Source organism: Castor canadensis, chromosome 6, assembly GCF_047511655.1.
Source record: "Castor canadensis chromosome 6, mCasCan1.hap1v2, whole genome shotgun sequence".
Classification (NCBI taxonomy): Eukaryota; Metazoa; Chordata; class Mammalia; order Rodentia; family Castoridae; genus Castor; species Castor canadensis.
In genome coordinates, this window is record NC_133391.1 from 145,409,004 (window position 1) to 145,553,182 (window position 144,179).

The following is a 144,179-nucleotide window of genomic DNA, read 5'->3' on the forward strand; positions in this document are numbered from 1 at the left end:
TTTGTGATGCTACAGCAAAAAATTGGGTAATTTATAAAGAACAGAAATGTATTTTCTCATAGTTCTGGAGGCTGGGAAGTCCAAGATGAAGGTGCCAACGGGTTCAGTTGTCTGATGAGGCTGCATCCTCTGGAGGAGAGGAATACTGTCCCCATGTGGCAGAAGGCTGGAGGGCAAGGGACCGGAAGCTGCATGAGGCCTCTTTCTTAAGGGTCTTAATCTTACTCATGAAGAAGGAGTCCTCATAACCTAGTCACCTGTTAAAGCACCACCTCCTCAGTTTTAGGGAGACACATTCAAACTGAAATAAAGAGTCTCTTAGCTTTCACACCTCCAGTAGCATCCTGTCATACCTAGAATAAAACCCTTATCCTCACTGTGGTCTGCAAGACCCTCCTTTTCTAACTCTGTCCCCTTCATCTAGCCACAGTGGCTTCCTCATCCTATCTCCCAGGCAGCTCACACCTGCATACCTGGAGTCTGCACTGCCTTTTCTTCACTCTGAGTCTACAGGCATGGTCAGATCCCTCCTCACACAGCACCTTCTCAAGAGGTCTTTCCTGACTATCCTGTTAAAACAGTGCTCTCATCCCTCTGTTCATTATTCTTCATAACAAAGATAATACTTGACCCATGTCTAAGTCAGCTTGGGCTGCTATAACAAAACATCACAGACTGGGTGGCCTACACAACAGACATTTACTCCTCACAGTTCTGAAGTCCAAGATCAGAACAGCAACACGAGTGATTTCTAGAGAGGACCCTCTTCCTGGCTTGCCTTCTCCTCATGTCCTCACGTGGCCTTTGCATGGTGCATGGTCTGTCTCGGAATACAGTCACAAGGTGGGGGGTGGTTAGGGTTTCAACATATGAATGTTGGGGGTGGGACACATTTGGTTCATAGCACCCTATAAAATGTCGCTCCACAAAAGAAGGGACTTTATCTACATTGTCTTTTACTGTACCTGGTACGTAGTAGACATACCATTAATATCTGCTAAATAAATGAAAGTAGGAACTGCATTTTCTCTGTATGTTTTAGTGGCCGTGTGAGTATATGTATTGCCTCAGGATAACGCCCTAAACAAGTACCCTTTATCAAGCACCTATGTATACCTAGACATGTTTTTATTTCTGATCTAATCCTCAACAATCCTAGAAAATAGGGATGAGGAAACTGAGGTATGCGTTGGTTAAGTAACTTGCCAAGGTTCACAGCTCATGAGCAAAGCCAGAATCAGGACTCCAGTCTGTCAACTTCAAAGTCAACTTCTTACCAAAAACCGTATGCTCTCCCTCATATGCGGACATTAGATCAAGCGCAAACACAACAATGGGATTGGACTTTGAGCACACGATAAAGGGAGAGCACACAAGGGAGGGGTGAGGATAGGTAAGACACCTAAAAAATTAGCTAGCATTTGTTGCCCTCAATGCAGAGAAACTAAAGCAGATATCTTAAAAGGAACTGAGGCCAATAGGAAAAGGGGACCAGGAACTAGAGAAAAGGTTAGATCAAAAAGAATTAACCTAGAAGGTAACACACATGCACAGGAAATCAATGTGAGTCAACTCCCTGTACAGCTATCCTTATCTCAACCAGCAAAACCCCTTGTTCCTTCCTATTATTGCTTATACTCTCTCTTCAACAAAATTAGAGATAAGGGCAAAATAGTTTCTGCTGGGTATTGAGGGGGTAGGGGGGAGAGGGAGGGGGCGGAGTGGCTGGTAAGGGAGGGGGTGGGGGCAGGGGGGAGAAATGAACCAAGCATTGTATGCACATGTGAATAATAAAAAAAAAAAAAAAGAAAGAAAAAAAATGTCAACTTCTTTTCATACTCTAGACCTGCAGTTCTCAAGTGTTAGTGTGCATCAGCACAGCCTGGAGGGCTTGTTAAAGCAGATTGCTGGACATATCTTCCATGATTTGGTAGATCTAGGGTGGGATCTGAAAATTTGCTTCAAGTTTCCTTTTCCTTCAAACTTCTGGGCCATTTCTGGCAGCCTTCCTTGAGCCTGCTGGTAACGAGTTTACCAAAAATCGTATGTTCTCCCTCATATGTGGACATTAGATCAAGGGCAAACACAACAAGGGGATTGGACTTTGAGCACATGATAAAAGCGAGAGCACGCAAGGGAGGGGTGAGGATAGGTAAGACACCTAAAAAACTAGCTAGCATTTAGCTAGCATTAGCTCTGTTTCCACGTGGTCTGTGCTGCCCTGGGCCATGAGGCCTTCACCACAGGGGGGCAGCAGCATCCCAGGCACCGAGTGTTTGCTGCCTGCCCCCAACCCCCTTTGGACAGCTCATTAGCACCTCATTCCCTGGGTGCCCACCAAGGAGGAGGGCCTGACTGGCTTTCCATTCCCCTTAGCTGGGAGAAGGACAGTGGGAGGGGGCCAGACAGAGGGGGAGGTCACTGGCACACTGAGGGGCAGTTTTGTTCTGTGGGAGACTCTGGGAGAGGAAGCTGGGTGGTCTCCTTAGAGTGTGGAATTATGTCCTTCACAAAACCGCCACACAGAGTGGGGCTGCTGGGAGAGCCAGGCTTGACAAAAGCCTTGGAGGAGACTGGCAGGGACTGCCCGGGTGCAGGGCTTGGGCCCCTCCCTGAAGAGGCCTGGCAGACTCTCCTGATGCCGGTTTCCAGGGGTGATGGCCGACCCCAAGCCTCCCTCCCAGAAGATGTAGGTCTGTGGCCTCCTCAGGAAGTTCCTTCCAGTGCACAGTGGGCTCTCATGCAGCCAGGCTCCAACCTCCAGAGTCACCACCCCCGCCCGGGCCTCTTCCTCTGTTTTCTGGGTTTGCTTTGTCCCAAACATATTAAGAATCTTCCTGAATGCCAAGAATTATGCTGAGAATTATATATAATATTCTAGTCAATACACAGCCATCATACTTCCTAAAAAGATATGATGCTACCCATTCATGATGAGAAGGTGAAATTTAATCTACCACTTGCCAAGCCCACTTGATCACTTTATTAACTTACCCATTCCCTCCAATACTGGGGACCTGATGTGAAAGTGGTCTTCCACCAAACCCCACGTGTACAGATGGGGACTCTGAGATGCAGGGAAGTCACTGTCCAGGGACCTTAACAAACTGCTTGAGAATTCAGGTGTAACTGTGGATTCAAACCATCACCATGGACAGGTGTGCGTTCAAACCCCACTCCACAGCGGAAGGCCTTCAGGTTTTAGGGGATGTGAAGTTTTTTAGTCTAGTTCTGTTAGTTTCTTACATACATGATGCCTTTCTCAAGTTTGACTTCTACTTGTTTGTCTAATAGCTCCTCATAGTCTTAAAGAAGACACTGTCTCCTTTGGGCACTGTAGTGCTAAGGCAGTGGGAGTGGGTAACAGTTTTCTGACTTGTGTTGCTGACTGAATCTTTGTGGGCTGAGTTCTCCCCAGGAGAGACCAATGACAGTTATTGCACTGGGCTGAACTGACTCCAGGGTGCTCTTTATTTTCTCCTGCAACAGTTATACCTCCAAGCTTCTGGCTGGGTGCCTTCTGGACTTTTTATGATCCCCTGAACCTACAGAATGGGAAAAGAGATTCCCAAGTTGGTACCTGATACCATTTCCTAGTACATTCATAGCTACCTTTAAAATGGCTGTGTACTTTTCATTCTCAGGAAAGAGTTTCTGTTTTAATTTGGCTTCCTTCTACAGTACCAGTTAGGCCTTGCTTTTCCTGCTCTTAAAAGAAGGGGTTTTTGTAGGAATGAGTCCCATTTAGGGAGTCTGGAGTTCCCTGAAAAGATTTTGAAAAATGCCTCATTCTCAACATTTACAATGATCATCTTTGAATAGTGCAATATAAAAAAATCTATGTTTGCTTTTCTAAAATGTGCTCCCAAGTGAAAAAAAAAGTATCCATCATTGGAAAACAATATGTGAGCACCAAAATTTTCAATACTGTAATGTATTATAGGAAATATTTTATGTTGGAGTAGGGGGAGTAAGGAGTGAGAGAAGGAAAGGAGAAAATAGGAAAGGGAAGGAAAGAAGAAAGAGGAAATTTTTCAGATGTGAGTTTAAAAAATTTCCAGCATGGATAACTAAAGCATTGTTTAATTTATTTAAGACAGTTTTGTGAAATCTTAAAGGTGTTCATCAGTCTTTTAAACTGTAGCCACAAGATTTGCAAGTGATAATGTCCCCAGAACAAATAGGAAATGTCAGTTCAGGATTTTTTAAAGCATGTTTTTCCTTGTAGAGACATTCAAAATTGAAAAGATATTATAATAATGAAGACCCTCCCCCAACACACAAACTCTTTCACTTGTTACATCCACTTTATGGAGGCAAATATAAATTTTTTCAATTCATTTCACTTTGTATGTAGTGTTGCCAGATTTACAAAAATAGAAGATGTCCAATGCCTTATTTTGCATACTTAAGTAAAACATTATGTGTTAGTTAATACTTATACTAAAATGTTACTTGCAACATATCTGAAATTGAAATTTAATTTGTTGTCCTGTATTTTACTTGACAAACTACTGTAGGTGTAGAATTCAGCAAAATGTGAATGTTTCAGAATCCAAGGTTGAGGTAGCAGTTTTGTGGGCAGGACAAAGCATGCCGGCTGCAAAATGATACCATGCCACCTCACTGTGGCTGAGAAACTAAGTGACAGAATGGCAAGATGAGATGCCCCAAAAGGATGCTGAAGGGGGGAGAAGAGAGTCAAAGCACAATGAAAAAAGAGAATGTCCAGGAAAAAAGGGGGCTCATTTGAAGAGACGATTGGAGGAGCTGGGTGCCAGAGGAAAACGTGAATAGAGGACTTGAGGAATTTTAAACCGATTGATGGCATTCACAGATTAATCCCGCTCTGTCGCAGACCCTGGAATTTCAAGTTCTCACCGAGAAATCAACCCAGCATGAGCTCCGGGCTCCCCCTGGTGGCTGCTGTGAGCATCGCCCTCCCAGACCGTCTGAGGACCCTTCATCCATCCATCCATCCACCCGTCCATCCCTCCATCCCTCCATCCCACTAACCATCCATCCATTCTTTCCCTTCGCTCTTCCTTCTTTTTCTGTCTGCCTTTTCATTCAGAGCCTGCCCTAAGTTTGACACTTCTCAGCAGCTCTGGCCCCAGGAGGAGGCCACACAGAGCTGGGCATTGTCCCCATTCTGAGACCACCCGGGTGGAAGCAGCGGAAGCGCTACCGCTACCGGCTACCGGATGACTGACAGCAGCCTCGGGTCAAGTGCCCCAGCGGGCGCCCAGAAAGCAGCCATGTGCTCCGCACTCCAGCAGGAGGGTTCCCTCAGACTCATGCAAACAGCAGAGCTAAATGTCTGTTTTCAACGTGATGTATATGAATAAAGGCATTAAAAAAAAGGATTACACTTGTAAAGTGAGGTTTTTTTTTTCCTTCTTCTTGGGAATGGGAATCCTGTTGTATTAGACAGTGGTGGTGACAGGGTAAATATGAGAAGGGAAGGACACAGACCCTAACTTCTGAGGGGAGAGGATTAAAAAAAAATCGTTAAATGGATTTACATAGAAATATTAAAAAAATGTTAACCTGAACGTTTGTCATAGTTCCCGTTCTGTGACTGCCTCGTGTAGGTCACACTCTGCCTGCCTTCCTTCATTCTGGTCACTGGGACTGAGCTGCCCTGTCCCGTAATCATAATGGCCTCTCCACAGTCCTCCTTAGGCCCTCCAGCCTCTTAGGTCCCAGCTGTGGAGATGTGCAAATTCCACATTAGGCTGCTGAAGTTACTGTAGGAGGCACACTTTCTAGCAGGAGACTGACTTTTTTGTGGCACTTCCCAGAATGTTTTTCAGTTTCCAGAATGTCCCACAGGCTTCAGACATTGATCTCCTCAGGGTAACCAGCTTCTCTCAGGTGTGAGCAGCCTCCTTCATAGTCCAAATTAACTGTGTGAATATCATATTTGTCTTGAAAAAGTTAGGATCAAATGCAGTGATTTGCAAAAATTTGTATTATAAGGTCCTATAGAGAAATTAAAGATGGAAATTAAGCATTTCACCCTCAGAAAAAGGTAGATGCACAAAACTTTCTTCACAATTTCGAGAGCTCTGAATGCACTAAAGTCTTCTGGTGGATTACCTAGGGCTCCATAGATCCTACTTAAGAGTCTTGCCGAAATGAACCAATCCTTGTATGCACCTATGAATAATAAAAGAAAAATGAAAAAAAAAAAAAGAAATGGGAAGAAAAAAAAAAAAAGAGTCTTGCCTCTGGCACCTGCACACCCATGTTTATTGCGGCACTATTCACAATAGCCAAGTTATGGAAACAGCCAAGATGCCCCAGCACTGACGAATGGATTAAGAAAATGTGGTATCTATACACAATGGAATTTTATGCAGCCATGAAGAAGAATGAAATGTTATCACTCGCTGGTAAATGGATGGAATTGGAGAACATCATTCTGAGTGAGGTTAGCCTGGCCCAAAAGACCAAAAATCGTATGTCCTCCCTCATATGTGGACATTAGATCAAGGGCATACACAACAAGGGGATTGGACTTTGAGCACATGATAAAAGCGAGAGCACACAAGGGAGGGGTGAGATAGGTAAGACACCTAAAAAACTAGCTAGCATTTGTTGCCCTTAATGCAGAGAAACTAAAGCAGATACCTTAAAAGCAACTGAGGCCAATAGGAAAAGGGGACCAGGAACTAGAGAAAAGGTTAGATCAAAAAGAATTAACCTAGAAGGTAACACCCACTCACAGGAAATCAATGTGAGTCAACTCCCTATATAGCTATCCTTATCTCAACCAGCAAAAACCCTTGTTCCTTCCTATTATGGCTTGCATTCTCTCTACAACAAGATTGGAAATAGGGGCAAAATAGTTTCTGCTGGGTATTGAGGGGGTGGGGGGGAGAGGGAGGGGGCGGAGTGGGTGGTGGGTGAGGGGGTGGGGGCGGGAGGGAGAAATGACCCAAGCCTTGTATGCACATATGAATAATAATAATAAAAGAAAAGAGTCTTGCCTCTAATGGCTGCCCCTGCAGTCTGGAGAGTTTATGGTATTGCCTGCCAGTTCTTAACTAAAAAGCACATTCACTAGTACCATGGCTGTTTCTGAAATATGCCTTGAGATCTTACTCAGCTCTTTCTGCAGATGTTGGTAGTAATCACAGAGATGAATCTACCTAATTTGAAGGGTAGATAGAAAATCACTTTTTTTTTTTTTAGAAGAGCCCCAGGGTGGAGTTACACTTTACAAATCCCAACACAGAAATGGTTGCATTTATCTGAGAAATCTGAGTCTGACCTGGACAAGTAAGTGCAAGCTGTTACCACGACATGCTTCCTCATCTCCTCCTGTTTCCACCTCCAGTTGTAGGAGGTGAGCAGAACATGTCTTTACTTATTTCCTGGTGGCTGACTCCCTGAGTTGGTTCTGCCAAGATTTTACAGTGCTGCATGGCAACCCCTGAGCTCATTGCAATACTTCTATGAATGGAAAATTTGTTTTCCTTCGGGAGAAAAGAATAATAACAACATGCAGAGATATTAATGTAAAACTATTTTTTTCTTTATTGAAAATACACCTACAAAGTAACACTTCCCAGTCCACACTGGGTGCTTGTATATGCAGAACCTGTGACAGACAGGCAAGAGGGTTCGCCCTACAGGACCTGCTTTCATAAGAAATGGTTAGTATAAAAAACATCACACTGTGTAACAGCATTAATTTAACAGGATTAATTTTTACTCTACTAGTGTCATGAAATGACAGCCACGTACATTAACGTTTGTAGTGTATTTCCCACAGAGAACCGTGACATTAAATGGTTATCAGCCACAGCCTAACATTAACTTTTATATGCCCATGATGCTCAAGATCCTACATAAAAATCTCTAATTGTGTATCAGAGGATGCATGTCTAGATTTTCAGTTTGTTAGCAAAATTACGTCCATTCTTTCACCATTTTCGGTCAGAAACTCAAACACAGCTGGTATTGTTTGATGCTCTCACTAAGTGTCTTTGACGGGCTATTCCTTAGGGGGTAGAAATGAATCTCCTTTAACCTGGGAGCTGCCTTGCTTGAAATTAATGTCCCTGCTGTCTTTTCTTGCAATCTCATTGACATTGTCTGCATACTGATTCATCTTCCACCACTTTTCTTAGGGACACAAACAAAACTAAAGCAAACTCCACTGTAGCTGAAAGTTTTGGATGATTTGGTAAGTGGAATTCCAACACAAAGAAGTATTTTGTTTCCCTCATTCTAAGAGCTCCTGATTAAAGCAAAAAATAAAAAATAAATAAAAATATTTTAACCCCCCCCCCTCAAATTTTCAGATGAGACCACCCACCCAGCTCATGGACTCATACTAGAGAGCTAGTACATTCATCTGATTTCAAAATATGTAAGAAATGACCTTATATTTTGGTATGACAGTTCTTTGGGGATTGATTGGGAGCTGAAGAGAAAAAGTATTTCAGGTTAAAAAAAAGGATCAAAGTGAAGCTCTTCTTTGTTGTTCTTTAAAGAAGACCTTTACTCTTGATGTTTTAAAATCCTCCCTTTATAATTCAACCATAGTCTATTCTTTCCCAGTTCTTTAGTGTTCTGTAGTAAGACCATGAACAGCCTTGCTAGTTGCTAGTCTTCAGTGTATTTCCTAAAAGTAATTGTCAGTTGAGGAGTGGTGGCAGACAACCTTCTCAGAGCAGTGCCTTCTGTTTGAGAAGAGCAAGCAAGAAGGGAATACTGCCCCTGTTGGAAAGAACTGGGCAAAGGGTTTCATGAGTTATCCCACTCCTGAAATGGCCTGCTGCCTGCAGACTTGCATAACCGACATTTTGGACACAGGACCTGGTGAGCCACACACCCTGCCCCTAGACAGAAATGTCTACTACCATCAAGAGTCCTTTCTGAGCATCCCATGCTCCATGGAATGACACTTGTACAGGGTATTCCAAGGGGAAAATTGAGGGCAGGCCTTTTTTTTTTATGTCACCAGAAGTCTGGGCTAGAGAGATGAAAGACATCAAAGTAAGTCACTCATTGTAAGGATGAGGACACTGAGGCCTCAGAGATGAGGTTTGACTCACCTGAGGCCACATGGAAGCTTCAGCTTCTGCCCTCCTTACAGCTGTGCTAGGTGTGTATGTATATTGTCCTGCTACCAATAAAATAAGGACACAAGTCAGAGGAAAAAGGGAAAAATCCTTCTATCCAACTGATAACTGTTGTTCATCAAGTTGTTACATTTTGAGACTAAAACTCAAATGTGTGCTCAAGGATTTTAAAATTTTGTAAGCTGGTTAAAGAATGTTTTGGGCCTACTATTCAACTTAGAAAGCAATCACATTTTAAGGATCATGTACCACACAAATTTGTACGTTCTGATCAAGATTATTTCTGATCCAAGTACCTTATTGTGTAAGACTAATATGAAATGATTTCAAAATTTCAAATGTGGGATGAAACCTATGCATTTTGGCTGCTGCAAAATCCTCCCTTATTTTTGGATGAATCCTATCAGAGCATGGAGGAAAAAGGAGGGAAGGGGCTCACTGGAGGAGTGAGCTTAATGAGATGGACACATTTCATAATGGTTTTCCAACACCTGGTGATCAAGATAGCATTTCTCGGCATTAGTCTACATCTTGGTTTCACTGTCCATGGGTTTCTCAGTTTCATTGTCCTGGGCAATCAGCTGATATGGTTTCTTCATTTCATTTTCTTCAATCACCGAGTTACCCATTTCAACATCTCGGTTCTTCAGTTCATGTCTGGACAAGTGCTCCACAATCCCTGCTCCAAGGGAGTCACCTAACACATTGGTGGTGGTTCGGAGGCGGTCCCTGAGGGTGGGGTGGGGAGGAAGGAAAAGGGAGGCTCCTGTGAATTAAAGAATTTCAGCAGGTATAGAGAACTAGCTAGAGAAGTCTTTAGAGGCATCTCTTCAAGTTCAGTGTGGTGTAGCTGCCAACTGTACAGTTACATACATAGAATGCCTATATTAGTAGCTATTAAGTTATAAGGACACAGACAATTTCAGGACGTGGAGGCAGGAGGTTCAAGGTCAGGCTGGGCAAAGTTAGTGTGAGACCCTCTCTGGGAAAACAACAAACAAACCCCCAAACTAACAGCAAAAGGACAGGGGGTGTGGCTCAAGTGGCAGAGTGTTTGCCTAGCAAGCATGAGGCCCTGGGCTCATTCCCCAGTACTGTTAACACTTTTTTCTCTTTCCTCCAACTCACCATCTTTTATACCTGTGGTCCTCAAAGTGTGATTCATGGACTCTTGATGGTCCCTGAGGTCAAAACTGTTCTCATAAGAATATTAAGATCTCATTTTCTGCATTTCACCATCATTTTCTCATGCACATTTTAGGGGAGGTTTGCAAAGACTACATGATGTGTGTGATACCACAACACATTGGATGTGCTGGATGCCAGCTGTCGAGTATTAAGCTAGACATTGAGGAGACTTACGTAGTATAAAATGTGGCCATTCTTTTCCCTAAAGTTTTGGTTTGAAAATGGTTGTATTTCACTAAATTTGCTATTTGTAACTGGGTGTGGTGGTGCATGTCTATAATCCTAGCACTCAGAAAGTGGAGGCAGAGGATCTAGAGTTGGAGGCTAGCCTTGACTACACAGTGAGTTCAAGCTTGAGCTACATAGACCCTGTCTCAAAAAACCAAGGGCTGGGAATATATCTCAGTGAAAGAGCCCTTGCCTAGAATGTGCAAGGCCCTGGGTTCAATCTCTAGCACCAAAAAAGAAATAAAAACTGTTATCTGTGCTAACACATAATGAATTTATTATTGTAATCTTTAAACGAATTAAAAATGGCAATCTTTTCTAATATGGTAAGTATTGATGGATATAACCCACATCGATTTTTTTTAAAAAGCCTTTTTGGACCTCAATAATTTTTACATAAAAAGATAAAAGATTTTGAGAATAGACACTTAAATTCTATAAAAATGCTATGTTAACAGTGCTGAATAAGAGTCAGATGGTGGGTGGAGTGCTTGCTTAGCTTTTAATCATCTTCGTACCAGTGGGAGGTAGAAGACACTAGCATCCTCATTTTACTGGGGAGGAAATGAGGGTGGCAGGGTAGCCTGCCTAGTGTCACAGGGCCAGGATACATCCTGAGCTCCTACTGTGCCCCTTGGGTTTAGTGTACAGTGTTCCACTCTTCCTGCTCATTAGTTCTAGTGAAGTCAGCACATGCAGACTCCAGGACCCAATGTGTTCTTCTAGGCTCTTTCTTTGGGCATCCTGGGAGAAAAATTTCAAAAGTGAAAGGGAACTTGTGAGAGACAAGGGGCAGAGAATTTCTGCTGGAAGAGTGAGGGCAGAGGACACGGGGCTGGCCCTACAGGTTAGGGTCAGGGTATGGAGGGTACATTTCTTGGAACTTTCCCCAGAACCCTGAGTCAATTCCATTTGATGCTTGTTCTCTCTACTGTCTGCATGGCCACCCCTCACCCTGTGGGGCTCAGATGGGAACATCTGCCGTGCATTACACCGTTGGAATGGGAAACACAAGAGGAAGGGCCTGAGCTGGCATGTGGGGCTTGCAGCTCTGTTCCAGTCACCATGGGATGTGTTGTGCAATTCAGAGAAGGTCTGGCTGATTTATGTTGGCTTTGCAGACATCAGGTTTCCCAACTCTGAATGGCTTTATGGAGTGAGAAGTAAAGCAGCCAGATGCACCCTGCAGACTGAGAACGGAGTGAGTGTGCATGGCCTCTTGGGCTGGGTCTTCTGATAAGAGCCAGGGCTCAGGCAATGGGGACGACTTAATTACAAGACAAGCTGCCCCCGTTCTTTGAGTTCTTTTGGCAGGTGTGCCACAGGCTGCCTGGCACCCTGGAAGGACAGAGGGGGACTGTGACATGAGCCAGAATGCATCCACGTGTACTCACAAGAACCAGTCCACTGCGATGATGAGTGTGATGTCATCAGTGGGCAGGCCCACAGATGTCAGCACAATGACCATGGTGACCAGGCCTGCCTGTGGAATCCCAGCTGCCCCAATACTCGCAGCCGTGGCTGTGATGCTGTTAAAAGAAATCCCAAAAGAGAAAACATTTTTACAATTCCCCCCAGTGGAGAGCAAAACACATTTGCCTTGACTCCTGATTTATTATTAGAAAGACACACTTCAGAAAAATGGAAGAGTTTAAAAAATATTCAATCATATTACTTATCATGTGCTTATTTAGTGTCATCTGATATACTAAGCATGGTTGATCTCATTTGACCTGCACTTAGAGGTTTCATGAAGTTGTTTCTACTGTATTCACTTTTCGTATCCTGGAAAGTATTGTGTAAGGGCTAATGTGCAGTTGACGGGGTGTAGCTCAGTGGCAGAATGCTCGTCTAGCATGTGTGTGACCCTGTGGTTGATTGGAAGCACTGCAAAAGAACTCACAGATAAATTTGAACATTTCAAATGCAGTAGTTACAGTAACAATTTGTTTTGAATAATTCCTCTACCCCAAAGTTGGGTTGTATAGAGAGTGAATTTGTATGATTAATGTGGTCAGAAAAAATTAAATTTATTAATTCAAAAGCAAAATATTTGTGAATAAAGTTCAATAGCAGTGTAATTTTTTTTTTTTTTTGGTATGGAGTCAGTGTCATTTGCCAAGTGTATTACTTGTCTGCGACTCAAGTTTGTTAAGTCTATTTGATAGTGTAATTTGAGAATGAAAAATGTTTATAAATAGCAAATCATTAACCAGGTGTAAAGTGGCATTGGTAAACTAATAAGTCTGTTGCAGAAACTGCTCATGGTTCACCATACTGTTTCCCTTTCATGGTACTAGCATGGTTAGCTGGTGTATGTCCATCCAGGATGCAAACTACACTTCCCAGCCTCCTTTTGGAGCTTAGACTAAGTTCTGGCCAACGAGACATACATAAAAGTGATCGACCAACTTTCAGCCTATGTCACTTCCCCTTTTCTCACTGCTAAACTTTGGGGGTGGTGATGAACCATCCTAGACCACCTGAATAGAGTAACACTCAGGGACTTTGGAACCATAGCTTTAGTCACTTACACTGGGACTCCACCAGCCTTGAGGGCTTTCTGGAGCAGCTGAAAGAGAAATGCAATTTTTTGCCTTAAGTCACTGATACTGTTGCCATTATTTTTAACTCTGGCAAATGAAACTGAACTTTATCATAACTTGGCTTTTTCATTAATATGCAAGGTATACCCAAGAATAGGTTACAGGTGAGCTGAGATATTGATCTCCTAGCCCCCAGCGTAGCCCCCACTGGAGCTCCCAGAACCCTGAGGTTAGTCAAAGACCGCTCGTCATGATCAAACTTATCTTTTTTTACTCCAATGCGTCCTACAACTATGCTGTTTTCCAACAGCATATGACATATAAACATTACAAAACTCATTTCTAAGTAAACATAGAAAAAAATATGGGGTGACATACCATAAAACAAATGCAGGACATAAATCTGGATTTGATCTTGGTTTGGGAGGAAAAAAAGGCTGTAAAAGACATTTTGGGGACATTTGGGGAAATCTTTAAGATTCTTACTACTGTGGATATACAGAACAATATCCTTATTCTTAGGAGCTGCATGCTGAGTGATGTATAGGTAAAATGTCATGGTGGCAGACAAAGAGAGAGAAGTGGCAAAGATGGTAAAATGTTAACAATTTTTATGTCTAGGTAGAGGATGTTTGTAATTAATATTGTTTCAATTTTTCTATAAGTAGTACTACTTTCAGAATAAAAAGTGAAAAGTAAGGAAAATATCTGACTTATTTTGGTTTCCAAAATATATTGTTAGTAATAACTAGAACACAAGCCCATAATAATGAAGAGCACAGCTGGCCTGGATTGCAAGGCTTAAAGTCTTTTGTTTCCATTAGACTTATCGGTCCCTTGTGCGCAGTCACTTTCGGTTGGCAAAAAGGGATAGAAGGTTCTATTCACATATACACATGGTTATGATGGGCTATTTTGGGAAGGTTATAAGAGATACTGGTTGCCTCTGCCAAGGAAACTAAGAGATTAGGGGAAGTTATGGAAAGGAAAATTACTTTTTTGTGGACACCTCCAATATAATAGTTAAAAATTCTCCACAAAAATCAAATTCTCAACCTTACTTGTCACTAGGCTCATCTATCTCATACTGCCTAAAAATTAACCCAAGAGAAAAAGTTAATTCAGTTTTTAAGTATATTTTAAGTATATTGTATTTTCAAGATTGTCTATAAAACTTGACCTATTTTAATGCTTGTTGAAATTGAATAACTTCACTTTTAAAACAGAAATGCTGAAACTTTGTATTTCACAGACATTAAAAAGAATGAGCTGAATATATTTATATATCCAAGGGGTACTCAGTGTATGGGACACGATTAATTACAGAAGTGTGTGCAAGTCCATGTGTAGAAAAGGTCTTTCAAAACCAAACGCAAATAACTGTCACCTACAGAAGGATGCAGAGCGATATGGTGGCAGGCACACTTTACTTTTTACACTTCTATGTTACTTGAATTTTGTCAATAGTGAATGCATATGTGAAAGAAAAACATGAATGAAAATATAAATCTGCAAACAAAACTTTTCTCCAAATCCGTTTATGTGTGATATCCTTCCCAACACGGTTCTTTAGTCAACTTTTATCGTCCTCTCATCTGTTAAAATCATTTAAAAAAAAATGTTAGACCTCTTTCCTTGTACCTGATGGTAATAATCTGTCCAAAGTTTAGGTCAAAGTTGTTAACTTGAGCGATGAAAATGGCAGCCAAAGCCTCATAGAGGGCGGTCCCATCCATGTTAATAGTGGCCCCCACAGGGAGCACAAATCTGGTAATGCGTTTGTCGACACCATTGTTCTCTTCCAGGCACTTGAAGGTGATGGGTAGGGTGGCAGAACTGAGAACAGTAAAACAGAGCATGTCAGCTGAGCATCCTCTTGGTAATTCTGACTGTGTCTGTGTTTGGTCTTTTGGACAGACAGTTCCTTCCTCTACCGTGTCCTAACTTAAAGGGAACCAAGTCAGCATTTGTACAAATAGGGGAACAGGGCTAGGAACAGTGTGGTCCCCTCACGAGGTTACTTGGCAGCTCTCCTGCTTCTGGGTTCCTCTGAGGATTCTCTGTGATTATTCCCACATCGTATAGCCTGTGCCAAGTCACTCTGCCACTTCCACATCAGGCAGATGACAACTGGAAGTGGGGGATAATGGATATTTTACTTTCATTTTATCTCCTCCCAAATGATACACAGTTTATTCCCTGAATCCCATAATATGATCCACAATAGAGGTCAAAAAGCCAATTCATTACTCCTGAAGTATAACACCCAGAACAAAATGCTTCTACCTACCTCCAACCTGGTTCAAGTAAAGTTTTAGACACGTTTTCTTAGAAGAGTAGGCCACACATGTACACGTACCTTGAAGAAGTCCCTAGGGCTGTGATGAGTGCTTGCAGCAACCCTCCAATGAAAACCCAAGGGTTCTTCCGGGTTACCAGGAAGTAGAGGAGCGGCAGGACAATGACTGCGTGAATGAGTAGGCCAACAATGACCGTCACTGTATACATGGCAAGCTGCCCCCCAATCACACCCATGTCTTCCATCTCAACAATTTTTCCTGCGATCAGGAACAGGATGCCCACAGGGGCGTACCTGGAGAAGCAACATATGTACAATTGCAAGTCTGATTTCCAACAGCTGTTCCATGTCAGTCACCAAGCAGTGAGAAAAAGGGGCAGGTTGAGAAGAGTGGATTTCCAACATTTTTTGTCAAGGACACTATTAGGACTTGTAGAACCTATAAATTTCTTTCTTTTCTATTTTAAAATTTCCCTTGGGTTGTGCTTTTCTCTCACTCAGCATTCCTGTAGGACATTTTTTTCCCTGTACACTTGTGAAAAAAGGCAGGCACAGAAGTTTTGGTATCCATTTTCCTAGATAGTTTTCCTTTCAATGTACCTGGTCACTTTTGTGGCATTCAGGTGTCATTCATTCCCCTTGCCTCTTGACCCCTGCTAAAGACAGAGTTGTCACAATTCATCATAACATTAGCTGAACTTTTGGAAGCATTTTCCACATGATGTCTAGCTTCCCAAGTTAAAGCAAGAGGCACACAATGTCATGGCCCTGTTTCAGACTTGCAGCCAGCTCTCTTATTCTAGGGCTACGTCTATATACCATTTATAATCTTACTTAGTGTTTTTCTTCAAATCACCTGTTTTACTTAAGTTAATTTACTTTCAGAGGAAATTTGATGTGACTGTGAAAACCAAGAGCTAGTACCACTTGCCATAAATAGAAGACCACAAAATAAATTCGGAGTTATTAAAATTAATAATGTGCATGCATGTGTACGTGCGGCCACAGTCAGTGTTCTAGTTAAGCAGTTATTACTCACAGGCTGCTACTCCAATAGTGAGCTTTCTCTCTGTGAGAATGAGCAACTGACCACGAACTGACTTGTACATACTGAAATAACCTTGTTTGCTCAAAGGGCCTGCCGTCCGGCTTCTAACTCCCTTTGTGTGATGCGTGCAGTGAACTACAACCAAACCCATTACTGAAGACAGAAGCAAATCACCCTTAAGAAGAAGGGTCTGCTGGGAACTGCAGAGGACATGTTGTGACTTGCAAACTACAATGCTTCTTTCACTAGTCCTTTAAAAATACGGGCCAGGAAATCAGAGAAGTACCTGTTTTCAGAAATGTAATAACTCAAAGTTGAATGTGTAGGCGAATGTACAGCTAGAAAAGCTACAAGTGAGGTTCATTCAGTGGCCTTGAATGGGCTTCTTTCATAAAAGAGGTGAAAGGTGGAGGCATTTTAATAATATGAAGATAAATGTCCACTTTCAGCTCAGCCAGAATTTCAAACGAGCTTTCCAATTGGACGCTCCTGTGGAGAACACATTCTGACCTGTCTTTGTGCCCAAGTTCATATCCGTCTTGCACAAACTCCTAAAAAAGTGGATTTCTCTGGGCTTTGGTGGCTTTAGAGGTAAAGGACATTTTTAATCATGTTGGAGAGTGAGTGCTTTTCTTAGCAATTGATGCCTTCCCGCCTCAGGTGCCAAGGAGGAGTTTGGATATTAAAAACAAAGGATAAAAGAAAAATAACCCCCACATGAGGTCTAAACCAAGCAAAGGGATCTCTCCCTGCTGGGGAGTTTACTTTCCAAGGTCAATGTTCCCCTTTGGATTTAGTCTTTTCCTTTGTCTCCTGCTCTGAACTTTATTAAAGAAAGGTCTGTTATAAATTGTGGCTTAGCATTCCCTAAAACGTCCCATGAATCCTTGTGTACATTGCTGCAGAAGTGCCATATGTATTTCTTTCTTAGGACTCAGAGAGGGAACTCATTTCTCCCCCCCCCCCCCCGCCCCCATCATGGTTTACATTCTTTGCATTTGCTTTTTCCTCTGCTGGGAATGTTTTCATTTGGAATTTGGTGGGACTGGCTGCACCTAGTCATTCATGTCTTAACAAAAAATGTCACCTTATAGAGCCTTTCTGTACCATTCAAGGGAAATTTCATGCCTTTCTCCCCAGTAACCTGCTATCTTATTTTTTCACAGCATCTGTGATCAAGAATATGGTTAGTTTAATTTGCTTATTCACATTGTCTCCCTGAAAAGCACGTAAGATCCAGGTCATCCTTGAGTTCTCTTCATTGCTGTATCCACGGAACTTGGTGCTCTACGCTTGTCATATAATAAAACACACAATAACTATGTCTGAATGAATAACTAAGTAGATGTAAAGTGGGATTGACACTTTTTGGGGGTAAAGGAGTTGACACTTTTTGGAAATAAGGAAGTGAACTTATTAAGATAGGCTTCTGATATATTCAAGGCCTCTACAGACCTAGAAACGCATTGTTTTCCAAAGTGTGATCATTGCAACTGCCCATTAAGCCTGGTGGCATCTTCCTCGGTACAGAACATGTGTTGATGGCAATAAGCATCTTTTTTGTAGCTGTATAGCAAATGGAAACATACCACATTATCACTGCTACCAATCTCATGATGGCTTCATTAAGAGAATCAAAGAAGTCTCTCAGGGCTTGTCCCTGCTCTTTCATGTTTCCAATTACAAAACCAAAGCACATGGAGAAGACAACGAGTCCCAGGGCGTTGACTCCATTCACAGACCCAGGAACGGGAACCAGCTCTTCCCTGATGCGGGTGAGTGTCTCCATGGCCTCTGACACGTTGTTTATCACGGCGCCCACGAGTGTTTCATTGGACTGGATGGGCACTTTAAAACTTCTCTTCTCATAGTTGGTTTTAAACTTAAAAATAAAAAGCACAACAGAAATTGATTTTTATTTTTTCTTTATACTTTCCTGCTTTCCAAATTTTCTATACTGATACACATTATTTTGTATGCAGAGGATAGGGTTATAGAAAGTATCTATGTCTGTATGCATGTATCTATCTATCATCAATCTATCTAATGTGTGGCAAATCCCTATTCCTCAACAGAGACACACACATTTATACAAATCATAACACACACATGCTCAAATACATATGAATAACACATACACTCAAATGTGTAACAAATCATAATAGGACAGAGATATCTGGTTAAAAATATTGGACTGAACACACACACATGCTTTTGCTTTGAAACCCTAATAAAATGATAATGAAGGGCTTTTTAAAAAGCCATAAATCTAAATGTTCTCAAGTTCATCATGCACAAAACACCTGTCATCCTTTCTCTCGTATTCTACAGCCGTGAAACAGGGATAACTAAGCTGGTTCTACCTTATGGGGTTGTTGTGATGGTCAAATTAGTCATAATATATGGGAACGCTGTGTAAACTTTAAAATATTATATTACATTGAGAAAATACCTTTGGGGATTAGACCTGGTTGAAGATTTCAGTGGGTATTAAAAATGAAAAATCTCAAAACCAGGCTTCAAGCCATTCCTGTTATTCTCAATTCTTAAGAATAGGTGACTAATTAATAGCTGACAATGACAACTCACTTTCTCTAAGTCTGTGGTGACTTTTCTCTGGCCCATAACTTTTGCATAGATGCCCCAGGCAGGAGAGCTGGTAACACTGCTGTGGCCACATTAAATAATTAACCCATCCATCTCTGGTTTTAAGGAGAGTAGAACTCTTGGCCTTGAGAGTGATGGTGATAAGGCATGAGGCAGGGCAATAATGTGTGAATGGTGATTGTATCTAGAGTCTAGGGGAGAAATGATGGCCACACGTGAGGTGCTTAGACATGTCTTTGCCAAGAGTAAGTGGGAGACTTTCTGGTCCATTGGTAACTCACTATTCCCAAACAAGGACACAGCCAACTGTCAATACTGAGGACACATGCCTGAACACAGTGGTACTGCTGGTCATTTCAGACAACCAACAAAGTCCCATTGCAGTCAGCTCTCAAAGCTATTCACTCTGTTGGGTGCTTATGCATTTTACATTGTCCTGGGGAAGATTTTTTAATCTTGATTATCCTTTAATATGCCTTCAACCCTTTCCCCTTAGACACAGTTTACAGTCTGTTCAGAAACTGCAAAATCATCTGCATTCTGGTCTAAGCCAAATAGATCTGGGAGATGCATTTGCTTCCCCTTCAAAAATCCTGTAAATGCAATCCCAAACCAAATACAATAAATCTGTATGAGTCAGCACTTTTTCCATCAGAAAGATCTGGAAATCAGCATTTTTGATATCACCCAGTGCCAGCTGATGAGCTGAAATTACTCAGTCCCATGGTGCTGGAATTGCCTGGTTTGATTGAAAGGGGTTTATTATTTACGTCTCTAGTTGATTTGAAACAAAAAAAAGTTAGATTTTGGGTGCTTAGGTTTTTTTTTTTTTTTTAAATAAGATTCTGTCAGATCTTGCAATGTGTACATGTATTACTTTTTAAAAATAGTCTCAATAAATTTTTTGAAAGGGAAAAAAATAAAGACGGGTCTCCAAGCATGGTTCTCCATGAAGTTGGGGTTTTGTTTTGCTTGTTTTACAAGTCCTAAGCAGAAAAGTCATAAAATTACAACAGAGGTGAATTGACACCATCTGGAGACGTGTTTGAGAATAATTATTTAATCCAGAATGTCTGTTTCCCTTTTCACATTTTGGGCAACAAGGCCTTCAAAGTCAAGTGAGGTTAATTCTGCCTGTATTGAATTCTAATTGTACTAAATGAATGAATTTTATCCCCTAGTAGTAGAATGCATTTGTGTCCACTATGCAGGGATCAAATTGCTGCTTGGATTTGAGGTTGGAAGGAAGTGGACCTCACCATAGCTTCCAGGTACCTCTCATCATCCTGGGTGTCAATTTCTAGGAAACAGAATGAAATAGTAGGAAGAGGATAGAATTTGTAGTCAACACAATGGATTCGAATTCTGGATCTGCCATCTACTACTTGTTCGAACTCGTGCCTGTTACACAATGTCCCTGTTTACACATGAGTGGCCTCATTAGCGAAACAAAGACAGGGATACTCATCACATTTATGTGAAGACTAAATATAACATTTGTGCTTGGCACACAGCAGGCAGTCCATAAATGATGATCCTATTCTTTTCTGATATATAGGTCTCCTTTAGAATCCCTAAGGCCTTTAGAAGACTTTATTTTTTTGGTGGGCCTGGGGTTTCAACTCAGAGCTTTGTACTCGCAAAGCAGGGGCTCTACCACTTGAGCCACACCTCTAGAAAACTTTGCGTTTTTAAGCTAATTTTATTTATTTGGTGGTACCTGGCTTAAACTCAGGGCCTGGTGTTTGGTAGGCAGGTACTCCAACACTGTTGAACCCTTAGTAGACTTTTAATGAACAGTCCAGTGATTTTTAAATCAAAAACAGAAACTGAAATAATCTAATGTTCTTTAAAGCAAGTTGTTAATGTATTATGTATTGGAGTTTGCTTTTGCATGTGAGCCATGGAGGAAAGAGAAAAAAAGAAACGGTCTTATGATTAGCTCTCTTAAAAGCAATAGAGACTGATGTGCTATTTGTGTGCAAGACACACTGTGTCTGGCAACTACAAAGCCTTCAATACAAGGTAAAAACTACCCCATCCTCAAAATTTCCCACAAAACCCTGTGCTTTCTCTCTGGTTGGCAAGAGAAGTGTTTCTCATTACAGAGAAATGGGGGAGAAAAGAAGGATCTACTTGGTTTGATATGCCAAAGAGGAATTTTAAAAGTGAATTAGTGGCTATAGAATGTTTACCTGTTTAAAGCAGGCTTCCACCAGATTTGGAGGGAACATGTTCCTGCAAAGAAAATAGCAGTCACTTAAATGGATTAAGAAAATGTGGTATCGTCGATACTCCCAAAAGTAATCTACATGTTTACTGCAATTCCCATCAAAATTCCAATGACATTCATTAGAGAGATTGAAAAATCTACTGTTAAATTTATATGGAAACACAAGAGGCCACGAATAGCCAAGGCAATACTCAGTCAAAAGAACAATGCAGGAGGTATCACAATACCTGACTTCAAACTATATTACAAAGCAATAACAATAAAAACAGCATGGTACTGGCACAAAAACAGACATGAGGACCAGTGGAACAGAATAGAGGACCCAGATATGAAGCCACACACTATAACCAACTTGTCTTTGACAAAGGAGCTAAAAATATACGATGGAGAAATAGCAGCCTCTTCAACAAAAACTGCTGGGAAAACTGGTTAGCAGTCTGCAAAAAACTGAAACTAGATCCATGTATATCACCCTATACCAAGATTAACTCAAAATGGATCAAGGATCTTAATATTAGACCCCAAACTCTAAAGTTGATACAGGAAAGAGTAGGAAATACTCTGGAGTTAGTAGGTATAGGTAAGAACTTTCTCAATGAAACCCCAGCAGCACAGCAACTAAGAGATAGCATAGATAAATGGGACCTCATAAAGCTAAAAAGCTTCTGTTCATCAAAAGAAATGGTCTCTAAACTGAAGAGAACACCCACAGAGTGGGAGAAAATATTTGCCAACTATACATCAGACAAAGGACTGATAACCAGAATATATAGGGAACTTAAAAAACTAAATTCTTCCAAAACTAATGAACCAATAAAGAAATGGGCAAGTGAACTAAACAGAACTTTCTCAAAAGAAGAAATTCAAATGGCCAGAAAACACATGAAAAAATGCTCACCATCTCTAGCAATAAAGGAAATGGAAATTAAAACCACACTAAGATTCCACCTCACCCCTGTTAGAATAGCCATCATCAGCAACACCACCAACAACAGGTGTTGGCGAGGATGCGGGGAAAAAGGAACCCTCTTACACTGTTGGTGGGAATGTAAACTAGTACAACCATTCTGGAAAAAAATTTGGAGGCTACTTAAAAAGCTAAACATCGATCTACCATTTGATCCAGCAATACCACTCTTGGGGATATACCCAAAAGACTGTGACACAGGTTACTCCAGAGGCACCTGCACACCCATGTTTATTGCGGCACTATTCACAATAGCCAAGTTATGGAAACAGCCAAGATGCCCCAGCACTGACGAATGGATTAAGAAAATGTGGTATCTATACACAATGGAATTTTATGCAGCCATGAAGAAGAACGAAATGTTATCATTCGCTGGTAAATGGATGGAATTGGAGAACATCATTCTGAGTGAGGTTAGCCTGGCCCAAAAGACCAAAAATCTTATCTTCTCCCTCATATGTGGACATTAGATCAAGGGCAAACACAACAAGGGGATTGGACTTTGAGCACATGATAAAAGCAAGAGCACACAAGGGAGGGGTGAGATAGGTAAGACACCTAAAAAATTAGTTAGCATTTGTTGCCCTTAACGCAGAGAAACTAAAGCAGATACCTTAAAAGCAACTGAGGCCAATAGGAAAAGGGGACCAGGAACTAGAGAAAAGGTTAGATAAAAAAGAATTAACCTAGAAGGTAACAAACATGCACAGGAAATTAATGTGAGTCAACTCCCTGTATAGCTATCCTTATCTCAACCAGCAAAAACCCTTGTTCCTTCCTATTATGGCTTACACTCTCTCTACAACAAAATTAGAAATAAGGGCAAAATAGTTTCTGCTGGGTATTGAGGGGGGTGGGGGGGAGGGAGGGGGCGGAGTGGGTGGTAAGGGAGGGGGTGGGGGCAGGGGGGAGAAATGACCCAAGCCTTGTATGCACATATGAATAATAAAAAATAAATAAATAAATAAATAAATAAAAATAAAATACTTTGAAAACAAAAAAAAAAGAAAATAGCAGTCACTTGAAAAACTCCCCAAATACGAACTTTGCTCCTTAAATACTATTTCATTGTATCTAAGGTAAGGATTGAATTAAGTCAAGTATCTAAAGGAAAAAAGAGAAAGATTTTGGTGGACTTTTATGATTTTAAATGGAACATATGGTTATCCCTAAGTGTGACTCTTGTAATCCAAAATTTTTAGGGAAGTCCTAAATTCACCTCAACTCTCCTCTTGTTAGCCAAAGAGAGTCTTCATTCAGCAATTATGTTATCGAAACTCTGCTCCTAGAAGAATCACAGTGAGACCAGAAATACCTTTTATTATCAGCAGTGAGGGTGACTGAATTACTATTCAGTAGGGCTCATTTTGTTATCATGCCATGTGTTTAGGGGAGGGAACAAATGCTCAGAGACAAAAGTCATGGCTGGACTATGAAATTTTGTTCTCCAAAAAATCCTCCAAAAGGTCTTCTGGGTTAAGGGACATTGGCGCTGAATTTCTGGAACTTCTGAGGCTCTCTGGTGACCACTGGAGAGATGGCCTACAAAATTTGAACTTGAGGCCCACGTGGCAGGGTTTGTTAACTTCTTCAGAGACTATGTTAGGGCAGAGTTCATTGTAGGAGGGGGATAATACTCTGACTGGGGAGTGTGACATTGACCATGGAATCCATTTATGTTTTAATTGATCTCTTAAGAAGGAGGGTGGCTCTCATTTGGAAGACTTGGAGAGGAAACATGGCCCAGATAGTTATTGTGAACTAGAGATTCCAGAAATTGTATTCTATCAGTCGGACGTTAAGGTAATAAATTCTTGTCCCATTCTTCGTACTACCTAGACCATCCTGTTTCTTTTCTCTTCTCACCTGGGTTCTGTGGGCTTGTTTCTATGATAAAAGTATGCATTTAGGAAATTCTAGAATAAATGCTCAAACCAAGTGACTGTGTGGGAGCAGGAATTCATGTACTTGCCACTGAGCCAAAGAGACACAGAAACTTACAGCATTCTGATGGACCAGCCAGATTGGAGATGACAATTTTCAAACAAAGGTAGAAATTACAGAAAAAAGACAATATAATAAAATATTTCTAACCCAGTCTACCTGAGGATAAAGCTCATGGAGACATGGTGAAAAAGCTTTAATTATCTGTATGAGGTAAATAAAAAATATAGTTATAGGATGCCAGCTTGATATGACATATAGGGAGGCTTGTTACTTTCAGATCATTGTGATTGACTCTTTCAGAAAGGCTTGGATAGTACCTACAGATGAATGGTGCAAAGTCACCCAGGGTAGCAATTGAGAGGTGCTGCTGATGACATCCTTTGTTCCCCAGTATCTTTTGGTTTAACTGCTACAGACCCACTCCTTGAGACAGTGTATGGAATCAGTCCTTTGGAGGCACTTTCTTCAGATGATCAGTGGGGAATCCTTTAGAGTGGTATCTACAGTAGGCAACCTAGTTCTTTGTAGGTAAATTATAAAGAAGGAAGGAAAAGGCTTAGAAAGGACAAGCTGGGTGAGGCCACATGCAGGGCACTGCAAAGCAGACAAGGGAACTGAGGGGCCTGGATAGTACATCTTCCATTTGGCCATCTAGATTCACCTTCCATTCTTTTCTGAGCTCTGGGAGTTGACTGCCATGGACCGTAACATTTAGCTTCTCTTGCTTTCTGACTGTTGAATCTGTCTACTGGCATGCATGTCAGATCCCAAGAGGGCAAGAGAAAGAAATCTATGTATATAGTCTCCTAGCTCTTTCTTTGACAGGTTTGGTGGCAGCTTCCTTTCTTCAATTAAAGCTAGAGATCCTATTCTGACACCTTTTTCCCGTGGCAATGGCTCTTCCTGTGTTCCAGTAACAAAAGCTTCGTATTGCTGTTAGTCCTCAGGAGTGTCATCCCCTGTGGAGGCTTCCTTAACCCTGCATGCACCTTTGAAAACCTTCAGTGTTCCTTTTGAGTATGTAGTGTGCAGGACCAAACTGATACCAGGGCTGGTGTGTAGAGAGAGAAAGCAGGAAAGCGCCAAGATCAAACACTGGCTTACTTCTCAGCCCTGTGAAAGACCAACTATTTTCAAGTCTGCTTCAACTGTTAGATAAGACCCAACTTGTAATCAGTGTCTGGTTTGTACATAAAACAATGGTGAAGAAGCTACCTTTAAATTGTTTATTACTGATCTGCCAAATCCTTTCTTCACAAATAGTAGAGAAGGAAATGCTTGGGATAGGAATAACTAGATGACTTCTAAAGTCCCTTCTGAGGGGGGAGAAATGAACCAAGCCTTGTATGCACATATGAATAATAAAAGAAAAATGAAAAAAAAAAAGAATTATAAAAAAAAAACCTAAAGTCCCTTCTGAAGCTCTGCTGTTGTGTATAATGAATAATGATTCAGCTCGTAAGTTCTAAATTAGGAGTCCAATGATTAGACTAAAAACTAGCCTTAAAGACTAAGACTTATGAAAAGTGGTTAAGAATATTAATAGTCTAGGTGAACTGCACAGTGGAGAGAACTTAGTTAGATTTTGAATCTTAAAAGCAGGGCTCTCAAAACCCTTCTCTTGTTCTTCTCATTGCCCTTATGAGATAAGAAAATAGACTCTTACTCAATTTCTGTTAGGAAGAAATAAAGACAAGACCTTCATTTCAAGGCTGACAAGGCTGGTTCAGTTAGATACCTCTTCCAGGGTTTGACCATCTTCCCACAATAGGTTGAGTGAGCAGAACATACCTAGAGGTGGGCTTGCAAGGACATACCTGATTAAATCCAGGAAGGCATCTGCAGCAGTCACCTGTACAATTTTGCCTTCTCTGTACATGTTTTCCTTTGTGCCCTTCCCGGGATGGATGATGATGACAATGATTATGCCAATCACCACAGCAATGATGGTGGTAGTCATGTAATAGACTACAGCTCGCATTCCCATCTTCCCTGATGCCTTACTATCTAGAGCCGCCATTCCTGGGGAAGGCAAACAGAAGATTTTCAGGAAGTCAGTCCAAGGGATTCTTCAGTGGAAGACAATGGGAACAGCCTTTCCTTCTACACTTCCCCTCTCTCCTCCCACCTAGTAATGCATATTATGAGAACTTGGCCCCAAATGTAATCAGAAGATTACAGAAGATGAAGGGAAAAAGCCACAGGATGGCCAAGCATCGGCTGTGTCAGTGAACATGTGATCACCAGTTTTCTGCCCTAAGAATTTATTTCAGGTGGCCAGATAACATCTGCTCTTTAATGGTTTGATTGTGCAATTGATTTCTCTTCTCAATTGCTATTAGTTGGGGAAACTGTAAATGTGAATAGCAAGGTGTGTGTGTGTGTGTGTGTGTGTGTGTGTGTAAATACTTAAAAATTTTTCTGGCAAGATAATCTAAGTTTATTCAAATTCAGGACTGTGGTGATTCACATAGATTGATTGTTATTGAATTCTTTCCAAATAATTTATTCTCAATATGTTTTGGGTGTCTTTTTGATGTCTTTTACATAAAATTTAAGTTATCATTCTGATCATCTTCAATCTACTTTCAATTTGTATTTTAGGAAAACATTGGGTTCTAGAGCCAAACTTCTCATAGTTTCTCTGCTGTTTCATTTCATCCCATATAACCAAACTTAAAAAAATATTTTGGTGGAGTTCTTCTCATTCTTGCCACCTGTTCTACAGTTCTAGGATACCTCCTCATGTGTTAAAAATACCTCTTCCCCTTATTTTCAAGGTATCTTCAAAGTATACCTAAAGCAAGGTCAAAGTATTATCCTATGTGAAAAGAGAGGAAAGACTTAATGTTTCCCCAATGAGGCTTGCTAATGGGGCACATCTCAGTGCCTTTGGGGCTTGAACACAATCAGAAACACCACAAAACTCTCAAAAGGCTAAATTGTCTATAATAAAGCAGGCTCTTTGTTTTCATCAGCTGTTTCCTCACTTTTCTTCAGTCTTTTTCCTCTCCAATTCCATTATAAAAAATCCAATTATAGTGTAATCTAATTACACTCAGACTATTTTCTTTAGTATTTAAAATTGTGTTTCCATAAATGTATCACTGTAATGATAGGTCTCAGATTCTAATGGTTGGTTAATATTTAGATAGTGATTATGTTCACATAAACACACTTAGAGTAAGGTAAATATATGCTTGTCAGGTAAATGGTTGGACTTGCCCAATACTGTTGATACAAAGGTAATTGAAGGGGGAAAATAAAATGACTTTCAATTTATAATTTCACTTGTATTTGAATCATGTCATTTATAATTTTCATAGCATACATTTACTTAGTATCTGACATTTTTTTAAACAATAGCCTGTATGGCAGATTAAAAAGTAAGTAAGTAAAAGTTTAAGATCTTAGTTAACCTTAAGTAGAACTGAGTGGGAACTCAAACTCAGATATTATGTAACTAAACTTAATAAAACTTTCTGCCCCAGAAAAACCAACTGCAGCTCCCACAAAGGAGGTGGCCAACTTCCAGCTTTAAATGCATAAACTTAACCCACTCTCTTGAGATCCAGGGTTAAGTGTGAATTTATTGAGATGGCACCACTTCAGTACTTCAACTACATTATAAATGGATTAATCTGATTTCAGTCAAAGTGTCCCATCTCTCCATTTTCATTCTCAGGTCTGAGTCACATGTCAAAATATCTTGACTTTGCTGTGTTTGCAGTGATTTCTCTAGAAAATGGCTCACCCTCTCTCATGACTGCCTGAACTTGTCACCAAGAAGCCTGCAATTCTTCTGTTTTTTTTTTGCCCTGTCCACCAGCAAGTGGTCTAAGTAGAATAGGCCAGATATCCATGCTAGGAGCTACCAGGCAACAGTAATTTCTTCCTCTGAGACGCTTTCTGGCCCTTTTGCCTCCTATTCTGTGGTGCTGTTCCATTATCAGTTCAACTCTTCTCTGATGTTCTTGCCCAATATGGTCGACCTATAGCTATTCAGAAAGAACGCTAGTAGTCCAGACAGCACTGGACCAAAGTGGCAGTCAAAGGAGGTTTCTGTCTCCCTCCCCAACCATGGTCACTGGGATGGGGAAAGCTATTCCAGTGCCCACAGCTGTAGGGCTAGCAACCCTTGGAAATAAAGTTTATAAATTTAAAAAATGAAAAACACCAGGAAAATATTTTATCCATACTGTCTAATTCTGAAACAGCTGAAGAAAACTATCAAAAGGTATTTTCTTATTAATGATCACAAAAGGAGAATCAATAGTCTAAGGAGAGGCCTCATCCACCTCTGTTTATTGGGCCTTTTCTTTGAAAGAGAGTAGGTTGCTATTGTTTCAGCCAAGGAAGGGGTTGGGTATTTCATTAAGCAAGTCTCCATGTCGGTCCTTCTCGAGGGGGTTCTGATGTCCCACACAGGACTGCTTGCTCACCTCTGCTCCAGGGGTATTCCAACTTGTAAAACTAAAGAGACCACCAGCAACAAGGCCATGTACATTTGTCACCAGGACAACTGCAGATGTGTATAATCTGCTATGCACACAATGGCCTTGATACTGGTGGAACCAGGAAAACCAAGAAAGAGCTCTGGAAGACAAAACTCCAAGTAAGCAGGGCATTGTTCTTCCTCTCCCACACCTGAACTATGTGACCATCCCCTTTCCCCAACCTTGTGAAATATGAGAGACTAAGCTCTACACCAAAGACTAAATACACATGTCAGAGTGTCTGGGGCAAGGCTAAAGCACTAAATCACATTGTAGAAAAGGGAACTTAGGCAAAAATACCATAAATGTTTGGGAAAGGAAAGTTTGCACTGAGCCTTGTCACTTACTTTAAAATTTAGGAGAGAAAAGGGCACTGGGTAGTGGAGAGATTGGTAATCTCTTGGGTATGGAGGTGCTCGTGGGAGTGTGTTACAACAACCATACATTCATCTAAGTCCATACTTGAGAAACACATTCCAAAGTAAGTAGTGAAGATAATGATCTTACTGGTCTCTTTTTCTTCCTTGGATCTGGGCTTAGCTAACCCAGCCCCATTCATCTTTACTATGAAAACAACCAGCCATCAGAATCATGACCCTCTTGAAACCCAAAGAAATCCTATATCATTTTATCACTGAAGTACCATGATGGCTCTTCTAGTTACAACAATATTGTTGTATGTTTTGCATATTTTGAGTCAACTTTTATGCTGGTCCACAGACTCACTCACCAAGTCCTGCCTCTGACTGATGGTATATGTTCATTGATTTGATGACAATTGTATAATGCAGATATATTGATACTATTTACAGATTGAGAAACAAGAGACCAAAGAAATTAGGTAACTTGCTCAGTGCTGCACAGTTAGTAAATAGCAATTGCAGGATTCAAACTCACACTTCCCAAAGAGTATGTTTACTGCTATACCTCTCTCCTTATGGAAAAGCGAGGAGTTGCCCACATTGCACTTGCTTGTTATCCATGCTGACTTTTTCTAGCCTTCTTGCATTGAGTTCAAGGTTGAGATGAATTACTTGGCTTGAGGAAAATTCTGTGGAGGGATGTAATTGTGAAAAGCATCTGTCTAGTTCTTCTACATTCCCTAAACCTACCTGGAGGCTGAAAATAAATAATTCCAGTTACAAGAAGGAATAGCTAAAGATAATATGTCACTGAAAATTCTTCTCTATTTCTAGAAAAACAGGCTAGGACATGCACGTTCAAATGAAGGGTGGAGAGCCATGAATTCTGGCTGCCTGTGAGCATTTGAATCTTATTTTCCTTTCTGAAAATCTACCCATGAGTAACCAGTCACCCACCAAGCAACACCGTCTGCAAACCAATTATATGTCCACCAATGAGTTAAGCACCCAAAGAGACCGAACAGAATGCTTTCTAGAATATAAAAGATAAAAACTCTTTCAAATACCTGGGTATTTTAGGCAGTAGGCATTTAGAAGAGAGGCGAGGAAGAGAAGAGAATTTCTTGGAGCAAACATGTAACTACTTCTTTTATTTATGAAGACAGTCTTTTGGTAATCAGTGTAACACAACAAATATGCACCAATTCATGGGATTTTTTTTGAGGGGGAAAGAAAGGAGTGTTTCATAAATATGTATGTAGAGCTCTGTAAGTCTGTATTGTAAATTAAATTTCTTTTGGTATGATTATTGTCATGACTTCTTGGATAAATAAAACATATCTTCAGCCAAATATTAAAGGGTAACAGAAATAATGCCAAGTTCCCAGAGTGCCATCATTTGCATGAATTTTACTCTCTCCGCTGCTGAAAGGTCTACATCATAAATTAACGTGTTTCAGTCTACTTTCTCCCAACAATTCCTGTCTCTGGTTTTGAAATATGAAATTTAAAGAAGCAGCCTTCTGTTTTGAATTGACTTTCCACGTATCCTCATGATGCTCCATTGTTCCGCCAAGGCCCCTGGACCAGGCTCAGAAAGAAGAAAAAGGCGATGGCAGATGCTGATTCAAGAAGATTGTTCTGCTTCGGTTTTTAGTTCATTTTAGATTTACTCCTTCTCCACAATGCACTTCTCAAATGCATCTAATGAAAGCCGCCTGTTCTCATCCCTTCTAGAATTTCAAGATGGGCAAACTTACAGCAAGGAACTCAAGGATGAGCATTAACATGTACCGTATTCATGGGAATACAAGGTGATGGAGTTTTTAAGATAGGAAAACTGAACTCTAAAAACACAATGTACTTCATATTTGCAGATTGAGAAGTGGGCCCCTGTGTCCTGAGTAAATGCCTATTTTTGGATTTAGTGAACACAGTCACTCCAGAAAGGAGAGGAAGCCAGAGGGCCCAAAGCACCAAGCAAATAACTTTTAATCTCTGTCTAAAACTATATAAACATTTTCTACATTACAGTATTTTCTTTTGGCCTCTTTATAGAGACTAGTCTTGTAACAAACCAAAAAGTTCTATGATTCTATGGGTTCTGGAACTGAAGCAAATCTTTAAAAGTTAAGTTCCAAGTTGTTAGTAAAGAATGATTGTATCACAATTTTGAAACACAATAAGCAGATGACGGCCTCAGAACTTAATCTAAGAGACTTAGGTCAGACTCAGGTGTTTTTAGAAGTACATTCCTTTAAAAGTGGAATTGTTTTCAATTCCATTTTTAACAGTGATTGAAAGTGCCAGCTGTAAAGGTAGGATTCCTGGATTCCACTTCTGGCTCTGACACTATGTGGCCGAAGCCTCAGTTTTCTTATCTGCAGAATGTTAGTGAAAGCTTCCTTCTAGGTTTCCACTGTCATTAAAGGGGCTCTTACATGGTGCTTTGAACACAGTGAGCATTCAACCAATGTTAGCCATTGCTACTACTAATTAAGTAGGTAAGTGATCAACAAGCTACTTACAAAGTAGCTTTTACTGCTCATCTAGAAAAGAGCTAATAATACCTACATTGCAAGATTAAACACACATAAAGACTCCGTACAAAGCAGGCCCTTGATAAATGTCAGCACAATCAGTCTGTCTCTCTCTATTAGACTTTTAGTGTTAAGATAACAGGACCGTCTGTTTTATTCATTGCTATAGCGTCAGTGAAAAAAACCAAAGACCATGGTTAATGCTCTAGGAGGCACCCAATAATTATTTGTTGATTAAATAGTTACTGTTATTGCTGCTGTGTTTTGTTCAACACTTAGATTGGGTTATTATAGGGACAATAAGTACTAAATTTCTTTTTGTTTAAAATACTCTGATATTTGGTTTACTGATTTGGTTTGATCTTTCATCAATCCAAAATAGTGAGGTTTGCTGTCTGGAATAATGAGAGACAGAAATTCTGCAAAACAGGCAAAGCTAGCATTATGTAGAACTTCATTTCTGGATCTGGGAGTTGGTTCATTCCTAGGAGTCCCTAAGAAGGCCAGGAGGCTGGCAGACCTTCACTCCTCACCACCATGGACAGTCTTCCTTCTTGTACCTCCTTTGTCCTCCCTCTCCCACTCCTATTTTTATTTTCCTTCAATTTCTAATATATTTCATTCTTTCAGATGATCCTATAGAAGTAATATTGTTGTTCCATCTATCCATATGTTAAAAGAGCAATGAATGATTAAATGGAAAAAAATAAATGCAGAAAAGGGAATGGCAGAGAGAGGTGAGGGTAAATGAGAGTGCTTTCTAGGCAGGTTATGAAATCAATTTTTGTGGGTCATACCTGGCATTTTTATTAATCAAGGAAAGAGAATAAAATAGAAAATGCCAGAGTGCAGTAAATAGTATTGCTGTGTCAAAATGTTTTCAGCTCTGTGTGCATGTATGCATGTGTCATGTAAAAAGTACCATGTAAAATGTATTTGCTATAGGTTCAGCTCACTGGCTTGGTTAATAGTAGGGACTTTAAAAGGAGCCCTTCTCATCCTCTCTACTTCCTGTGGCCTTGGGCTGCCCACTATACCCAAGAGCTTTCTTTATCTCACTAGGGAAGGCTAAGGGAATGAGGTGTTGAGCTCTAGTATCTGGTCTATTCACCTGTAGAACTCTTATGCACATTGTAACAGGGAAAGAGTTTTAGAAAATGTTCAGTTCATGGAATTTTGAGCAAAGAAGGTAATTTACTTTCATCAGTGATTCTCTTCATAGTGAAGAGAGTTAAACCATCTCCAAAAAGCACTGAGAAAGATTTTGTAGCATTTGCAGTCAATTAAGTCACAAGTCTTTTCACATGGGTTTTCAACCAGGCCAAAGTTTCCCTGGCATGATGGCTGCAGCAAACTTGTGATTCCATTAGCCTAGAACACCACTTAGCTTTGTCAGGTTATATTGCATGAAAATGACAAGCGAAGCTTCCTCATAAATTTGCTGCTTGTGATGGCATATAATTTGTCAGGCAAATTTTTAAATTTGATCCTTAAAACTTGTCAACAAGTCTTTTTCTTTGAGCTCTAGTGTTCCCTAGGAAAATGAAGTGCAGAAAAGCAAAAAGAGAAACATACTATTTTTGAAAGATTGTTCAATGGAAAAATCAATGGAACAGACAATATTATTAATGGCAGAAAAAGTCAAATAAATCACTTTTATCCTCACTCTGGTAGAACTAAGCAAACAATCCTTTTGTCTGGCTATAGCCATTCTTTGAGAATGAACTTGCATACAAGGACACTGTGAAGGGAAGCTGAGGCCCAACTACTACCATTACTATCTCTAATATCAAAGAGTTGCTAGTGCCCTTTGCTTAACCTTTGGGGTAGAGGATACCTCTCTGGGAATCCGACCAGTGGCGGCCTGAGTGGTTAGGTTTTCTTCTTTCTGCACTGGTCTTGACCATTCAATAGACTCTCACTGTAGCCTAATCCAGCCTTGTGATGGTTCCGGTCATGGTCATGCAGTTTGCTGGAGCCCACCACAGGGACTTCCTTTCACTCTCAGCAAGGTCACCGGATGCTCACCAGGGGTAACTCTGAACTTGTACTTCTCAGAGGCCCACAGCTGCCGGCAACTCAAGACCCACTGCGAGGTGATTTAGATACCCATTTACCCTTCACATTCACCCATCCTTTGCTCACACTATTGGAATGTGCTGCACAATATGGTTTTTTGAAGAGGAACCAGAGAGTCATTCATCTTCTTTATGTGTGCTAAGCAGAGCAAGAGGGAGAGGCGAGTGGACCCGCGACGGGCTGGGGAGCAGTGATTAGTAACAGCTGACAGCCTCAGACCAAGACCCTTTCTTTGGTTACCTCATTGTAATAGCCGAGCACAAAGGAATGACTGTCCTCCTGCCAAGATTCAGAAACCCAGGACCACAGAAAATAGCAGCAAAAAAAGAAATGTGTGTTTGGGCAGCAGGGACAAGGGGCTAACTAGAGTGACTTGTGGTTCTACCTGTAGAGCTGGCTTTGAAAAGAAGCCTCTATCCTACAAAGGTGTGGCTCTCTCCACAGGGTGGGCCATCCACCAGAGTCTACCAGGAGCACTGATGTTAGTGGGAAGGTGAATCACTAAGAGAAAGAGCACTGGAGACAGCAAATTGCTTTGGTTTAATGAGAGGAAGTTCTTAGAGGGCCAGAGCCCCAGCCTCCCTCTGCCCTTTCTCCCGAAAGAATCATGACTTGCAATCTGCCGCTGGATGAGTAGTTTGCAATTTCCAAAATAGCCTTCTTTACTTTGGATTGTGTTTCCTTTATGGAAAAGACCCTCCGGCATGCCTTTCTCAGGAAGATGAGCAAGACAGTGTGTTTCCTGGCTGGCAGGATGCCGAATGGCCAAGACCGAATTCCACAACTAGGCTCCACTTGTCTAGTTAATCAAAGGGCACAACCAGTTGACTGCAGAACATGTCAAACTTCAAGGGGTGCCTTTTCTTCCCACGGAAGGCCTGTCTCTCACAGAAGAAAAGGAATTGAAATGAAAGCCACATAGAAGTTGAGAGCAACATATGGATGTTGAAAAGCAATTCGACCTGCCCTGCTTCCCAAAAGAACAGCTGAGGCAGGAGAGTGGGGGCCTCCAGGCCCAGCACTGAGTGGAGAAGCAGCAGACTCCTGGGGCCAAAGGAACCAAATACTCTTATGTGGACCAATGTCCACTCATCTCCCACCCCCACTCCCATTCCTTGGCATGGAAAGATTCTGGAGCCAGAAGCCAATCTGAGCACTCTGAATTGGGGTGGCTTGAAACTGAGATGAAGTTTTTCTTTTTTTTTCCCCCAAAAAGATGTATTTCTTATAAAAACCAGAGAGTAAAACATGCTCACCTTATCTATTTTCTAAATTAAATACAGAGATGTGAATCTTATCTACTCTATGAAAGAATGTATATTAAATAAAATTCAGGTTCACTCTTTTGGCCAGCACGCCAAATTAAATCTTTGGGGATAGAGTTGGAGGGCTGAGGAGAGGAGAAAGAAAAGACTGTAGAGAGAAGAGAGCTGACAGAATGTGGGAGGAGAGAAAAGAGAAAAAAATAGAGAAAGGGAGACTGCAAAGGAGAGCAAAATGGATGGAGAAAAAGTTCAGGAGTGCTTGTATCACAGTGTATTTCCTGGGCTGTGGCTGACATCACTCCCTTTTCATTCTGATTGGTTTTCTCAGCATTTAAAAGCTCATCAATTATTCTTACCTAATCTACAAAGGAACAGTCACACCCAGGGAGTCAGACATCATATTCTCCCAGTTACCTGAGCCAAACAATAAAGCAGTATCACTTCATGGAGTGAAAAAAATTGTGCTCAGTTCTGGAGTTGGTCCGTTTTCCTCACCTCTGCCTTTTGCCTAGTAAGAGAACATTCTCTCCTTGGAACAGGAAAAGATGCATTTTTTTTGTCCCCAGGTCCAAAGGCAACAATGGAATTGAATTATTCCTGATATAGTCCACAAGTAGTGGCCAACACTTTTACAATTTTCTTCCTACTATAGAAAGGTGGTGTTTCTGCATATCCTACTTTAGTTTTACAATACTTACAGGCATTTTTTTTTTTTTTGCTTCTTAGCTTCTTATTTTGATATTTTTAAGGGGTATTTAGGAATTTCTAAACATTGTCCAAAGATAATTGTGGCCGATCCCTTACATCAAACTTCTATTATCCTCAATAGACTTCAGGGATCTAGGAGGACGTACAAAGAAAGGATGTGGAGGTGACACTGGCTGATTGAGGCTGATGTTGCATGGGATGGATGAGTTGGTAGCATAATTCTTTAATATGGAATTTAAGATGACGATGCAGTCACCAGCATGTGGAACAAGCACACACCAGTGGATGGGTACACTGGAGTAAAATATGCCCACACTAAATGGTCTAAAGAAAAAAAAACAGAGAGCGGGAGAGAGCGAGAGAATGAGAGAACTCAGGATGTTGTTAAAAAGGAGTATGGGAGTGAAAGGCTTATAAACAAGGTGAAGAGATAAGCTGAAGACACTGATTTTAAATGTGCTGGGCCATGAGGTGCTGAATTTATATTAAGGGTAACTTGCTTCTTTTAAAAGTGACTGTTAATTGCTTCCACAATTAAAAGAATTTCATTTATTCATGCATTCATTCAACATTTATTAAGGATGTTCTTGATATTCTGCTCAAAGATATGATAATTAGGCCCCTGATACACAGGTTTCTTGTGTATCTTTAGGAGATTGGTTCCATGACCTGCTCAGATACCAAATCTGTGAATGCTCTCCTCCCTTATGTAGAATGATGTAGTATTTGCATATAACTTACATACATTCTCTTGTGTACTTTGCATCATTTCTAGATTACTTATACAATGTAAATGCTATGTAGTTAGTTGTTACCGTAGTGTTTAGGGAATAATAACAAGGAAAAAGTCTGTGTGTGTTCAGTACAGACAAAATTTCCTTGAATATTTTTAATCTGTGATAGGTTGAATCTGCAAATGTTGGATCTGCAGATACAAAGAGCTAACTGCCCTGAACGAATCAGACACAACATTATCTACCTGAGTGAGATGGAATGGAATTGAGAAGAAAACTGGAAATTTGTTAGTACATACTGGAAGAAAATGGTTGTAATCATGGTGAGCTCTGGAGCCTGCTTGGTTTGAATCCTTGCTTCTCAATTTAGGAGCTGAGACTGGTCAAGATATGTGACCTCGTAGTGTCTTGCTAAATAGTGTTATTCTGAGAATTAAATAAATTAACATCTGTGATACTTTACAACAATACCTGGCCCATGATGCCAGTGATAGTTTTATGATTTATTAAAAGATTTTTTTTTTTTTAGCTCTGGAACATCGCTGCATAATATGAGCTGAAGCTAGCATTATATCCTGTCTGGTGGATACTAACAGTAGTCCATCTCCATTTACAGATTAGGAAACATGGAGGTTAAATCACTTGCTCATGATCACACAGCTCACAAGTGGCATTGCTCATACCAGAACCCAAGTCATTGGAACTTCAGAACCCACTGTTAATCACTACACTTACTGCTTTGGAGAGTCTTTGCAAAATAAATGCTTTGCACTGGGTCTGTATCAATTGTTGATTTGCATTTGATCCACCTAATGGAAACTCATGACAAAATGTGTTTAAATTCCTATTTGAAAGGATGCCATATATAACAATAAACAAGGATATGTTATAAAGTGAGGCAATGGTAACAAGTGGCTACTTGTTGCAGCATGGCCTTCCCCCTTCCCCACCCCCTAGCAATGGAGTCAGTCTTGACATTTCTCATTGAACTGGAGAGTTATGACATGGCTACTTAATTCAGAAGGTGATATATTAATGAATATCCAAATCAAAGAAAAAAGAAGGGAAACTCAACCATGGATAATTAAAATTGTGTAAAGGCCTTGGGGTACTTCCTAGAACTCCTAGGCCACTTGATGAAGCTGTAGCACCCCTCCACCCCCACTCTGTTTAGAATATCAGTTATCAAACTTTCTCTGAGTCCATCCAAGATGGTGTTCCTAAGCAACTACAGTACCTTTTCATCATTGGGCAGCTTTGATTAAAAAAAAAAAAAGCATGCTTAGAAAAAACCAGAAATCTGGTTCCTTAAAACCCATTTCTCCCAAGATAAATTCTTATTCTGGAGGAAACCAGAGCAAGTGTAGTGCACTTTCACCAGGATGATTTGGTCTTTTCTCCAGGCTAAATATGCATCCTTTCTCCAATGGTCCTCATGCGTCATTATTTCCAGATGCTCACCAACTGTAATGCCTCTCACTGCCTCTTAGGCAATGCCCTTATTCTCTGGCCCAAACCTTTTTTTCTCAGCTTTGTTTCCTACTCAGGCTTACCCTAGTCTTCCAGCCAAACAAGGCTACTCAGTATTCCCTAGATGTGCCTTGAGTTTTCCTGTCTCTGCATCTTTGCTTTCAAGGCTTCCTCTGCACTCGTCCTCATTTCCTGTAGAAATCCTACTGCTAGTCCAGCTCCCTAATTCCCACAGAACATTCTTTGTGCTTCTTGGCTTTACAGTCTGCTTTGTTTTATAGTCATGTATATACCTGTTGGGCTCTCCATTTAAATTTTCAACTCCTTGAGGCTACAGATTGGCAATGTCTCACTGTATCTTTATTGTCTGCACTGGTCAACACATTGCCTGCCCAAAACGGGAGCCCAATAAATGTATCTTGGCTGGAATTCAACACCCTCTTAGTAGTTACTATGCTTTGTCAAAGTCTCTTCTGAATGCTTGGAACTAAACAAACTACTCCCAACACAGTATGACCAGCACAGAGTACAGTGAACTATTAATATTTACATCAAGGAGGCACACAGCTATGTTCATTCTTTTTTTGCTACCACTTCCTACTATTGGTTCATATTAAGCTTTTAGTCACATGAACTGCTGCCAAGGTCAGTTGCTCCCCATCCTGCAATTGCGCAACTACCTTTTGAATCTAAAAGCAGAAGTGTACATTTATCCCCGCTCAACTTTATCTTGTTGGTTTCTACCTAGAATTGCAGTCTATTAAAATAATTTTGATTGGGGTCGCAGGCATATGGAGTGAAAGCCACTCTGTTTTTGGACTTATGTCATCTGAAAATGCTACTAGGTACTCTCTATGTCTTTGAGTAGTTGACAAAAAATATGGAACAGGGCAGTTTTTTTTTTAGCATACCTGAGTAGTTTGTCAGTAGGTATCTTTCCAGGTTGACATAGAACTCTAAGTACTCGTTAGGTATTCTCTAAATGCTTAGCCAGGTTCAAATCCACTTCACTATTTTTGGAGAAAGTTCCATGGTCTATTGAGAAAAATGTGTAATCTGCTGTCATAGGATGAAACACTCTACAAATGACTGTTAAGTTCATTTCATACATCGTATTGGTTAGTTCTAGGATATCTTTCTTGATTTTTTTTGGTCTGGATATTCTCCATTGAAGAGTGTGGTGTTGAGGTATCCCACAATTACTGTATCTGGTCCTGTCTGTTCCTTTAAGCTCAGAAGTATTTGTTTTATGAAAGTGGGGGGCTCTGGTGTTCAGTGCATATATATTTAGAATTGTTATATTTTCTTGCTGGATTGTTTCCTTTATTAGCATGCAATGACCTTCTTTATCGCTTCTGATTTTTGCTTAAAATCTGCACAGTTCACTGTTTTTATCAGGCTGTATCTTATGGTATTATTGAAGAGTCCAAATTTTTCAGAATTACCAAAACAAATTGTATGAGGAATCCCATAGCCAAAATGTTTTTACAGGAAGTTATTTTTTACAATACAAAAGTTACTCCTTATAGTCATTACAAGATGTTTTGTGGGAATACTTTAAGACTGAGTTTGTAACTTTAGGAAATATCTCTCTTAAAAAAAAAAGTCAGTAATACAAGAAGATTCTTGTATTATTGGCAGGTCACCAGCCAATCATAGAATGAACCTGGGTCAAGACGATCATTTTACCACTGAAGGTGTAAAATACACGTGATCTGAGCTGCGATACAAATGTTCTCAAACATTTACAGCAGATGCAGCTACACATTACCATATTCAGCTAACTACTAAGGAGCTGCCATGTGCCAGGCTCCATTCAGGTGAAGTAAACCATTGCCTCTAACATGCCTTAAATGCATTGATTTTGATTTGCTTGGTGTTGGGCACTGAACCCAGGGTCTTGCACATGCTAGCCAGCACTCTACCATGGAACCACATCCCCAACCCTGCATTTATTTGAATGGCGCAGAAACTCGGCTGTTGAGCACACAATCCCACAAGCAATCTGCAAACACCCTTGGAAACGAAGTCTGTCATTAAAAATGCCAAAATTAACTGCCTAAAACTGGTGCTGAATCATGGCTGAGGCCCTCTTAGCTTGGTGAGAGAGGCTAAGGAACCCAAGAGGCTCAATGATATACAAAGTGAGACCAGCTAGTGGTGAGGCTGGGAAAGAAGGAAAGCTTCATGGTTTTTGTAAACTTGTGTGGTTTAGTGGGGCTGGCGGAGTGGCTCGTGTGAAAGTGGTTTAGTGAACTCGCTAAAAATTGGTTACATTTACAACAAACGAAATTTTCTTAATCTTGGTAAGTCAGGAGCTACAAGGCAAAGTGGGTTTAAAATTTTTTTCACTCTAATGTAGAAAATATTATGACTTTACTTGGTTACTCAGGGTCACAAGAAACTGTTTCTCACTTAAACATCTTTAAGCTGCTGTGAAAAGGGCTCAGGAAGTCACAAATCAACTGAAAGGGATGAAGAAAGAAACACGCCACACAATCTCTGAAACTGGCTACAGGTTAGTGACAAGACCTGGCGCTGTCAATGAGAATGCCATCAGAAGTCCTGCGATCCAAGTGAGGGACGCTGGTACAAGTGAGGGACGCTGGTGCAAGTATGAGCAGGGGACTTGCACCTGTTACTCTGCATTTTACTGCCATCACTATTATTATTTCCACTCCATAAAGGAGCCCTGAATGCCAAAGTGACTTCTCCCACAGCTTGGCAGTTCTGGGATGGGTACAAAAACTAGTCTGGGAGCTCCTAATTTCTTAAAAACCAAACAAATAAGTACAGCCAGCCTGAGTGCTCTCTGTTACCTCTCAGTGGGCCCCTGCTCAACTTTTCAGATGTAAACATCTCGCCTCTCTGCCTAGGAGGGAGACCCAAAGTCTGGAGTCCAGGTTTAACAGTGCTGTGACTTCTTCGCTCAGCACCTAGCACTGCTAACTGGAGGAGCCCAATACTGAACGGATTGACAACCCTGGCTAGACAACTGCTGTTGCACACGACTCAGTACAAGCGCAGGGAGGAAAAGGGAGGGAATGAAGCATGAACACATGTGGCAGACGCTGTCAGGATTATTTACAGCATATCCAGTGCAAGCCCGAAGCGATACAAGGCTTGACAGGGGAAACAGAGGAAAAGGTGCAGTGTGCGCCTCTGAGATGTTATCAAAGTCTACTGGTGGCTACAGCACATGGACAATGCCTCCTGGATGCTTGTGGAATAGTGTTCTAATGAGCAGAATTGTAGAATATTTCAATTAGGGAAATAATTGGTGTGAAGAAGGGAGGGATGTCCATGAATGGGGAATCAGTACATGAGATGCGTATTTGAGTCTCTGTCTACCACCGAGTGTTTTGAAGCCTAACATTTCCAGCAGCTCAGCCAATGCACACTGCATTTTCGTGCATCTAAACAATTTTTGGTATGCTCCCAAGAGCAACTGGAGGGGCCTGAGAATCCCCTCAGAGACAGATTCTAGGGATGAAAAGGAAGCGGATGAAGGAGAAAGCATTAACATTTCTATATTCTTAGCTAGCCATTCTTGTCTCATTTGAGATACATGTTTTGAGCACTTATTGTATGCCAGACACAGGAGCTAGGGACAGAAATCTAACCTAGTGTTTGCTCTGAAAGGTCAGGAGCCCAGCCTTTGGCCACATCTCTTTGACAGTCTGCAGAGTTGAGAAGGAAGGGTTCTACATGTGGGTGAAGAAGAGGGGCCCAAGAGAAGGGGACTTGGAAAACTCGAATAAGCTATAAGTTGGATTTCTGGCAACCCCATTGAGACAACTGGAAAAGCTCATCCAAAAAGGAGCGATTTTAGTGCCAAACCAGATCTGCTCGTGCATGTTTACCAGATTCGACTTTGAGAGCCAAGAATTCAGTAGTGGTGTTGTCAGAACCAATAAATAGGTTAGAAGAACTGGTGAGAGGTAAATGTGGAGCCAGAAGTTAAGTATTTTTGTGAACATGGGAACACACTGAAAGCCTAAAGGCTGTTGAAATTCTACATATAAGACATGAAATAACCCTTCTTTTGAAAACTAGTATCCCTCACAATACTGCCAAACACCTAGCACCTGTTCACATCTATTATGAACGATCTCCTTGGGGAGGGAACGTGAAGGAATTGCAAGCAGCTGCTGAGAGTGTTAGCAGAGGAAGTCACTTCCACACTGGAGATTTACGTGTGAATGGGCTCCTTAGGTAATGCCATCATGGATGGCGCAAGCTGCAGAGACAGCAAGGAATTCAATCACAAAGCAAACGTGAGGTCAAGTCTTCTAGAAGGTCATAAAATAACTTAAGGAATACACTTAGAGTATACATTAAAAAGCAAACTAGCAAACCAATCTGACTTCTCACACGGACTTTGCAAAGTTGGACTAAGAGAGCTTCCCCACTGGAAGCAATGTCGTTTTCTGTACCCTCACCCAAAACATTTCATAGCCTGTAATTTACAGTAACCAGGCCAATTTTTCCAGTTCAACTTCTAGATGTAGTGACTTTATTTTGTGGTGTGTGTATGGTTCCTAAAAATTGTTCTTGGTAAAAAATTCTTCCACTGTGTATTTACATCCTAGAGTTACTATGAAAGAAGAATAATACAGCACGTGATACAGCAGCGTATCACAGAGCTATATTGAGTTACTTTCTTTTTACGGAACATTTTAGGCCCATTTCTTGCTCGGTGGGTAACCCTGAGAATTCTCCAGAGGCCTAGGGAAAAATGTGAATCTAGGTCTTTGTGTCTGTAACTGTATACCTGTAATTGATGCAGAGGATGAAAAGAGCACACCAAAACACATTATTCTATTTTTAAGCTGCTGTACTCAGCTGAAGGAGAGAGAAAGTTGCCCTTTTTCCCTTGGAAGGTTACTAAGAGCCAGTTACTTTACTGTAGTGTAAACTCATTTCCAAACCTTGAAGACAGATAATTCTAAATACTGAGGAAGAGCGAATAGTGTGTGTGTGTGTGTGTGTGCGTGTGTGTACTCGTGCATGCACACCCACGCCAGTTGGAGCTGGGTGCCAAAACAAATCTTCCCTCACATCCGGAAATGCTTGTCAGGGAAGCGAACTAGCTGGCAAGCAGAAAACTCCCATGTAACGCTTGCAGCTTTCACCGGCAGGCACTCACACTTGCATATCCTAGTGCAGAATGGCATGCCACTCACTGCTTTTGCAGGCATTCCACCAAATATGAGCTGAAAGACTGAACCAGCGAATCTTTCCAGGAAAAGCATGCAAAACTCTCTTTGCTTGCTCAAAAACAAGAAGAAGAAGAAAAAGCCAAGTGCATAAACTGGTAGTAGGGCACAGAATTTAGCCAAGTTAAGGGTCCACATCTTGACTGTTCTGGTCTGATTTTGCTCAAGGTAGCAGTGTAATCATTTCAAACCTTGGAACTTTGATCCTCCCTGCCTCCTGTAATAACCTCTCCAAAAAAGGTTATGCAGTATATAACGTTTTTTTTTTTTTTTTTTTTTTTTTTTGTCTTTTCTTTTTTGGTGCTGGGATCGAACCCAGGGCCTCACGCATGCTAGGCAAGCGCTGTACCACCGAGCTACATCCCAGCCCTGTTTTTTAAATGGAAGTGGAAACTTTCACAACATTTTATAAAATAACTTAAGATTCTCTGGAATCTCAAAAAAATAAAATGACTGTTGCCAGCCCTTGGGGGATGGAGTTTTGAACAAAGTAGTCCCTACTTTCTTGACACAGTTGGCTGGAGAAGGTGACAATTGATGATGGAGCCACCTACTTACACTGCAAGGGTGGGAAAGTTTTCCTGGAGGAAGTGACATGCAAGATAAGACCTGAGGTCCGCTTTCAGGGGAAGTAGCTGGGCAAAGAGTCCAGGTAGACACTGGGGCAGACCTGAAGTGGAGTAGGGAGTGGGAATGAGAAATATGACAGAAAGACACAAACAGGAGCCAGGGCAAACAAGCTCAGAAGTTCAGCCTTTATGCCACCGTGGGGAATAAGCTGAGAGCTGAGTTCTGGAAAGATCACATTGACTTTATGTAATAAAAAAGTAGGTAGGAAAAGAGCCAGACTGTGGGGAGCAGGGTTGGAGGAAGGGAGGGACACTAGAAAAAAAGTTATTATAGATCAAGATCAATTGTGTTGCCTGGACTGGGATGGAGGGGGTGGCTACAGTCAGAAGTCAGTGGAGTTAAGGAGGCAAAATTAACAAGCCTGGTGGTGGTGAAGGATCTAAGGAGGGGGCCAAGTTTCTGGATTAGCCCCTAGTTTCTGTATTTCCTTTTATTTTTTAAAAACAAGCTTTTCAATAGTTTCCTCTTCTTTCTAAAGCTAACATAGCTGAACACTCCTCCATGCTTATCTTCCATTATGAGGAATATATTCCACTTGAGCTCATTGTCATCATAAAAATGAACCAGCTCTGCAAAATCTTAGCAACTTGAAAGGGACTGATGGGTTGCGTTCACACGGAATTATGCACTAAGCTGTGTCTATAAGTTTATTTTGTAGACAACTGTAGTTATGCATATACCTGGTGACTTATCTTATAGCTGTCTGCTACTTTGAAGCGAAAGAAAAGATTTCTTTTTTTGGGTGGGGGACTCTAAAGAAGTAGTTATAATATTGTCAAAGGCTGGTTCTGCCTAACTCAATACTCTGGCCACTTGACTTTACCGCTCCTCAAAACTCTGGTCCTGGAGAAGATGGTGGGGGTGATCTAACCAATATACAATATAAGCACATCTAGAATTGTCACAAGAATCCCCCTTGTACAATGAATATATCCTAATTAAAAAAAAAATCAATGAATAATGAAAAAAAGAAAAAACAACTCTGGTCCCCGGGGCTTTTCTAGGCCTCTTTTCAGCTGCAGAGTTCTATTGGTTCTCTACCTGTGAGTCTCATGACTGTAAAACAGTGGTCTAGGGGACAGGGGATGGTGTTAAACAATACCAGGGAGATAAAATTGCCAAAATCCAGATTGTGGAGAGTCAGTCATACAGGAGAACAACCTAGTCTCTTCAACACGTTGAAAAGAAAAAGGTGGGGAACATAATGATAGAGATAGAAATAGATAGATAGATGGATGGATAGATAAATATAGAGATGGGGGAAGGCTCCTATGGATTAAGAAACTTCATCAAAAAATTCAAGGTATGAGTGTGGCTTAATTCAAACCATTAAACAGGAAAAAGAAAAAGAAATGGAGATTTTTGAAACCAAGACTGGATGATGATAATGAGAGACTATTGTAAATTTTTAAACAGCAATAATGGAATTATGGTTATGTTTAAGGAAAAAAAACCCTCTTTTTAGAGGCAGATTAATGACTTCAACAGAAACTAGCCTTTTCTTCAGACTCCTGAATTGAGAAGGCTTGCTGGTAAAGTAGTTCAAGTGGTAGAGAGTGCCTACCTAGCAAGCATGAGGCCCTGAGTTCAAACTCCAGTACTGCCAAGAAACAAAAACAAAACAAAGATTCCACAGAAAAGGCTTCATCCCAGTTAGAATCAAGGTATAGACCATGGCCAAGTTCATTATGCATTTAACCATGTTTCCCCACAAACCTCTACTTTATGAAGTGGATGCCTCTTAAAGAGTCAGGTAGACTAACATCCCCCAGCTCAACTTTAATATTTGTGCAGTGATATACTTCTCAAAGTGAAATCGATGTCATTAGTGCTTTGAGCCAATTTTTTAAAATGCACTAGAGTGATCCATAATGGAGCATTTTAAAATTCCTTATTCTTGGAAAAACAACACAGAGATTTTCAAGTGTTGGGAGTAGGGGAAATGAGTACCAGGTATCAGAATAACCTTTAGAGTTCTAAAAAGCCATATAAGTTTACATAGTTCTTTCTGCTTCCTCCTCATCAAGAATAAAAACAAAAGGTTACATTAATGACTATCAATTACCAGGAAGAGTGATTAAAAAAAAAAAATCCCTCAAGTATGTTAGGATTGAAAAAAATCTGAGAAGCACTCATCTGGATTTTTCTTTAGGGTATTTTCTTAAAGTGAGCTATACCCTTTTAACACAGTCAGGAGTTGTTTTAGAACAAATCTGTTGGAATTAAATTCTTGGAGAAGACAGAAATATCTTTCTTTTTAACAAATAAGCAGCAAGTTATAGAAAAGGTATGGCCCCCTGCTCTTCATGCTGTTTATCTTTCTTGGACTTGTCAATCAGCAAAAGAGAGGATTGTGTTTGTCTTTGGGAAGTCTAAAAGTAGGAATTTATGCCAACTTTCCATTTTTTTCGTGAGTGTGTTAGTGATAATGAAATTCTCAGAAATCTTTTACCAATGGGCCAAACAGATAAATTCATTCAGCTAAGATGGATTTGTAACTTTTATAATTAAACATACATAATATAATAACTTCACTGGATAATCAAGAATGTTCAGTATAAGTAGTATAAAAGTATGCATTTGTGGAAGTTTTCTTGAGGTTTTTTGTGATTGTTCTCATATTTTCTTCCTTTGAAATCTTAGGAATCTTTGAACCAAGGTCATTAATGCAGTGAGGGTCATGAGATATCAAAGCCCTACACTTTCTTTCATGGAGTCTTTTCAATGTATGTGGTTGATGGAAAAAATAGTGAAAAATGCTGTCGCTAAAGACCAGTTATACTCAAGGCTTGCTCATGCCTAAAAAGAATTCTTTTCAAGCCTCACTCCCAGTGAGGTCACACTTGCAATGTAGATTTGGATGATCTGTGTCTGTGGAAGTTGATAGCAGTAACTTAGTGTCACAAGAAGGCCAGCGGGGTTGTCTCACAAGAGCACTGTGAACAAATCTATCAAGCCCATAAACACCTTGGAAGCAAGGGCAACTACAGGTTGTAAAAGCCAAGTTCAAACTATTCTGAGGCATCTGGGGTGTGGCTTGAAGGCACTTGGAGGCTGTACAAAGGTCTGGCTGACTATGGGACAAAAATGATAGAGTTTTTAGGTTTGAATTATGGACTGTGTTTTAAAGAATATTAATTCTTAGTAAAAAGATATTTTGACAAAAATCTCAAAATTTTTTGAAAGTTCATATGTTGAAAATTTGGACAAACTTAAGTGGTATGGTTCTGCCTATATGTAAAATAATTAAAAAAAGAAACTTTAAAAAAATTTATTTTCAAAATTGAGATAGTGCATTTAAAGAAATCTAATGAAAAGGTTTTTAGGAGAACAAAATACTATTTCTTACACATCTATGTGCTTGGTCCTCAAAAAAAAAAAAAAAAAAAAAGGGACAAGTATAAGCCAAATGGTAAGTTTAATGTTAATAAATGACGTAATTTATTGTGGTCTCTGAGACCACAGGCTTTTCTAAGTCTAATACTACAGAATATAATGCATGATTGAAATAGCAGGAGAACTAAATGCTCGTACAAGTTTGTGGCTAAGTTTAGCCTCCTCCAAATAAATGTTAGGATAAATGAAAAACAAGAAACAAAAAAAAGCCATAAAATTACTGTGATGAAATCTGAAGTCTAATAATTGTGGAAACTGCTGCCTTCTCTCAAATACTGATTTTTTTCAGTTAAAAAAAATAAAATGGATCCCTGGAATCTGGATATTAGTTAAGAAAATTTCCTTCAGTCAAAATTTGACCACACCCTTCCTTTTTTCTGGTGCTCACAAAAATCTCCATTCATGGAAGAGTCACTGATTCAATCTTAATTGTTGTAAGGTCTCTGATTAGACTGAAGGGTAGAATTGCAGAAATAACTTGCCAAAAATCTGATTAGATTTGCATTTGATATCTTTGATCTTTTCACTCTCCTTTTTTTCCTGAGAGATGTTTGAGATCATTTTGAATGCCTAAGGAAATACTCTCCTTAACAGAAAATATATTTGAGTTTGAGTGTATCTTGATTGAATGTCAAAAACTAAAACATTTATTTGGAAGGCTCAAGGATGCTTTGCTCCAGTGAAATTCATGGCAGCTAATTTTGCCTTCATACATTTAAAATAGTGAAATTATTACATTCAGCCCCTCTTAACAGTTTGTATTATGAATGGTATGTGGCTGAAAATAGAAATTGATCAACAGTGAGTGTTTGTTGAGAACTTGCAGGGCTCAGGGTATTGTAAAAGGAAAATGGTCAAGTTAGAGTCTTACTTGAGACTACAAAAAAAAAAAAAAGAACTACACATTTCCAATAGAGTAATTAAAGAAAAACAAATAAAAATGTATTTTATAGCATGTTGTCATACAGGGCCTATATTTTACTAGAATAGACATTAGGGTTTGGGAACAGAAATGATTTCAACAGAAACAGCGCACAAAATCAATTCTACCCCTGACCTTTATACCTCAATAGCACAATTAATGTTGTGTGAATATGGTGTATTTTAAATTCCTGCCAGCAGTTCTGCTTCCCTCATGTTGCAGTCTGTTCCACTGAGGCAGGAGTGACTTGTACCTACAAAATTTCAGGTAATCTTTTTCTCAGAAATATCCTTGTCAACATCATTTGTGAGTTTTATTGAAATAGAAAACTTCAAAGACTAGAGAGCACATGGTGGAGTTTCTCCTTAGAGACTCTGCAAAGCATTTCCCTCAGGAACAATCCCATCTTGCATTAAGGGGGTAAGTCATCATTATGAACACAGCCAGAGGCTTGCAGAGTACGGGGCCTGTGTGGCACAAGTCAGGGATCCTGATTGCAAAGTTCTCAGCAGAGAGGGATTCTGGCCTCATGCAGTTTGTACTCGAAGAGGAAACTGACACTGAGCCACCAAAAGTAAATCACAGGATCAAAGAACAAAGCTAACACACATACCCACGGCAGGCAGACAGCCCTGAACAATGTCTAACATTCAGATTTCCAAAAAGTTTGGAGCATTTTATTTACTTTTTTGTGGGCTTGTATTTTATTATGGCCCTTGTGTGGATTTCAACACAGAAAAGATAACCTGAAAAAGTAAAATAAAATATCCTCATTTGCAAGGAGAGCAAGGATAGTCCATGCAAGACTGTGCCAGTGATCTTTAACATTCCAGTGTGTCCTTCATCCAGCCAAGAGTCCATCTTGCCTCTGGCAATTGTAAAACAGAGGGTTTGAAGGAAGACAATGCTGCTATCCTTCACGTCAACTTCAAAATAATCATCTTCAGTTTTCCCTTCACGACACAGTTCTGTTTCTTGAAAGATTATTCAGTAGTTTAAATTTAGCTTCCATCAAAGTGGCTTTAGGAGATTTTCTTTCTTATTTTTTCTTTCTTCATTACTGGGTGTGAACTCAGGGCCTCTGTGCTTGCTAGGCAGGTGCTCTACCTCTTGAGCCATGACCCCAGACCTTTTTGGTTTAGTTATTTTTTGGGTAAGTTCTTGCATTTTTGAATGGGGCTAGTCCTGGACCACTTATCCTCCCATCTATACTTCCTGTGTAGCTGGGATTACAGATATGTACCACAATGCCCAATTTTTATTGGTTAAGATGGAAGTCTCCCTAACTTTTTGCTTGGACTGGCCTTGAACCATAATCCTCCCAGTCTCCACCTCTGAGCCACCTTGCCTTGTCCTTGTTCTTTTTTTTTTTTATGACTATAAAAGAATGACTTGTAATCAGCACATACATTATAGTCAGGCCTTTGTCCCTCAAGTTCTGCATCCATGTATTCAACCAACTGTGGGTAGAAAATAATTGGAAAAAGATCCCATTTGTACTGAACATGTAAAAACAAAAAAAAAATCATTATTCACTAAACAATACAGTATAACAACTATTTACATAGCACTTATATTCTACTAGCTATTATACTAGAGTAGTACTCAAGTACTCTAGAGATGACATAGTACTTGGGAGGATGTGTGTACGATATAAGGACATCCCACACCATCTTATATGGGGGACCTGAGCATCTGCTCACTGTAATATTCCAGGGGGCCTGGAGCCAATCGACCACAATACTGAGGGATGGCCAATACTGAGGATGTCAGTGTCAATATGAGGAATTGCTTGGGCTGTAATTCTACTGAGAAACAGAATTCAGCAATTATTCATCACAGTAAACTGGCTTACCAAGTAAAAGTAAATTTTCTGCAGTCTTTGCTGGGAACGCAAGACACGAGATAGCTGAATGAAACACCACTCAAAATCACTGTGATCAGTTTAGAAAGCCATCTGGCCAGCTTCCCTTTGTTCTTCCTTATTAACGATCAAAAGGCATTCCTGAAACGTGCAGAGTTTAAGACTTGGGTTTGAGGTCTTGCTATTGCACTCAAAAGGGGAAAGTCCTAGAAGGACTTTTCTTACAAAGCTTGAGGGTCTTTTCTTACAAATGCTCAAGTACAGACACCTATAGAAAGCAAACATTTACTTTCCCAGTAGAGAATAACTGACTCGGAATTATAACAACTCATCATAAATAGCCCAATAATAAGATACCTTGGCACTATCTAAAAAGATCTGAACAGAACTTTAAGCAACTGAGCCATTCTGTGCAGTGAGCTGTACCAAGAGACCAGGCCGCTTGTAAGTCCACCTCATCCTGCTGAGATTTGTGTCACACTCCTCATTCACACTCCTCAGAGGGAACTTGCTGTGTAATCCACACGGTCTCTTGCTGCAGTTTCTGTCCTGCCCCTCCCCCACTCTGACCCTCAGCCACCGCTTCTGGACAACCACAGGGGAGGCGGAGGAATTTCTCAACTTAGACAGACATCTGATCACTGGCCCAAGACCTTGCATTCTGAACAGTCCCCATATCTGAAAGACTCATCCCAGAAAGTAAAACCCAGGATGGGGAGAAAGCTATTTAACTCAAAGCGGTGAATGTTGTGCTTTGGAAGCTTCGTGTAAACAAATCTTTAAAAGCCAAAACAGCAACAAGAAAATACTCTTAATTGTAGTGGGTTAGACTGATGACCAAATAGGCATTTAGACTGCCTCCTTTAAGAAGTCCAAATGGCCAAAAAAACACATGAAAAAATGCCTTAAAGGAAATGCCAAAAAAACACATGAAAAAATGCCTTAAAGGAAATGCAAATGTAAGATTCCACCTCACTCCTGTTAGACTAGTTACTATCAAGAACACTACCAACAATAAATGTTGTTGAGGATGCAGGGGAAAAAAGGAACCCTCAGACACTGCTGGTGGGAATGGAAGCTAGTACAGCCACTTTGGAAAACAATATGGAGGCTTCTTAAAAAACTAAACAGATCTGCCATATGATCCAGCAATACCACTCCTAGGGATCTACCCAAAGGACTGTGACTCAGGTTATTACAAAGGCACCTGCACACCCATGTTTACTGCAGCATGATTCACAATAGCCAAGTTATGGAAACAGCCAAGATGCCCCACCACTGACGAATGGATTAAGAAAATGTGGTATCTATACACAATGGAATTTTATTCAACCACAAAGAAGAATGAAGTTTTGTCATTCTCAGGTAAATGGATGGAACTGGAGAACATCATCTTAAGTGAATTTAGCTAGGCTCAGAAAGCCAAAAATTGAATGTTCTCTCTCATATGTGGACTACAGACCCAAAATAAATGCAGTAATATTATTGGACATGGGTTACTGACCAAGGGGAGAATGCACACGGGAGGAATAGAGAAAGGGAAGGAAAACTAAAACTTAAGTATGATTGATGTGCTCACTGTAAAGGAGTGAATAAAGTAATCTTAAACTGGCAGAGGCCATTATGGGAAGGGGACCAGGAAGCAGTGAAGAGGTCTGGTAGAGAAGAACCAGTGTGGGTTGTAATACACTTGTGCATGGAAGCAATGCTAGGAATCTCTCTGTATAACTATCTTTATCTCAAAATAGCAAAAATGCTATGTCTTTCTTATTATCTCTTATGTTTTCTCTTCAACAAAATTGGAGAACAAGAGGGTAGAATAGGTTTTGCCTGGAATGGGGGGAAGGTGACACAAACAATGTATACACATGTGAGTAAATGTAAAAATGATAAAAAAAAATAGATTGCCTCCTTTAAAAGAATTGACATTAAAATAATATACCCACCTTATTTATTTTTAAATGTTAATTATAGCAATAATACATAACAGTTGCCACCTTAACCTTTTAAATGTGCAGTCAGTAAAGTACATTAAAACTGTTGTGTTGGCCTGGTGGAGTGGCTCAAGTGGTAGAGTACCTGTCTAGCAAGTGTGAGGCCCTGAGTTCAAGCCCCAGTGCCATCAAAATAATAATAATAATGACAATAATAATAATAATAATTAATAAAAAGATAACTCAGTTTAAAAGTGGGCCTGCCTGGTGATTCCCCTCAGTAATCAGCTTACTCAGGAGGCAGAGATCAGCCCAAACAGAAAAGAGGAAAAAAAAAAAAAGCTGTTGTGTTACTTGCCTTATTTTCAACTAACTTTATTTTTATTCACTACAACTGAAGTTAACACATTATATTTTAACGTAACAAAAGTTATAATTGATGAGTTTAGCATCTATATTTGAGAGATATAGATTATCTTATCTAATTTTCTTAATGTACCTAAAAGAATTAACATTTTTGAAATACAAAATGCATAACGCCTAGACTATTCATCTTATGAGTTCTACATTTTAGCGACAATACAAACCTCTAAGATAAAAGCAAGAGTCTTCTTATGCCTAAGTCAAACAAATGTATTTTTAATAAGGTGCCATTGTGACAGACAGTTCCATCCAGTTGCTTCCCTTTCTGAGGGAAGGGAAAAGTTTTATGTCAAAAGCACATATTAGTGTAGTATTAGTAATGTTCAGCAGTGTCTTATTGTTTGCATTATACTTTGCAACAGCACTTATGTGTGCTTAGAGTAGTAATTACAGTAAAGATTCCTTCCCAAGAATGATCATAACTGACTTGTGACAAGCTATACAATAATTGCTATATAAATCCAGTGTCTGGAGTTTTTTAGAAAGTGAAATTTTAATATAGAAAGAACTATTACCATTCACTCATAAAAACACAACCCAACTAAAAATGGGCAAAGGAGCTGAACAGACATTCCTTCAAAGAAGGTATAAAAATGATCAATCGCACACAAAAGGATATTGAGTATCATCAGCCACAATGGAACCAATTAAATCATGAGCTAGCTCTTCATAACCACGTATACAGAATGATAGTTACTAACAAATATCGGCAAGAAAGTGGAAAATTAGAACCCTCACACAATGCTGGTAGAGATAAAATAGTGCAGTCATGTTGAAAAACACTCTGGCAATTCTTCAGAAGGTTAATCAGAGTTTCCCTACAACCCAGCAATTCTATCCCTAAATACATACTCAAGAGAAAGGAAAACATATTCTGTAAGTGTCCATAGAAGCATCATTTACAGTTGCAAGAAACAAAATAAAAACAAAATGAAAATGAGAACAATTCAGGCTGAGTGTGGTGGCTCACATCTGTAATCCCAGCTACTTGGGAGGCAGAGATCGAGAGGACATGATTTGAGACCAGCCTGGGCAAAAAAGTTAGTGAGACCCCCCCATCTCAAACAAGCTGGGTATAGTGCACATGTTTGTAATCCCTGCTACATGGAAGGTATAGGTAGGAGGATTTCAGTCCACAGCTGGCTCTGGGCAGAAGCAAGACCCTACCTGAAAAAGAAACAAAAGTCAAAAAGGCTGGGGATGGGGCACATGTAGTAAAGTGCCTGCCTAGCAAGTGGGAAGCTATGAGTTCAAACCCATATTGCAAAACTAACAAACAAATCACAAACGAGAACAATTCAAATGTCCACCAACTAATGAATGGACCAATAAGATGCTGTCGTTACATCCATACGATGGATGAAAGAAGTGAAATACTGATACATGCAGCAACAGGGATGAACCTTGAAAACATTGTGCTAAAGTAAAAGAAGCCAGTGACAAAGGACCTATATTGTACCACGTCACTAATGACATGTCAGAACAGATCTATGGAGAAAGAAAGTAGATCAGTGTAGTCAGAGCCAGGGGATGGAGGAACTGGAGGAAGATGGCCAAAAAATGTTGGGGGTGTTGAAAATCTAGTGTTGATGGAGGTGATGACTGAACCATTCTGTAAACATACTAAAAGCCACTGAACTGTACGCCTACTGTGGGTAAGTTGTATGTATGTGAATGCTTTCTTAATAAGCTTGTTTAAAAAAGAGTGTAATCTTGAAATAAGATCAACCTAAGCGTGCCCAATCCCATGATACAATTGCAGGGACTTCATATAAATAAAAGAATCTCTTTTACAATGTAAAATAGATTTCTACCTCCTAAGGAACAAGGCGAAGTTAGTGTGGTGGTGAAGCTGTCAACAGGTATGTTTCTAGCAATGGGAAATCTGAGGCGTTGCTCCAAACGCAGCTCTCATATAAAGAAAACGTGCTTACTTGATGAGCACAGCACTTGTCAGCCCTTGACCACGCTTGGGAGTTAAAGTTCTCATGTTTATTTAATGGGAAATTAAATCATGACTGCAAGTCAGGGTCCCACAGAGCATCTATGTTTTGCAAAGTACACTTAAATCCTTGGTTATAATGATGCCTTGTGTTCAATCAAGAAAAAAAAATTAATAGATTTAGCTAATAGATTGAATTCTCTCAATTTTAAGAATTTTTTTCACCATAAATTTTCTCCTGCTCCTTCTCTTTTCTTCTTCCTCCTCTTCTTTCTCCTCCTCCACTCCCCCCACCTCCTTTTCTGCTAGAATTTCTTTAATTCACTTTGCAGCCTCTGGAGTGCTGGGATTACAGGTGTGAGCCACCACACCTGGCTTTCTGGCCCTGTACTTGTCTGAATGTTATGAGGTATTATACCTAAAAGGTATTAGAAAATTTGACATTGTCAATGATGCTTAGGTTCAAAAGCTTGATACTGTTCATGGAAATACACTTTTAGTTTTGCTTTTAATATTGTGTAAGAGCCAAACGTGCCTGCTTCATGTAGACTTTAGTATATGTGAACATTGTTAATTGTTCACAAGAGGGTGTCTCTTTATGCACATTAGTATTTGTGTGTCGTTTTTAGTACACTGCCTGTAGCTTATCAATTATAGACAATAGATGCCTCTGGAAGCATTTATTGGAGCAGGGGCCAGGGAAAGGATAGCTGAACTAATTAGGTACTGAACTAAGTGGTGACATTTGGTACTACAGCACTAGAAAACAACAATTTTGGATTAAGTGTGAAGTGCTTATTCTCAATCTTGGGTCTAGAATGGTTTTACCTGAAGAACTATAAAAAACATCAATCCCAAGTCCCATTTCTGACCAATTAATTGAAGAATTCTTAGGGGAAGGGTGGTCTGGGAGCCTGGTTTTGTCTCCAGATGGTGTGATTAATTTGAATGGGACAGGACCTCCCTCAGTCTGTGAACTCCAGAAGCCAGAAGTGCCTAAGACAGTGTCTCACTTCAGAAATATCCTCCCCTACTGTCTGTCCACCAGCCACCTGCAGTCCTTAAGCACAGACCTCCACATCAGAATTCATCCACTACTTTGCTCTCCTGGAAACCATTATTTTAGTAATAGTAGAAAAGTATTTATTTCCAACATCCCCACAATCCTGAGCTCCACACTAGTCTGGAGGAGATTATCACATTGATAATTAAGGGTGTGTGTGGGGAAATCCTATTTTTTGTAGCCCAACTGGAATTGACCAAAACCGCAGGGGAACTTGAAAGTGTTGAAATTCACAGCTGAGAGTTTCCAAATCATACAGGCCCAAGTGGCATCCCACACCAAGCTCTGAGCTGTAACCTCTGGCTGTTCAAGTGAAGATCTCTTCCAAGTTTGCCACAAAAACCTTCCCACGAACATCCAGTCCTGTGGGATTTATTGGTTGGTTGCAGCTAGTAACAGCCATGCCAGTGAAGGACAGGGCCCAGATCACAGTCCCCACAGGCTACCACATGGCAGCATAGGGATTAGAGTCCATTCTGGGAGCAAAGCTGGGGATGGTAGGCAGCCAGGATGGTGGAGTGTCTACAAAGCAGACAAGTAAGATGTACTAGTATACAAAGCTGGGGCTCAGGTGCCCAAGGGACACCAAGGGACACCAGATGTTCTCCTGAAACCAGCTGAAAACCGTCCTTTACTACTGCTCCACATGGCAAAATGGGCCAATGGCTGGGCCTCACAGAAAACAGGGTTTGGCTCAGTCGTTGAAACCATGGGAGGATGGAATGATCAGTGGGTCTGGATGGCTACCATCAAGGTACGGGACAGGGGAGTGCAGTTTTGGGGGCCAGACGGCACAATGTTACCTCTGCATCCCTTCTAGCACGAAAGCCCTGAGTCTCTGGTTCACTACGAAATGGACAAATCCCCATCAAGTACTTCTTCCCCCCAACTTCCCATCTGTGAGGCCACATTCCCCACGGTGACTTTTGCTGTGCCTCAGAATTCCCACTCTTTCAGAATTCACAGGGCTCTTACTGAATTTAATGGTGAAAGTCTCAAGTATCAGGAAAAAAAAAAAATCCACCTTTTCCCTGCTTAGCATTATTCCTGGTAAGGGAGCCCGAACACTGGAGAGGCAGAGCAAGACAGATATTGCATTGATCCTGTTCCTTCCCCACGTTGCTCCTCTACCAGGCTGCCATCGCCCATCACCCTTGATGCTGCAGTCACCAGTCAAGCTCCACAAACCAGACTGGGGACTACGGACAGGAACCCTGTGTTCTGCATTTGGGTATCCTCAGGTCCCAGAAACGGACCTGATCCATGTGAAGTCTCAAGAAATGCTTACTGAATGATGTCTGTAAATGGAAGAGTAGGCTTTTTCTGGGACAGCCAGAATTAAATGACTTTGTTCCTTACCAAAACCCAAACCCACAGGAGAAAAAAGATTTAATTACTCAGGTTTCCTTTACACATGATGCAAAAAACCCCAGGAGATTGTTTTATCCCTTACATGGGTTTCTCCCACTATATCACCCAACCTCCTTCTCTAGGCAGGCATTGCTCAGGCTCCGCTCCCCATGCTTGTGAATAGCCCTAGAAGGACAGTAATGTAGGAAGCTCCTTTATATGGCTGCCTTGTTTCCAGGTTAGGCTAAGGTAGGTTTGAGGTACTGAGGTATTCAGACAGAGACTCAATTTTCCCCAAGTTTTGGGTTGAATTTCAGTGTGCGGAATTCATTGCCCTGTGGAATCCAGGGTGCCTCCAGATTGGGGCTGAGTTTCTCAGGGAAGACTGGGCGGTTGTATAACTAATGACAATATGTAGAATTATGCAGCTGTGATAAAGGAAACTAAATCCCATGCTGTAGGGCAGAAACTGATCCCCTCCAGTAGTAAGGAAGGAATTCTGTCTGGCTCTCATGTTACTCTCTTAACTTTATGGTTTCTTTAATTTACCTTCGTAGGAAAGTGGTTGCTGCAAGGATCGTGGGCAAATGAGACTTGTGGAAGCTGGAGTGTAAATTAAGTGCCCCTGAGTTCTTTCTTCTGGAGTTTTCATTTGTACAATGAGAACACTGGACAGTCCTTGCTGCTGCTACTCGGACTGCCAAAAGCTTCAACTAGTCGAGCACATACTGCAGGCCAGGCATAAATCTCACACCAACCCCACGACAGGCAGCACTATCACCGCCATTTTTTTTAGAGAATGAAAGTGAAGCCAAAACAAACTTCTCCCTACCCAAGACAGTTACTTTTTATTCCAATACAATGTGTGCATGGGGGGTGCTCTAAAGCCCCCATTTTTTTGTCTGTAAGTACCCAGAGTTTTCAAGTTGGCTTTAGGTACATGCCAGACACTTGGCAATGAGTAGTTTAAAGCATTACAGTTCTCCTAAGTGATTTTTGGCTTTCTTCACAAATCCAAGAATTAACACTGATCTAACTCATTTTTTGATCTCTGTTATGAAATGACAAGAGTTTAGTTTGTCCCTGTTGTAACTGTCATTTCTCTAAAGTCAAAGGGCCATACTTTGAGGTACAACATTTATTGCTTTTACTTTCATTATTTTCTCAGGTAAGAGGGCCCTTGGCTGGTGATTCCAGCTTGCTGGCTTCAACTATCCTCAAGTTCCAAATTCCACTGAATTCATTGGATCATAGATTTGAAAAGAAGCTGTCTAAATAATATTTGACACGTCAGAGAGTTTATCACATGGAGAGGAGATTACAAGGCAAGCAGGTGTTCGTTTTATTTTTCTGTTTTTAAATTTTTATTTGTTTTATTTCAGATATAAATAAGAATTGTTAGTTTTCCAAGGATGAATGGGTTTCAAAGATCTCTTTTTCTTATAAATGTTCAGGTAAAACTGGACAATCATTTGGAAAGGAAACAGCAGGACCATTGGGCTACATCAGTGTTTGATAGAGAGGTAATTATGGTGGCTCCTGTGGCACAAATTTAATTTCTATTAAATCATACAGTAAGTAAGAAAGTCAGTCTTTTGTCTTTCAATTCTTTGGATTACAGGAAAGACAAAGCCTGATTTCAGTTCTAATTACTTAATACTTGGTAAACATTTGCTAATCACTTCTCTTTTTCTTAAAACTAGAGAGTGCCAGGCTTTCAGAGACTTCGTCAGACAACTGTGTCAATTCAGAGTTTCATAACAGAAATTTATTATTGCCTTTATAAGACAAGGAATCATTTTTGGTAATGATTTGAAGTCTTGTAAGAAAAGTGTATTAAGGTAAAGAAAATTTTAAGTGAATGTGAACAGGGATGATGCCCATGATGGAAAATTTTGGACTGGTTGACTTTGGTTTAGAGATGCCACAACTCTATGAGAATCAACTTTGAAATTGTGTGTGTGTGTGTGTGTTTGTGGTACTGGGGCTTAAACTCAGGGCCTACACATTGAGCCACTTCATCAGCGCTTGGGGTCTCAAGAACTATTCGCCTCGGTTGGCTTCAAATGGCAATCTTCCTGATCTGCCCTCTGAGTAGCTAGGACTTCAGGCGTGAGCCACCAGCACCTGGCTGGGATTGTGTTCTTGAAAAAACAAATTGTCTCTTTATTGTTGGGTGTGCAGAGAACCAGTGGAACTGGAATGGGAATTTGCTTTCATATGTTGTATGAGTTAGCGGATTTGGGGAGGCTCACACTTCTTGAGGATGGTATCTTTGTATCCTGGTAGCCCCAGTGCCTGGCTCAGTGTCTGACACTGTGTAAATAGCTGTGAATGAATGAATGAATGAATGTAACACGATGCATCTCTTTCACTTATACTATGCCCCATTCCACGAGGCTGCCTGCTGAATTTTCCCTCCTTCCTCCAGAAAACTCGGGTGAACATCAAAGCTTTCTTCTGCACACTTAGAAGGAGAACAGAAGAGAGTGCTAGTTTCCTAAAAAGATTGAGAAGAAGGAGGTGATAGCTATGTCCACACAGTACAACCAAAAATGACATTTAATTACTATCCAGTGAGTTTAAATAAGGCTAATCCAAGAGAGCAAACTCATATTCCTGGCATGAGCAAATCAATAGAAATTGGTGCCAAACCCCTGTTTTATTGTGTGGAATGTTGGCACAGATATATTCTTCTTGTTCAAAAAAATAGGTACTTGAGTACAAGTGTAGCCATGAGGCTTTCTCCCAGCGTCAACCTGGCAGTTTCTGGAAGGCTCTAATACTCACCAGGGATGTTTGGGAAGACTGGAATTTCAATTTAGGACAAAGAGAACGTGGCTTACGGGGACTTTAGAGGCACAATTCACAAACATGGATGCTTCAAATACAAAAATCTAATTTAGATTTTGCAGAGTTTAAATGTGACTTTAAGGGCTGGGGAATGTAGCATAGCACTTGCCTAACATGTACAAGGCCCCATATTTGATTCTCAGAAAACAAAACAAAATAAAACTAAGTGTGACTTTAGTACAATTAAATATATAGCATGTTCCCTATTTCCAGTCCAAGAAATACAATAATGATTGTATCCAATTTCATTTTCATCTGTCTAGACCCTGTATAGAAGCATAAAGTCTGTGAAGAATTTTCCTATAAGGAAATAATTTCTATGGCACTATGACCTCTGATTTCTTATTATGATGTTCTTGTGTGATGCAGAAAACACCAAAACAGTTACTACGCATTATGGTCATATCCAGAACACGGAGAGGACAGCCTTCTCAACAGCTATTTGTTTAGCCAGCAAAGAACATGGTGTTCAGTAGCCAACTCAATATGACTAGCTAGGCTTTGGCCCAGGACTGCCAATGGTTGAGTTAGACAATGCATGGAACTTAGTGACAGCCTGACGGGTGTATGAATTTGGCTGCACACTTCTTAAAAGCAGTGAACTCATATTCACACTCAAATATGAATTCTGATATTGGTAGCTTAAGGGTTGGCTTGGACCACTACATGTTCTTTGCTTGACAAAGAGTGTTTTGTTTTGTGAAGTGAAATATCTGGAGGATCTCTTAAAAAAATTCAGATAATTAGATTCTCTTGAAAAATGGGAAGATTTGGCCTTTGTTGGCACATAGCAACAATTGGCTGGAGCTGATTAATCTTACGCTTTTCAAGTCCCAATAGTTTCCTTGCTTCAGTTTTGTCTACATTATTCTGCAATGCAATCACTTTCCACTTATCATCACAATTGTCACTGTTCCTTCTTCTGTTGAAGAGAAATATTTCTCTGTATCCATGACTCTATTAAAGGAGGAAAACAAAAAGTAGCCCAGAAAGGCAGCTTCACATATATATGCTACCCGTTTGAGGACTGGGAACATTTGTGATTGCTTTTCCATTCTAGAATAATGGAGCCTTGCTTTGTTTCCTCCCTGGCAACACATTCCCCAGTAACTCTCCCAACACAAATGGGGATCATCCAGGGGTCTTTGTAATTTGCAAAAGTTTCCCCCTCTCCATTCCTGCTAGGTCATACCCTCCCTGTTGGTTTAGAATCATTGTACTCAAAGCCATGAAGGAAATTCTCATAGAATCAATCATTCATTCTTCTTGATCATAAGTATCTAAATTACTGGGTAGCTAGGAAATTATCCCTTTGACACTTACACCTTAAAAAGATCTTTGGCAAAGCTAAATTATACCCGTGAGGCTTCTTGTTTTAACATAGTCCTGGACGAGAGCTAAGACTTTTGTAATGGTCCCATGTGGCAGGACTCCCAATTTGCAATTAGGTTACATTATAAAAGTTTATTTCATATTGGTTGCTTAAAACTTAAAATTTCTTTTTTCTTTAACAAAAAATATTGTAAATGTTGATAATTTCTCCAAGGTTTTACTAAAAATTTCTTTTTAACCGTACAAAGGGATTGCATCAGAGTATTTTTTTCCTGTGAAATTATTCAACTAAAGCGCTCATTTCTTCAATAAAGTTAATTATTAAGTATTAAAAACAGCAGGGAATTCCATTTCAGGGTAACTGTCAATTGAGATTATATAGGGAAGTAGTATTTTTTTCTAATTGTATCATAGGGTGGCTTTCCTCTTCTAAAGACTGGATTTTCAGCACAATTATGAGACACCAGTGATTCTACCCCAGAAGAGAGAGTGTAAAGGAATCCAGGACTCCTCAGTGTGTGTCCTGGAGAACCACAGGTTCTCAGTTTACACACCTTGCCAGTAGGGATGAAGCAGAGAGAGATTCATTGTTCTTCTACATAAAATGTCAAATATGGGTCTGACCTGTAAGTGTTTTCTGAAAAGAATTTGTTTCCCAGAAAAACGGCTAACAAAATGAAAATGTGCTCTCATGTCAACATTTACTACAGCTTTTGTGATAAGAATTGTAGCTGCTGAAGTAGCTGGGCAAGAGAGCAGCCCCAATTCACGAACAAGTAACACAAAGGTCTAGAGGACTGTTTTATGGGCAATTCATCCTCTCAACAAGAGCTTGGATACATGTAATTACTTGTTTAAGGCCCCAGACAAGTGGAAGCCAGCAGCCATCTGCAAGGCACTAAGTTACTGTCCAACTAATGACCAGCCCTCCAAGGCATGTACTAGTCAGAGTGTTACCCATGACCATTGAGTTACCACTGTGAAGTTCTCACTGCATGAAGATCTTGGAAGATTATAAATACCTTTGTTAATACCCTGGGAAATTGGGGGAAGATGCTGCGAGACAGCTCACACAGAGGTGAGTTTGTCTGTCTAAGGGGAGACAGTAACCACAGGTGGAAAGAAAACAGGGCGATACCTGAGTTCTGGGCTTTAGCTACAAACCCAGGAACCATCCTGTTGGGGCAGTGTCTATGGAAATTCCTTCTCCAAATCAGAGATGTGCTGCGGGGAAAGAGAAAAGTGGGCAGGAAGGAATGTACAGTACCATTTTTTCTGCTATATCTTGGCTCTGTCTGTATTTGTCAATCACATATGAAATGACACTTTAACCTTTTCCCATGCAAGAGTAAACTGCTCTCTCATTGTCGCAGAAAATACAATACTGTCCTGCAAAGCTTCCACTTGGCTAAAAATCCAAGTGTCAATGGACAGCATATCCAATGGGGAAATTCCCACCCCCAACCCATTCTCCCACCAGCGTAAAAGGTAATGGGGTGGGGTGGGGGGCAACTGGAGAAGGAAACAAAATCATGCGGGTATACCAGGAAAAGATAAAGTGTTGGTGGCAGCAGAGTTGGTGAATATGTTGTGGGCATTACCTCTTGATGAGGCTTCCAAGAAGGCTCCCGCTCAAGTCCTGGTGGCTCTGAGAACAAGCATTCTTGCATCAATAGCTAATAGGGCTGTCCAACCAGATGTTATCTGGGTGGGATAAGAGGGTGAGAAAACAGACCTGTTGTACGCTGTTGTCAACTACATCACTGTGGTCAGAGAAGGCTGGTTGTGTAGTGTTTAGCAGGGCACCTCTTTCACGGTGCAGCAGAACAGATTACGTGGCTGTTTAAATCCATTTCCTCTTGTGATTGGTAAAATATGAGAGTCATAATCATTCATGCATTACTAAAGCCTCCTTTCCATCATTCTGAAGGGACTTTTTTTTTTCTAGAACAAAGCATGCATCCAGCAGAAACCTAAAGCGTTTGCTTTTCTAAGCGATCTTTTGCAATAAGCACACTTAAAAAAAAACACACACAAAAAACAACCAACAACACCAAAACTGCATATGATACCTGTGACAAGACTGGAGACGATAAGTGGTAAGACCAACATCTGTAGCATCCTCATCAGAAGCTCCCCAGGGAAGGAGAAGTACTTGACGTCCCGGTAGCTCATTTTGTAAGGCCGGAGGGTAAATCCGAGGATTGTACCTGAAGACAACAAAACATAGCAAAACAAACAAACAAAATAAATAAATAAATAAAATAAGAGAGAGAAAGCAAAGTTTAGTCTGTTAAAAACTGAAGTAGTCATCCTAGAAAACTGAGCAAGTATTACTCATGTCTGACAAGAGTAAATTTATTCAAGCAACAAATATTTGTACAGCTTTGGGAGCAGTCATTATCTGGAAGGCTTTGGCTGAATCCAAGGCTTCAAGTAGAACTTACAGAGAAAAGTGTTCTGGTCTGAGCAAATGAAAAATTTCTTTTGTCTAACTTGAATGCTGTGGAACTCATTTAGACAGAGCTCAGTGCAGAGGTCCAGTGATTCAGGCACAATTAGGAAACAACTAACTCATGCACTTATGACAAGATGATATGGAAGAAAAGTCTTATGATAATGAATTTCCTTTACAATAAAAGATGTTAGCATTACTGGCATCATCTCTTATATAAAGGATAACATGATTTTATTTTTTTCCAATTAAAAAGCTCCTGGTGCTCACATTGTTAATCTGTTTTCACCATCTCCGTCTGCACACCACGTTTTCTCTCTCTGTCTACATGGTTTTGACATTGCCTTGGCAACTGTATTGTACAGACTTGTTAGTTGCTGGCAAGAGAAGCTTCCAAAATGAGCAGAGACTTTTTTCCAAAAAATTTTCAATTGAAAACTTGTGGGTAAAATAGGGGAAAGAGAAAACAATTTCTTCCTTAATTTTCCTTCTACTCCTGGAAATTTAAAATGTATTTTTAGAATGATAACTTTATATATAAATCAAATTATGCATACCTGTTGACATGTTTAGAATTTAATAAAACTACTCCCTCCCACTCTTGCTAATTTACTTTCCTTGCTCAAGAAAATTTGCTCATTCCAATATTGCAAATATTTTCAAAATTTTGCCCTGCTACTGAAACATGTGATTTCATTAAAAAAAAAAGTCCATATAAATCATAGAGAAAAGAAAATGCACAGTACTGAGTTAACTAGAATCCAGAGGTTGGAGGTGGGGCTGTGAGAGGAGGGATAAACTGGGGAGAGGATGCAAGCAATCCTTTACTGAAACCGGACTTTCCTAACTTCTTATGAAATGGGCTTTTTCTCTTATGAAATGGAACACAGGGTTCACTTCAATCATCACTGCATCCAATTTCAATTCTCGGGTCTCAGCAACCATGAGGTATCTTTTCTCAAACTATAGACTGTGATGCTCTAATAAGCAGCTGAACCTATGTGGCTAGAATAATCCAGCTGACCCGGTTCTCAGGATCTTTAGGAAAACACTTATTGCTCCCACCCCAGCCCCAAGTAACAGTAATATTCTCAAAAGAGAAAAGCTGATTTGGAAAATGCAGGGAAGCAGGCAAAAGTCTGCTCATATTGGTTCTATCACTTAAATAAAAAAGGAAATAGCTAATGTTTACTGAACCCTTAACAAACGCTAGGCCTTGTTGTCAGTGCTTTATCTCTGTTAGCAATATAATCCTCAAAACAACCCCAGGACATTGGTACAACTTCACTACCAACTTACTAGTGGAGAAACCTAATCATAGCAAACATAAAACTTGCCAAAGTCAAATATCCTCAAGTGGCAGAGCTAGGATTTAAACCCAGATCCCACGTTCTTCCCCACCTTGCCTCCCCATAGAATAAAGACAATTACCATTTGTGCCTCAGCTCAGTGAGTTTCTAGAATGTTCTGGTTCATAATTACATGTATGGAAATCACACAGAGTGTATTTTTTTACATAGTCACCCTAAACATCACTTTTAGGTCTCTTTGCATCAGATCCAATGATTGGATCAGGATTTACTTAACCCTTCCTCTGTGGCTGAACACTTAGGTGGCTTAGCATTTTTCACTTCTGTGAAGAACATCATCATGACCACGTAAAGGCTATTTTACATTTAGGCTTTATTTCTTTAGGTAGCGTTAGAGAAAGAGAACCCGTTCTTTGAAGGGCATGACTCTCTCAATGTACGCTATCAAATTGCCTTCCCAGAGTTTAATGCTCCACTGGTGAATGAGGCTTTATTCCCTATACCCCTAAGAGCAGAGGGCTATCAAAAAAAGATTTTTAAGCAAAATTTGCTAGTGGGATCAGTAAATAACATTTGTCTTTATTTTCTTTTGTATTTACCTATATTTAGTGGTGTCGATTTTGTGTCCTAATTGTATTTTCTCCAAGCTTCTAATATATCCTAGTAGTTTAAGTGTGTGTGTGTGTGTGTGTGTGTGTGTGTGTGTGTGTGTGTGTGTAGTGTAGGCTCTTCATGTAATAAAGATAATTACCTTTTGTCTATGTATAAATTACTTCCTGTAACTATTTTTCTAATATGCTTGCCTTACAGTACTACTTTAAAAGATGCAAGTGTTTTGTGTTTTTATAAAATAATGTCTGGATACTTTTTTATTAGGTGATTTCTTAAGAGTTATAAGCCTTTATTTCCCTCCCCTCTCTAGTTTGATAAACTTTTACTCACTTTTTCTTCTTTGTTTGCTTGTTTTGATTTCAAATATTTAGCCTTTAACCTTCCCACAACTCCATTTGGGGTAAGACATTTAATTCTGGTTTTCAGTGTACATTATTCAACACAGCAGAATTCATAACACATAAGAATAAATAAAAGCCTTTGGTTAGATCTTGTTCTTTCCTGCTTGTTCATACCAAAGTCAAGTCACACAGAGATAAGTGCTTCATCTTATAATAAACATACACAAACAAAAATTTTGCTTTACTTCCAATCAAATATAATTTTACTAGAATTGATCATGTGGTTTCTGATCTTTATTTAAATGTATTTAAACACTTGTCATTCAGTGACAACAAAAATTGTGCATGATAAAACCCAAGAAACCCATTCTGATCATCTGTAATTTGAACATGGCAAGCTGTTAGGAATTTTAGCTATCTCCCAAATGCCAATTTAAGGACAGGCTTGGTTTTTACAAATTGTTATCTAAATTTACTGTTATTAGAAAAGCATTTATTCACATACGACAATATTTCTGGTTAGTTCAGAAAAACTTACGCATTTAAAATTTATGAATCATTGGTAGAATAGTTGCTCTTTTAATGATGTAGGCTTTAGGAACAAGAAACAAACCAGCATGGATAAGGAAAATGATTATTCTTGTTAAGTACTAGATGCACTCGATCTTCTTCCTGAAGTCTAACCTGTGTCAACACTGACTCTACTCCCTCTGTGGAACATTTACTTGGTGCAACCGATTTTCACGTGTGAGTGTAAGGCAGCTCGGCGAGTGAATACTGGGCAGTCCCTTAGACAGCTAACAGAGCAAGCAAGACAGTTAGGGAGACAAGGTCTCAACAGGTGTTTGTGTGTCTCCCTACAGTCAACAAGCTAGTCTTGCTTGGAAGGCAGTCTTGGTAACTGCTACTCTAGGGCGATTTCTTTACATTCTCAAGTACAGAACCCACATCTTGTAAAAGCTCTTTACAGTGGGAACAGCAGAGAGGAAACATCAAAGTCTTAAGTCAAATGTTTTGAAGAGTGAAGTTGTTTAGAATGACAGCAGATTTCAGATACATTTGAATCAGTTTTGTCCCTGACTATGTTTTGGTCAGTTCACCCTCTCCAGGTTTGCCAAATGAGTCTCCTCTTAGGAGAGAGGAGATCATGTTGGGGAAAGGGAATATTTATTGAGTCCCTTACTATGTGTTAATGTGGTCTTTAATCTGTGTCACAACTTTATCACAGAGGTATTGTCATTTCTATTTTAAAGATGAATAAACCCAAGCTCAGTAGTTAGTTCTCTTGCTCAAGCTTACAGAGCTAGTAGTAGCTGAACTGGGAGATTCTAAACAAACCCAGTTTTGTGCACTTTTGATGTTTCTCAAACACAAACACATCCTTGTAGCTTCAGCCTGAGGGTAGTTTTCAATAGAGTCTGGTCCCTGGGTCTCCAGCATCTTTTTTTTTTTTTTTTTTTTCATTTTTCTTTTATTATTCATATGTGCATACAAGGCTTGGTTTATTTCTCCCCCCTGCCCCCACCCCCTCCCTTACCACCCACTCCACCCCCTCCCGCTCCCCCCTCAATACCCAGCAGAAACTATTTTGCCCTTATCTCTAATTTTGTTGTAGAGAGAGTATAAGCAATAATAGGAAGGAACAAGGGGTTTTGCTGGTTGAGATAAGGATAGCTATACAGGGCATTGACTCACATTGATTTCCTGTGCATGGGTGTTACCTTCTAGGTTAATTCTTTTTAATCTAACCTTTTCTCTAGTTCCTGGTCCCCTTTTCCTATTGGCCTCAGTTGCTTTAAGGTATCTGCTTTAGTTTCTCTGCATTAAGGGCAACAAATGCTAGCTAGTTTTTTAGGTGTCTTACCTATCCTCACCCCTCCCTTGTGTGCTCTTGCTTTTATCATGTGCTCATAGTCCAATCCCCTTGTTGTGTTTGCCCTTGATCTAATGTCCACATATGAGGGAGAACATACGATTTTTGGTCTTTTGAGCCAGGCTAACCTCACTCAGAATGATGTTCTCCAATTCCATCCATTTACCAGCGAATGATAACATTTCGTTCTTCTTCATGGCTGCATAAAATTCCATTGTGTATAGATACCACATTTTCTTAATCCATTCGTCAGTGCTGGGGCATCTTGGCTGTTTCCATAACTTGGCTATTGTGAATAGTGCCGCAATAAACATCTTTAACTTCTATATTTGTACAGACTCTTGAATAACAAGCTTGAATCTCCTATGTCTCAGAGGCTCCAGTACCTTCAGGAACACTTCACGGGTCTTCTTACTTGTTGAGGACTTCAAAATGTGGTTATTAATAACAGGTCACTGTTCATAATGGCTATCCCAAACCCCTTTCTAATGGAATAAAGATTTAAGTAAGCTTATATAAAGTTTATTAATAGCATAGCCTGCTTTTTCTCTCTACTGCACACTTTTTAATCATTGTAATGGAGATGAAAGCAGCATTAAATGAAAACATTTTTGGGTTCACATTCTTATCTTTTTTTGTGATACTGGGGTTTGAACACAGGGCCTACACCTTGAGCCAATCCACCAGTCCTTTATCGTGATTTTTTTTTTTTCTTGAGGAAGGGTCTCTCGAACTACTCGCCTGGGCTGGCTTTGAACTGAGATCCTCCTTATCTCTGCCTCCTGAGTAACTAGGATTATAGGTGTAGACCACTGGGGCTGGGTGGGTTCATATTCTTAACAACAGCTAATCATCTCTAGGTGCATGGCAGGTGCCAAGACCTCACAGGCATATTGCCAAACAAATATCACTGAGGTCAGGACTATTCTTACCTACATCTCACAGGCAAAGAATCAGTGTCACTAAGAAGGTGGGTAAATTGCCAAAGCCACACAGCTAGTACAGAGTTGAGCCACAGTAGGCCGGAGGGGGTCAAACTGTTTCTCCAAGGCCATGATGAGTGACTCAAGTGGACTTGACAGTCAAGCTGTCTGCCTCTGGAGCTCAGACTTTTCCCCACCTCTACTGTACTCATGGCCTTTCCTTTCAAGAGTCATGTTACACATTTAAGGGGCCTAAGTTAGCATACCATATTTTGCCTTAGTTAACCAACTAAGTCAAGAGCTTAGGTTGGGGAAAGGTATTGTTGATTTTACTTAATGAAGCTTTTCCCAACTCATTTGTTCTATGAATAAACAAAAGATTTTTCTCAGCTTTCTGCTCTAAGCCAGTGTAGGGTCAGTCAGCTATCAGCATCAAACCAAGAGGAAATGCTGTGAATTCAAAGGCTGATTTTTTTTTTTTGGTAAGTGGCTAAGACCTCTGATTATGTTTATTCCAGCAATAAAAAAAGCCTTCTTTAAAATACATTCTGATGCACAGGCTTCTGGAACCTTCTTTGCACTGCCTTCCTATTAGTGAGAGGTGCAGGGTAAGGTCTGAGGACAAAGCCTCAGGGGTTTTGTTTCCCTTTGGCAAAGCAGCTCAGTCTCTGAAGAACTGACCTCCACAGGTGGGCACCTATTTGAAGCACACTGACTGATGGTCCCAGAGCAAAAGAACAGATCTTTATTACTGATTACTCTGGAAAAAAAGCAATGAAAATCAGAATCACTCCTAGCAGAATTTGTTACAGCTGAAATAAACTGTCATGTTTGGTTATGCTATCTAATTCACAGATGTCATGAGTGATATCCAGATTGTTCACTCTCCGTCCACAATACATTAAGTATTTTGACAAGTATTGCTTAAGTATTTTAACAAGAATTCTACAATGTAGGGAATATCTTAACTGAGATACTTCAGGTGATCAGTTAGCTGTGCTGGGTGGATACTATGAACAAAGATGCATTTTTCTTTCAAGGCTTTTCTTTTTCCTAGGAAAACTCAAGAAGGGATTCTGTCAGACTCCCTGGAGTCTACACTACAAACGCTTCTTTGGAAGATTAAATACCATCTCACTTTCTAAGCTAAGACACAGTGTGCTCACTGGAACCTCAGGAAGAATATATCCTGGGCTTGCTTTTAAGGCCAAACATGCATAACAAGTTAAATGTTAAAGACCTATTTTCAGAATTTTGGTTCATATTTCATCTGATAAAACTACTGAAAATATTAAGATTCCAGAAAATATTTCAAAGAATGCGATCCAGTTGGAAGTAAAATGTAGATCAAATCACCCAATTTAACAAAATGCTGAAGTTTGAAATAGAAAAAATTTGACAGAGTTCTTCCAGTATCCACAAATATGGTCCCAAATAGATGGGTAGAGCAAAGCTCTACCCATCTGGGTATTCTGGAATTACTACTCAATGCAAAGTGCTTCTAAAAAAAAAAACAAGAGGTGGCGTTCAGGTGGCACAAAGAAGTCTACTTTGCCATATTCTATTGTTTGGAAGCAAGTTTCATGCCCCATTCATGTAAATGAGTTCCACATGGCTGTCAGTGGTCTATTTAACCTGCTTACCAAACTGCTTCTAGTGTGGTGTAGACACTCACAGAGAGGTTGCTGTAAGGATGGTGAATGAATAATGTTGGGATTCCAGGCCAAGCCCTGCCTCCCACTCTCTCTGTGACCCTGGATAAGACCTTCATCTCCTATGCCTTGATTTTTTTTTTTTTCTAATTCATTAATGAAGGATGCAAGACGTAAAGACCATCTCCCTCCTTGCCTGCCCTACTATAGTTCCCTTCTAACTGGTTTTCCTGCCTCCACTTCACCTCACTACAGCCTACCCCCATCATAATACCTAGAGGAATCCTTTGCCATGAAAGTCAGGATGTCACTGTGCTCCTTCCACTGGCTCTCCAGGTCAGGTGGCATCAAAACCTGAGGTCCTGCAAGGACCTGGCCTGCTTCCATAAGGTCCAGCTCACTAATGAATCCCTCTCCTACTCCACACCCATCCACACCCTTCTGTGTGCTCCAGTAAATCTTATTTCCCTTTGTACTTTATGAGCATAGTCTAACCAACCCCAAGGAACAGCCAGTCTATCCAAAACTGTGTGACTTCTCCCTCATTATCTGTGCACTGATCTTGAATAAGATGCAATATGCTTTGGTTTTTAGCTCCTGATCCCTAGTTTCATCACATGGTAGGCTTTTGACTATGGGGAGAGCGAGTGTAATGATGTAGAAAGATCATAAAATGAGAGTCAGGGATGAGAATTCCGAGCCTAATTCTGCCAGTAAATTAGGCTAGCAGACCCTCTATGTAAATGATTGAACCTTCACATCAAATCTATAGGATTTAGTATCACAACATCTCATTGATGAAGAGAGGAAGACTAAAAAGAAGAATATCTGTAAGTAAGTGGTGTGGCAGAATGGGCTTTCAAACTTAGATCTGCCTGTTTCCGTATCTTCAAATCATATACTTTTTGAGGCCTTTTCTCTATCCTTTTTTTTAATAAAAAACCCTGCAAAATGGGAGGAACAGATTGGAACAGGCACTACCTAAGATCCTCTTGAGTTTTTAATGTTCTCAGCTAAATGTTCTGAGTTTAAAAGAATCATGTAAACCAAAAGCTATATACATCTTAGCTGTTTTATGTGAATTCATCTTGTTTCTTCTAATGAATTCTAAGCTACTTAATAATGCATAGTAAATGTACTTTATTTGGCCATTATAGTTATTGTGGCAAATATACAATAAATGATTATCTAGAGATCAAAGAAACGTTTTTACTTCAGGGTGTGTCCCAGTTTGGAGAACTGTCTCATGTCAGTCTGATGAACCTAGTGGGCATAAACTTCCATTAGTTTATTTTTACAAATAGGTCAAAGGCAGAATGGTGAATTCACCTGGCCAAGGGTTCTGCTGGGTGTTTGGTCTTTTGTTTGAGCCCAAACTTCCAGGCATTTCCTGGTGAGAAGCCCTTGGTGTTGGAAGCAACCACTCAGCCTGCCCCCACCTCTGTGTTCTCACATCCTTAGAGAGTTAGGCCCTGGCCTGGTTCACTCTTTTGTCCTTTGGTATTTCCTGTTGCTGGAGGTGGGAAATACCTGCTCCACTAGTAGTGCCCAGAGGAACCAGCTCCTGGTGACTGATGACCAGGCAGGGGGCAGACACAAGTTTACACGTGTAACTCTGGGAGGCAGCTGTTATCAGGCGAACCTTGGAGTTCTGAGAAAAGCCTGGTGAAAAGCCTGGTGAAACTGAGAAAAGGCTAGGTGAAACTGGTAAAGCAAAATACTATGCTTAGTATGAGAGAGGTCCTGTGTTTAATGTTCAGTAGGGGTTGGGGGGAATGACGGAGGGTAATGTGAAATGGTAATTTAATTTAGAAATAATCCTAAAACCTTTTATATGTGTCCAATCCATTGTCATTAAAAAAGTCTTCTGTTCTAAAAATAGCAATTAGAATCATCAGAAGCTGTTGACTTCCTTTCTAGAAAAAAAAAATACTGTTATGAGTAGAAACTGAAAATGAAATACATTTAAAAATTTCTAAGTTCCTCATTATGCCTTTTGCTCCTGTGTCATTGGCTTGTGTACAACAAGCCTCATTACCATCCCTGCCATTTTCTGTTCTTTTAGAGTCTCTGTTCTATTCACTTATGTCCATGCAGTACAAACAGTAAAGCTTACTCCTATTTCCTGATTTTATCTTTCTCCCTGGCATCCAAGGGAGACCCTTTTGTGCTCAGATCAGGTTATCACTATGAAGATTCTGGGGAATTATTTACAGGCTACACCCAAGTCTGTAGCTGAAAGAGCTAGGGCTGGCCTGAGAGACAGTGGTCCTGGCTTCTGGAGTCTGATTTCCAGCTGTCTCATATTTCTAAGTGCCCTTGACAAGTTGCTCTATGTTTTAGTTTCTAAACTTCTGCTAAATTGAATGGGCAGTTTGAGAGAAAGGGATAAAAATGTAAACCCTATTTCATCTCTTTTGGTTTGGTGTGAAGATTATAGATGGTAAAAGATGTGAGAGTGCTTCAAAAGTTCAGTGTATTACATATATAAAGGCTTTGGGTATCTCCTCTGAGCTAAATACAGGCTTTGGCAGAAGACAGAATACCTACATCTGCTTAATGCTATCCTGAAAGAGAATGGGAAAGCCTCTTTATGTGCTAGTAATGAATAATATCCAAGATACATTGTACAGAGAAAAAAAATGCAAGGTGGAAGCCAAGCTTTGTATACTATCCTATTATTTGTGTACAAAGGGCAAAAAAGAATAAATATATACTTATTTTCATGCCTATAAAATTACTCTAAAGCCATGCAAGAAATGGATACTAAGGTAAACCAGAACTTTGGGGAAATTGCTAAAGAGTTAGTGGGGTTCTTTCTTTTTATATGTTTTGTAGCTTTTGATTTTGGATTATGTAAATTTATTTACTGTGCAAGTAAAAAAATAAAATAAATAAGAAAAAAAGAAAAAACCAAAACAAAATAGGTTTTTTTTTTTTAAATCATAGTGAATTCTTTTTTACATTACTTCTGCTAGAGGCCTGCAATTTTCTAATAAGTCACTTTTGGTTGGGACTGATTTCTCCTTGTTCCTGCTTTAAATTGCTTCAGTGACAACTTGACATAGTGGAAGCCCTGCAGAGGAAAGTCCCTGGTTGTGTTCAGTGAGTGAACCACTCACTGACCAACAGTTCTGTTTTCTGGAGACAAGGAACTGAGTCTGAAAAAACATTGAGCTCAGTTGTAGATAAAGGCTGCTTTAGCCAATCAATTAGTTCTTGGAAAGAAACTTCAAATTATGAACCACCCAGCAAAGGTGACATGCTCTTTCGCCACTCATCATCTTGTGTAAAGCACTGCAGTGCCAGAACTTGTAAAGCCCTGGAAATTTTACTGACTCTCAATTTCTTCTTTTTAAACATACCTACTTCATTTGCCTTAAAAAAAAAACAAAACAAAACCAAATTTAAGAAAACAAAGATAAATCAATGAAAACAAAGATCGCTTTGGTCATAGGTAATTTCTTAAAGACTCATAATTTTCCTTTTTGGTGACATTACCTTCACCTTCATCAAAAAGCCCAAGACACCAGCAAGCTTCCCATCAAACACATGTATCTCTGGGGTCTTGTCTTACTTGCTTTAACAATGGAATTTCAAGAGATGTAATATGTTAAAAGCAGGGGCCATCTTTTTAAGGGTGAGTAGGGCAGGAACTGTCTATCTCTACTCTCATTAGGAACAACTGAGTCTCATCTTACAAGATCCTGTCACTAAAAGCCCACTGTCTTCTCTCTGAAAGTGGCCTGGAAGCACTGTCGAAGAACTGGAGAAGTCTGTTCGGGGACAAGAAGAATGGAGTTACTTCTCTGAAGACAGGAACTCAGCCTTGAAATTCAAAACTTGATCCTTTCAATTTGCTGCTCCTAAATTTACCTCAGAGTGTCTGAATCTTTGGTATGATACACAAAGGAAAACGGGGCGCTCCTTCCCACATTCTCGCTTAAGTCATCCAGAGTGTATCTTTTCTTTATCTCCCCCTTTGGTGGCTTTTTCCTTCTCTTTTTCATTTCAAAAACCCCTTGAGTATCTCTCTCTCTCTCTCTTTCTCCCTCTCTCTTACCTTTCAATATACAAATAACTCTTTATGCTATTTCAGCCTTTTCAGAACTGTGAAAATTAGAAATTATATTTTTATGCATGAAGTTTTCCCCTTTTGATATTGGTTTCCTAGTGTTGAATAGCTTACAAATATGAAGTGAAAGTATTTTCATGCTGTATAAATATACAAGTAACTATGTCTTCCTTGATCTGAGCTATTATCTCTGATGGGCATAGCTCTTGATTGGCCACAGTGATGCCAATACTCTTGGCCTAGGGAACAAGCTCTGGGCAAGTTTGACAGCACTGCTCCCAGTACTCTGAAGCTCCAATTCTCATACTTGGTGGGTAATGGCTGAACTTGGTGCCCTGAAGTGCTCTGTGTGTTTTCTCATCTCATGGCAATGATACAGCTCACCAGCTGCCAGACCAAATACCTGATGAATGACAGCATCACGTTCCATAAATATGGAGCACTCTAACACCTGGAAAAGATGGCGCTTAAGCCCTGGTTGCCTCCTCCATATGGCACAGTCTGTTCACAGCCTTGTTTGTACGAAAACAAAAAGTCTCACAGTGTTCTGTTTCTGATTCATGAGAGATGGGTAAAGTGGCTTCTGCACTGTGCTTCTCCAGCATTCAAATATTGACTAGGAAGCACCTATCATCAGACCCAGAGCTTGGGACAAGATGGCCCTCAAACAGTCACAGGGAGAAAAGGCAGTTGCTTGTTTCATTGGCAAGAGGAGGTCCAATGAGTTGGGAGATCATCGGGTCTAGAGAAAGGGTCTTGCAATGTTCCAGTACCATGACTAGAAAGAAAGCACTGTGTATCCTGTTCCATGTATTTTCATGGTTTAGAGGAAGGCAAATGAGACTTAAAATAATGTAACTGGGGGGCTGGAAGCAGGTTATTAGTCCAAACTAACTTCAGTGATGAGTTAATACACGGCCCAGAGATTTGTCTTAAATCATAAAGTGAGTGAGTTGATGGCAGAGTTAGGCCTGTAACCAGTACCTTAAGGCTCTCAGTACTTCTCAGCTGCATTCCAGACGTTTGCAGATAGGAACCAGAGAGTACATGGGTTGGTCAGGGCCAGCTACAGACAGTGCGGTGGGAAAGCACTTCATATACTGTACTGTACCACCACAAAAATGGAAGGTGTTATTATTGCACGTAGTTGTTCTGAAAAATTCGATTACCTACTTGAAAGAGAAATCTGAAATTGCCTGCTTGGTTTTCTGAATCAACAGGCAGAAAAAATATGCAATCATAGAACAACATCAAGCCTTCCACCCCTTGCTTCAAAATAACCTTGACCAACCCTCTTGGAAACCAGCAACATTTTCCTCAAGGTTCTAGCACTTCTCCTTTGGCCTGCCCTCAACTCTGATGAGCAGTAGACACAAAAATGCTGGGGGGAGGAGCCAGGGAGGTGGGAAGTCTTCTGATGGGCCTTGTGGCATGAACAAATAGTGATCTACCGAGTGTCTACGTTTTCTCAGCAGCCCCCTTTTTTCCTGAGAGAGTCATGTTCTGTCAGGTGCTTCTTCCATTGGGTAGTCTGTGTTGTGGTAATGGCTGCCTGGAGATTACTTTCTGGTTCTGCTCAAGAGGCCAAGGAGGTAAAGGACAGATAATGGCGGTATCACTTACTCTGAGACTTTCATTTCTGCTTCTCACAGCCCTTTACAACTATTAACTCTCTTCCCATAACTCTCCTGACTCTCTTCTCTAGCTAAGGAAATACAAGCCACTTCTCCTAATCCTAAACCAGGTAAACGTCTTCTCCCATCCCTGCCTCTATTCTCTCCAAACCCCTGGATCCAGTAGTTCTCTGGCAGATCCATGTTATCAAATCAGTACATAATATTGATCATTTAGCGGTAATGCACACAAAAGACAAGGCGTTTGCATTTTCTATGGACACTTTACTTGTCAAGCACTTAAGGAAGTCATTTAAGGTTACATGGTTTGCACATGGTAGAACTGGGATGTAAATCTTGGCAAAGAGCTTTCACAATTACTGTACTTTATGCATGAAGAAACAAAGGCTCAGTTCCAGAACTGGGACATAAACCTAGGTTTTATTTGATTCCAGAATCCAGAGCTTGACCTCACGATTACTCCCTGGACTGTATTATACAAAAGGAGGCAGCTCCCTGGAATACTTTTTGAGAAGGTAGAGAGAGGGCTGCATTTTGGGTGTGTAGTAAGCCTGTGCCATACGCGGCCCTGACAATTTTTCTGTATTTTTGCTTCTTGGCGGAGAAGCTGGAGCAGAAATCAGACTGTAGTTCTTAATCTCTATCCCCGTCTCCAGAGCAAGGACAGAAAATCCGTGACTTCCTTCCCTCCCAGTCCTCAGTCTCAGGAACCTCTAAGAAATGGCAGCACAGTGAGCTCTGGCAAAGCCAGGGGAGGGCTTGCCTCAGCTTCCCCAAGTGACTTTCTGCCTCCTCACCTCCCAGAAGTGTCGAAGAATCCATTAATCTGAAGCTGGAAACTTATCTTTTACTCTTTGGGTTTCTGTTATTCAGCCCGGGTGAAGAAGCCCCTCTGCCAGGGGCTTCAGAAGTGGAGCAATGTCCCATGGGTGCCAGACTATGTCTGCTCCACTAGGCAAACAGGTGGCCAGTATGGTCCCACTGGCAGTCAGTCGGCCCAACAGCTGCAAGTAAACCACATGGTCTAACCTGTTTGGCTACCTAACCGACTCAGCTATATAATGTCACAGAATACAGGACAGCATTTTGAAAGGCAACTGCTTTCAGGCATGAAGGACAGAGGAGCTCATGCAGTGGGAGAACCTGATAGACATATGATTACTCACTGAACACCACAGGCAGTACTGTCTTCCTTCAGTCTGGCCATCCTGGGAATACCTTCCAAGTGTCTCTGTGCAGCCAGCCTTCTCCACTGTGTACCCACAGCAGTGCCATTTACCTTTCAGTCAACAGGTCTGGAGCAGAGCTCTCTCCTTGCCCTCTTGAATCTTCTTCCTGTATTCTAGCCTCACCGGTGGCACTATTAAGCACTTGCTCAATCACACAAACCAGAAATCAGGCCATCTGCCTGCAGTCCACTCTCTCATTCAGTCACCGAATCTCCCCTGTTAAGGATTTAGTATGGATCTTTAGCAAACGGCTGTAATAAAACAGGGATGGACGTTCCCTGAGAATGGACCAGTGACCAGAGCAATGAGGTGGGTAAGTGTATGAGGACACAGGCAGAACGACGGATCTGACTCCCACTCAATATGTGTGCATCAACCTTGGGGCAAATTTGAGCTTTACTAAGTCATTTGTGAAACTGCAGTGACAACAATACCTCCCTCCTTGAGTTGTATTGAGGTTTGAATAAAACTAAAACCAACACTTGGGCTGGGGGCATGGCTCAAGTGGTAGAGTGCCTGAAGTCAGTGGAAAGCCCTGAGTTCAAACCCTAGAATCAAACAAACAAAACAAAAACCAACCAAATCCCACAAGGCAAACAAAACCAAAACAAAAAAAGCACCCAAAACCAAAACCAAAAAACCACAACAGTGCCTGGTAACAACATGAGTTCTCGCTGTTATTGTTAGCAGTATATATTGTAGCTGTGATGACAGATGAGGAAACCAGGGCTCAGAGAGGTTAAATGCCTTCTTTTATGATCACACAGCTATTAAATACAAGTAGTATATAAATCTAGCTCAATTTTTCATCAAAAACCACACTTTTTTTTTTCTTAACATGGCAGTGGTTCTCAGTGCAGGTGTTTATGAGAAAATCAATCCTTCAAAGAACCAACACAGAATAAGGCCGTATGTTATACAGAACAGTATGCATATAATGGTCTCATTTTAAAAAGTTTAGAGTTAATTATAAACTTCTCTATTACCACCTCTGACCCTTGCATGACCCTTTCCTTTCAGGCTTGCTAGGCAGGCACTCTTACCACTTGAGTCACTATGCCATCCCTTTTTGGGATTTTTTTTGAGATAGGGTCTTGTATACTATTTGCCCAGGGATGGCTTTGAACCACAATCCTTCTATCTCTACCTCCTGAGGAGCTAAGATTACAGGAGTGAGCCACTGGCACCCAGCTGTGTTCCTTTCTCATCTTATTTGTCATCTACTTCTCCCAGTAAACTACCTAAGAGCAGGGAATGTCATTGCATAGCACAGGGTAGATACACAACATTCAGTATTTGTTAAATTGTTCAAATTTTTTTTTTTGTAGTGCTGGGGATTGAACCCAGGACCTTGTGCATGTTAACCTAAATTTTAAAATAAATAAGTTATTTTAAAATTTAGATTATTTAGATTTATCGTCTATTTAGAGAATAGACGATAGTGATATATGAATGAGGTAAAAAGTATTTAAAATGTACAAAACCTTATACCGATTAAAAAAATATTTCTTTCATCCCATTCCCCATGTACCCAACTCCTTTCCAAGAAGCATCTATCGGGATCAGTTTCTTGAGAAACTATGTAATTGCACTGAATTTTAGTGCAATTTAAATTTTCTACCAAACAGTATTAGAGAATGGAGGAAATGTTTTATAAGAATGTAGTCAATATATTTTCTTTCCTGAGAAGTCAATGTCTTTCAAACCCATATAAATGTAAACTGCATGTGTGTAGACGGCAAGACCAATAACAGAGAAAGATGCCAGTTATGGAGTCCATGAACCCATTAGGTAAAACTATCATCTGATTCTATCTGCAGATTCCCACCCTCTGTGGCTGATCTTATGACCCATTTCTTCATAATTCTTTACCTTATGAGTTTTATTTTATTCTGCAATTCACCTGCTAGATATGGAAAAGATTCACATCCTGTGGTTTGAACATGACAAAGGACTTTTCCTTTTTTTTTCAGGTCACTCTAATACAACTTATCAGGGTGAAATGTGAAAGTGCTTTCTGGAAGAAAGAAACAGTGACCACTTTTTTTTTTTTTGCAGTACTGGGGCTTGAACTCAGGGCCTACACCTTGAGTCACTTGTGATGGGTTTTTTCGAGATAGGGTCTTGTGAACTATTAGCTCAGGCTGGCTTCGAACCCCAATCCTCCTGAGTAGCTAGGATTACAGGTGTGAGCCACTGGCGCCCAGCTAGTGACCATTCTTTAATGGGTTTTTGTTAGATAGATGCCAGCAACAACCCTGAAAGACATATTATCTAATCCTTTCCTCACAAACCCTCTTTAGAGAGTTGGAGCTTGGCACTGCCTTCTATCAGGTTCCTAACCTGCTCTTGTTACGTGAGGTTTTGTCATAGCATGGCATGTTCACATGCTGACAGTACTTAGAGACGACATTAGAAATAATATAAAATTGCACAGTGGTCCAACGCTTATACTTATGGAGGAACCAGTACTGAAATATTTATAGTTCTGTTTTATTCTGAATATATGGATTTACATGTCTCTACTCCTCCTCCATAATATTGTACTTATTTCCACATATTAAATATATGTTTATTTTATTTCAAAAGGACAAAACAGATTAAATGTAAAATTCATTGTAATACATAGGCTTTCCCAGTACTTTTTACTAAGTTAGCAAAGCCTAAGAAGTTGAAAACTAAGTAATCACTATAGTTCTTCTCATATCATATTTTGGGAAAATAACTATTTCTTTCTTCCTTGCTATAATCTTTCCTGATTTTTTTCACCCTATGCTGCAAATAAATTAAAGAGTTGATTTCCAGACATGCTCTTCCCCTTCTATTTTGTTTAAGGCTGATGTAGACATGAAACCCAGTGATAGGCTAAATGGAAACTTTGTTTCCAGGGTGGAGGGATCAATGGAAGACACACCAAAAGATAACTGAAGGATTCTTCCTGCTCTCAAATCTCTTTGCTACTAAATTGTCTATTTGTTATTCCAAGCCTTTGGTGTTGACTTGGTGGTCTCTCTGACTGTCAATGAGCTCTTTTATGTGTTCTTTGTTATGGTTTTCTTCTTGTTGCCTCTTAACTCCTCAGTCTCCATTAGCAAAGCCAACCATGAGGGCATCCAGCCAACTTCTCTACCCCTGCTCAGCCAACTCTCATTGCGGTTTTCACAACTCTGAGGAAAGGCCTCATGGGACTAGGAAGTAATCCCAGAACTCTAGAGAAAAGGGACTTTTTAATCTGGGCACTTGCTTCCTTTATTAGAAATGTTGTTTTTTATATTTAGGAACTTCTTCCTTTATCAAATTGCCTTCTACATTCACGTCTTATTACTTTCCATCCCTCTGTTCTTTAAAGGAAATATTTCTTTCTTAGAGCTTGAACTCTTCTGGCATTTAGAACATTATTTTGAAAGGGCATTTCTCCATCTTTTCTAAACATTCTTTAGTATTACTAGTCCTATTATTATCCATACAAGATTGCAAAATAAATGTGCATTTGTTGAATGAGAGGGACAGGGCTTAGTTAGAGAAAAGTTGTAAGCTTTGTCTTGAGTTTAATTGGGTAAATCAAATAGTAAAATGACAAGGCTAAATGAATGCTAAGTGGCCTCTACCCACACATGGAAGCATTTCTCTTTCTAGCACCTCTCACAGGATGTCAACTAGTCAGCAGAGCAGAGGAGCAGGATGACAGAGGAGATACGAGAATGGCCTCTGGCAATAGACTGACCTCCCCTTTCTAGCATGGACTAGCCTTGTGACTTTTGGCGGGCTGCTTGGTCTCTCCATGATCAGTTTCATCTATGAAACTATGAGGAAATTCAGAGTAATCCTAGCTACCACTCACTTCACAGGTTTATTTGAAGATTAAGTGAGCTAATACCCACTAAACACCCCGATAGTGGCCAGAATAGTACATATAAATGTTTGCTGTGAACATTATGCTTGGTTTGATGACGGTGATTCACAGCAAAAAGCATGAGGTACGGATACTGCATTTTGCATTGACTTCCAGGACAATGACAGAATATAGAGTACTTCTTCCAGGAATATACTTAAAGCCAGGAACCTGCTAAAGAAAGCCATTGCTTCTGTGGGTAAATAATGACACATTCTCTTTAAGCATCTCTACAATTAATTAAATGCTCATTAATCAATAATTATTGAAAGGAAGGGTGGGTGGAGTGATTTAAGTGGTAAGACCGCCTGCCTAGCAAGGGTAAGGTCCTGAGTTCAAACCCCAGTGCCACCAAAAAAAAAAAAAAAGAAAAAAAATCCAAAAAAAAAAAAAATTACTGAAAGGAGCTAACAATGTTGAAATAGGATAGATCCAAAGTCTTGTGACAAACTAGACTCTTCTGCTGTGTTCCTGTTTATCTGTAATTTGTGAATCCTATTTTCTTGGACAAACTTACAATTATATTTACATGTTACAGAATTTTCTTAATTTTTATTGTTATCACCTTTTTATAGTTGATGGAGATCCTGGCTAATTACAAGGTAGAGATTAAAACCACATGAGTGCCTTTTTTTTGTGGCAAATTGGTAGAAATTTAAGTTGGAGCATTTTTTTTTTTTTTGCCACCTGGTACTGGCTTATTCATTTCCAACCTAAGGATTTCTATATTGGTCAAAAAGTCCAACTAAGTGGTTTTTTTCAGCTATATTTTAAGGTAAGATCAATAGCATCCAAAAGTAATAAACTAAAACTTCAGATACGAGTAAAACAAATGAAAGGTGGTTTTATTAGTACAGATTGTGCCAACCATGCTAAATTAGTAAGGGACTGAAATATTTCACAAAAGATACAGTGGTTCTACGAGGCAGTGAATGAAAGAGATCTGTGTTAACACTTCCTAATTCACCTTCCCAGTCTCTGGGCGAGAGAGTGCAAACATAGAACAGAACATATTCGGCCTCTGTGCGTAAGGCTTCAAATTAGCACTGGCTAGAATCTAATTATTAGGCGTCCACTTTTCATTTTAAATGTACTAATTGTATAAATTAGCTTTTCAGTAAGAGTGACATTGTAGGATGATTGAGTTTCGGCCACATCTAGCATGCTTGTTTTTGTTATTATTTAACTGCTTATGCTGAATGATTAAATTATCGCTCCATTATCCCTACACAAATTGGGAAAATGTTTGGTTTATTTCTCCTCTGCATACAATCAATTGATTTGTTAATGCCCATTGATGGTTCTTTCAGATTCCCACATGTCTGCCATTCATTGCTCTAAACATACCAATGAACTAATTTTTCTGAGGAAAAAACCCTCAAATGCAGAGAACAGCCTGGGCTACCTTTAAAATTATTTTTTTACTTTGAGACAAGGTCTCTATGTAGTGTAGGCTGGCCTTGATCTTGAAATCGTCCTGCTTCTACCTCTCGAGTGCTAGGATTACAGGCATGTACCACCATACTCCACTGAGCTATCATTTTTGAATGCCTATAATCGGTCCATCTGATAATGTTCCCAAGCATTCAGATACTCCAGAGAAACAAGATATGGGGTTTTCTGTTTTTGTTTTTTTGTCAAATGACTCACCCACAATGACAGCGGTGACAGTGAGCAGCACAAAAGCATTCCGAAACAAGTAACTTTTAACATCTTCCTTTGTGATGTTCTGCACTTTCTTCTTGGCCAAAAGTGTGCGTTTACGGACTCCTTGCTGGAATCTCTCCATCCTGCCCCCGATCCTGGGCTCCTCTCCATTGCTTTTTGTCATATTTTACTTTTCTAGGTGTGTTTCTTCTTTGCACTGCAGTGTCTTGGAATTCTCTCCAGGAAGCCAAACCTCTTCTTTGGTGTTAAAGGACACAACTAGAATGGGGGATAGAAAGAGAGGGACAAGAGTTACAGCCTTCTGGGGTAAGACAACAGTGTTGCCCCACAGCAAGGCAGGCTGTAGGCAAATTGCAGATTTCCATAGGAATCCAAGACTGGAGAGCTGTAAAACCAGACTTCCAGGTGTATTTACTGGACCTTGTGTAAGAAATGGGTATAGATTGACTCACAATATCTAGTTATTTAATCTATCCTTTCCTCTCTAATGAGGCTAGAAAAGGGTTCAGTGACAGAGCACCTCCTATTCCCACCATTCTAGTCCCCAACCTAGACAAGTGCTTTACACAACATACGCATCCAATAAATGTCCAATTGAACTGAACGCACAGGAAGTATGCCACAATTACTTGATAATTCATGTCTTATACACATGGCTGAAGGCATAGACAGAACAATGAGAGGATAAAGCCAATGAGTCTTTCTGTTATGTGTGGTGAAATAACCCACTATTTTCTTCATTAAGAAAGAAACATGAGCTGGGTGCTTGTGGCTCACACCTGTAATCCTAGCTACTCAGGTGGCAGAGATCAGGAGGACTGAGGTTCAAATCCAGCCCAGGCAAATAGTTTGCTAGACCCAATCTCGAAAAAACCCATCACAAAAATAAGGCTGGTGGAGTAGCTCAAGGTGAAGGCCCTGAGTTTAAATCCCAGTGTGGAAAAAAAAAAAAAAGAACAGGAGAATATCAACTAGTAAATATGGTCATAAAAAGAACACAAGTGCCCAGGGGACATAAGAAATGCATTTTGGCTATTTTACAGGGTAGCATTTGATTTTTTTTTTCCATGAAATAAGCAAAACGCTCCAGGCACATCTATAAATTATCTGAAATCATAATTCGTATTCATTTAATCACATTTAGAAGTACAAAGTAGCATTTGGGCTTGTGGCACACACACTGGAGTCTTCTGAGGAAACGATCATTGACTGCTAAGTATTTTCAAATTTAGGATTTCTAGAACAGATGAGATGAATCCACTTGCATTCCAGTGTGTGGTTTCTGGTTTCTTTAGAGCGCGCTTAGGTTATTCAAATACAATTAAGTAAACCGTTTTCTTTGCTGGAAATCAGCTGTTCTGAAAAACCCACGGCTTCCTCCTGCTGCTTTACAGGAGTCCTAATCCCTAGTTTTTGCCTTGATCAATCCGAGCGAAAACCAGCCCGCCTGAGGACTTGTGTGTCTGGCAACGCAAGCAGCCAGCGTGTGCGTCTGTGGGGGAGGTCACTGCAAATCAAGGGACTCCTCGCAAGCTTTTGGCAAATCCAAGAGTGGAAAAAAAAGACTTGTCTTTTAACAGCTTGACTTTTAAATAGAATTGCAGGTCCTTGATAATAAGACCTACAACTTGTTTAAGACTTCACACCAGATTGAGTTGAGGGAGAAGTGAAGAAGGCGAGAGGGGAGGGTCCAGATTTTTTTCTTTTAAAAATACTAATAGCTGATTCCCTTTCCCAGCTAGTCACTTTAAAACAGATCGGCTCAATCTTCTTTTTCTTTTTCGAGCTCTAACCGCAATCTACGCCAATGCCCTGTAAATAACTCAGTACCAATTTAAGAGTAAGGATCCAGCATACGGGGACACCACGCGCTCCCTACATTCAATCACTACCATGGACCTTATCCACCAAAATGGCTAGCTTTTGCTCTCGCTGCTCCTCTGCTTGGGAAACGAGCTGCACTGGCCCAGGAGTGGAAGAAGACAGGGAACCCAGCGGGAGGATCACACGTTACACTTACCTTTTCAGCTTTTGGATCGGCTGGAAGACACCCCAGGCAATGCCAAGGTGAAGTCCCAGCAGGTACCACGAAGTGACACCACGCAGCGGCCGGCGGGGCAGGCTGGCGGCACAGATGCATGTGCTCTGTGCTCTGAAACTGCAACTTACCACCAGCGCACTTAAGAAAAGGGGCGGAGCCTGCGCGCGGGAAAGGGGGAGGGGGACCGAAAACTGCCCAGGGAGGTGGGGAGGGGGGAGCCCCGAGGTTTCTGGAATATTGATTAATTCTGGCACACCAGAAGCATGCTCGCTGGCTTTGTTTTGCTCCTGAGACCACTTTCACGCTTTGTCAGTTCCCTTTCGTTAGAAATGCAAAATCAGGACCAGGAAGAATTGAAAAAATACAGCGCACACACTCGGGAAAGCTGGAAGTCTTGATTAGAACTTGAAAGGTTCAAAGACTTTTCTAAGCTAAATGTAGTTACCTCGCATTATTACAGTCATGTTTCCTGTCCTTAAGGGAGCACGAGAGTGTGCGCTTTTGCCTGGTTGTACAACTGTTATGAAAGTGCCCGTTTTTAGAAATGGAAGGGCAATTGGCATTTCTTGGTTAGATCCAGAATGTAATCAAGTATATAGAGAAAAATTCATACTACAATTCTCTAAACTTGTCTGAAGTTACTCAAAACACAAGATGAGACATGCCCCTGTTTTAGCAATTGAAACTCCATTACAACAAATTGAGCTCAGAGACCCACTGCGTTGCAAAGACGGAAAAGGTAAGAAACACAAAAGGACTAGGATGTTTGCCAAATTATAAAGTAGAAAGCATTTTAAGATCAAGAGTGCAAATGAACACTTAGAGTCTCTTGATTTCAAAAGATGGGCTGCTATTCAGAATCTTCAATTTTAAAGGATGCTGAATGTTCCCCCCCCCACCCTATTTTTAGGAGTTAGAAATTTGTCCTTGTTTTCAGGATATAACTTGCATGTCTTGTCTGTATTTCTTAAGAGAGAAAATAGATTGTGGAAGTAGATATCCCAAAATTGAAAATTATTTTTGAGCCTGACTCACTCCTAAAAACTTAAAACTTGTAAGAAATAGTTCATTAGAAACCACACCACATGCCAAAAATCACAGCCAGAGTTCTGTGTTCTTGTTCACTAAATTCCCCATGCAAAATCTGCTGTTTTTGTGTCTGTTCTCCAAGTCGAAAGTATGTGTTTCCTTACAAATCCAGAGACTTACAAAGAACTGTTCCCTGGCAGTTTCAATGTTCATATATGTGCTTTTGAACAGCTACTGGGTGGAAAGCAATGGCAAATCACATAAATGCTAACATTACAAATTCAGCAGCAATTATATTTACTTCCTAATTTGGCATCATTTTAAGAATTTATTGAAAATTCTCAGTCTCAGCCCTCAGAGATCTTTCCTTTCCTCTGGCCCCCTTGGTCCCTTAGTATCTGTACCATGTTGCTTAACAATTATACCGTATCTTGTATTGCGTCCTTCTTTTTCTTTTTTCAAATCCAGTGAAATTTTGGCTTCTCAACTAAATGATAAGTTCTTTGAGGGCAAGAACCCGTCTTAGTCCTGATACATTGAACAGTTCTTCCCAATGGCTGCTATGAGGTAAGGGTGTGAAATGAAATGCTTTTCATCCTTCTGTGTCAAAACAAAACTGTTCTTAGGTTAGTGCTTTCGGCTTAGGCACATGGTCTGATGTCCCTTCTCAACACTGGGACCACTTTTAATAGCATTTATTGACGTATCTGGCTGTACCTGTGCCATGAATTTGGACCAATTTGTTCACATTTATTGTGGAAATGACTTGTATTTCAAGGGAACTTGAAACAGAAATCTGATGATTTTAAATTGGGTTTCAATTCCAGTAACATTTTCCTTCCTTCCTTCCTTCCTTCCTTCCTTCCTTCCTTCCTTCCTTCCTTCCTTCCTTCCTTCTTTCCTTCCCTCCCTCACTCCCTCCTTCCTTCCTTCCTTCCTTCCTTCCTTCCTTCCTTCCTTCCTTCCTTCCTTCCCTCCCTCCCTCCCTCCTTCCTTCCTTTCTTCCCTTTTCTTTTTCCATAGATAAGAAGGAGGACTGGGTTAAAAGCCATTTCATTATTTCAGTTTGTACAGACATTAAGGGAGTCTGGTGTTGGTGGAGAAGGGAAGTAATTCACCACTGAAAGTTTTGTTGGCTGTAATAAAACCTAATGAGAAAATGAGATGCAAAGAGTATCAGTTTAGAGTTCATATGAATTACAAGGCTTTAGTCTGGAGCAAATATTGGGAATTACTTCTTCTAATCACCACTTTCTTTTGTTTGAAAGCTGTGACAGTAATGCCCTGGGGCAACCTGAGTTTACACAAGACCTACCTAACTCCACCCTCCTCATTTATAGATAGGGCCCTTGAGTTTTTTTTTTTTTTATTACTTTTTAAATTTTATTCATATGTCCATACACTGTTTGGGTCATTTTTCCCCCCTTCCCTACAAGCCCTTGAGTTTTAAAACATGTTTTTTTCTTCACAGAAGGAAACTAACTAAATGAAAAATCAGGAAATATGAGCAAGCCCCTGTATACTGTATTTTACTTCAAGCTACTCAGGATTGAGGAGCTAGGAAATCATTAAATGTTGGGATTCTAGAATGAAAAAAGAAAAAGCCCACAAACACACACATGTGGCAAATGCTGTTCCTTTTGAAAAATGCACAAAGATTTTTCTTTGAACATTCTGTGACTAAGTAGGTAAATTCTTTCTTCTGGGAAACAAATATCAATATAACAACCAAAACCAAAACCAACACCAAAACCAACCCATCCTTAAATGAAGCATCCCCATTAATTGGTTTTAAGCAGGCGTAATCAAGAGACTAAGTGCTGATCTTCACAAGGTACTGGGCAGTCAAAATCTAGTTCCAGTGAATTGGATTTTTTTTTTTTTTTGAGTAAGAAGATAGATTAAGAAAACCTTTTAATCTTTATCAAATATTCTCCACTTTAGTTTTTAATTTTTAATTTCAGGAGGGATTTTTGTCATTCATTTTGCAACCAGCTTGCATTTTAGGGCCATCATAAGGAGTATCAATTTTTCTGCAAGTTGGAAATCGTAGAATGTTCAGATCATGAACAGGACCTGACTTGTCCTCAGAGTGTAACAGTGGACCAGCTAGAGAAAGTAGGAAAGTAGTACTCCTAGAAGTTGGACTTTCATTTGAATTATGTATTTTTTCTTCTTAAATATGAATTAAAACACACACACAGCCATAGCAAAAAACCTGTGGTGAATTCTGGGTAGTTGGATTTTTAATTGGCTTGATTTTATTTTAAAATGTTACAAAGACTGAAAAAAATCCAACCACATCCAACTATAGTCTTTCATTCATTCAACAAACACTGAGTAATCACTGTGCTCCAAATACCAGTACCTTTAATAAATGCACAGCCATAATTATAACTCAGTGAACCACTGGAAAGCCTTACAGAGAGTTAAGGGAACTCTGTGTGCTGAGGTTCACTTACCAGTTAGTCTGCCAACAAGACTGAGAGCACACTGAGGGGCAGGAGCTGTGCGGGCTCCCCACTGCAAGCACAGTGTCTAGCACAGGGCCTGAACTAGCAGTAAGGCACGCCAGGCCAGATGAGGGCTCTGGCTGGAGAACCAGCAAGGAGGGTCCAAGACACCTCATTAAAGACAACTCTCTAGCCCTGAGCAATGGGGACAACAGGAATTAAGCACAGGAGTGTTTCTAATTTTAGGTAGACTGCAAAGCACTTAAGTAAGATTTGAGTTAGGAAGCCAATGGGGTAGGGAGAGAAACACTGACAAACTGGAATTACTCCCATCTGCATTAAAAAATGAGATTCCATGGAGAAATCGAGATGGTCTCACAACATTGAAGAATCTGCTGACTTTGAGCCAAAGCCACCTCCTTTAGGTGTGCTGTCCCTCCAGGCCACCTTGGCCTGACCACTTTACTCTTTTTAGTTATTAGCATGGGTCTCAAGCTGATAACTAGTCTAATGCTTTGACCTCCAGTGGGGTTTAAGATGAGGTCAGAGCAAGGGCAAAAGTGTAGCGAACCCCATCTCCTATGTAAGGGAGAAGATGAGTGGGAGAAGCTCCTTGAATAGATCCCAAATGGTGAGTAGTTACACCAACCATTTTTATCCCAAGTTAGCTAAAATTTGGACATATGAGTGGCTTAAAAAAATCTAACAGGTTTCCTTTACACCAAGGCCAAAGAGGGTCTGCTTTTCAATGAAGCCTTTACCATTGCTATTATTATTATTTATATAGTAAAGTGGTATTTTTTTTTCCCAGTTGCCCAACCTAAACCAACAGTCTTGGTTTAGTTGGGAAAGTCATCTCAGTTAACTGGAGTTAAAGCCCTCAGCAGAGTGTTAGCAATAGCAGTCAACATTTTTTATAGGACTTTATAGTTTTATTAGTTCTTTTACACAATCATCTAACTTAATCTTTGTGATCATGCTTTGAGATCCTTTCTGTTATTATCAGTCCTGTATATCTAGATGTTGAAATGGAGATTTGTAGAGATTAAGCAATTTGCCCAGGATTACAGTCAGACAAGACAAGAATTGTTTTAACAATTCTCAGATCTTTGATTTCTCATCTTTTTCCAAAAAAAGTCTCCAGTAGCTTTTATTAAAGACAGATAGAGAAGAAAGCAAAGAACATTAAAAGAAAGTCCTACCATCTGGTATTTCTTCTGGGAAATCAACTCTAAACTCCTCCCACTCCCCCAGATCCAGCAGGGTTGGTTATCTCTCCTATGTGCTCCCCAGACCCCTGGGTATAAATTTCCAAAGTCATTACCATATAGTTCTCCCTCAGTTCATCTGTGACTGAAAGACCTGAGGAAAGGACATCAGTAAAAATCAAACTTAAAAAGAAAAAAAAAAAAATGGGTTGGGGTGTAGCTCAGTAGTAGAGAGCTTGCCTAGTGTGCACAAGGCCCTGGGTTTTATCTGCAGAACCTCGAAAAAGTAAATAAAATTTAAAAAAAATTGAAGAGATTATTTTTCAATCATTATCATGCAAAATAGATCCAATGGGGTTGTTCTACTCTAATGGGTGATGGGGGGGGGTCAAGGTCTCCCTCACTAACCTCCTTCTGTTCTTTCCCTAGGTAAATCCTTGAGGTACTTCCTCAACCCATGGATTCTACACATCACACTTGCAAAACAAGGATGAATGGGGAAGTCAAACCAATTTAAGTCATAATCACTTAGTGCCAAGTTCAGGTTTAGAACTTGGGTCTCTTGACTCCTGCTTCTATTAGGTTTGCAGTCACTAAACCACAGGCTCCGCCTTCCAGTTAGGAATGTCACCCATAAAATTAGGTTAGACTAGATTATTTTTCTCAAGTCCCTTTCTTAGTTCTAAATCATGTCATGCCAATAATGGAATTGCCATATCCTTTTTGGTCTATTTAGTTAAGGACACACATTTTTATATACACTCAATGATTAATAGCTTCTCGTTATGTTTCCCTGCCACAAATTAAGCACAAATATAATACAGTCACCAAAGGAAGCTTATTGAAAGGCACGGGTTTTATAAAACACAGTGATGACGAGTCTTTTATAACTGTTTGCTGGTATAGAAGCATAATTGCAGCAATCAAGGCAGATACACATCTTTTGTAAGGAAAAAAAAGTAATTATAATTTAAAAGCACACAGCTCAAAGTTGCCATCACAAAAGCGACTATTATAGCAACTATTTCGCATTTGGACATTTTTTTGGCCGAAGGTCTGAGCATTGTTTATTGTGAGTCAGAAACAGGCACTGAGAAAATATGCAAATTTTTTAAGCAACAGAAAATGCGGCTTTGAGTTGAGAAAACATGGGGATGGTGGAAACTGTCTGGGCCTTGATCACAAATTAACCTTAACAGCTGAAATAATTTTTGGTCATTGGATGCTGTTATAACAATCTGGGGATAAGGTCATGATAAAGTTAGTGTATGCATTAAAACACGCATTTAAGACTTATGCTGTGCTTCTGAGGTAAAATCTATCTTCTGCCATGTCTCTGCACTGATGCTAAGCTGAAAGACCAGGGAAGAAATTCCCCAGGATGCTTAACAATTAGTCGTCCCTGGCTGGGTGGGGGGATTGTTATTGTCTCATGAGGAAGTTCACTTCCGGGTTATGGGAGAGCCCGAGGGAAACCTCCATTCTTACTTAGCTTCTTCCCTACTAAGGAAGGATCATACTTGGTGAAATAAAGTTAATGCAGGTATCAGAAACTCACACCAACAGTTCCCTGTTGTGTCTTTATTTCTGTGAGAGTTGCTAAAGTTCAGTAAGCACTCAAAATCTCTTAACATGAACAGGGGAAGCCAGAAATCTAATGTGGCATTAGAGAAAAATGCCCAGTCTTGGGGGTTACAGGCTTGCGTTGTGTAACCTTGGGCAAATATTGTAGGAAGTTCTCTTCTCCAAAGGAAAGGGTGAGGTGATTTCTGAGTTTTAAAAAATATAAACCCTTCATTCAAGTAAAATCTCATGAGGAAACAAACAATAATATTACACATCAATTATGAGCCTGAAGTAGGGGTGGGGAGCCCAGGTCACTATGTTCTCCCTTTTTCTGGTTTCTCTCCATCTCTCTTCCCTTTTCCCCACTGCCAGTATTGGATCCTGAGTGCAGTCCAAGATATAGGAATGATTGGGTGAGGATCTCAAAATAAACTCTAAGAATAAGGTTCCCATAAGCTGGGAACCTCTGAGGAAAAGACAAAAGGCATGAAAGAAACTCTAAAAACCTCACAGTGCTAGTGTAGTGATACCTCAATTAATATATCACAATGAACACATTTTTGTAGAAATATGGCTTATTTAAAAAAAAATTCAGGTCTGGGATGTAGCTCAGTGGTAGAGCACTTGCCTAGCATGTGCAAGGACCTGGGTTTGATCCCAGCACCAAAAAAGGAAAGACAAAAGGAAAAAAAGGACCCTCCCCCCAAAAAATTCAATTGTACGTAGGCTGTGTTGGGGTTTGTACTTCAAGCCTTCGGAAGTGAATGGCAGTAAAAATGACTGGATTGAGAGTCTGGTCATATGTTTTAGGCCCTGTGACTGAGCTCAGCCCCGGGACAAAGGTGGGAAGCAAACCAATGAAATTAAATGGTTTGCCCAAATTCAACCAAGAGAATGGCAGAGTCAAGACTAGAACCTAGTATTGATGCTCCAAGCTGTAATCATTTTTAGAGATGTCCACTGTCCTATCATGCCAAGCCACATTCAGTGAAGCCTGGTATGATATGATTCATTGAGGATGCAGATGTTTTCAAATTCGATGCTGTGAAGTTGTGCTGCCTACTATGGCAGCTTCTAGCCACATGTGACTATGGACCAATTGAATACAGCTAGTAGAATTGAGATATGCCGCTTTACGTGGAAAGTATACATTGGATTTTGAAAACTTGGCTCTCCCTCAAGTGCACAATATCTCATTAATAATTATTTATATTGATTACATGTTGTAAAGATATTGAGTAAAAAAAATGCTGAACTTAATTTCACCTGTTTCTTTTTGCTTCTGTTAATGTAACTAGTAGAAAAATTTAAATTCCGTATGTGACTCACGTTACACTTCTGTTGGACACCACTCTGATAAAGTGATTGATCCTTGTAGAGGAGTCCTTGGAAGGGGGTAGAATTGGCAGGCTAGCAAAATTCCCAGCCCAGCCTCTCCCAATTTATTTAATCGATTGACGTGTGGCAAGAGTATTTTGGTACCTGCACAGAGGCTTAATGGTAAGGGCAATAGAAATAACAATAAAAATAGTTACCACTTATTAAGTCTCTTCTGTGTATCAGGCCCTGTGCCAAGTCCTTTGTATTTGCCTCATTTACTTGACACAGCAATCCTATTGTTGCTAAATTTTGTTATTCCCACTTTGCCAATGAAGGAATTGAGATCCTGAGAGAATTAGCAACACCAAGGTCAGAAGCTGGTTAAGTGTGGATCTGGGCTCCACCCAGGCCTCTTGCAGTCAAAGGTCAGGCACTTCATTGCCACACAACTTTGCTTTTCTGGGACTAACACTATCAATGAAAATACTGCCCTTCGAATTCTTCAACTTCCCACTACACTTGAAAGTACTGGAGGAAAGGTGGGTTGCATCCAGAGGGGCAAACGGCTGCATTCCTCAAGGATCTCACAGTATAGCAGAGACAACACACACAACGAAATGTATGTCAGCATAAGACCTGATGAGAGAAAAGAACGAACGCTTGTCCCTGGTGTGCTGCTGCACTGTAGGGTGACTACAAATAACAATAAGGTACTGTACATTTCAAAAAGCTCAAAGGAAGGAGTCCAAAAGTTTTCACCATGAAGAAATGATAAATGTTTAAGGAATAAATATATTTAGCCTGTTTAAACATTACACATGCATACAGCTATCAAAACATCGCATGCTAGCCCATTAGCATATATAATTTTTATGTTTTTCTGCATCAGTTAAAAAATAAATAAATAAAATAGGGTTCCCTAAGCAGACAGGAGGGAGATTAATACCAGTCATGGGGAAAGGGAAGGGATTTGGGGAAGAGGCAGAATGTCAGAAAGAACTTGAAAGATGAAGTTTTTTCCACAGTTAGGAATAGTTAGGGATGGCATTCCACATGGGAAAAACGGTGGGAGCAAAGATGTAGAATCCAAGAAGTGAGAGAAAAGATGAGAGACAGAGGGGGGAGTAGGAAGTAAGAAAATAAAACAAGTATGCCTTGCTTTCTTGACAAAGCAATCATAGCATTTTTGGGGTTGAAAAAAGTCTTTAGGTGTGATTTACAAAATCAAGAGTAGGTTTGTATTAATGCACTTTGTAGAATGTTGAAGTCTTTTCTCCTAGAATTTAACATACAAATGGTAATACCAATCACAACAAAATCAACTCAAAGATCTTCCAATAACTAACCTTCATGAGCCGAAAGAAACAAACAGAGATATGACAAGGCGGCAGTTTTTTTTTTTTTTTGGAGGCAGTGGGGTTTGAACTCAGGGCTTTGTGCTTGCAAAGCAGGCACTCTACTGCTTGAGCCACACCACCAGTCCATTTTCTCTGGTTATTTGGAGATGGGGGGGTCTCTCAAGCTATTCCCCAGGCTGACCTCCAACCATGATCCTATCTCAGCCTCAAGTGAGTCACTGGTGCTCAGCTCAAGGCAGCGATTCTTTCTTTTTTTTCTGTGGTCCTGAAGTTTGAACTCAGGGCCTCATGCTTGTTGGGCAGGCACTCTACCATTTGAGCCACTTTGCCAGCCTTGCTTTATGTTGGGTATTTTCAAGATAGTGTCTCTTGAGCTATTTGCCTGGGCTGGCTTTGAATCTCATTCTTGAGCTCTAGCTCTGGAGTAGCTAGGATTGCAGGCGTGAGCCACCAGCGCCCAGCTGAGGCAGGGATTCTTTGGTAGCAAACATCTTTCTATATTTCAGGACACCTATCAGTAAAATCAGGTTCCCCCTCAACCCTTTCTCATCCACACTTTCACCAAAGCCCTGGTTATTCTCTCCCATTAGAGGAAGACCTGTCTTGAGGGCAATAGGTCCACCACGGGATAACCATTGCTAACATTTGTGAGACAGAAAAAGTTAAAGCACCTTTCACCAGATGTGTAGCAGAGTGAATAATTTTATTATACAATAAATCAAAATCCCTTGTGAAATGTCTGTTATGTATTTCAAATGCAATAGTTAATTTAAAACAACTTACCCCTCAAGTTCTGGACGTGATGGCTGGAGTCTCCCTCTTTTAGGGGGCTGCTTGGATTTGTGTCTTTCCTCTACCAAATCCAACAGGATGTAGAGCTTCTTCTTCTATCTCTGCTTTCAGATTCTTCTAGGATTTTTTCAGATTCTTGGAACCATCAGATAAAGTCTGTTTTTTATAGGGGAAGTTATATGTAGCTAGAGAATAGATAACCAGACATTGGGTCCTGGAGCTCTCCAATACAGTCCCAATCTAATTTCAGCCCGGGGTGTGTCTCTTGGTTAATATGTGTGGAATGATTAGGTGAAGAAGGCTGCTGAAGGTGAATTTACTCTAGGGTAACTCCCTCTGCCATGGTCTTTTATTTTATTACAAATGCATTGCCTTTCCCAGGCACCTAGCAAAATCTAGTCCTTCCAGAACTGGCCCTATCAAGAAGGAATTTACTGTAAATCCTAGAGCTGCCTCTGGCATTTCATTTACCCGCTAGGAATGTCTGGCCTTCCAGCTCTTAATTACAGACAGAAAAACGTACCACAGATTCACAAATCCTCAGAGCTTGGTTCTCTGGCCAGGCAGAGCTTCTTTGTTGGCTATTTCAAACTTCCTTTTGGGTCTTCTTGATATGGTCCCAACTTTACCTTGAGATGTTGAGGCTTTATGGAAGAAGGCCTTTCCTTCAAGCCTGTTCTGAATGACTTGGTGCGGCCTGGATATTTGAAAATGAAGTGAATAGCCAGGCGCTGGTGGCTCATGCCTGCAATCCTAGCTACTCAGGAGGCAGAGATCAGAAAGATGGCTGTTCAAAGCCAGCCCCAGGCAAATAGTTAGGGAGACCATATCTAGGAGAATACTCAACACAACAAAATGAGGCTGGTGGAGTGGCTCAAGTGTGTGAGTCCCTGAGTTCAAACCTCAGTACCACAAAAAAAAAAAAAAAAATTGCAGTGACTATATAAATTGAAATTGGTGTTATTGGAGTGAGAAAAGGGAAAAGGATAAACAAGAGAAGAGAGTGGGTAGGGCACAAGTATTCTTCAAAAGGCTAGAAACAGGCTCCAGACAAAAATGGGACTTTGATTCTCATTATAAAGTCAACTCAGACTAAATGATGACTTTTGTCTGATTTTTCTCTTGAGGTTGATTTGACATTTACAAATTCCTCAGTTCTACCTTGGCCTCATAGATTTTGTTATCTTATTCTAACCTTCCTCCTCCCCCCAGTAATTACCCTTAGACTTGGTAATAAGCTTAACTAAATCCTTCCCCTTGGAATTTTTTTTTTTTTTTGAAGACTTAGGTCTTCTTTTTTGCAAAAGAGGCAAAAATATAGAATAAAATGTTAGTGTTACCCTCCTTCCTATGCTACTTTTTTTCACACTCCAAATTTACTCCACATTTGATAGTTTAGTCTCTCTTTGTGCAACAAATATTGATTGAGCCCTCCTCTTTGTCTGGCTTGTTTAAGGTGCTGTGGATAAAGCGGTGGACAATGAGAGGGCTCTTCCCTCTGGAGTTCTAGTGGGGGAACACAGAGCCTAAGTGCACCTTGCCACAGGAAAGGACTTTGGACCTCTCTCCCAGTGAGACTGGAAGTCATTTCAGGGCTTAACGCAGAGGAGGCTTTTTTAAGGAGGCTTACTGGTGACTTGGTAGAGAATGGTTAGTAGAGTGAGAAGCAAGTTAGGAGGCTTCAGGAAAAGCCCCAATGAGCTGGTGATGGATTGGACTGATTAACTAGAGAGGTGGTGAAAAATGGTGCAATTTGGGGATACTGTTTGAAATAAGAACTGTCAGGATTTGGTGAAAATTGGACAAATGGTGTAAAAGAAAGAATCAACAAGGATGAAGCTAGGGCTTGAATTTAAAGCAACTGGGAAAATAGAATTTCACTGAAATGGGTAGAAGGCTGATGGTTCTGAAACGTCCAGGTGGTAATGGCATTCTAGACAGATACCAGGCTGGAGCTCCATGTTTGGGACTTGTTGCACACATGGAATTTGAAGCTGTGCAGAAACATGGCAAGAGAGCGTGAGAGGGACTGAAGTCAGAGAAGATTCACAACTGAGATGGAATGGAGTAACTAAAAGTGAGATAGTCAAAGTTATTTTGTTTAACGTGCATGCTAGTACACCAAACACTATTACAAAAGCTGGAATCCTACCTAATTGAATCTCTATCATTCTGCCTCAGATTGTTAGCTAAATTTTCATAAGCATTTATTGGCTCTAAAAGAGTGACATCAAGGATTTTGGCCGGAGCAACTGATTTGGGGGAAGATCAGATTGTATGGGTGTGGCCAGGGCAGGAGATCAAACATTGAGACAATCAAGCAGAGATGTTTAATAGGCTGTTAGATATGAGAGAAAGAATTCAGGGGAGAGGTGTGGTTTGAGATTAGTCTTGGCTTTATCAACATATCAATATAGTAGAGAATAGACAATCAAGGATTGGGTCCTGGGGCTCTCCAATGTCTGTAGATGGAGAAGATATAGAGGCATTGAGAGGGAGACAGTGAAGTCAGGGAGGAAAAAGCAGAAGTAGTATCCAGTAAGCCAATAATCTTAAATATTATAAGAACTTTAAATGTCAAATAGTCTCACATTCTTTCTAAACTTAGTACAACAGTAGAGTACCATGTATTTGACTTTCGTCATCTCCGGATTAAATTTTAAATCTCTCTGGATTTTAAATACATACCTGATAAGAAAATAATTACATCATCCAAACAGTTTTAGGATTGCTTTCACAAGGGACTGCTTTGGGATGATGTTTTCAGCTGGCTGTTGTTGCCTAGAGATCTTGGTCCACAATGATATGAGAAGCTGGCTACTGAAGCCCCAGGCATCGGCGCTGCTGGGGTCTCTCTGTCATGAATTTGAAGACTGAGGGCTGGCTGCTCACTTAACTCAACTCTCAAGGGTTTCATTTCTTTATCTAACTTTAAGCAACCTCAGTGGGGCTCTCCCTCTTGTTTGGACTTTGCGTTTTGCACATTGCTATTCTTTGTCATCCTAGGTTATGGCAAGATCTTTCCCGGACCACAGAAGGTGGCATTGGAGAAGCCCTTCAACGAGTGAGGATAGAATCCGTGAGTCTGTGAACTTGGCCGGGAAACGTATCACATCTTTATTTTCATGAACCTTTAATTGAAATTCAGCAACTCCTGCAATAATGGGTGAAAGCAGCAAATGATATTTGCCTGGTCTTTGTTACTCACAGAGCCTCCGGTGTTTTCACATCATCTTACAGGATTCTCCCCAAAGTCATCTATGCGCCTCACTGCTTCAAAAGGCGGCTGTGTTTAGACTCATCTTCTACTTCCTGTGTCAGTGAAGCAGTGCAAATACACACGACGGTACTTGAAGGTAATTGGTTTCCTCTGTGTTCTTTTCTGTTCTGTTTTATACATGTATGCATTTTGTTATGTCTGAGAAGGGGCTTCCTGATGGGGGCCATGGACCTGACCTGTGTTTCCCACTTCTGGGTGCCACACCACAATACAAGACAGTGTGTAATGCATGCTACCAGATACCTTTTTGTTTGTTTTGTTTTGGCGTTACTGGAGTCTGAGCTCGGGGTCTCATGCTTGCTAGTTCTACCATTTGATTCAGGCTGCAAGCACTTTTGCTTTGCTTTTAGTTTGCTGTTTGGGATAGGGTCTTTTGCTTTTGCCTGGCCAGCTTCAGACTGCAATCCTCCTACCTCTGCCTTCTGAGCAGCTGGGATTACAGGCATGCCCAGCTTGGCGTTGGGGCCAGCCAGCCTCAAACTATGATCCTCCTATTTCTGCCTGTTCAGTAGATTACAGACATATACCACCATGCCTGGATTGCTAGTAGGTATCTTTATACTTTGGTCAAGGACCCAGGCTTCACATGTCAGGTGGCAAATCTCGTATTCTTCTTTTTTCTCCGTGGCTTCTGGGTTTTGAGTATTTCTTGGAAAAGCCCTGCCCACTCAAAAGTTATAAAAAATATACTACACTCTCCAACATTTTCTTCCAACATTTTTATAGGGATTTTGTTTTGTTTTGTTTTCCATCTAGCACTTTAATCTAATTGGAATTTGTTGTGATGTAAGGATCTAACTTTTCTGTTTGTTTTCCTAAAATGGTAATCAAATGTCCCAATTCCATTTATTGAATAGCCAGTCTTTTCCTCATTTATCATATTTTAGCAGCTTTATTGAGGTGTAATTGACCTATAACAAACTGTACATATTTCTTCTACATGTTTTTGGTGGGACAGGAGTTTGAACTCAGAGCTTCATGCTTGCAAAGCAGGCCCTTTACTGCTTGAGCCACGCCTCCAGTCCAACAAACTGTGCATATTTCAAGTGCACAATTCGGTGAATTTTAGCATTTGTGTATACCCGGGAAACCATCACCGAATCATTTTTATGTTTAAATAACTTACGTCTAGTTTATCTTTCCACTAGTTAATATATTCAAGGTTCAAAGACATAGAACATTATGTGGTCAGTTTCCTAATTACTCATCACAATCCCCAACCCCAGCTGCTCATTTGTCCTCTTGGGGTGTTCCTGGTGTATTTTCACACAGCTATTTTATGCATATGTAAGCAAACACATGTTCTATATCCACATACACGCAATAATATATTATGCACATTGTTTTCACTTTTCACTTTTTGGGCAGTACTGGGGTTTGAATTCAGGGCCTTGCACTTGCTAGGCAAGCACTCTAGCACTTGAGCCATACTCCCAGCCCTTTTTGCGTTAGTTATGGTTCAGATAAGGTCTTCTGTTTTTGCCTAAGCTAGCTTTGGACTATGATCTTCCTATCTGTCTCTCCTGAGTAGCTGGTTTGAAAGGTTCCTGCCATCACATCCAGCTTGTTTGATGAGATAAGATCTTGCTATGTTTTTGCCTAGGATGGCTTTGAACTGTGATTCTCCTGGTCTCTGGCTACTGAGTAGCTGGGATTACAGGCATGAGCCACTATACTAGTCCTCTTTGTCTCCTTTATGTTTTTCCCTTGATAATTTGTTTGGGTATCATTCTATGTCTGCATTTGAAAAGATTCTGCATTGTCTTTTACTTCTACTTAGAATTATCTTGTATGGATCTAGCCAGCAAATACTTATTGAAATGGTATGAAGCACTTTCTTAACCTTTGACAGATCAGTGAACAAAACACAAGAATCCTTTTCCACATGGAGGTTTTATTCCAAATGAGATCTATCACAAATTATTTAATCAGTCCCTAATAATGGACATTTAAATGGTTTTCAATCTTTTGCTATTATAAACACTGCTGCAGTGAACAGCTCATACATAGGTCATTTTGCACATATGCAAATATATTATTAGGAAACAAGTCTAAAAGAGGAATTTATTGGTCAAAAGGTATATACATTTATAATTTTGACTGATATACAAATTTTTCTCAGTAGAGGTGTTATCAGTTTATACTCCTACCAATAATGTATTAATATTGCTGGTTCCTCAGTGAATTATTTTATATGTTATTTATTTTTGCCAACTTAATTGGCAAAAAAGAAAGTTTTATTTACTTAATTCTTCTGATGAGTGATAATGGTATCTTTTCATGTCTTTATAAGCCTCTTATTTTTTCTTTTCTTTCTGGTGGTACCAGAATTTGAACTCAGGGCCTCATGCTTGCCAGGCAGGCACTGTATCATTTGAGCCATGCTCCCAGCCCTATGAGATATTTCTCTGGCATATCATTAGCGTGTTTTATCTACTGAGTTGTTAGTCTTTTCCTTATTGATTTGCAGAAACTCTATGTTTTAGGAAATTTTGGTCTCCTTTCTGTGGTTTAAATTCTAATGTTTTACTCAGTTTGTCACTTGTCTTTTGATTGCACTTTTATCTTGGCCTTTTGTTTGTATGTAATTAAAATGATCAGTCTTTCCTTTTATGGTTTCTGGGGAGTTTCCTGGTACTTTTCTCATGGCAGAATTATAAAAAGACTCCAGTGATTTTTTTTTTTCTTAGATTTTTATTATTTCATTTTTTGAACTTAGATTTTACTCTAACTGGAATTATCTTGCCATAAAGTATGGATCCAACTTAAGTTTTTACTAGATGGTGCTCCAACGCAATTTGCTAAATAATCCTCCCTTCTCTACTAATTTTTAAATGGCATCTTCATAACTACTACATTTCTTTTCTCTATATACTTAGGTCTGTTTCTGGACTTTCTAATCTGACCCTTTGATCTGTCTGTATATTCAATGTTATAGCACCACAATTTTAATTATTGTAGATTTATAATACAAAGACTTTTCTCTACTACTCTTGTTCACAATTCTTCACATCCTATTCTGGCTTCCTTATTTTTCTTTTTACATGTCCTTAAAATTAGCTGATGTATTCCAGAATTTGGCAGGGTTTTCCAAGGGAGCCTATTATACACAGACAGTCCCTAACTTACATTGTTTTTCTTCCTTGAAATGATTTACAAATAACATTTTATAGAATCTCACAGACAAATAATACTCAATCCAGTCTTCAACTATTTCCAGTTGGAATTTGAACATTGAGTTCAACTTTTTCCAGTGTCCTTGTTTCAAAATAGCATTAGCCTATCCAGCTTTCTTGGTATCTGGCCTGGCTTTGTCTGAGTCTTGTATCCCAGCTTAATCCCAAAGTGGTACTAAACCCTCTACCTTCATGTCTGTGATGGTAACCATGGTATGATTGCTGATGATCCCAAATCTGGAAGGGAAAGACTCAGCATCCTCTCTGATTTGGTGAATTTGAAACTACAATTATCCAGGGCCGACAGCCTTCCTCTGCCATTCTACCTTTATCCCATGGGATTTGGTTGCACACAGATCCTAGCTGTGGGTAAAACAACTCTTTTCAGTGATTGCATAGCTCCTCCTAATCTAATCCACTTGTTTCTCCAGATGGTCAATCTATCTTACCTGGGCTCCTCAGCCTGAGACATATGTCTTCATGGAATTCCAGGATATGGGCATTATTCCCCAACCTATGTTCTGAAACCAAATAATGCTTACTTTTAAATTGCTGTATTGATATCAGTATGGTAGGTGCATAGAGGAAGAAAAAGAATAATTTTGACTGTGTATTGGTGTGGAATTGGAGAAGAAGAATGGATTTATTTTGAATGTAATAATGAAAAAGGATTCAGCTTTATTGCACAATCTCCCTAAGAATTAACGTGAATCATGATTATACGCTTTTGTGTCTTTCTCTGTGTGTTTTGTTTTTGTTTTAAGTCTTGTAGTTTCAAAAATCATTCTTTGAGTGCCACTGAGTTCAAGTGCATGCCACTGAAGAGCTTGTTCATGCTCGTCACAGCATCTGTGTTGTGTTTTGGGAGGTCCATGGAACTTAATTAGAAAATTGGCTCCAGTTTCGTCTTTTTGTTCCCCCCACTTGAAAAAATAAAGCCTGGCTGTTTGAAGACCCTTTAAAAAAAACCCTATTCTTTAGCTTTCTCTTGATTTGTGTTTATTGCTAAAAATTTTCCCAGGGGAGGGCTGAAGGCAGCCCTAGAACAGTTGAGGCGTTCTACTCTATTCTCCTTCTATCTTAGGGCTCCAGATAAGAGCTCTGAAGAAGGGAACACATTCAGCGTGCACAGCAGGACATTGGTACTTTATAATAACCTCTCCCACAGCCTCAAACTCTCAGCACTATTCACGTTGTACCAGTACCTTTAACACAGCACAAAAGAGGACTTTGAAAGTCTCCGGACCTCACATCCCTGCTGAGAGCCCAGGATGCAGGATCCTACACAGCAATCTTCAAACAGTCCCCTAGTTTTCTTTCCATCTCTGGTTTCTGGGCCACAGTCTTCTGCTTGAACAAGGGGGAAGAACAGCTGTGTAAATAAATACAGATGACTGCAATAGTCTAAGTGCTTTCCCCAACTGCCTCCTGTAGACTCTGTTGATTGTGGATTGGATGGAAGAAGACAGGAACAACAAATGCTCTGATATATGGTATTCTTTGGTGAAAAGTTTGTCATATATTAAGCACTCAGGAAAGTGTTATGCATAAAATAGGAATATAGAGCTACTGGATAGTGAGAGATAACTGTATCACATTATTGTAGTTAGGAATGTCCAAAAAACTTTTCTTAAAACCAACCAAGCTTTTATTCAACAAATAATTATTGAGGATCTACTATACACAAAACAGTTTTTTTGGTAAGTGTTGTGGGAGACTTTGGCAAGCCTGAACAAGATCTGACTGTGGAAGAGAGACTGGAGGAGAGCAAAGGAGAAGCAACAATTGATGGTTTTGTTTCTCAAATCATCTGGTTGAGGTTTGAGTTCTAATTCCACCAATTACTAGCTGTTGTGGCTTTGGGCAAGTTGCAAAGCTTTTCTGTGTTTCAATTTCTTCATTCAAGCATATATCTTCCCCATATGTCATTGTGAGGATTAAGTGATATGATGCACAGTGTCTGCTACATAATAATCTGCCAATATAAAGAATATTATGTTAAATTACGGTCTAAACTAAGCTGCTACAGCAAAGAGAACTCAAAGTCCAGTAATGTAGCATGATGAGGTTTAATTTTGCTCTTTGTACAGAAGTAGGAGGGATGGCTAAAAGGACATTCACACCATTTTCAGACCAAGACGGTTTCCCTAGCCCTTACCACATCTCAGCAGGAAAAGAAAAAGACCAGGGGGATGAGGCATACTTTCTTTTTTTATTGTTTTATTATTCATATGTGCATACAAGGCTTGGGTCATTTCTCTCCCCTGCCCCAATCCCCTCCCTTACCACCCACTCCGCTCCTCCCTCTCCCCCCCACCCCCTGAATACCCAGCAGAAACTATTTTGCCCTTATTTCTAATTTTGTTGAAGAGAGAGTATAAGCAATAATAGGAAGGAACAAGGGTTTTTGCTGGTTGAGATAAGGATAGCTATACAGGGAGTTGACTCACATTAATTTCCTGTGCATGTGTGTTACCTTCTAGGTTAATTCTTTTTGATCTAACCTTTTCTCTAGTTCCTGGTCCCCTTCTCCTATTGGCCTCAGTTGCTTTTAAGGTATCTGCTTTAGTTTCTCTGCGTTGAGGGTAACAAATGCTAGCTAATTTTTTAGGTGTCTTACCTATCCTCACCCCTCCCTTGCGTGCTCTCGCTTTTATCATGTGCTCAAAGTCCAATCCCATTGTTGTGTTTGCCCTTGATCTAATGTCCACATATGAGGGAGAACATATGATTTTTGGTCTTTTGGGCCAGGCTAACCTCACTCAGAATGATGTTCTCCAGTTCCATCCATTTACCAGCAAAGATAACATTTCATTCTTCTTCATGGCTGCATAAAATTCCATTGTGTATAGATACCACATTTTCTTAATCCATTCGTCAGTGGTGGGGCATCTTGGCTGTTTCCATAACTTGGCTATTGTGAATAGTGCCACAATAAACATGGGTGTGCAGGTGCCTCTGGAGTAACCTGTGTCACAGTCTTTTGGGTATATCCCCAAGAGTGGTATTGCTGGATCAAATGGTAGATCGATGTTTAGCTTTTTAAGTAGCCGGATGAGGCATACTTAAGCCTTTTTCTTTCTTTTTTTTTAGCAGTACTGGGGTTTGAACTCAGTGTCTACACCTTGAGCCACTCCACCAGCCTTATTTTTGTGGGTTTTTTTTTTTTTTTTCTGAGATAGGGTCTCGAGAACTATTTTCCTGGGCTTGGTTTGAACCACGATCCTCCTGATCTCTGTCTCCTGAGTAGCTAGGATTACCATGTGTGTCATACTATTAAAAGGATTAAGCAGCCAGGTTTAATCCTTTTAATAGTATGACACACATGGTATATACCATTTCTGGTTATAGCCCATTTGCCTGAACTTAGTCCCATGATTGTGCCAAGCTGCATTAGAAGGGTGGGAACTTAGTGTCAGTTAAAATTTCTAACTTCTGTTGTGTAGGATGGTAAGCTGGAGCCATGTCAACTATGGCTATAGTTATCTGCCAGAACTGATGACAGTCACTGCTATGGATGCCTTGGAAGGTCTTAGGACATAGACTGCTGGATACATGGAGAAAGAAAACTCATTCAGATGAAGAACTAAAGATCCTTGGGGGCATTTCCGAGAGGGTGTGTTCGGAAAGTATTCACTGAGAAGTTGGGATGAGTGCAGTGTGCAATAGAAGAGCTGTGTGGGAAATAAAGCCAGATCAGAGATGAATAGTGGACCACGAAGGCCTAAGACATCTGTTTAGGCGGTGAAAAGATAGAGAAGTTTTGAGTGCAGAAGAGGGGAAGATTGGTGATGTGGTTTAGGAACAAATGTCTGATAGCGAGAAATATAATGGATTGGCAAGGAGGTGAATGGAGGCTGGGAGATGGACTGGCAAAGGAATTCCAATAAACCAGAGCAAGATTCTATGGACCTGGGCAGAGGCAGTGGTGGGATTGGAAAGAAAAAGCCAGATAGAAGGCACCTTTGGAAGTAGAGTTACCAGGCTTAATAACCATACTTAATAACCAATTAAGTATGGGGATGAAGAAAATAGGCCAATAAAGATTTAAATGTAGCCTTGGCTTTTTTGTCAGAGCAGTGATGCCATTAGCAAGGACAGAGAAGCTGAAAAGAGGGGAGAGGAGAGATAAAATGGGATGGTTTCTGTGGACTAGGAAAGGAGAGTCTCATGGTACCCTTTTAACGGAATTTCTGCTTTTGGACAATTGTTTAATGCTTGCTTTCTTCTGCAAGACTGTAAACTCATCTCTTGCTGGACCAACAAACCACATCAAACTTTGTGGTGTAAAACCAAAGAGTCATGTATTACTGCTTCTCTTAGATCTGAGGGTTGACTTGAATCTGCAGACTGGTCTCATTCCAGTCTAGTCAGTTGAGGACTGGAGTTGGAATCTTGAAAACTTCCTTACTCGTGTGCTATGGCTGATGGCTGGACTGTCAGTGCAACACTGACATGTGGCTTCTCCATGTGGCCTGAGCTGCTTTGCAGGATGGTGTCTGGGTTTAAAGAAGAGAGAGCCTAGAGAATGTCAAGAAGACTTATTGCCATATACTGTAAATTTGGCTATATCCTACTAATTAGAAGAGAGCCTTAAAGACCAGCCCATAGTCCAAGGCTTGATGGGAGGAATGTTAAAGAATTTGTGGACATGTCTTAAACCATCATTATGTGTGAGGACAGAGGCTGGTCTGTCTTTTCAGCCCCCCACCATATTTTCAGTGCTTTAGAAAAAGTCACATAGTGAGCAATCAATGAAAGTTTGTTGAACAAGTGACTAGAGAGAAAAATAAGTGGGTTGTAATACCACAGAAAGATTATTTGGGATGAAGACTTGGGAATGTTGGCTCTAACTATTCATTACTACTGTGGATATCACTTCTATGTGGGGGATTTGATTTTAAGCAACTTCCCCTACCAGCACTGGGAGAATGAGGCTATCACAATCCATTTTTATTGGGCCATTGGCTCTTGAATGTGGCATAAGTAGATCTGAGAGGCAAAACCTGAACCAAATGCCTGTGGATGCGGTTTCTGCTCTTTCCTAATCTCCTAAAGTGAGCATAGCAGGTTTTTTTTTTTTTCCTGTTGCATAGCAAATTATCACAAACCTTGTGGTTTAAAGAACAATCATTTACCAGCTCAGGAATCTGCTGGGCATGAATCCTGGGCTCCCTGTTCAGGGTTTTACAAGAGACCCAGGTGTTGGCTGTACTGCATTCTCTTCTACAGTTGAAGTTTTTTTCCAGACTCACATGGTTGTGTCAAAATTCAGTTCCTTGGGCTGGCGGAGTGGCTCAAGCGGTAAAGAGCACCTGCTTAGCAGGCATGAGGCCCTGAATTCAAACCACAGTGCTGCCAAAAAAACAAAACAAAAAACACAGGACAGAAAAATTCAGTTCCTTGTGGCTGTAACATTGAGGTCTCCATTCCAGGCTGGATGGGGGAATGGGGCAGGGAACTCTTAGAGACTAGGGAATTCTTGTCCATCTTCAAGGTCAGTCATGGAGAGTTTTTCTCTCTTATAGAATCTCTCTCTGTACTCCAGATCTCTCTTGATTTCTGTCTCTGACATCTAGACACAGATTTAAAGGCCAACCTGAATAATCTCCCTATTTTAAGGTCAATTGATTTGGAAACTTGATTGCATATGAAATTAGCATTTAAATAACCGTGAGTTCAAGCACTTGTTTCTGAGTTACTGGGAGATGGTGTATGTCCACTAGGATCTAGGAATCTTAGCTATTTAAAAAGTCTGCCTATAATAATGGGAAATTCCCCAAACATAAGAAGAAGCATGGGGGCTTCAAATGTGGAGAAATCAAAAGCTTTGCAAATGTCTACCACAGGAAGAAAGAGGGCAGGTGAAGATATAAGAAAAGACAAACATCTGAGATGAAGCATGAATACCACTATGGAACTAAATAAAGATGGGGAAAATGGATGTGGAGCTGTGTTGAAAGCCTGGCTGAGGTTAGGTGCAGAAAATGGTAATAGAACCCCTTGATATTACCAAGGAATTTCTTAAGAAACTAATTGTGTAGTTAATAAAAGAAATAAAGCTGGAGAAACTGAATCTAGTTGCTACACACTTTGGGACTTGGCGAGGCAAGCAGAATGTTAGAAGCAAAAGGTCATGGTAAGAGCATCATTGCTCTGATTTCTCAGGGGTCTGATTTCTCTCTCTTTACCTATAAAGGGAAGGTTTTGAAATTGATACTGCTCAATGTGACACCATAGTATCTATGAGTCTATGTATTCGTCACAGGTGACTGCTGAGTTGGAAGGCAAAGGAACAATGAAAGTAGAGTTGAAGAATGAGTACTAGAAGTAATGATGAAGACAAAGATTGGGTTTAGTAGGATTTGGTGGAATAAGAAAGGTGTTTGGATAAGAGAGTCAGCTAAGGATAATAGAGTGAGGTTGAGGGTACATTCTTTAAGATAAAATTTTAAAACTTGGACTAGGAGTGTGTTTTAAGTGGCAAAATACCTGCCTAGCAAGCATGAGGCCCTGAGTTCAAACCTCAATACCATAAAAAAAATACTAGCCAATATACTCTCTTCCTCCTTTTCCTTTCTTTGTTTGATTATTGTGTCAGATTTTTACTTCTTCACATGGTATAAATCACACAAGAACTTTTTTCACTTTAAAAGTCAATTATTACTTTTTTTTATTATTTTATTATTCATATGTGCATACAAGGCTTGGGTCATTTCTCCCCCCCTGCCCCAACCCCCTTCCCTTACCACCACTCCGCCCCTCCCTCTCCCCACCACCCCCTCAATACCCAGCAGAAACTATTTTGCCCTTATTTCTAATTTTGTTGTAGAGAGAGTATAAGCAATAATAGGAAGGAACAAGGGTTTTTGCTGGTTGAGATAAGGATAGCTATACAGGGAGTTGACTCACATTGATTTCCTGTGCATGTGTGTTACCTTCTAGGTTAATTCTTTTTGATCTCACCTTTTCTCTAGTTCCTGGTCCCCTTCTCCTATTGGCCTCAGTTGCTTTTAAGGTATCTGCTTTAGTTTCTCTGCATTGAGGGCAACAAATGCTAGCTAATTTTTTAGGTGCTTACCTATCCTCACACCTCCCTTGCGTGCTCTTGCTTTTATCATGTGCTCAAAGTCCAATCCCATTGTTGTGTTTGCCCTTGATCTAATGTCCACATATGAGGGAGAACATATGATTTTTGGTCTTTTGGGCCAGGCTAACCTCACTCAGAATGATGTTCTCCAATTCCATCCATTTACCAGTGAATGATAACATTTCGTTCTTCTTCATGGCTGCATAAAATTCCATTGTGTATAGATACCACATTTTCTTAATCCATTCGTCAGTGCTGGGGCATCTTGGCTGTTTCCATAACTTGGCTATTGTAAATAGTGCTGCAATAAAAATGGGAGTGCAGGTGTCTCTGGAGTAACCTCTGTCACAGTCTTTTGGGTATATCCCCAAGAGTGGTATTGCTGGATCAAATGGTAGATCGATGTTTAGCTTTTTAAGTAGCCTCCAATTTTTTTCCAGAGTGGTTGTACTAGTCTACATTCCCACCAACAGTGTATGAGGGTTCCTTTTTCCCCACATCCTCGCCAACACCTGTTGGTGGTGGTGTGGCTGATGATGGCTATTCTAACAGGGGTGAGGTGGAATCTTAGTGTGGTTTTAATTTGCATTTCCTTTATTGCTAGAGATGGTGAGCATTTTTTCATGTGTTTTTTGGCCATTTGAATTTCTTCTTTTGAGAAAGTTCTGTTTAGTTCACTTGCCCATTTCTTTATTGGTTCATTAGTTTTGGGAGAATTTAGTTTTTTAAGTTCCCTATATATTCTGGTTATCAGTCCTTTGATGTGTAGCTGGCAAATATTTTCTCCCACTCTGTGGGTGTTCTCTTCAGTTTAGAGACCATTTCTTTTGATGAACAGAAGCTTTTCAGTTTTATGAAGTCCCATTTTTCTATGCTATCTCTTAGTTGCTGTGCTGCTGGGGTTTCATTGAGAAAGTTCTTACCTATACCTACTAACTCCAGAGTATTTCCTACTCTTTCCTATATCAACTTAGAGTTTGTGGTCTGATATTAAGATCCTTGATCCATTTTGAGTTAATCTTGGTATAGGGTGATATACATGGATCTAGTTTCAGTTTTTTGCAGACTGCTAACCAGTTTTCCCAGCAGTTTTTGTTGAAGAGGCTGCTATTTCTCCATCGTATATTTTTAGCTCCTTTGTCAAAGACAAGTTGGTTATAGTTGTGTGGCTTCATATCTGGGTCCTCTATTCTGTTCCACTGGTCTTCATGTCTGTTTTTGTGCCAGTACCATGCTGTTTTTATTGTTATTGCTTTGTAATATAGTTTGAAGTCAGGTATTGTGATACCTCCTGCATTGTTTTGACTGAGTATTGCCTTGGCTATTCATGGCCTCTTGTGTTTCCATATAAATTTAACAGTAGATTTTTCAATCTCTTTAATGAATGTCATTGGAATTTTGATGGGAATTGCATTAAACATGTAGATTACTTTTGGGAGTATAGACATTTTTACTATGTTGATTCTACCAATCCATGAGCATGGGAGATCTCTCCACTTTCTATAGTCTTCCTCAATCTCTTTCTTCAGAAGTTTATAGTTTTCCTTGTAGAGGTCATTCACATCTTTTGTTAGGTTTACACCTAGGTATTTGATTTTTTTTGAGGCTATTGTAAATGGAATTGTTTTCATACATTCTTTTTCAGTTTGCTCATTGTTAGTGTATAGAAATGCTCATGATTTTTCTATGTTGATTTTATATCTTGCTACCTTGCTATAGCTATTGATGATGTCTAAAAGCTTCTGAGTAGAGTTTTTTGGGTCTTTAAGGTATAGGATCATGTCATCTGCAAATAGGGATATTTTGACAGTTTCTTTACCTATTTGTATTCCTTTTATTCTTTCTTCTTGCCTAATTGCTCTGGCTAGGAATTCCAGTACTATGTTGAATAGGAGTGGAGATAGTGGGCATCCTTGTCTGGTTCCTGATTTTAGAGGGAATGGTTTCAGTTTTTCTCCATTAAGTATAATGCTGGCTGTAGGTTTGTCATATATAGCTTTTATAATATTGAGGTACTTTCCTTCTATTCCTAGTTTTCTTAGAGTTTTTATCATGAAATGGTGTTGGATCTTATCAAAGGCTTTTTCTGCATCTATTGAGATGATCAAGTGGTTTTTGTCTTTGCTTCTGTTAATGTGGTTTATTATGTTTAATGATTTTTGTATGTTGAACCAACCCTGCAACCCTGGGATGAAGCCTACTTGGTCGTGGGAATAATCTTTTTGATGTGTTGTTGAATTTGGTTTGCCATTATTTTGTTGAGGATTTTTGCATCAATGTTCATTAAGGAGATTGGCCTATAGTTCTCCTTTTTGGAGGTGTCTTTGCCTGGTTTTGGATTAAGTGTAATGCTGGCTTCATAAAATGTATTTGGCAGTTTTCCTTCCCTTTCTATTTCATGGAACAGTTTAAGGAGGGTTGGTATCAGTTCTTCTTTAAAGGTCTGATAGAATTCAGCAGAGAATCCATCAGGTCCTGGACTTTTCTTTTTGGGGAGACTCTTGATTGCTGCTTCAATTTCATTTTCTGTTATAGATCTATTCAATTTATTAATATCCTCTTGGTTCAGTTTTGGATGATCATATGTATCTAGAAATCTGTCCATTTCATTAAAATTTTCAAATTTATTTGAATATAGGTTCTCGAAGTAGTCTCTAATGATATCCTGGACTTCCATAGTGTTTGTTCTTATCTCCCCTTTTGCATTCCTGATTCTACTAACTTAGGTTTTTTTCTCTCCTCATTTTAGTCAGGTTTGCCAGGGGTCTATCATTCTTGTTTATTTTTTCAAGGAACCAACTTTTTGTTTCATTAATTCTTTGTATGGTTTTTTTGGTTTCTATTTCATTGATTTCAGCTCTTATGTTTATTATTTCTCTCCTTCTATTTGTTTTGGGATTTGCTTGTTCTTGTTTTTCTAGGAGTTTGAGATGTACCATTAGGTCATTGATTTGGGATCTTTCAGTCTTTTTAATATATGCACTCATGGCTATAAACTTTCCTCTCAGGACTGCCTTTGCTGTGTCTCATAGGTTCTGGTAGGTTGTGTTTTCATTTTCATTGACTTCCAGGAACTTTTTAATTTCCTCTTTTATTTCATCAATGACCCATTGTTCATTAAGCAATGAGTTATTCAGTTTCCAGCTGTTTGCATGTTTTTTGTCTTTACTTTTGTTGTTGAGTTCTAGTTTTATGGCATTGTGATCAGATAGCATGCATGGTATTATTTCTATTTTCTTATATTTGCAGAGACTTGCTTTGTGCCCTAGGATATGATCTATTTTGGAGAAGGTTCCATGGGCTGCTGAGAAGAATGTATGTTGTGTAGAAGTTGGATGAAATGTTCTGTAGACATCAAGTAGGTCTGTTTGATCTATTGTATATTTTAGATCTAGGATTTCTTTATTGATTTTTTGTTTGGATGACCCATCTATTGATGATAATGGGGTGTTGAAGTCTCCCACAACCACTGTGTTGGCGTTTATATATGCTTTTAGGTCTTTTAGGGTATGATGATGAAATTGGGTGCGTTGACATTGGGTGCATACAGGTTGATGATTATTATTTCCTTTTGGTCTATTTTTCCTTTTATTAGTATGGAATGTCCTTCTTTATCTCGTTTGATCAATGTAGGTTTGAAGTCTACTTTGTCAGAGATAAGTATTGCTACTCCTGCCTGTTTTTGGGGGCCATTGGCTTGGTAAATCTTCTCCAGCCTTTCATCCTAAGCCTATGCTTATTTCTGTAGGTGAGATGGGTCTCCTGTAAGCAACAAATTGTTGGATCTTCCTTTTTAATCCATTTCATCAAACGGTGCCTTTTGATGGGTGAATTAAGTCCGTTAACATTAAGTGTTAGTACTGATAGGTATGTGGTTATTCCTGTCATTTAGTTGTCTTAGTTGTTTGAAGGTTTGATTGTGTGTACCTAAGTTGAGGTTACTCTCTACTGTCTTGCTTTTTCTTTTCCTGTGGTTTGGTGCTGCCTGTCTTTTCATGGTTATGTTGGATTTCACTTTCTGTGTGCAGAATCCCTTGCAGAATCTTTTGTAGTGTTGGCTTTGTGGTCACATATTGTTTTAGTTTCTGCTTATCATGGAAGACTTTTATTGCTCCATCTGTTTTGAATGATAGTTTTGCTGGGTAGAGTATCCTGTGGTTGAAGTTATTTTCATTCAGTGCCATGCTCTTCTTGCTTTTAATATTCCTGTTGAGAAGTCTGCTGTGATTTTGATAGGTTTACCTTTGTATGTTACTTGTTTTTTCTCTCTTACAGCCTTCAATATTCTTTCCCAAGTTTCTGATCTTGTTGTTTTAATGATGATATGTCATGGGGTAGTTCTATTTTGATCTGGTCTGTTTGGTGTCCTGGAGGCCTCTTGCATCTGTATGGGAATATCTTTCTCTAGATTTGGGAAAATCTGTTATTATTTTGTGACTATATTATGCATTCCCTTCATTTGCACTTCTTCTCCTTCTTCAATGCCCATGATTTTAAAGTTTGGTCTTTTGATGGAGTCAGTGAATTCTTGCATTTTCTTTTCACAGGTCTTGAGTTGTTTAATTAATAGTTCTTCAGTTTTTCCTTTAATTACCATTTCATCTTCAAGTTCTGAGATTCTGTCTTCTGTTTGTTTTATTCTGCTGGATTGGCCTTCTGTACTGTTTTGCAGTTCTGTTTCGTTCTTTTTTCTGAGGTTTTCTATATCCTGGGTGGTTTCCTCTTTAATGTTGTCTATTTTTGTCCTGAGTTCATTTATCTGTTTATTCATCCTGTTCTCTGTTTCACTTTGTTGTTTATACAGTGCTTCTATGGTTTCCTTTATTTCTTCTTTTCTTTTTCAAATTCTCTATTTTTGTTGTCTTAGAATATCTTGAGTGTCTCCTGTACATTTTGGTTGACCCTATCCAGTATCATCTCTATAAAATTTTCATTGAGTACCTGTAGTATGTCTTCTTTTAAATTATTCTTGTGGGCTTCATTGAGTCCTCTGGCATAGTTTATCTTCATTTTGTTGGAGTCTGAATCTGAGTACCTGTTTTCTTCATTCCCCTCTGGTTCCTGTACTAATTTTTTGCTGTGGGGAAACTGGTTTCCCTGTTTTTTTCTGTCTTCCCGTCATTGTCTTTGGTGTTACTGTCCCTGTACTGTGTGCAATTAAGTATTTTCTAGCTTGTAATAATAACAATGGTAATATTTAGAATGGAAGAGTGAGCAGAGATGGAAAACAAGAAGTTAAAGAAAAGGGAAAAACAAATAAACAGTCAAGAGGGAGTAAACAGAACAAGGAATCCATCTAGAAAGTTTCAAAGGTATAAACAAAGAGCATTAGTGCACTAATCAACAGTAAGCTGAACAGACATTACAGAGACAGAGAGGGGATTGAAAATAAAAAATAAAAAAAAGATAAGATTAAAAATAAAAAATAAGTAAATGAAAGAAATATCTATATATAAAATAAAATGAAAAATAGAAAATTAAAAAAAAAAACCCAAAAAACCAAAAAACTTCCAAGTTCAAATGCAATGAAGTTTCAGTCTTAATAATTTGGGTGTCCATCTAAGTCTCCAATCCTGGAGATGGTGCCTCAGATATTGTTCTGTAGTTGTCTCATCAAAGGGGACACATAAAGTAGAACAAAACTACACACACAAACCACACACACAAACCCCACCAAGTGTCCCAAGTTCTAATGCAATACAGTTTCAGTGAGTTTTTCAGCATGCAGGTGTAATTCGGTTGTTCTCTCATCAAAGGTAGGGAGAAAAAGAAAAAAAAAGAGTCTGGAGACAGTTCTGAGAATGGCATCTGCAAGTGTGGCTTGCCTGCCCGCTGCTGTCAGCCTGCTGTTGCTGGAGGCATTATTTATGCAGATCTCTGTGGTGAGCTTAGCACTCACCTGGCCCTGTAGGCTTTGTTTACTCAGATTTCTCCTGTGCGTGAGCCTCTTCTACAAGCTTTCCCTTTTCCAAGCACACTGGGAAAGGTGACACCGCACCTGCTTTCTCAGGCCTACGTGTTCATGTGGGAAGTCGGTCTTCCCCCTCTCCTGTGCAGTTTTCCTCCCACCACCACTTTCACAAGCTTTCCTGCTCCTGCTTACTGGGCGGTGCTGCTGCTCCTGCCGGCCGCCATGTTTATTTACAGTTCACGTGGGAAGTGGGTCTTCCCTTCTCTCATGTGGAGTTTTCCTCCCTCAGCCACTCTCACAAGCTTCCCCGTGCCTGGTTGCTGGGTGCGCGCCCCGCTCCCGCCAGAGGCTCTCCGGCCTGCCCGGCTTGTTTATTTACAGTCCCAGGAAGGATTCCTTTCCCCCTATCTTTGGCACTCAGTGTGCCCCACCCTCTTTCCTGTGTGTCTTTATTGTTCTTATTGCTTATTAGTCAGTTTCTCTTTTTTCCTGGGTGGAGGTCAGTCTGTCCAGGGGGCTATGCTGCTCTGGCCCAGGCTTGTCTGTGGGAGTACCATGTACCATGAAGCTCACCTGGTCCGTGTCTTCCCAAGCCATCTGGGCGCCGGCGACTGGTGGCCCAGGGGCCCTCCTGGTTTCTCCATTTAATGTGAAGTGGAGATTTTCTGCTCCTGCTGGAGGTGTGGAGGGGTCAAAGTTTTGCCTCTTCTTGGTGGTTTTGCCTGCAAAGTGTGTCTCCAGCGTCTCTCCAAGATTTCACTATAGGTGGCTTGCTTTCTGCTTCCTCCCTCTAGCCACCATGATGGTTCCCCCCTCAGTCAATTATTACTTAAAGTTCTTTAAAAATGAGGAATACATTTCTTTCATATTTATTACTATTTCTGACACTATTCTTTTGGGTAAATTTGAATTCTGTCTGAAATTATTTTCATTCAGCCTTTAATTTTGAAGTTCATGTTTGCCAACAATGAGTAATCTGTTTTTGTCTGAAGATGTTTTTATTATTTAAGTCATTTTAAAATATAGAATTCTGGATTGACTGCTTTTCTCCTTTTAAATTTTAAAACATGTTGATCCATTTTCTCCCAACTCACAATGAGGAATCAATGGTAATTCTGATAGTTTCTATTCTTATGTATATTGTACATTTTTCTTGTGCAGCTTTTTACACTATTTCTCTTCATTATTGATATTTAGCAATTTTACTATGATGTACCTTGGCTTGGTTTTCTTTGTGTTTATTCTGTTGAGATTTGTTGAGTTTCCTGGGTTTGTCAATTCATATTTTTCATCAAACTTGGAAGAAAATTGCTAAACATTTATCTAAACGTTTTTTCTGTACTCTCCGCAGGACTCCAATTACACGTATACGTGACCACTTGATACTGTCTTCATATGTCACTGATGTTTGATAAATTTTTTAGCCTGCTTTATCTCTGTGCCTTAGTTTGGATAGTTTCTATTGGCCTGTTTTCAAATGTTGTGGTCTTTTCCTCTCTGGGGTTCATCAACTATTAATCTTTTTTCTCTTCTTCTTCTTCTTCTTTTTTTTTTTTGGAAGAGTCTCACTATGTAGCCCATGATGGTTTTGAACTTGTCATCTTCTTGCCTTCCAAATGCTGAGATTACAGTTGTGTGCTACCATGCCTGCCTTTAGCTATTAATCTTATTCAGTAAAATTTTCATTTTGGACACTTAATTTTCACCTCTGGGAGTTCTTTTTTGTTCATTTTTTGGGTGGTTATAGGGTCTGAACTCAGGGCCTCACACTTGCTAGGCAGGTGCTCTACCACTTGAGCCACTCTCCCAGTCCTTTGGTTCATTTATTTGCATCTTCTATTCTTATTCTTAGGAGCAGCTATATTTAGCTAAAATAGACTGTAAAAGCTGTAAAAAAAACTGTAAAAAGAGACAAATATGGTTACTATATAATAACAAAGGGATCAATTCAACAAGAGGAAATAATTCTAAATATTTGTGCACTGAATACCAGAGCCCTCAGTGATATAAAGCAAGTATCATTTGACTTAAAAGGAGAGATAAACTTGAATACAACAATAGTTGGGAACTTCAACATCTACTCTTATCAATGGGCAGATCATGCAGTCAAATACCAACAAAGAAACATTGATATCATACCGTGATGTAGCTCAAATGCGCCTAATAGGTCTCTGCAGAACAACTCACATGTTCCTTTCATCAGGCATGGAGTATTCTCCAGGACAGTTCATGTGTCAGGCCACAGAATAAGTCTCAACTAATTTGAAAAAAATCGAAATAATCTCATGCATCTTCTCTAACGACAGTGGAATAAAACTAGAATCAATGACAAGAGAAAACTTAGAAATATACAAATGTGTCTATGGCCATACACCCTGAAGGCGCCCGATCTCGTCTGATCTCGGAAGCTAAGCAGGGTCAGGCCTGGTTAGTACTTGGATGGGAGAAATATACAAATGCAAGGAAGCTAAATGACATGCTCTTGGATGAGCTCTGAGTCAATAAAGAAACCAAAAAGAAAAATTTAAAAGTCTTAAAACAAGGCAGGGTGCGGCAGCTCACACCTGTGATTCTAGCTACTCAAAAGGTAGAAATCAGGGGAAACATGGTTCAAGGCCAAGTAGTCCATGAGACCTCATATCAACCAATAAAAGTTAGGCATAGTGGTATGCGTCTGTCATCTCACATATGCGGGAAGCAAAAATGGGAGAATGGGGTCCAGGCCAGCCCAGACAATAAAGCAAGACTTTATCTCAAAAGCTGGGGGTGTGGCTCAAGTGGCAGAGCACTGGCTAGCAAGCAGGAGTCTCTGAATTCAAACCCTGGTACTGCCAAAGGGGGAAAAAAGTCTTAAAATAAATGAAAATTAAAACACAATAAACTAAACCTATGGGATACAGAAAAAACAGTAGTAAGAGGGAATTTTTATAGCAATTAGCACAAAAATAAAAATAGCTATTTGGAATAACTAATCTAATGATGCAACTTAAGGCACTAAAAAAAGCAAGAACAATACAAACTCAGAATAGTGAAAGAAAAGAAATAGAAAAGATAGACCAGAAATAATTGAATTAGAAACTAAAATGAAACAAAGAGTTGAGTTTTTAAAAATATAAAATTGACAAACCTTTAGTTTGACTAGGAGAGAGAGAGAGAGAGAGAGAGAGAGAGAGAGAGAGAGAGAGAGAGAATACAAATAAATACAACCAGAGATAAAAATGAAGCACCATAATTGATAGCATAGAAATACAAAAGATCTTTAGGGACTATTATGAACAGCCATACCCTAACAAATTGAGACCTTAGAAAAAAAACGGGCAAATTTGTGGATACATCTAACCTACCAAAACTCAACCACCAGGACACAGAAAATCTGAAAAGATCAATAATGAGTAATGATATTGAATCAGTAATAAAAATCTTCCAATGAAGAAAAGCTCAGGATTAAGTTGTATCAGTGCTGAGTCATACCGAGGTTTTTAAAAGAAGAATTAAAGCCAATTTTGAAACTATTTCAAAGAATCGAAAGGAAGAGATCCTTACAAACTCATTCTACAAGGCCAGTACTACCCCAATGTCCAAATCAGATAAGACACAGCCTTAAAAGAAAACAACAGACAAATATCCCTGGTGAACATGGGTGTAAAAATTCTCAACAAAATCGTTGCAGATCAAACCCAGCAGCACCTGAAAGGATTATATACCATGATCAAGCCTTATTTATTCCTGGGATGCAAGAATGGCTCACATATGCAAATCAATAAATGTAATACATCACATCAGCAGAATGAAGGACAAAATACCAGATGGTAATCTTAATAGATGCAGAAAAGCTTTTGATAAAAACTCAACATCCTTTCATGGTAAAAACCCTGAACAAATTAAGCTCAGAAGCAATGAACACAGTAAAGAGTGTACATGACAATCCCATAGTCAATATTGTAGACAATGGGGAAAAGTTGAAATCATTTCCTGTAAAGAAACAGGAACAAGACAAGGATGTTTACATATATATTCCACATAGTGTTGGAAGTCTTACCTAGAGCAATAAAGTAAGAGAGAAATATAAAGAGTCAAAATAGGAGAGGAAAAAGCCAAATTACCACTGCTTTCAGATGACATTATATCCTACATAGAAAACCTTAAAACTCCACCAAAAATCCTGTTAGAACTAATAAACTAATTCAATAGGCTGCGGGTTACACGATCACACAAAAAGGAGTAGCATTTTTGTACACTAATAACAAAGTTGTTGAGAAAAAAAAAATTAAAAAAGCAATCCATTCACAGTAGCTACAAAAACCAAGGAAGTGAATGAGCTCTACAAAGAAAATTACAAAACACTGATGAAAGAAATTGAAAATTAAACACACATAAAAAGACATCCCATTTTCATGAATTGAAGCACTAATACTGTTTAAATGTCCATATTACCCTATAGATTTTATGTAATTCCTATAAAAATGCAATGATATTTTTCACAGAAATAGAAAATATTTCTGAAGTTTGTTTGGAAGCCCAAAGATCCAAACAACCAAAGCAATCTTGAACAACAAAAAACAAAGATGGGGGTATTGTGATATCTGACTTCAAAGCATAACACAAAGATATAGTAACCAAAACAGCACAGTACTGCCATAAAAATAGACCCACAGACAAGTGGAACTGAATAGAGAGCCCAGAAAAAAGTTCATACATCTATATGAGTTTCAACAAAGGCTATAGGAACATACATTGGAGAAAGGTAAATCTTTTCAATAAACAAGATTGGGAAAATTGAATATACATACAGAATAATAATAGACTCCTATCTCTTATACAAAATATGCACCATATATATGTAGACTTATGTGCCAATTAAAAATAAAAAATAATTTAAAAAAGAAAGTTGAGTGAAAGATACCTCTGAGGTTTCCAGCTGATTAAATAATCTCAGAGAAAATAAACAGTCATAAATGTTCAAAGACAACAGGGAACTTCTTCCCTCCCATGGTGGCATATGACATCATCATGGGCAGAAGGTTTTGCACTTTTGGAAATAACCTAGTCTGCAAGTGTATCACTTACAAATGTATTACGAGATGCAAGGGTACCACTGTGGAATCATGTTAGAACTGGGTGCCATTTTTCTTTTATAATTCATTCTTTATTTTTCAGCATTCAGATTTTCTGAGGTCATTTTAACCTATGAGAAAAGGAGCACTAAATCCTTGTTAGGCACAGTTACAGTGTAAACAGGCAAAGAATGAAGAGTATTAAGTGTGCACAGACTTTGTTTTCTAGTCGTGATTATTGCTAATAGTACAGTCTTGGGAGCGGTGGTTTGTTTCCTTTGGGTGGTAAAATGTGGTCTCACATTCAAACATTTTTACAAAAGCACAACACACTGACAACAAAATATGCTAGAAAATGAAACTGGACAAAAAGACTGCTAAGCTTTAATGCATTTAATGCAATTTCATATCCTAAATTGTGCCAAATTTGGTGAATAAAGGTGAAATGTGTGTTTTGAAGACAGGGGTAGAAGATGGGGAGTAGGAGCAGAGGTTGGATTAGGGACTTTTGAAATACGAGGTCAGCTTTTCCAAATCCTCAATTGAATACAATTGACAGGCTCCTAATTGCCTTCCAATCAATATATATTCTTCCCTTCTTAGTAACAAAAATATTAAGTGGGGTCTTGCCATTTAGAATACAGACTTTATTTTCCAGCCTACCTTGTAGCTTGGTTTGGTTTGGTTATATGATAATATTTAAACAAAGTTGTGTGGAACTTCCTGAAAGTCTTTTTAAAAGCAAGGAGCAGAGGCTCAATACTCTCTCTTACTTCGTTTTGATGTTAGTGTGGACTATGAACCTGATGGCTGGAGATCCAGTTGCCACCTTGGACCATGAAGAAACTTGGAGATAGACGCCAGTGCTGAAGGTGATAGAGAAGGGCAGTGGCCACACCAACCCTGTAATATCTCTTTCCAGCATCTTTTATGTGACAGAATGTGAAGCTCTAACTTTTTTTAAGCTAACACCCCCCAGGCCTCTGGAGAGGCAATGTTGAATATAATCCCAGCTGACGACCTTACTGAGGTGGCAGACATTGAAGACGAAGAACTGTGTCAGGTGCAGAAAACCTAAGCCCAATTTGATCTTCTTTCTTTCCATTGCTGTGAATCCTAGGGGCTGATTGTGAGGCTTGGGGAAGGGTATGGGAGGCTGTGAAATATGGTTGGCCTGTCCCAGGCGTGGGTTGTGGAGGTGGGAGCCACACATTTACTGTGATCTCTCCCTGGGCTGCAGTTTCTTTACAGGATAACTGTGGATGAAGATATTTCCTTCGCTTGATGTGGAGGATTGTTATGAATATCAAGTGAAAAAGAGAATCAGAAAGTACTCAAAAACAGGGAATATGAAAATGAATGATTTTATTTTTATTACATGTACTTCATGACACAAAACTCGTTTTGGTTTTGCTCATCTGAGCAGTTTTAAATTTCTTTGCAAAGCATTTTAAGGCAAATTTTCTTTTCCTGTCCTTCTTTTCTGTCGGACTTGGGTTTGAATTCAGGACTTCACACTTGCAAAGCAGGCACTCTACTGCTTGAGTCACACCTCCAGGTCTTTTTGCTCTGGATATTTTGAAGGTAAGGTCTCATGAAATATTTTCCCAGGCTGGCCTCAAACTATGATCTTTCTGATCTCAGGCTCCTAAGTAGCTAAGATTATAGGCATGAGCTACCAGGTGCCCAGCTTCCTTCTCTTTCTTCCCTTTTCCTTTTGTAGATTTGATGAAGAGAGCTTTGCTTCCCAAAACAAAATCATTTTGAAATCTCTATCTTCCTTCTATTTGTCATTTTGCTCCTCATGGATCAGCTATCTATAAACATTGTTGACTTAACAAGAGTTTAGCAAGAGAGTGTTGGCTGGAAATATCCATTTGGGATCTCTCAGCTTATTAATGGGCCCGGTTGACATCATCCAGGATGAGCGCAGCTGTAGAAAAGGTTAATGCAGGACTGAGTCCTGGATCACCCCAGTGTGTGGGGTTTAGGTGGAAGAAGAACAGTCAACAAAGGGGACTGTGAAGAAAGCAGCTCCATAGAAGCTTTCTTCCTGCCTGCCTTCCTCTTTGTACAAGCATTTGGGAGTGTCCAGGTATGCCCAGCCCTGAGAAGGTATGGCTGTGGTTCTGTGTGTTTATTTGAAGGGTAGGGTCTTGGATATCAGAAGTGAGTGTTACAAAGGGAAGCAAGTGGTGTAGTCCCGGTGAAAAGTGGTTGTCCCAGCTCCATGCTGGGTGGGGCAAGGGTCAGATATAGATACATTTCATAGTATCAGTTTCCCAGCTATTTCTCTGAATCCAGATCATTCTGGGGCGACCCCAGGCAGAGCTGACAAGGAGAAGAAAATAGGCAAGGAATTCTTGGGTCCACCTCTGACCTTCCTGACCACCACAGTACCCCTTGTGCAATCCTGTGAAATCCCCAGCCTAGAGCCTGAATGTCTGAGGTAGGTGCTCAGAGTAGGTGGCTCAGAATTTCTCAATTGGGACCTTTCTGGAGAAATTCTTGGGAGATGGCCAAGGTTGGTATTCATCTTGTTAGTACTATGAGGCAAGCAGCTCAGTCCCTTTATGCTTTGGTCCCACGTTGGGAAAGTTCTGACTGGTGAAAGGGTGAAAGCAGGGCTTAAACTAGACTGTGGGGAGGAGGCCTGGGGGAAGTGACAGTGGGGTGTGGACAGCTGGGAAGGTTCACCTTCCCTCACTTTCCATGTACTGATTCTAAGGTATCTACACTGCTATGGTTTGAATGTCCCTCCAAAACTCATGTTGGAAACTTAACCCCCAATTCATGTTAGTGGAGTTGGAAGTGGGAGGTAACTAGGATAAGATGAGGTTTGAGGGTGGAGTCCCTATTGATGGCAATAGTGGCCTTAGAAGAAGAGGAAGTTATTTTGCCCTTATCTCTAATTTTGTTGTAGAGAGAGTATAAGCAATAATAGGAAGGAACAAGGGGTTTTGCTGGTTGAGATAAGGATAGCTATACAGGGAGTTGACTCACATTGATTTCCTGTGCGTGGGTGTTACCTTCTAGGTTAATTCTTTTTGATCTAACCTTTTCTCTAGTTCCTGGTCCCCTTTTCCTATTGGCCTTAGTTGCTTTAAGGTATCTGCTTTAGTTTCTCTGCATTAAGGGCAACAAATGCTAGCTAGTTTTTTAGGTGTCTTACCTATCCTCACCCCTCCCTTGTGTGCTCTCGCTTTTATCATGTGCTCATAGTCCAATCCCCTTGTTGTGTTTGCCCTTGATCTAATGTCCACATATGAGGGAGAACATATGATTTTTGGTCTTTTGGGCCAGGCTAACCTCACTCAGAATGATGTTCTCCAATTCCATCCATTTACCAGTGAATGATAACATTTCGTTCTTCTTCATGGCTGCATAAAATTCCATTGTGTATAGATACCACATTTTCTTAATCCATTCGTCAGTGCTGGGGCATCTTGGCTGTTTCCATAACTTGGCTATACAGGATTAACATCTCAGGAGACTTGCCCTAGGTCAGTTCGTCTCTCTGTGATGCCTTATCCTCTAGATGGAAATAAAAACAGTGAACTCTTAAAAAAAAAAAAAAAAGAAGAAGAGGAAGAGAGACCTGAGTTAGTGGGCCTCCTTGTTGGGATGCAGCAGGAGGGCCCTCACCAGATGCCAAGCATATCTCTCAGCATGCAGACCATGAGCTAAATAAACCTCTTTTCACACATGACTCGGTCCTTGGTATTCAGTTACAACATAAAATGGACGAAGATACTCTCTTTTCTTTTTCAAATTCTGGTAACATAGGAGCAATACCTTTTAGAAAGCTTTCATTGTATCTTTAAATAAATAAAACAAACAAGTAAGACAAGAGAAACATTTGTTCATCATAGAACATTTGAAAAATCTTAAGCATCCTTAGAACACAAAAGCCATGCATATTTCCACTATACATGAATAAGTACCTTATATGGTACTTTCTTTGAGTAAAACTGATAGATAGTAGGAACAGAATAATATATAAAGGTGTGCATTGTTTTTTAAAACCTAGCATTATAATAAATGCATTTTCCTCAAATTTTTGATTCCTCCTTTATTCATGTTTTTTTTTTTTTTTATGGTACTAAGGTTTGAACTCAGAGCCTCATGTTTGCCAGGCAGGCGCTTTACAATTTGAGCCACGCTACCAGCCCTATTCGTGTTATTTGGGTGGGCTGCTAAGCCTCAGTGTTCCTGTGTAAAGTGGACATGGCAGTACCTCCTTCATGAGTCTCTGTGGGACTAAGTAAGATAGCACCTAATAGATACATAAAGTGTGTAGTGTGCTTTGTTTATGGTAAGCACTCGCCAGATATTAGCTAATATTAATATTTCTTATGTCATGTATGAATTATATTACCAAAATATGATTTTTAATGGATCTTTGAACAACTGTCATGGTACAACAATATATGTCATTGTATTGGCTTCTGATACTGATATCTAATTTCCCTTTCTTAGTAATTAAAGCACAATCAGTACCCTGATTTTTGTCATCTATCTCAGCCTGAGTTCTTCATAACTGCCACAGCTGCCTCAGTTATGAGGCCACTAGGAGACCATGACACTTTGGGGCTTGGTCCCAGAAGAGCCTGAGTTGATGGGGGGGCCACTTTGGAAGATTTCTAATCTTTCTTTTTTGTCTCAAGTTCTCAAAAGAATAGGAATCTATAAACTGGGAGCCAGTAGATCAAAGGTCTAATTTCTGCTCAGTGGCTAATGACCACTGAAGTTGCTCAACTTCCCCGGGGTTTCCCCCTCTTACTAATGAGGGAGTTGGTTTCATTTCCAAAGTGTCTTTCAACACTAGTGTTAGACAGACCTAGGTCTCTGCCTCCCAGTCAACACCAACCTGCTTCACTTCCTCTTTCAAGTGGAAGAGGAACAGTCCGATCATGCAATCTTCATCCTTTCAAGAAGCATCTGTCCACCACCTATTATTCATCTGTCACAGAGATCAGTTACCGCTTTTTGTCCTTGATGAATTCCCAGTCCAGACAAGATAAGGAAAAACCATACTGACACACTACGCTACGCAGTATAGTAGAAGTTATTACTAACCCCTGCAGAGGGACAAAAGAGAATATCTGTTACTTTTTTTTTTTTTTTGCTGTGCTGGGCTTTGAACTCAGGGCCTACACCTTGAGCCACTCCACCAGCCCTTTTCCTTGATGATTTTTTTCAAGATAGGGTCTTGTGAACTGTTTGTCCAGGCTGGCTTTGAACTGTAGACCTCCTGATCTCTGCCTTCTGAGAAGCTAGGATTACAGGCATGAGCTACTTGGTGCCCGGCTCTGGTACATTTTTAATGGTGCTGGGTGGATAGATCAGATTAGATTATTTACCTAGAAAGAAAAGGTCCCCAAATGCCCCTGTGTATAAACCTGATCCTAAGAATTAATAAAAGCTCTCTCTCTATAATACTCTCTCTGTCTTAAAATACCTCCATAAAGCAAATGTCCTTGAGCATCTTGGGTGGGAGAGAGGGAGTTGGCTATGAATAGCGATAGAGAAAAGCAGCTGTGAAAGTACTTGAGGCTGTAGGAGAGGGGAGCGATTTCCACAGTGTGCTGTGGACACATGGGATGGGTGGAGGAGTGATGGTATCCCTGCGAGATCAGGGGGTTGATGTTCTTCCTCCTGTGGTAGAAGGGTGCTAGATTTAGCGTTAGAGGAGGCTGGTTCTGCTCCAAGGTCTTTGACAAGGCACCTATCACTGTGAGCATCATTAAACAGCCCCCGAGCACTTACTAGGAGGCAAAGCATGCACTGCTGGGGAATGTGAGACTCCGAATGAAGCACGTGGTTGGTCTTTTTTTCCCTGCCTCAGTTACTAATCTTTCAGCCTCAGTGAATACACATAGCCCCTAAAGAAGGGCATTGTATTTCTCCCTGAAGGAGTGTAGATGAAGGATGTGTATGGAGACGTTTGGTAAATGCCAGCGCCCGATTGCGGTTCTGGAGGAGGGAGGATGTGAGCTGTTTGTTAGTAAACAAAATGACTTCTCCAGCAGGCTTTTGAAGAAAAGTCTGGCATGCACTGCGGAGTGTGGCTCCTAGCAGAAGGGCACTTCCCAGCAGCAGTTTCTGGAACAGGGCCTGATGGTGACAAAAGTGCTCAGAGGAAAGGGTAACAGAGCAAAGGGGAAGATGGACAGGGCTGACTGACTACACTGCAGTTAGCCTGGCTCAAGGGATAGCAGAAAAAGGGCATTCAGACAGTGTAGGGGCTGGAGATTGGGTGGCTGGTCAGGATATGCAGCCACTCAGCACCATAGAGAATGTGACAAGGAGTTTCCACCATCCCTTCACCTTTGTCCCTTCTTGTTAGATTCCAAAGGGAAAAGTTGTGATGAAAGAGCTTAAAAACAACAACAACAAGAAACTAGGACAAGGGAAAGATAAACCAGCCTGGGTTGCTAGGACAATAGCGAAGGGGACAGCAGGGGTGTGTGTTTGGTTTGTGCAGTGAGGGAGAAATGGTGGCGAAGCACTGTGCTTTGCTCAACATCCAAAGTAACACGACAAATGTAATGTGCAGTCACCACCAACCCTGCATCCAGCACCCCCAAATTCTACCCAGAGAGGAAAGAGAGACAGAGAGAATTCATTTAGTGTAGAGTGCTTTGAAAACAATGCAGAAGCAGGGACAGGGGAGAGAGAAAGAGAGAGAGAGTAGGACATCATCTTTGGGAACTTTCATACAAGGTGCCAGGAGAGAAAAGGGAACCACAGAGTCATGCTATGACAGTGTGAGTGGCATTTGTTTCAGGTAGAAAGCCTGCTCTGTATGTGGCTCTGAATGAGGTGGCATTCTTGAATGGAACACGATTCGAACAGACCTTGGGATGTGCTGTTTTGGGATGTGGTCCATTGCATGCCATCCTGGGAAGATCGGCTTCTGTCCCAGTGTGCCCCTCTGTGAAGTACGGTTGCCTGGTTAGATCATTGTGTATGGCTGTCAGCATCTCCTGCAGGCAGACAGATAGCATGGTTGGAGTTAAAAGCATGCTAGTGCTGGTTTATAACCCAACTCCACCACTCAGACAAATACTTAATGTTCCTGGACCCGGTTTCCTCATTTGTAAAGTGGGATGACAGTAGAAGCAGCTGAAGATTGTTATAGGATTAAATAGGTTCATACATGCAAAGCACTGAGAAGATTGCCTGGCATGATGAAGGCCAGGCATGGTAAGAACTGTGACATTTTGGCAATGGTCATCATGAAATATCCATGCTTAGGAGAGGTATTCAATAAATACTCAATACTTATAGAGGTAATCAATGAATATGGAGCATTGTCAAAAAGATCATCATCAATGAAGGCTTCCTGAACCTTCGTGTGTCCATGCGCGTGTGCTACACTTGTTTATAGTGCTGGGTTGAAGACATATTTCCTTCCCAGGAGCTTGCTTTCTGAGGCAGACTCACTGATAAGGACACATGCAAAGAGTTGAAAAAAAAAAAGGCTCAAAAAATGCATTAAAAAAGGACCAGGGCATAAGAAGCCAACAAAGATTGTGTTCTTATGGGTACAATTGTAAAATTAATTGATATGTGGATTTGTAGCTGTTGAAATAGTCATATGTCTGCCTATCTGGAAAGAGATCTCTGTCTTTTTCTCTCTGTCTCTGTCTCCTTCCCTCTTTTTGCCATGCTAGGGATCAAATCTAGGGCCTCACACATACTAGGCACATGAACATATACTCTACCACTGAGCTACTCCCCCAGCCTTGGAAAAGAGGTCTTTATTGTAATGTCATAGGGATTATTTTTATTCTGGTGAATAATTTTCCATAATAACACTTTGTTGATTATTATAAGTATTAATATTTGACATATTTCAATTAATATTTAATGTTATATATAATAAACATACTTAAAGCAAAATTTTATTTATATAATAATACATTGAAATGTCCATCAATTGTAACACTTAGCCATCTCAAGAATCCTGTTATGTGAAATATTTATTATTCCCATTTGACAGATGAGAAAACAGAATTAGATTGAAATTGTCCAAGGTCATAGAGTTAATGAAGGGTATAGGTAATATTCAAACTTAAAACTATTTGAATCCAAACTCATGCTGTTAATGACAAATAATACAAAGCTAATGATTTAGAATAAAAAAAGATCTTAAAATAAATAGAGCTATACACCCAAACTGACAAAATTAGGTAGAAAAGTCTGAATGAACCTTCATAAAACCAACTGTTTGACTTTGAAATGAGAAAATGACTTTATACAATTCACATGAAATAGACTTGGGCTTTCTTTTTTCTTTCTTAGATTTAAGTTTATTTATTTATTTATTTTTTAGATTTTTATTTTATTTTTTATTTTATTCATATGTGCATACAATATTTGGGTCATTTCTCCCCCCTTCCTCCTGCCACCTCGCTTACTCTCCCTCCCTCTCCCCTCCAATCCCTTGCTACCAGGCAGAAACTATTTTGCCCTTATCTCTAATTTTGTTGAAGAGAGAGAATAAGCAATAATAGGAAGGAACAAGGGTTTTTGCTGGTTGAGATAAGGATAGCTATACAGGGAGTTGACTCACATCAACTTCCTGTGCATGTGTGTTACCTTCTAGGTTAATTCTTTTTGATCTAACCTTTTCTCTAGTTCCTGGTCCCCTTCTCCTATTGGCCTCAGTTGCTTTTAAGGTATCTGCTTTAGTTTCTCTGTGTTGAGGGCAACAAATGCTAGCTAATTTTTTTAGGTGTCTTACCTATCCTCATACCTCCCTTGTGTGCTCTCGCTTTATCATGTGATCAAAGTCCAATCCCCTTGTTGTGTTTGCCCTTGATCTAATGTCCACATAGGAGGGAGAACATACAATTTTTGGTCTTTTGGGCCAGGCTAACCTTACTCAGAATGATGTTCTCCAGTTCCATCCATTTACTTGCGAATGATAAGATTTCATTCTTCTTCATGGCTCCATAAAATTCCATTGTGTGTAAATACCACATTTTCTTAATCCATTCATTAGTAGTGGGGCCTGTTGGCTGTTTCCATAACTTGGCTTTGTAAATAGCACTGCAATAAACATGGGTGCGCAGGTGCCTCTGGAGTAATCTGTGTCACAGTCTTTTGGGTATATCTCCAAGAGTGGTATTGCTGGATCATATGGTAGATCTATGCTTAGATTTTTAGAAGCCTCCAAATTTTTTTCCAGAGTGGTTGTACTAGTTTGCATTCCCAACAGCAGTGTAAAAGGGTTCCTTTTTCCCCTCATCCTTGCCAACACCTGTTGTTAGAGGTGTTGCTAATGATGGCTATTCTAACGGGTGAGGTGGAATCTTAGTGTGGTTTTAATTTCCATTTCCTTTATTGCTAGAGATGATAAGCATTTTTCATGTGTTTTTTGGTCATTTGAATTTCTTGTTTTGAGAAATTTCTATTTAGTCCACTTGCCCATTTCTTTTTGGTTCATTAATTTTGGGAGAATTTAGTTTTTTGAGTTCCCTATATATTCTGGTTATCAGTCCTTTGTCTGATGTGTAGCTGGCAAATATTTTCTCCTACTCAGTGGGTGTTCTCTTCAGGTTAGAGACCATTTCTTTTGTTGAGCAGAAGCTTTTTAGTTTTATGAAGAACCATTTATCTATGCTATCTCTTAGCTGCTGAGCTGCTGGGGTTCCATTGAGAAAGTCCTTGCCTATACCTATCAGTTCCAAGGTATTTCCTATTCTTTCCTGTACCAACTTTAGAGTTTGTGGTCTGATATTAAGATCCTTGACCCATTTTAAATTGGAATAGGGTGATAAACATGGATCAAGTTTCAGTTTTTTGCAGACTGCTAACCAGTTTCCCAGCAGTTTTTGTTGAAGAGACTGTCTTTTCTCCATCGTATATTTTTAGTGCCTTTGTCAAAGACAAGTTGGTTATAGTTGTGTGGCTTCATATCTAGGTCCTCTATTCTGTTCCACTGGTCTTCATGTCTGTTTTTGTGCCAGTACCATGCTGTTTTTATTGCTATTGCTTTGTAATATAGTTTGAAGTCGGGTATCATGATACCACAAGCATTGTTCTTTTCACTGAGTATTGCCTTGGCTATTCATGGCCTCTTGTGTTTCCATATAAATTTAATGGTAGATTTTTCAATCTCTTTGATGAATGTCAATGGGATTTTGATGAGAATTGCATTAAACATGTAGATTGGTTTTGGGAGTACAGACATTTTAACTATGTTGATTCTACCAATCCATGAGTATGGGAGATCTCTCCACTTTCTATAGTCTTCCTTGATCTCTTTCTTCAGAAGTTTATAGTTTTCCTTGTAGAGGTCATTCACATCCTTTGTTAAGTTTACATCTAGGTATTTGATTTTTTTGAGGCTATTGTAAGTGGAATTGTTTTTATATATTCTTTTTCAGTTTGTTCATTTTAGTGTATAGAAATGCTAATGATTTTTCTATGTTGATTTTGTACCCTGCTACCTTGCTATAGCTGTTGATGGTGTCTAGGAGCTTTTCAGTAGAGTTTTTATCCTTTAAGGTATAGGATCATGTCATCTGCAAATAGGGATATTTTGACAGTTTCTTTACCTATTTGTATTCCTTTTATTCCTTCTTCTTGCCTAATTGCTCTGGCTAGGAATTTCAGTACTATGTTGAATAGGAGTGGAGATAGTGGGCATCCTTGTCTCGTTCCTGATTTTAGAGGGAATGGTTTCAATTTTTCACTGTTAAGTATAATGCTGGCTGTAGGTTTGTCATATATAGCTTTTATAATGTTGAAGTACTTTCCTTCTATTCCTAGCTTTCTTAGAGATTTTATCATGAAATGGTGTTGGATCTTATCAAAGGCTTTTTCTGCATCTACTGAGATGATCAAGTTTTTGTCTTTGCTTCTGGTAATGTGGTTTATTATTGTTTATTGATTTGCATATGTTGAACATCCCCAGCATTCTTGGGATGAAGCCTACTTGGTCATAGTGAATGATCTTTTTGATGTGTTGTTGAATTTGGTTTGCCATTATTTTATTGAGGATTTTTGCATTAATGTTCACTAAGGAGATTGGCCTATAGTTCTCCTTTTTGGAGGTGTCTTTGCCTGGTTTTGGGATAAGTGTAATACTGGCTTCATAAAATGTGTTAGGCAGTCTTCCTTCCCTTTTTATTTCATGGAACAGTTTAAGGAGAGTTGGTATCAGTTCCTCTTTAAAGGTCTGATAGAATTCAGCAGAGAATCCATCAGGTCCTGGACTTTTCTTTTTTGGGAGACTCTTGATTGCTGCTTCAATTTCATTTTCTGTTATAGATCTATTCAGGTGATTAATGCCCTCTTGGTTCAGTTTTGGATGATCATAAGTATCTTCTTTCATTGGATTCTTTGGCATAGTTTATCTTCGTTTTGTTGGAGCCTGGATCTGGGTATCTGTTTTCTTCATTTTCCTCTGGTTCCTGTACTAATTTACTATTGGGGAAAAATGGTTTCCCTCTTTTTTCCATCTTCCCATCATTGCCCTTGCTATTGTTACTGTCCCTGTAGTGTGTGTAATTTAGTATTGTCTAGCTTGTAATAATAACAATGGTGATATCTAGAATGGAAGGGTGAGAGGAGAAGGAAAGCAAAGAAGGTAAATAAAAAGGGAAACAAAACAAACAAACAAACAAACAAACAAACAAAAAAAAAACAGAGCCAAATAAATAAGCTTGGAGAGATAGTGTACTAATCAACAGTAAGCTAAACAGGCATTAGAGAGACAGAGAGAGGATAGTAATAAAAATAAATAAATAAATAAAGAATCCCCAAGTTCAAACGCAATAAAGTTTCAGTCTTAATAATTTTGGTGTTAGTCCTTTAGCCTCCAGTCCTGAAGATTTCTAAATGTCTGCGAAGTAGTTCTGTCATTTTCTCATCAAAGGGGAAAAAACAAAAATCAAAAAACAAAAAACCCAAAAAAAAACAACCAACCAAACAAAAATCCCAAGTTCAAATGCAATACAGTTTCAGTTAGTCCTTCAGCATCCAGTCCTAGTTCTGTCATTGTCTCATCAAAGGAAGAGAGGAAAAAGAAAAAGGGAGTCTGGAGACAGCTTTGTGAATGCCTCTTACTGTCAGCCATCTGTTGCTGCAGGCTTTGTTTATTTAGAGTTCTCCTGGACGCATGCCCCTTTTATTTTCTCCAGCATACAGCCCTACCTACCTTTTGCAATTGCAATCTGTTTTTTTATTTAGAGTTCACGTGGGGCTGTGCCTCTCCCCCACTCTCCTGTGGAGCGTGCTACACTTTAGCCACCATTGGAAGCCTTCCCTTCTCCAAGCACACTCGGGAGGTGGTGCCACACCTGCCTTCTCTGGCTGGCGTGTTTATTTACAGTTCTGTGAGGGAGTGCCCTTACCCCACTCTCTGGAGCTCAGGGCGCCCCTCCCTCTTTGCTACGTGTCTTTTAAATTTTTTTTCAGCTGCTTGTTTATTATTCAGTTTGATTTTTTCTCTTTTTTCCTTGGGTGGGGGTCAGTCTGTCCAGGGGCTATGCTGATCTGGCCCAGGTTTGTCTGTGGGAGTACTGCATGCTGATTAGCTCACCTGGTGGTCTGCTTCTTCCAAGCAGATTAGGTGCTGGCATCTGGTGTCACGGAAGTCCTCCTGGTTTCTCCATTTAACATGGAGTGGGGATGCTATGCACGGGCTGGGGGTGTGGTAGGGTTGGAGTTTTGCCTCTTCTTGGTGATTTTTCCTGCAAGGTGTATCTCCAGTGTCTCACCAAGATTTTACTTTAGGAAGCACACTTTCTGCTTCCTCCCTCTAGTTGCTATCTTGGAATCCCAACTCAGATTTTAACTTTAATAGGAACGGACAAGTATGCAGCATGGCTGCCTATAAAAGCAAATTACTGAGGTTTTATCAATAAAATTATTATCTGCAGAAGTATCAGGATGAAGGTACAGGAAGTTGGAACATTGAGAGAACACTGATGATAGTGTAGGGTTGGAAAACATGCTAGTTTCTAACAATTTCAACAGTGAGTAATTGTTGAAAGAATTATAATCATTTTTTCTAGAAAGCAGTAATAATTATTATAATAATATCAAATTCTAAATAACCATTTCCTTGACCCAGTTATATTTATATGTATAACTTTTTTGTTACAATAACTGCAGAGTAGATCTACTATTCTTTCCATTTTGTAGATAAAGGAAATGTATTATGTAGCACAGAAAACTAACACAGCAGCCCTCTCTCTTGTACTTTTGGCTGGACCATGGTCACATGTAATACACATGTACAGTGAGTACAGCTTTTAATCTAATGGGGTTAATACTGAAAGAGGACCAATGGTAAAGTGTATCTTTTGTGTCCATTTTATTATGCTTAACTATAGTTTTATTTTTCATTGACACATAGTAATTGTTTATATTTATAAGGTGCAGTGTGGCATTTTAATACATGTAAACAACATAACTCTTCCCAGCTCTTTCCAGATACAATGTATGTAGCCCCTCCTTTTCAACACAGCATACAGGGGACTAGCTATTAAATAGAAGTGCATTAACTCTTGTGTGAATAACCCTCTCTTCTGGTCCTTTGGTCTACTCATCAGTTGTGCCTGGTATGTCCCAGGAACATATGTTCCTGGTATGTTGGGAAGATTCACAAAGCCACGAGATCATCCATCAGCAGGAAACATGGGAAACTGCACATTTGGCATAGTTGAAGGATGTGCTGTACTTAAAAGTTGAACAATACTGGCGCAGACTATACATTTGGAAAATAGTGTAAGCTTTCTTGGTATAATGGTTTTGTCATTTGATACTTGGTAACTATTAAAAACTTGTAATCAGTATTTAGCAGCAATAAACTAAAAACAAAAACAGAACAAAACCAACTACAATGATAATAGTAAAACAAACCCCAAAACCTGAAAGAGCACATTTAATGAAAAATTAGGTCTAGGTTGTTCCTTTCTTAATATAGTTGCTAATTGTTATCTTTGGTTCTGGAGTGTCCCTCAAAGGCCCATGCATTAAAGGGTTGGTCCCCAGCTTGGCACTATGGAAAGGTAGTGGAAACTTGTAAGAGGTGGGGCCTAGTAGGAGGTCTTCAGGTCACTGGGAAAGTGCCCTTGGGGGACAGTGGGTCCCCAGCTCTTTCCTCTTTCCAGTCTTTTGCTTTCAGTTATGAGATGAGTGACTTCACTCTGCCATGTGCCCCACACCATGATGTACTGCCTTGCCACAGGCCTAAAGCAACTGGACCAGTCAATCCTGCACCAAAGCCTACGGAACTGTGAGTCAAAATAAATGTTTTGTCTTTATAAGTTGATTTATCTCAGTTATTTGTTATACTTACAGCCACTAACACAATGATGAATTAAGAACTTGCAGAGAATGTTTGTTGACATTTCTCATCTAATAGGGTATTTAATGATGTCACCAAGCATAAAAAGCCAAAGTCACACATCTGCCAAAGAAGCAACAGCACCTACTTCAAAGTTAGAAGTTATTTTAAGGGGATTATGCTCAAAGAAAACAACTTAACATGTGCAGCTGTGGAAAGATTTGTTTACACATGACTCTTTGAAGTGATCTTTCACTAGATCAAATGTTTGTTTTTCTAAATTAATTTTAATCATTTTCAATACCAAGATTTCTTTTGCATGTACAGAGCAATGTAAAACTGTTGAAAACAATGTAAAACTCCATGAGTAACAGAAGAATTTTTTAAACAGCTTAACAATTACAGTTTTATATTAGGGTCATTGTATGTTTCAAATCGTAAGTCAACCAAATTAATTCCAGTTCTTTCCATCTGACAATTTATGAAATCAAAAATTCATCTTTCAGAAGTTTATTTGTTGAAGGAGAAACATCATCATTGTGAATACTGTGATAAACCTAATTAAAATTCAACATTGAAAATGAAATTATTTTTATGTCTGGTGATGTTATACTTATCAATTTTGGTGGAACATATCACTATGGCAAAAGCTGTGTTCTTCTAATCATGAGTTCTGCAAATCATAAATATGCTTAGATTGATTGTGGTATGCACACAACTCTCAAATGCCTCTGAACAAATTTTAATATTTTGCTCATCAGTTAGTGGTTACATTTTACAATTTTTTTTTCCAGTACTGGAGTTTGAATTCAGGATCTGCACCTTGAGCTACTCTACCAGCCCTTTTTTCTGAAGGGTTGTTTTTGAGATAGGGTCTTGTGGAACTATTTGCCTGGGCTAGTTTCGAACTGTGAGCCTCCTGATCTCTGCCTCCTGAGTAGCTAGTATTATAGGCATGAGCCACCAGTGCTTGGCTAAAAGTGTTTTCTATATCTACATTTAGTAACTACATTTTTTGGTGAAATACAAATAAAAACTTCAGCATGGCAGTATATATATTGTCTCTGCCATGTACCATCAATTGGAACTTGTAAATGTTTGAGCTTTTTGAAGAATTATTTAGCAAGCCAACTAAATGCCAGCTATGGTGAAGAAGTCCTCTTCATTTTGATTACATTTTGTTCAAGATCAGCTGAAAACATTCAATCAAATTATTCAGCAAAAGGAACAGCCAAAATTCATAGCCTTAAAAGTATGTAGCAAGTTGAAAATTTAAAAATAAAGCTTGCAAATAGTGAGAGACTGATACTTATCCATATAAAAGCAAGGAAGGAAGCGAACATATTGATAAAAGCGCAAATGTTGGAATAGCTGAACATGTGGAAAAATCTTTTGATAAAGATTTTACTTTTAATTTGTTAAGTTTATATTCCATTCTGGAATGGATTATACTTGACAAGGACTAGCAGTTTGCAAGAGCTAAGTTTGATTAAATACTTAGAAGAATCATAAAAAGGATACCTTTTTGTTTTGGTTTGGCTTTTGAGACAGGGTCTCACTGTGTAGCTCAGGCTGACTTAGAACTTGCTAAGTAGCCTAGCCTGGCCTTGAACTTGTGATTCTTTGGCCTTTACCTTCTGAGTTCTGGGGTTACTGGTGTGCACCACTACCTGGCTAATAGAACACCTGTTAAAATGAGTTTCATCTTATAAAAAATATTTGTTGAAGAAAGTACTCTGAAGGGGGGAAAACATACTTGTGAAAATATTTGGGTTGAAATATTTATGAATCTCAATTAAAAAACTTAAAATTTGAGAATTGCCTTTATATAGCAGACTTAACTTAGAAATCTCTATAGAGTCCTCAGCACCTGTAAGAAAGCAGTTTCTTAAATAAAAATATGGTCAAAATCAAATATGCTTCAGTTGAAACTGTCAGGATTTCAACTTGTTAATTATAAAATTCAACTATGAAGAATACTGCAGGCAATTAAATGAAAGAGTGAAAAATAATTCCATATTAAAAATATTCAAGAACACCAGTGGCATGGTATTATAGACAGATACAGTCACAGAACTAATTCATGATTAAAATTCATGATTAAATACATGAATATGTACCCAAGAACAATTTGATTGATTACTTTTAGTTTTAGTTAGTTAATATAAAATTTAAAAAATTGTGCTAATGTTCTAAGATATATTACTTTTACTTTTAAAGAAAGAACTAAAACATTAAAAAATTTTAATTGATACATAATTATAGGGTACAGTACATTTCAGTACTGCTTCAAGAAAAAAATTTAAAATATTTATAAAAAATAATTTGTTTCCTATTAAAGAAAACCAGTTCTTAAGTTACTGAATAAATGTTTCAAACTTTTTGCATAATTTTGAGTATTTGTTTTAAATTTTAGTTTTGTGTACTTTTGAATGTATAGAAAAGTTGTAAGAATATTTTGAGAAGCTCATTCAATATGCCATCACCAGATTCATTTTGCTGCCATATCTTTAGTACTCTCCTTTCTTTCTCTCTCACTACTTCCCTGTCTCTGTCTCATATCAGTGTGCATGTATATGAAATCTTTTTTTTCTGAATAATTTGAGTGTAAGTTCAAGACACCATGCCCCTTTTCTACTAACTTGGTATGGATTTTCTGAAAGTGAGAATTTTCAATTCAGGAAACTTAACATTATTGTAATGTATTATCTACTGCAGAGCCCATTTAAATTTCATCTCTGGGACAAATAATGTTCCTTACAGCATTTTTCCCCAGTCCAAGATCCAGTCCAGTGTCACTTATAGCAATAAGTCATCGGGTCTCTTTGGTTGCTTAATCTGAAATAGTTCCTCAGGGTTTTTTTTCTTTTTTTTTTTGGTCTTACTTAACCTTGACATTTTAAAAGAGAACAATCTCGTTGTTTTGTATAATGTTCCTCAGCTCGGGCAGATTAGTTTCAAACATTTTTGGCAAAGATAGAGTGATATGTCCTTCTCTGTGCATCACACCAGGAGCCACACAGTGTCAATGTGTCCCAATGTTAGTGATGTTGACTTAGATCATCTAGATAAGATGGTGTTCACAAGATCCCCCACCTCTTCCCCCCACACTGATGAAGATTACTTGGAGATTATATAAATTAAATTTTACCTAGCATATTGAAAATCTGTTGATTTTATCAATTGTCCTAGATTTGGCCAGAGGGAACCCCTTCAAGCTAGCTCCTTGTCTTTTCCATAGTCTCTCACGATTTAAGCTCTTGCTTACTTTCAGTGTGAGGAACTATGGGATCATGATGTCATAGTTACTTTATCCAATAGTGAGAAACCTGGCTTTCATCCTCAATATAATTACTAATTGGCCCATGCTTGAATACACAGAAAACTTCAGAATTATTCAACTGTATCACTGTGAAAAGACAACTTACTAACTAGAGTTTAAAATGTTTACAGGTTTATTAGGCAAAAATTATACATAGTGAAAGTCTTAACTGAACAATTTGATGTATTCAGATGGGTACACTTGTGTAACACAATCCCTCTCAAGATAAAGAACACTTTCTATCACTCCAGTGATTTCTTTCTTGATCCTTCACCATCAGTAAGTCCCTCCCTTCTCATTCATCCTTCATAAAAAGTAACCAGTTTTCTGATTTTTAAAAACCATCTTAATTTACTTTTATTTATTCTAGAACTTCATATGTGGGTCATGAAGATATTCTGCTGGATCTTTCTAGAAGTTCTATCACTTTAGCTTTTATTGTTAGGTCTATATAAGCATCAAATTAACTTTTGTGAGTGGTGACATAGGAGTTGAAGGTCATTTTCTCTCACACATATATTTCCAGTTGTTTCAATATGCTTGTTGAAGAGTCTTTCCTTTTTTCTCATTTCAATGCTTTAGCACCCATGCTGAAAATCAAAGCACTATGTAACCTGGGTTCTAGTGTTTCTCATTGATATTTGTCCATCTTTATGCTGTTATCATGCTGTCTTTGATTAATGTAGCTTTGTACTAAATCATGGGACGAGGTAGTGTGAATCCTTCAACTTTTTCCTTCTTTTTAAAGGTTAGTTATACTAGTGATTTTTAAAAATTATTTTCCACAACATTTAGAATTATTTTGTGTGTACAAAGTAGTTACAAGACAGTTTGAGAGAAGTGATATTTAACAATATTGAGTTTTTAAATACGTGCTATAGCATGTCTCTCTGTGTTTTTAAATCTTTAATTTTATTTCAGCAATGGTTTATAGTTTTTAATGTAGAGGTCTTGAATATTTTTGTTCAATATATTCCTAGGTATTTTATGTATTTTGATGAAATTGTAAATTATTAAATTGTTTAAAATTTTCATCTACTTAATTTTAAGTTTTCAATTTTTTTTGTAGTACTGTGGATTGAACCCAGGGTTTTGCACATGCTAGGCAAACCATTTTTGTTTTTATTTCTTTTACTTGCCTTATTGCAGTGGTTAGTGCTTTGATGGTCTGTGTAAGACTGATGTTACTCACATTGCTTCAGATGCGTAGTTCATTGCCATTCATGTCATTGTTCTCCTTTTAGCAACATGTCTATTTCTTGCTGTTTTCAAGATTTTCTTTTTATCTTTGGTTTTCAGCTGCTTGATTATGACATGCTTGAGTGTGGTTTTCTTTGTACTTATCCAATTAGGGATTTGCTTTTTGGATCAGATTGAGGGTCAGCTGGCAAAGAGGCAAATTCACTATGAGAGAAAGGATTCAAGAGCAGATAGTCAAACAAAGAGCTTGGAACACAGTATGCAGCTGAAACTGTAAGGTTCCTCCTCTTTCTGCCTTTTTGGCACTGTGGACATACTTCTGGAAAAACAGCTGTGTATGACCATTTGGAAAGGAGTCAGATAACTGGAAAAGGTGCCCTTTTTATGTAGTGTGTATTGCTGACTTCAATACTTCCTTCCCCTTTTCCATCCTCTACCTCAAGAGACTCCTGTTAAACCAGTAGATAGGTGTGGATACTATCAAAATTCCTCTCTTCAGTAACTGGGATATCAGCAAAGGTGATATGGATCACCTTTGGTTTTGTAGTAGTGAACAAAGATTGAATGTTACTTTCAAACCACCTCTCCTCCATAAGGACTCAGCCAGTAGCAACTGTAGCACAGCCTGAGTTCTTCAGTGGAAAAACTCAGAATCTCCAGTTTTCTTCCATCACAAGAATAGTAACTGGGATAGAGTAAACCTGTTGGGTTGTTTCTCATAGCATGGGAGGTGAGACAACCTGAAGAGGGAGGCAATACATTTTCACAGGTATTTAACTTATTAAAAAAGCCTCATTTCATGCTCCATGTAGGTAAAGAGGGACATGTAAATCACAAAAGTAGCAAAGACATGTATCCAAAATTGCAGGTGGTCAAACTAGAACTATATTCTACCATTTGCTCTTTATAGTATTAGTGCTTTTAGGGAAGGAAGTTTGTTTAAGACTACATTTACTAAGTGGATGAAATCCCTATTTCATTTAGAGAAAACTCATTGTTAAGAAGGTAGAATTTTAGGTTATCCCACTTTTTTCATTATATGAACTTGTGCTTGCTTAGATGTTGAGATGAATGATGAGGATATTTGTATGGAGGAAAGTATACAGAGAACTAAACTTTACTGGTTAAATTTAACTGGTTAAATCTGCTTTTACTGTTTGGGACAATATGTTGTTTTTGAATGTTTATCTGTCCTTGGAGATTTCAGTGATGAGCACATTTTAAAGAACTCTTTAAAGAACCTCTGTAATTCTTTAACTGAAATCACCTGTTGGCATGTGATCAAGATATAATTCACAATGAGACATTTGTCCTTTGGGATTAGTCCTCATCCACAGGCAAAAGTTTATCTAGGAAACTGCGTATTCCAGAGGTCCTGACAGGGAAATTGGCTGTCTGTATTATTTTAAGATGACTCATAGTGAGGGTTAAATTCCTGGGTCCTTGCTGGGATCGTGTGGTCAACCATATGCTGGGTATGGTATTTTTCTTTCTTCATCTACTACCAATGACAACAAGGCCTTACAACTTCAATGCTCCAGATAACCGCTTCTTCATTCTTCCATTCCTTCATTCCCAGCTGTTTTCTTCCACTTTCTACTGCTGCTTGTCTAGATGAGGAGGCAATGGAAAAAATTCAGTTAATATCTTCATATAAAAAATTTAGTTGAATACGCAAAGAGTGCATAGTTTGGTGGGAAAGATACCTATTTAGAGATAATAATGTTTGAGAGAGATGCTGTAATGGAGGTGAACACATAGCACTATAGGGAATAGGGAAGAAAGCTCAGCTTGGGAAGGTCCAAGAAAGTTTTCCCATTGGAAGATACTTTAAGAAGCCTATAAGTCCAATTTGAAAGGTAAGCAACAGCTAAAACCTTTGTCTTGAACAGGACTTGTCCACCCCCCACAAGGGAGAAGTTAGCTATGTCCAGAATCCAGGTGAGTATCCCTACAGTGGTATCAGGATATTTGCCCAAGGCAGACTTAAGGTAGAGGCAACGAAATCACAACAATGTCCCTCAAAGACCACTCAGACACTTGGGTCAACGCAACAGCATTTATTTGCACATCAAAGGTCCAAGATGGAGTCTCGGTTGGTTGCTTCCCAGGGCACTGCAGCAGATAAGGCTTGTTCTCCACCAAGCAGTCAGTTCATTTGGGCTGAGATTGCTGGGAGCCCGATCTGCTCAGCAGGGAGAGCTACTACACAGAAAGCCCTCTCTTATTCAGGAGAGAGAGATCCTTTGGCAAGGAGAGGTGCAGACAAGAGAAAGTCCCTTGATGCTAGCATACGTTGCTCAGCACTGGAGGATATTGGAAAGCACACCCTGTTGGGTCCCCAGCAGGTGCCCTTTTTATGTGTCTTTTTCCTCCAGGGTGTTTCCTTCTTATGTCATTTAGTCCTCTGTTGATAGGTTACACCCCTACACCCTTGGGTGTTACCTAGGCAGGTGTCCATGGCAGGCTGCTATAGACATCACCAAGTCTTAGCATGAGTGTTGCCACGTTGAACGCCATATTGAGTGTTTCTTGGCTGCATGCCTTATCAGTCTCGTTCATATAGATGGTATCCTGGTGTTGGCAGCAGCTGTTTATCTTTGCCCAGAGGTCTGGTAGTTCACTGATTCTAAACTGCAATGCACCCAAAGTACAGACAAACTTTGCAGTTTGTTAAGTAAGACTTTATATTCTCTACATCCTAAAAGAATTTGAATGACATGATAAGGAATTCAATCTTTAATCTCAATTATGGGACTCCATAGAATAGTTTAAAGTGGTATGCTAAGGTTTATATCTTTGAAGGATCCCATTAGCAACATATGGAGGATCAATTATAGGCAAAAGATTTTGTGGAACACAACTGAAGCAGAACAAGTAAGAAATTGTGAGGGCCTGAAAGTGAGGACCATTAATTTGTATGAGAGGAGATAGAATCAAGAGACATTTTAGGATAGACTCTACTGAACTTGGTGATTAATTGGATGGAGGAGGGAAGGAAAAATAGGCATGGAGAGAAAGTGGATTAGGGTGGTGTTGGGATTGGTTAAGAGAAAAAAATATAGGCATGAGATAAATTTGTTTGTGTGTATGTTGTGTTATGGGTTGGATCATAAAAGTCCCCCAAAGGTTTATGTGTTGTAGGCTTGATCCCCAAAGCAGCACTGATCAGAGGTGAGGCCTTTGGGAGGTGATTGGATCATGAGGGCTGTGACCTCATGAATGGATTACTCCATCTATGGATTTATAGGTTACAGCTTGAATATGAAATGTATCCCACAGGCTTATGTGTTGAACACTTGATCTCTAGCTAGTTGTACTATGTTGGGAGGTTCTGGAAACTTTAGGAGGTGAGGCTTATGTGAAGCAAATAGGTCACTGGGGGAGTGCCTTTGAATATTATACCTTGTCCACAGTCCCTTCCTTACTCTCTCTCTGCTCCCACTGCTGTGATTTTTCCATGCAAGGACAGGGGGCCAAGCTACTATGAATTGAACCCTCTGAAACCATGAGCCAAAATAAATCTCCCTTAAGATGGTTATGTCAGGTATTTTGTCACAGTGATGCAAAATAAAAGTAACCAATACAGAATACCAATACTACAGAAGTAGGGCTATGGTTGTGACTACTTGACAATGTGTTTTTAATCCTTTGAATTGGCTTATGGGAGGAATTTTGAACAGTTTAGAAAAGCAGGCTAGAAAAATCCCAGGATGTTGCAAGTAGAGCTTAATGGGTGATTCTGGTGGGAACTCAGAAGACCAGAATGCTGGAAGAAATGAAGACAGTGAAGATGGTGCTCATAAGGTTTCAGGACTCTTTTGGGATTGGATTAGAGGCCATTCATGCTACATTATGGCAAAGAATTTGTCTACATTTTGTCCATGTTCTGAGACTTTTAAAAGTAAGGGGTTAATTAGTTTGGTGGAGGAAATGCTCCAACAGCATAGCACTCAGGTTGTGGCATGATTACTGCTGGTTTCCTTTAGCTAGATTTAAAGGGAGAATTGGGAACAAAAGGCAGAGCAGAAATACTTGAAAAATGTGCTGTTTGGCCTGAAAAAAGCCCATGTTTAAAATTATAGACAAGGGAGGGGGCTTGTGGTGGATAAAGAGATTAGCAATATTAAAAAGAGACAACTACTTTATACCAAGACATTAGAAAGATGCTTTAAGGGGATTTCAGGAATTAGCTGCACCACACCCATGGCAGAATCAAGGGTATAAAAGTTTTAACTCATTTGAAAGACTGTTTTGAGAAACAAGCTCCAGGACACCCTACACACACATAGGGTCTCCTAGGGGAGAGGTTTCCTGCGGTCAGCTGTCTAGGATCTCAGAGGCCACTGAAGCCCTGGTCCAGGGAGGCTGGGCTACTGGCTTGAGCTGGCAGCAGACTTGGCATCATCCACATGATGCTGGTCTTATAGGCATGCAGAATGCAAGAATTATGGAGTCACAGGGGCTTCCACCCAGATTTCAAAGGGAGGCCTGAGAAGTCAGACAATGTACCTCACAAGACGGCAATGTGTGAAGCTTTGAGGATAAAAACTAGGCTTCAGTAGAGACCCCAGGATGTTGGAGATATCAGGAATTGGAATGTTTCCTGAGGATAACCACAGGGGAGTAGAACCAGCAGGAGAGGCCATGTAGACTGCAAACAGAAGCCATTGGAGTGGGGCTGCCCAAGATGGTTGGAGCTCAATATCACATGCCCTGTATGTTTGCCATGAAGCTATAGGATTTAATGTTTGCCCTGATGGGTTTCATTCTTGTGTTGGTTCAATCCTTCCTTGCTATTCCTCTTTTCTTCCTTTTTGGAATGAGATTGTTTACACTGTGTCATTGTAGCCGGGAAGTATATAACTTGTCTTTGATTTTGCAGGGGCTCAGTTAAGAATTTGCCTTGAGTCTCAGAAGAAACTCTGAATTTTGGTTTGAACCATGTTGGAACTGTTAAGATTATGGGAACTTCTGGAGGTGGACTAAATGTATTTTGCATTACAAGATGGCCATGAACTTTTGGAAGTTAGGAGTGGAATGTTGTGGTTTGAGTATGAAATCCCTCCACCCCTGCCCCAGCCAAGTCCCCACAGGCTTATGTATTGAATGGTTGGTCCCAAGCTGGTGGCTAGCATTCTGGAAACTTTAGGAGGTGGGGCCTAACTGAAGGAAGTAGGTTACTGGAGGAGTTTGGAAGGTTCTACCTGGTCCACAGTACCTTCCTCACTGTCTCTGATCTATGTCCACCATGAGGTGAAAACCTCCATCCACTATCACAGGCTCCCACCACAGTGATATTCTGCCCATGTATGTGGGCCCAAGCAACCATGGACCAAACCTTTTGAAATTGCAAGCAATAATCAATTCTTAGTCCTTTAGGTTGCATCTGACAGACATTTTGTCACAGCAACAAGAAAAGCAAAGTAGTTAATATAAAGTAACTAATGGGTTTGAGAGGAGGGGTTTTATTATAAAAATGAGGCCTCTCTCTGCTTCCTGGTCACCATGAGGTGAGTAGCTTTCCTCCACAGGCCTACAAGCAACTCAGCCAAGTGACAATCTACTGAAACCTCTAAAATCATGAGCCAAAATAAATCTTTCCTCTTTTTCTTTTTGAAATATCGAGAATTGAATTCAGGGCTTCCCACATGAGTTGCCCATCTGGCCTCAAACTTGTGATCTTCTTGCCTCAGACTCCTGAGAAGCTGGAAATAGCCTTTTCTCCTTTTAAGTTACTTTTCTCAATTATTTTGTTGCAGTGATGGAAATCTGACTAACACAGAGGGTAAGGCAATAATTTTGAATATATTTGTCTATGACGAGATAATCTGATGTCTAAATGTATGATAAGAAGAGAGGTTTTTTGTTTTTTATTACTGCAGTTGGGCATATTCAGTAACCTTTTGGCCCAGTGTATGTTTTTCAATCATATTAACCTTGTAATAATTTTTTTCTTAATCTAGTTGGCCACATGTAAATATATTCCTAATTCTTTTGTGTTATTTTGTGAGTTGCTTTTGTATCATCATTAAGATTGGATAAGAAATGTATTTTAGCTTAAAATATGTATTATTATATTATTATTTTGCTTGCATTGTTGCTTTTTCAGCACAATCACTTTTTACATATGTATCTCATTTTTCTCCATTCAACTGTGCTACAAGTAATTTTTATTAGCTCACAAAAGTGAGACTCAGAGATAGGAGGCAAATATTTCACCTTATGCAGAGAGAGGTCAAAGACTAATGCTCAAAAAGTAAGCCTGCAGAATAAGCAAAACCTGAGCAGGTGTCAGACTGGGATAAAACGGAAGAAATGGTGTGCTGGCATGTGAGAGTTGAGAGGAACACCAGCAGTGGAATGTTGCCTAACACTAGACTTCTTACTGTGTGGCACCCGGTCCACTTCACAAATCGCTAGGCTGTTCACATTCAATTCCATGTGTTAATGGAGTACCTACCATGTGCTTGGCATACAGCTGAAAACAGGGGATATAAAGACCAAGTAAGACCGTTCTTCCTCTCCAGGGGCTGAGGGTGGCATATGTATCATAGTGAACTATACACAATTATTAAGTAGTAACATAGAGCAAGGAGTCAAAGAACCTGGGAATAAGAAAGCAAGGGTGTTAGGGAAAATGCCGCTCACAAAGAAAGCT

The 144,179-nt window shown here is 39.7% G+C and overlaps 1 protein-coding gene across 1 annotated transcript; it reads right to left on the bottom strand.

The window, feature by feature from the left end:
• Nucleotides 1–7,521: 7,521 nt before the first annotated feature.
• Slc1a3 (solute carrier family 1 member 3) lies at nucleotides 7,522–84,585 on the bottom strand. Its single transcript, XM_020188048.2, has 10 exons — nucleotides 84,428–84,585; nucleotides 82,390–82,665; nucleotides 62,816–62,953; nucleotides 25,979–26,183; nucleotides 21,210–21,252; nucleotides 17,997–18,289; nucleotides 15,420–15,653; nucleotides 14,702–14,896; nucleotides 11,909–12,043; nucleotides 7,522–9,827 (listed from the first exon to the last, which is right to left on the bottom strand). Exons 2-10 carry the CDS (start codon nucleotides 82,568–82,570, stop codon nucleotides 9,623–9,625), a joined length of 1,629 nt encoding a protein of 542 aa, XP_020043637.1. The 5' UTR covers nucleotides 82,571–82,665; nucleotides 84,428–84,585; the 3' UTR covers nucleotides 7,522–9,622.
• Between the last annotated feature and the right edge of the window lie 59,594 nt (nucleotides 84,586–144,179).

What these genes read in the sequence shown, in the direction of transcription:
- Slc1a3 (XM_020188048.2), bottom strand. Translation starts at nt 82,570, where the DNA reads ATGACAAAAAGCAATGGAGAGGAGCCCAGGATCGGGGGCAGGATGGAG. An exon ending in TTGGTAGCAGTGATAATGTG is followed by an intron (nt 15,654 to 17,996) that starts GTATGTTTCCAT and finishes TTGCTTCTCCAG; the next exon opens with GTACGCCCCTGTGGGCATCC. An exon ending in ATCGCAGTGGACTGGTTCTT is followed by an intron (nt 9,828 to 11,908) that starts GTGAGTACACGT and finishes CCCCACCCTCAG; the next exon opens with GGACCGCCTCCGAACCACCA.